The 143,693-nt window shown below is 50.9% G+C and overlaps 1 protein-coding gene across 6 annotated transcripts; it reads right to left on the bottom strand.

The window, feature by feature from the left end:
* Positions 1–42,644: 42,644 nt before the first annotated feature.
* SEPTIN9 (septin 9) lies at positions 42,645–135,398 on the bottom strand. Of its 6 annotated transcripts, XM_065735166.1 has the most exons (12): positions 135,317–135,398; positions 117,311–117,367; positions 76,375–77,034; positions 52,989–53,180; positions 51,450–51,578; positions 51,037–51,118; positions 50,403–50,540; positions 45,916–46,033; positions 45,181–45,276; positions 44,900–44,996; positions 43,847–43,898; positions 42,645–43,455 (listed from the first exon to the last, which is right to left on the bottom strand). In XM_065735166.1, the coding sequence occupies exons 1-12, from the start codon at positions 135,336–135,338 to the stop codon at positions 43,320–43,322; spliced, it is 1,779 nt and encodes a 592-aa protein (XP_065591238.1). In that variant the 5' UTR covers positions 135,339–135,398; the 3' UTR covers positions 42,645–43,319. The 6 variants fall into 6 exon arrangements, with proteins under 6 accessions (XP_065591238.1, XP_065591241.1, XP_065591240.1 ...); XM_065735169.1 differs by lacking the exon at positions 117,311–117,367 and having other exon boundaries at positions 135,317–135,353; XM_065735168.1 differs by lacking the exons at positions 117,311–117,367; positions 135,317–135,398 and adding an exon at positions 107,724–108,440.
* Between the last annotated feature and the right edge of the window lie 8,295 nt (positions 135,399–143,693).

Below are 143,693 nucleotides of genomic sequence, written 5' to 3'. Positions count from 1 at the left end.
ATCCCCAGTGAGAAACACTCTAACCTTTCTCAGTAACCAAGAGTAGAGCTTGTCTAGTCATTTGCAATTAAGTTCCTGAGTTAATGAAGCTGCATTAAGAAAAAAAAAAGAAAAAAAAATCTTCAACAACCTCAGGTCAGTCTAATTAAGAAATGTTGTACCTTGCAGTCCCAGTGTATCTTGTGGCAAACAGCTGTACATGCTTTCGGCTTTGACAGCAGAATAAGTGTGATTATTTATTTATTACATGGATGTGGGGAAGCTTCAGGAGTATGAGGATTGTGCTGCAAGAGAGCTGGGAGTACAGGAGAAAAGAGATGACATTCATTAATTAGAAGAGGGACAATGACCATATAAAACACAATTTTGTAATGAATACTTAAGCATTGCCTCTTTTTTTTTATTTTTTATTTTTTTGAGATTAAAAGTACACAATCAAATCAAGGCCAAAGCAGAGCTTGCCCTTGAGGAAAGATGGTTCAGAAGACAAATGCAATTATACCTTTGCTATTTGCAATGCTATGGGAAGTGGTGAGGAAACTTCATGCAAAAAAAGAAAAATAGTTAGGAAACAATCATGCACTTGGAGTTGAGTCACCCTCAGCTCTTTGGGAACCTGCCTGCTTGCACAGAGCTGGGATCTCAGATCCCAAATGCTCACTGAGCCATGGGCATGGCACCAGTGGGCAGGATGCTGAGCCCCAAGCTCGCTGCTCCTCACCCAACAAGCAGGCAATGACAATGATTCCATGACAAGGTGTTAAGCAGCAGAAGTTGTATTGCTGCCTAGTTTTCTTTTTTGCCAATTAGATCGATTTCACTATCTGCAGAGATGCTGAGGTTAGGGGGCAGCTGCCAGCACTGCTCGGGCACCGCTCATCTCGAGTGGTTATTAAAATTCTGCTCGTTAGCTGGGGAAGAGATATGCATCGGAATGACCTCGTGCTGCCAAGAGCCCATCACATCCCTTCCATGTACAGAATATCTCTCCACCAAAATGTAAAAAAAACCCAACAAACAGATTGTCCATGGCTACTGTTAATGGAGGGGCACCTTAGGTTCCCAGTTAGAGATTTCTGTCAACACCCCCCTGGCCTACCTGCAGGATGCTGTGTTTGCACCAAGGACTTCTGCTCAGCATCTGCTCATCTTCCCAAGGCAACCAACACACACAGCAATGCTGTGCTGACAGAGCTATAAGCACTGACCACAGGCATTGGTTCAAGACAACAGGTGATGCCAGGGACAAATTCTGCTGCACTCAGATGGTGGGGCAACAGCCCCCTGTGACACCCCTGACCATCATAACCTTCAGCCTGAGAGCTCAGGAGAAACCCTAAAATGACTGATCTGTTGGCACAAAGTGTCTGTCAGAGGGAGAAGGGAGGAATTGCAGGCAGAGGACAGGCTCCCAGAACCACGGGGGCTGGGAGAGAGGAGAAAAAAATAGAGGTTAGATAGAGAAGCAGCTCAACGTGGGAAACTGGAGGGAAGTGGGGGAAAAAACCTCTCAAGGGTATCCACTTCAGCTCTGAATTGCCTGGCTTTGTCTCTGCTCTGCACAATGGAAGCGTACAGTAGCAACAGACAGATGCTGAGAGCTTGGTTTGCTTCTCATCTGCAATTCCAAACACCCTGTCAGGAACAAATATTTGAAAAGACATCTTATCCAACCATTAACAGATCTAGTGGGGCTTTTTTTTTTTTTTCTTTACAAAAGAAAAATAACACTGCATTCACCAGAGATGTTCACGCACAAGGATGCCAGCAGAGCCACCCAGGGATGGGCAAAGGGCTGAGGACAGCTATTGAGCCAAGAAGGTGCAGCTGGTGAACTATTTGCTGCACGGGGAAAGGAGCAGGGGGGGAAAAAAGCAGACAGCTGTATTTTTAACTGATCATGCGCTTGCTTCTGTTGCGTGAGATTTATTCCCTCATTAATCACTGCCCTCCCTTCATTCATGTTAAATATAAAAATGATTAGGAAAGATCCTCATCATGGTTAAAAAAATAATTAGCTGCTACATCATGTTGCACACATTCAGACAGAAAGGAGTGATTAAATTAGGAATATTAAAACCCCATTAATCTGTGCTCAACTTAAGCTCTGCTTGTTCATCTCACTGTGGCACTTATTATTTCTGACACTGAAAGATACTTGAATTACTCGCTGAAACAAGGTCACTATCAGAAAGATGTCAGGTCAGCAATTAGTCAAAGGTGGAAGAAGCTACCAGAACTGAGCTGTGTTTGACATGCCACAGCCGTGTCACCAAGTGTCCCATCCCCAGTGACTCTTGGATGAGTTTTTCAGTGCCAGGAGCCCAGAGAGCACGGGTCAGTCCTGCTTGGAGAGGGGAAACCCAATGCACACTGCACCAGGAGAGGTGTAGGTTGGATATTAGGAGGAAATTGCCACAGGTAGAGCCAGGTACTCAGTGCTTGGTACCTTTGATGCACTTGCTGCTTTTGCCCTTGTTTAGAGGAAAGCAGTAAGCAAACAAATCCACAGATCTCCTCAGGTTTTTCTTAAGCACGATGTTGTAGTATGCAAACTATTTACCGCTTACTTCTTCCAGCACTGACAGACCCACCTCTGAGCCTCAATGAAAAGGAAACAGATAATAAAACAGCTAACAAGCTGGCACTCTAATTGACAACAAAGAAAGGAGGGGAAAGTGCTGCAACTGCCAGCAGAACTTTGGGGAAGCACTGTATAATTAATCGAGGTGGGATTTCACCAAGATCCCCCGGTCTTACGAACAACGCCGCAAGACATTTAATGACCTCAGGTGAGGAGAGTCTTGGCTTTATTGCTCATTTGAAACTAAGCACGGAGAATATAAAGTGATCCAAAAAGCTGCAACAAAACAAACCTCAAAACCTCACAAATACAAGCCAATTTCTCCAGAAATGCTCTTCCCACTTTGCCTTTGGACACCGTGCACCTCCACGCACTGCAGAACCTTTTGGAGTGGGATGAGCAGAACTGCACCATGCAAACCCTCCAGGAACTACTTGGGGAAAAATAGACACATATTTCATTCCTACATAGCTTTAGAGGAACGCAGCTGGGATGGGAAGAAGTGTCATCAAAGCAACCAAAATGTCCTTGCTAAAATATTTATTTCCCTTCAGTACTTCGGACCAGGCTCTGTTTAGGCAGCAGGCACAACACACTTGCAAAGCATCTGGATGTCACCACTGTGGGTGGGATTTTCAGCCACACACAATAGCAGCTCATTGTGACCCTTGGAGGTAAGCTGAGGTTTGTCATTGACTTCACCAAGAGAAGAGCTGAGACAGCAGAGCCCTGCTGGAAAATCCTCCCCTCCTTGTAATAGTGCAGACACCACGGGGCTGTGAAGAATTTAGTGGGCAAGACCTGCTTTGTTGGAAATTAGTGGTCACCAGTGTGAAAAACATCACATACAGCTACTGCAGACCCACAGCAATCCTTAATTATCTCCATCAGGGAGCTCTACTTTTAAGGAAATAGAGGAGCAAACCCAGGAACTGCACTGGAGTGCAGGGGATGGGAAGTTGGGTGGAGAGAAGTAGAGGCTGAATGCTGTGACTGAGCTCACCTGGCAGGTGCCCCTACCCTTCATCCAGTCACAGCCATACTTAAACTTTTCATACTAAAACACTGTTCTCAGGTCAGAATGGGGCAGAGCAAATCCACCAAGTTGAGCATCCATTCACCTGGGCCGTCTGGAGTTGATATCTTGGGTACTGTGTTGTGTGCCCATCATTGTTCCTATTGCACCATTCAAACTTAAAAAGCAAATACAATATCTGAAATGCCAATAGCTGGGAAGACTTTAAGAACACTCCCAAATAATGGGAGTGCCACTGTGGCCACCAAGAGGTGAACAAGCCCTCCCCAGCCCCAAGCTCTTCTAAGGCACTCTTAAATCCTTGCCCTGGAGAAATAAAAGTGGCTTTAAATATAACCTGCCCTAGCACTTCATATAGCACAGGGAGCAGCACAACAGCGGAGAAAAGGACAAACGTGATTGCTGGAGTCAAACAGAGAAAATTGCAGGTAAATACTAGCTAGGTGCAGCTCCAAAACCTCCCAAAGGCTGAGATGGCTCTGTGGGTAATGCCTAGGGAAGGGGTTGATGGGGTCAAAAAGAGCTGGAAAAGGCACAGCTAAATGCACGGTAACTTGTTAGTTGGAGCCTTGCCTTTGGGACTGCATGGCTTGGTGAGCTTTTGTACAGCTCTGGCACTTAAAAATGGTGTTAGGAAATGAAGAGCATGCCAATTCTGCAGGAGCTCAGCCAGCACAATGAGTGGTGTTTGTAGGGCCTCTTCCAGCTTGCTGGCACAACAGCCTGCCACGCATTCACACCATCACCCCACAGTGGGGATGGGGAGGCAGAAACCTGGAGGAGAGGGAGTTCAAAATGCCAGATCTGTTGAGAAGGAAACTGGCAGAGATGGGCTCAGAAGATGGAAAAAAATATGAGTAAAAGATAGCCATAAACAACCACACCAATGTTCCTCCCCTCTCTGCCTCCCAGCCCAGCTCTGTGTGGTGGCAGGCATCCCCACTGCTGCTGGGCAGCCCGTGCAAGCAGAGCAGTTCACAAGGGTACCTCTGGGAAGGGTGATCTCAGAGCATTTGCACTGTGAGAACTCGGTGTTGCCAGGGAAACAGCTTACTGGGTGATGGAAAGAGCGTTCTGGGCTTGTTGTTTTTCTCCTCATTGCACCCTCACAGCATCAGCTAACTCAACCCATCACCAACCATGGCACTAGCCATGGGATGTAGGTAACACAGTGCAGAGCCTGGCACAGGGTGAGCAGGGAAGGGAAGGGTGCACACCAGTGCTAGAGGCAGCAAGCTTTCATCTTTAATAAGAGCTGCCTAATGCTATCAAATGAATCCTCATTAATCAATAATATGAATTCAGGCAGTATTCTTAATGACCAAATCAGCTCTCAAGTCCAGCTCCCCACAGCTAAACACATCCCATGCCCTGCTCTCCTACCCAAAGAAAGGGAAGGGTTTTCGGGACCCTTCTCCCAGCACCTGACCATCCTCTCTTCACACTAGTAGAGACACCAGCACATTCACACTGCTCTGCATGCATTTTTCATGTTTAATCATGATGCTCATCCTAAGCCTCAACAAAGTGCAAGTTCTTAATGGGGAGTTACCTGGGCCGGGAGCCGCACCAGCTCGAGGAGACAGCAGCATCTTCATTTGAACAAGGAGAGCCATGGGCAGCTTACTCCACCAGAATTGCCACAGAAAGTACTGAGTCTGATTTTTCAGTCTCATCCAAGTCTGATCCCTGCAAAGCTTCCCTTTCTGCAGGCTCAAAGAAACCACTGAGACACTTGTGGAGATGCTCATGTGAGCACCCAGGCACCCTGCAGCATGGCAACCAGCCAGCACCCAGGCAGAGAAGGTAAAGTAATAGAGCAGGGAAAATGCACCCACATTTTCCCATGTCTTCCTGACTGGAGGAGATCTCCCAGGTTTAATGATTCAGAATTTCCTTCCTGGGGTTCAGTTGAACCGGTGTTCTTTTTCACAGGGGACCACAATCTAGGGGATTTCCAGAGTGTTTCAGCTGGGGCCTCTCAAAGCATGGGACAGGAAGCCCTCCAGGCTCCTCCATCCCTCCCAGACACAGAAGCAGAGAGCAGTAACACTCACCCTCACCCCCACCCCACCGCAAGTGGCTCATCACGAGGCCACCACATCCTGGCAGCACCACGCAGACACTGCAACAACAGGAAGGGACTGGGGGCATGGGGAGAAACCCCCAGCGCAGTGGGATGGGGCAGGGAGAGGTGGGAGGGCAAGGTGCAGCACAGAGCCCCTCCAAGGAAATGCAGCTCTGGGGGGTTCTCCCAGCCCCAGTGCAAGCAGATGCAGAGCAGCATCACCAGCTCTGCCATTTCACTATCAAACACACAAAGTTTGTGCCACTGACCTTGCTTAAAACCCCCTCTGGATGGACCCCGGCCCCAGGAAACACCAAACAGCACAGATCTGTACCTCCACAGCATCAAGGCAGCCTGCCTCTCTCATCTGCTTTATTCCCCGACCAAAAGAATTCCAAATTTTGGTGGGATTGGTTTGAGCTTCACTTTCTGGATTACTAACAGGAAAAAAAAGCCATTCCCCTCCCTCAGCTGCACGAACAACAGCTGTTGTTTTAAAGCTGACAGGGAGGGAACAAGCTGAATTTTCTTGCGGTGACATTCATTTCTCATCACCGAGGGAAGCCCTGGGCAGGAGGCCCCCATGGCACATGGGGAAGGTTGGGTGCTCAGAGGGTGGAAGTACAACAAGGACTGCAAAGCGTATTGCCACCAAACCAAAATAAATAGTAAATAAAACAGTACTGAAGAGTGAAGCAACCTAACCCAAATCATCTTCCAGAGTATCAGTAGCATAGAATTACGGGATGGTTGGAAGGGACCCTGAAGGCCATGTGGTCCCACCCCCTGCACTGAGCAGGGACACCCACAGCTCCATCAGTGCTCTGAGTCCTGTCCCCTGACCTTGGCTGTCTGCAGGGATGGGGCACCACCAGCTCTACGGGCAATCTGTGCCACTGCCTCACCACGGATCTCACGGCTCTGCAGAGCAGAGGACATGACTCATCACATCTCACCCAGGCAGAGGTCCCGACACGTTATTTATTTCTCTTCCTCAGGCCCAAATTTCTGAAATCACGACTTTATTAAACCTCAGCGCGGTGCGGATCACAGCCATAATTCTTCTTCCCCCCCCACCTTCCCACCACAAATCCATTCAAAGTGAGTGACATTTGCAAAGTGTATTTTCACGGCCCTCGGTAATCCCTTCAGAATATTAAGACTGCATTACTTTGTCTTTGGTTACATTAACTTCAATTTTCCTTATGAGTAAGTATTTGGCTAAAAATTAATATAGTGAAGTTGAAAAGAATCTTATGATAGGAAAAAGACTAATTTCATCTCTGGCTGCTCAGATACCAGAGTACACTGGGGTTAATGTAATTAACTTACAATTTTAGCCTAGGTTGTGTACATACACTGAATCTCCCTGCTGGAAACAAGATTAGATTTTATTACACTATATATCCTGGTTATCTTCACCATGCCTCCAATATTACTTCCCTCAATGACTTCAAGGCTCTCTGCTGCAATGAAAATGCAGAACCATCTGGTTTTGAGCCCATGCAGTTTATTTAAGGATTTAATTAAATGCTCTAAATGGAGAGCTTCTTTGAATTAACATTTTAAATGTGACTTATTGCAGGTTTAATATTGTCTTAATGCCAACCTGGGAAACTCCATAGCCAAGTTGTTGACGTTTAAATTGAATTCATTTGGGTGGCTCCAGGGGGACTCATTAATTAATCTAAACAACTAATGGGGATTGGTTCTGACTTTTGATGAAGATTATTTACAGAGACAATTTGCAGTGAATAAAGAGTCACAGTAGGCAAATGTTTAATTGAATTTAAAAAAAAAAAGGACATCTCATTGTGTTCAGTATCAAGGATGCATCTTGTGAGTAAGCTTTGAAATACCAAGAAAGGGCCGATAGCTCAGAGCTTCCTAGCTGCACACTAATAACAAAGAGAATGGGTAATTACATTTGGCTGTGTAATTTAAAGCTTGTAGGAGGACAACAGGTCCATCTGGTTTACAGTGCACACTGAGACTCTGACACAAAATATTCCTTGTTTGGATGACAAGGTTACCCCACTCTCTTTTACTTACGTACCAGAAAATGCCATTTTCCAACCAATCATCGGCTGGAAAAACAGAGCCAAGCCCTCTCTGTTGCATTTGATAATACTCAGGATAACTGTGAGGAGCTCTGCAGAGCTGCTTTAATTTGCAACAACTTAATTTTGAACATCCAATCTTCTTATTCTTTGATGGTATCAACTTTGGTAGCAGTTATCTGTCCTCTGAGCACCCCATGAGCCCAGCAGTAACACCTAGTTATGTGGTTGGTTCCCTGTAAGCCACAGCAGAACACTGCCTGCCTCCTCATGCTCCTGTACTCATCAAGGCAAGCCAACCCTCAACGTTTTTTACTGTAATCATTATCACATCCCATCTCAAAACCTCCAGTAACACCAGCGGTTGCCACCAAGGTCAGGAATTGTGGTGCTGGGGCTCCATTGCCCAGTGCTTCTCCCAGGTGACTTCTGCTCATTTGTGATATATTCCTTAACCTAAAAAGCCTGGGACTCCCATCAGATCAGACAAAACCACTGTGGCACCACCTCATCCCAGAGCCACTGGCAAGCCTGCAGTGCTGAGCCCAGCCCAGCCATGGTTTATTTTCAATAATATCACAAACCTTGCCTTGCCTGAAATGAAGAGCTTCCAAACTTCTTTTCTTTCTAAGCTGGACACATCCTGAATGCTAATTTAAAAGGCAATTGAGGGGGAGGGTACATTAAGAAAATGCACATAACCATTAAGCCAGGGAGACTAAAGCATCCTGCCTAGCTCAGCACTGCTGGATACTGTCTAGAGCATTGCCAGCTGCTCTCAGATACCTATAGTGGAGCTCTTTTATGCAAACACCTCCAGTAACAGCTTTTGTGGATCTGACAGCCAGAGTGGTTAAAAATTAGGCATTCAGTGGGTATCCAGTAGAGAGACATTGTACGGCACATCTGAAGAGGGGAGGCAGACTCAGAGAGGAAATTCTGAATTGCCTGCAGGGGAAGGGCTGCTCAGGCGGATGGGACAGAGCCCAGCAGCGGGCAAAGCTGTGCTGCGAGCGCTGAGCATCACTCCCACATCCCATGGTCACTGCGGGCTGCGGCTCCAGGGAAGGGGCTGACAGGCAAGAAGAGGATTGCGTCCCAAAAGCAGCAGCAGAGGCAGGTCTTCTGCAGGAGGGATTGGTGTTTTTTCCCCATCAAATCCCAGGATTTCCTACAGAACCCTATCTGCCTGAGTTTGACCTGCACAGGACACAGATGCAAGAGCTTCTCTTTCTGAGGCCATTAAGGAATCCACGGCACACCTCAGCTTTTGTCCCATAGACAAAACCACACTATGCGTCACAAGATCACCATTCCTGGTTTGCAGCACCGACAGACCAGAGGGCTGCAACTCAACCCCAGACAGCAAGGGCGGGGAGTGGTGGGGATGTCTGCCCCAGGTGTGGGCTGCTGGCTACAGGGGGGCTGGAGCAAAGCAGATGTCATTGTGCAACTTTTTAGAAAGCAAACAAAAAAAAAAATAATAATTAGAAAAGCCACAAGACCACAAGCTCTGAGGCAGTCCCTACTTCAGTATTTCTGATGTTTACTCATTTGCTTCTTAAGCACCTTGTTGCTTTGGGGAATACCAGCTGCTCTATCAGTGCTGTTATTGCCTGTGGATGGTCTTGATAAATATAGGAGAAAAATCAGACGCAGCTACTCATCTAATCTGGAGAGCAAATCCAAACTTTGATATACACCTTATGGTTTGGGCACCAACCAGAAAGCATCTGTCAAGGGGTGACCAAGCTCATGGGTCAGAGGCCTGGTAGGTGTGGGGCTGCCACTTAGGCTATGACAACATAATATTCCAACCAAAATGCACATACGTGTGTATGTATATATGTAAAAACACACACAGGATGTAATTATAGTGCATATGCACACAGACTGCACTAAATCTGGAAGCAGGCTGATAGAAAACATTTTTATCTGCTGGTTTCCCTCTCGATTCTCATTTCCAGTGATTGGATTAAAGTGCATCTTTTCCCCATCCCACATGCAAATGGAATATAAACTCTAAAAGTGAAACACTTAAATATTTGTAAGGGGGGATTGTTTGTTTTTGAGTACTTGTCCTACTCCAGAAGGAATCTGTAGAACACACGGAGTTTAATATAACATCTCTTCTTTGATCCCCACAAAAAGGCAGTGGATACAGCTATGCTCCTGGATGAGTGTAGGATTTCCTGCACAACTTACACGCTCAGGCTCACACAAACTGATCTGCCTTGATCTGCCTCCATGCCTTACACCAAAGAGTTTCACGAAGAGCTCGTGCCCTCAGTTCCAAGTCAATGTGGTGTCAAGAATATCAGCCCAGTCTGGTGCCTTTACCATAACACATATCAGCAATGGTAAGAATTCATTTGTGCAAAGCAGGGCGTGCAGAAGTCATCAATGCAGTCAGTGTTAAGCAGCAAAGTTTAGTTATTCATTAAAAAAAAATTATATCTAAGAGGCCGACCTCTCTGTCACCAAGATCCTGATGGTCTTCAGGTTTAAATTCAGATCCAGAAGCTTCCATGTCCTGAAAAAAAAAAAGCACAAACCAAAAGAAGCTGAATTTGCGTTATTCTCAAGTTTCACTCCCATGTTTGCACCATTGGCTGTTGTAGGGCACAGTGCAGATGGCTTCAGCTCATGGTCCTATAGGAAATGCTTGAGGATCAGAGGAAAATCCCAAAGGCAGCAGCAGGAATGCTCTGGAAAACACACTGAGGAATCAAGACTGTCCTGACAACACCATTTCCAGCAGCTGTTGCTCCCAGCAGAGCCAGGATGGTGATAAAAGGCAGAGTATTACATCGTAACCTAGAACATGAAATAACATCCCCATCATGGGCTGCAGGCTTGTGAAGCATAACAGAGAGTCATGAATGGGACATCCAATGCTACCCAGGTGTGTCTCAGTAAGGCTGAGCAATAAGGCACGTGGATGGACACCAGTGTCACAGGTGGGGCCGTGCACTCGCGTGCATTCGGGGTTTGTATATGGGATCTTCCCCTTGCTTTCCTGGCAAATACAAATCAACAGGACAGCAGATATCCATTGACTATTTATATCTGCAATGTACAACAGCAAGAGAATTGCTACATGCCAAGTGAGCAATCTACATCCCAGATTGGCATGCAAACCACAAAACCACTGGATTTGATGCTGGCATGCAAGGAGTGGGGCTGGCTCAGAGCTGCCTGGGCCAGAAGCCAGGAAATCCCAACTAGAAAGTCCCATTCCACGCGCACACACAGGATCTCATCACATCAGATCCGTGGCAGTGCTGTTTGGTAACCAGGTTGCTGCAGGCTCCCTTAGCAGTCTTCCATGCTGAGCTACGCAGGACAACAGGTGAAAGAGAATACACAAAGCAAGTTTCTGGGGAAGCAAAGTAAAGGGCAGGGATGCAGAATGAGAAAGATGCAGCTCTAAGAAACAAAGCATGCCCATTCTCCAGCAGAGTGCTCTACTTTCTGAGCAACACACATCACTCGGATTAATTTTCTGAAAGAAAAGAGGCTGTCTCAACAGCAGCCTTATGGTCCCAGCAATTCGCTTCACAATTAGTCACCAAACTACCTTGATTTAATTATATGAGAAGAATCTCACTGCTACTGATAACTGCTTAATTAAATACACAACTTCAGAGCAATAAGAGTCATGTTATGTTGGATTTGAAAGAGGGTTCAGGCTGAAAGCAGTCGCTGTTCATTTCACCCAGCTTAATGCACCCAACATATCCAGAGTGACTCAACAAACAGCACTCCTATGTTGGTTCTCCTTCAGAGCACAATTCCAGCAGAACATAATGAAGAGAAGCATGACCACAACTGAGCTAGAGGATGAGCAGCAGCCCCCGTCCATCCCATACACATGGTGGGAACACCTCGGCTGCTCCGGGTTGGAGACCTCTGCTTGAGAACAAGGGCCCAAGAGCCATCCCTTCGGGAGAGCCTCCCAAACTACCAGCATGCTGTTTCCTATGTGGTTCTCCCAAACCCTTCTCCTTTGCTGGGAGGAACCAACTCCTTTGGTTTCAATGTGCTTTTAGGATAGCTGAAACTATACGTGTATTTATATAAGAAAAAAATTAAATGACTGCTTTCTTGACTATTATCTTCCTGGTTTATTGTGTGCCCTCTCTCCCCTTCTCTTCCCAGAGAGACCAACCATCACATGAAAATGCTTTTCATCATCTGTAAAATTTGATGCCCAAAATAGCCCCACGGTTGCCCTAGCAACTAGCATTTATTTCCCCTCCCCCAGCAACCCCCCCTTTGCATATTGCTGCATATTTCTATCATCTCTTTCCAGGCACAGTTCATAAACACGGCTGCATAATAAAGAATGTTATCACCAATGACTTACAGCCCAGCTGCTGCAAATAAGATATGAAGTGGCAGGGAAATACAATTTCATGCAGCTAGGACAACAGATTGATTGGGTGCCCTTCAAATTTGATGCCACTTCTTTAAGTCTGTCCAAATTCAAAAAAAAAAAAAAAGAAAAAAGAAAGAAAAAAAGTTAGTTTCCCCACCTACCCATCTTTCCATGGTAGCAACAGACAATAAAAGTGGAAGATAATTCACTAGGACACTCATTATGTCTGCAGCAACCTTGCCCTGAGAGATTGACAATTTAAAGAGATGCACTGCTTTTCCCCGCCACCTCCTCTACTTTCTCCCCAGCCACTCTCCTTCATCAGAAGTCTTATGCCTCCAGTTTTGTTGCCTGTTTAATTCAATTATCTTCCCTTTTGAGTTATTATTTCTGTTCAGATTACTAGCTGCAAAATTGGTGGAGACAGAGATGAGCAAAAATCCTTGATTTCATCGCAGCTATCTCTGAAATTTTATCCTTATTTATATTTAGATCTGGTGGAACAGTATGAAAACCCTCCCGTGGCATTTCTATCAAAGATCACCCCACCAAGGACAAGAGGTGGGCTCCTAAATTCTTCTTCCCCCTCGTCATTTTTGACAGCTCAACCTTCAGTGACGAGGAGGTGTGCTCTGGGGGCTGATCTGACCCTGCAGAGATCACCTGCTAGCAGTGAGGTGCAACACAGCACAACGAGGTGCAGAGGGGCTGTGTCGATGCACACACTGCACTCCTGCTTGCACAAGGGGGAAATGGGTTCAAGTAGAGGCAACCCCTGCACATCAGTGCATTCCAAAGCTTTTTTTCCCCCTCTCTGCATTCCCTCCATTGCTGTAAGGGTTCACTGGATTTTCCTTCTGTACAGGGAAGGCTTGCATCCCTGAGACACTGCTCCTACAAACGGCTACAAACTTCTTTCCCCATGGGCCATTCTTTGGCACATAAAGGATGCCTGGATGGCTGGCAAGGATGAAGCTTGGTCCACACTGGGGATGCTGGCACTGGCCTTGGATGCTGTGGTTGGTGGAGGGTCTGGAGCGCAAGTCCAATGGCTGAGGTAATTGGGATGGCTCAGTCTGGAGAAGAGGAGGATCGGGGGAGACCTTATTGCTCTCTACAGCTCTCCAGAAAGAGACTGTGGTGAGGTGGGGGTCAGCCTCTGCTCCCAGGTAACAGCAATAGGATGAGGGGGAGTGGCCAAGAGTTGCACTAGGGGAGGTTCAGGCTGGATAATAGGAAAGGTTTCTTCCCAGAAAGAGCAATGATGCACTGGCAGAGGTTGCCCAGGGAGGTGATGGAGTCACTGCTTCTGGAGGTGTTCAAGAAAACTGTGGATGTTGCACGGAGTGACACAATTTAGTGGTGTGGCAGCAGCCACCTTAATGACCCTATCATTCCACAACTGTCAAGAGTCAAGATATGCTACACGTGCACTGCTTGGAAACTTGCAGAGAAGAACACTCTAGTTTGGTTCCACTTAACAAGATGATAGAGATCATCATATGTGGCGTTCAGCCACTGGTTCCTAATCTTACCTAGAGTTATGTAACGCCAGTCAACCAAACCAAACAGAGGCAGGAGAAGTCATTCCTTGCAGAAACTGTTCTCTTAATGCTCAAAAGCAGCAGCAAACCCACAGTTCTTCCAAGCCTCACATGTCTGGAGACAACACAAGGACTATCCTTTTCCTAGCATTGCCATCCTCTTATAGCCAGGCACAAGGTACTCAGCTCTTCCTGCCCACATGTCCTTGACTGTCAGTCCAGGAGTTGCTACCAGTTCCTAAAGCCATCAGAGAGATATCCCTGCTTGAGATCTGAGCAGTAGAGGAACCCTTCCCCCTGTCATCACATTTTTTTCAACACTCAGATCGTTTGGAAGAGAAATCTTTGAGTGCTTGTCTGCTGCTTTAACCAGCAAAACACTGACACATAAGCAGAGCAGAGAAGTTGAAGGTGTGGGGATGAGCAGCTCCTTCATATTCAGTTTGTGATCCTCTGCATACCCCTTTGCCCCTCTTTTTCCACCCCAAATTGCAACACCAGATCACCAATATGGTTTCAAAGCTCTGATCCCATAGGTAAGAACAGGATCTGAGTTGCAGCAGTTTGTACTCCTTGACCTCGTGATGCCGTGATGTTTAAATGCACAGGATATTTGCCAAGCAAAGCAGTTCAGAGCAGAATTACCGTTATTAAGATGAGAGATGAGGTTTCAAACCCCAAACTGCAGATCGGGAAAGTCAAAGCTGCTTTCAGCATTCATCTTAAAATATGTTCAGTGATGAAAAACTGAAGTCAGCTTTGAAGCAGCACCCACAGGTCACAGGAGGAGCATTTAGGAGTAGGAGATACCACAGAAAAGTTATTTTTGCTTTTTTTTTCCCCCTTGTGGCATTTTTAGTAAGAAAAATATAGAGTTAAGGAGAAGAACATATAAAAGGAGGAAATGTTTTCTTTTCTCAAACTGATTTGTTCCACCTCCCTCAAGACATCAGCAGGTCTTTAATCTGAGGAGGGTCATTTCTGTGGCATTTTTTTCTGCCCTAAGTGAAGGCCAAGTTCAAGAGGACTCTACTCCTTTTAATTTCCTCTGGATAAAAGCGCTTGGATACAGAATCCCATTTATCTTTCTTGCCTCAAGTAAATAAATTAAAAAAAAAACCCACTTAGTGTGCCCTATAAATACTCCATAATATAGAGAATCCAACATCACCTCTTTTTTTTCGCACCTAAAACCTTAAACCCTACTGACACCATAAAACATCGGCGCATCCGCATCCCTTGATTGTTTCCCATAATCTAGGGGGGCATTAAAGAGAGAGAAATTGTGCTGAAAAATGACATCTTATCTATTTCCTTCCTCCCTACCACCACTTCACGTTGTTGTCATCGCAGGTCAGACACCTGCTCCCCACGTTGTAATCTGCGGAAGTGATAAATGCTCGCAGGCGGTGATTACGAGTGGCCGCATTCACCCGGTGTCAATCTGGAAACTGCTGCTTTGACGCCGCTGCCATTCTTTGTCCTGCCAACAGGGCAAGGAAAAAAGGGAGGAAAAAAAAAGAAGGATCTAATAATAGGAATTTTGCTCTTACCTCCTCCTGTCTGGAGGAGAGAGCTCTTACCAGGTCCAAACTCTATCCAAGGTCCATATTGGAGAGGAGGTGCTGCAGCCATGGGCATTCTTACCATCTCTTGAGATGCTGGAGTGGAATCATGGAATCATTACAGCTGGAAAAAAACTCTGAGATCATGTAGTCCAACCATCCACCTACCACCAGCCCTGCCCACTAAACCGCACCCGGAGGTTAATGATAAGAAAAACAATTTACAAAATCTGGGATCTCCTGATCCAGGGGGGGATACAGACACATTTACAGAAGCAAGACAGATGGGCAACAAGCCAGATCACAACATAACACAGCAAAACCTGGCAAAGCTCTACGTAATCCTCATCACATCAGCCGCAGGGCAGCCCCGCATCGCCCCCTCCTGCTGTCAGGCTGGACCATGTCCTCCTCCTGGCAAAACTTGGGTCACCCGATGGGGTGAAACTGGTCGAGGAGAGGAGTCTGCCTCCTCACATGCTGCGTTCCAACCAAGAACTGCTATTTTTCCAAGATTTTGGGGAAAACCTTGGGAGTCACCACTTGTACAGGTACAGAGGACACAGCCCAGGAACCTGCTTTGGAGCCATCAATTATACTGTGTCTGCACACAGCCATTATTCATAAATATTTATACTCATACACATGCACCCTTTGTTCTGCTTGTGTGTGACACAAAGGAGAAGTTGGGCTCTGTTCTCTCTCCCTCACCTGGATTTGCTTTGCCCTTTCTGCTGGCTACAAGGGATTTGATTGAATTAACTTAATTGGCAAATGTATTGTTCAGACAGCTGTGACAGAAGTGACTTCGTGCATTAGTCAGGAGGTTAAGGAGCTCGTGGCAGCTCCCAACACCTTTTTTTGCTGCCAAACACCTCTGTTCCAACCAAATCATTGCATCTTCTGGACAGACATCTGTGCACTATCCTGGACAGCCTTTCCCCAGTACCACAGGCACTTGAAAAATGCAGTTGAATCTTATTCCTCGTGTGCACAGGCATAGAGAGAGGAAATTTTCATAACCATTTTGATTCCTACTAACTGAAGCCAGCGTAAATCTCTGTCTTTTATGAATCTCACTTACATTTCGTGCCTGACTTGTGCATAAAACTTCCCCAGATTTACACAAGCTAACTCCATAAGTCACCCCCTTCCCAGTCGGGCCCTATATCTTGATGACCTTTTAGAAACCAATGACTGCTTTCCTGTTGTTATCCATAATTGGAAAAGCACTGGAGATAAGAAAATTTATAGCAATGAGTGATCTACCTGCGAGAGACAATAAAGAATGCCAGGGTGTGAAAGAAGGGGGAAGCAAAATCCCACACAGAGAGAGGCACGCAGCCACGCACCGCTCAGGCTGAACATCCCCTGCCCCTACTAAATCTCTCTGCACTCTCCTTAGACTGTATGATCTCAGTGGTCTTTTCCAACCTTAATGATTCCATGACATTAATCACCCCACCATCACTCACAGCAGAAGACACAAGAATCATTGTATGTGATGGGATGACTGAAGTGCTCCTGGACATCACAGGACTCCTTCCCAGACTGAATCTGGTCTTGTTTTGAAAGGAAGGCAGAAGGTGACGCTCTGCCACATCCCTTCTCCAGGACTGAGCCAACAGATTTGGGCTGGAGCACCTCTCCTATGAAGACAGGCTGAAGGAACTGGGCTTGCTCAGCCTGGAAAAGAGAAGGCAACGGAGAGACCTCATTGCAGCCTTCCAGTGTTTAAAGGGAGTTCATAAACATGAGGAAAATCAGCCTTTGATATAGGTAGATAGTGATAGGACAAGGGGAATGGTTTTAAACCAAAGGAGGGGAGATTTAGGTTAGATGTCGGGGGAAGCTTTTTACTGAGTGAGCGGTGAGATGCAGGAACAGGCTGCCCAAAGAGGTCAGGGATACCACAACCCCAGAGGTGTTTAAGATCAGGTTGGATGTGGCCCTGGGCAATCTGATCTAGCACTTGATCTAGGGACTGCCTGTGTCAGAGGGGCTGGAATTTGATGGTCCTTGAGGTCCCTTCCAACCCAGGCCATTCTAGAACTCTATGCATCACTCCCAGTTGTAGAAGGTGGGAGCTGTCTGTAAGGCAGAAGATTCTGCTCGTACCCAAGAAATCTGGGACATGAACAGAAATAGTTCCACTCACATCACTGATTAGCATGATCCAGTTGGCATTCTAGTCTGTAGGAACCAAAGAGGTCCTGAAAGGAATAGAGGAACATTTCCTTGTTCAAGCAGAAAGCACCCCCCAGCAGCATCAATAAGGCTGGATGAGGAGGTGATGTCTGAGCCTTGCATGTCTACGTGCACAGCACATCCAGCCTTACAGCAGTGATGGCTCACACCTGCCCCAAGAGAGCAGTGGTGTCTGAGGAGGGCAGAGCACTATAAAGAACAGAAACAGGGACCCCTGTTCCAGGTGGACTGCTTTGTTAGGGGCTTCTCCAGCTTCCCTGCTCCAGTTCTGCTGAGTTCACTCGGAGCAAAGGAAGTCTCCCTCAGACATCTGTATTTTCGGATTATTCATTATGAATTGATTAGTTCATCCCACAGTCACCCTGATCATATTCTTCCTATGTACTAACATCTCAATGAATGAGCAGTCAAGTAGAAAATGAATGCATTAGTGCCTGATTGTGTTACTAAGCTCTTGTAAATGCTAACGAGTGCAGCAGTGTTTAATTCATCCAAATAACAAACAGGTAGTTACAGAGTTAAGCAGCACAGGCTTCCAAACAGGAGTAAAACATCTAGAAAATCTTAATATCTTTCACGTTTAGCATTGAAATTAGCTATGGACGTGAGTGCTTGAGAATCCTTTTGTCTGAATACCAGAGACATTTTCCTGCTTGTATTTTCTCAGTTATGACACTGAACTGGCTGTTTCCATGCCTGCTAGGGTGGAATTGATTGCAAACCATCAGGTAATTAAAAACCAATTCAAACTTGCTTTTTAGCAGAAACTAAGCTTAGAAAATTATTATTATTTTATAACTCCATTGGATTTGTTATTTGCAACTCAATATGCATGATACAGTTTCCAGTTCTGATAATTTCCCATCTCCAACCTCAAGCAACCACGATGGTGTATATGGAGAGCAGAAGCCCAGAGCAGGCACACTACCCTCTTAAAAGCAGTGGGTGCATTTTCTAGGCAGGTTGGTCGCTGAGGAACTTTGTTCTTGTTACAGAGGCTGACTGCATGATCCAGAGAGTAGCAGCGTTCTGGATGACAATGCATTCATCAAATCTTTATGAGAAATAGATTAAAAAGACTGGGAAATTTCCACATGGACCAAACCTCAGAATTGTTTCACTTCTCTGCCATGGAGCAGCTTTTCTGCAAACAGGAGAGCACACACCACTGCTGTGCCCAGACCTACCCACACTCCTCACCTTTCCAGGATATTCATTCACTGAGTTTCTCATAAGTATAAGCAGACAGGTGTGGGTTATGCAGGCAGCCAGCACTCTCATGGGTCCAGGTTACACCACTCACCAGCTGGTTGCCATTAAAATATAATACAGCATTAGAAAAGCATTGCACTTCATTCTCAGAGAGAATCAGCTACAGCATCAAAGATGCTGCAACAACTGTAATTGCATGCCTGGGCATCATCCCTGTCCTCAAAATTAAACACTGACCCCTCTAGAGCCCAGAAGAGCACCCACAACCCAAACCCTATGGCTGAGAGCAATGTCCCAATACTCCCTGAGCTCTGGAAGCTCAGGGCTGCAGCCACTGGGGAGCTGCTCCATGCCCAGAGCCCACTGGGACAGAGCTTTTTCCTGATACCCAAGCTGACCCTCTCTTGATGCAGCTCCATACAGATCCCACTGCTTGCAAACCCAAACCCAGCTGCTAAACCACAGCTGGGTCAGGAGGTGTACGACCCTGTGCTCCTTGACCCCCCTGCTGCTCCTTGCAGAAGCCAAGCGTGGTACAAGCCACACAGGCACGATGCTTTTCTGCTATTGATCCAATACTAAAATCAATTTTTTGAGCAAAAGCTTCCAACTTGGAGAATTTGTCTGCCTTTGACTCAGAGATGTGCAGCTCTCACAGAGGTTGGCCAAGGAGATTTTAATTTCCCATGCCTACTAAGCTATCTTAGATAGACCAGACTTGGCTGGGTAAAGATGGCCAGACCCTGTGTCTGTAGAGCTATCACAAGCAGTAGGACAACTTGGAACCAGCACTCAAATCCACTAAGAAGGGCCTAGAACAGAGCCTGCAAGAGGTGCCTATAACAACCTGAGCAGAGAAGCCTGACTCATCCCCTTGTTTTCCCCAAGCACAGTCTGTATCTGTTTGGCAATAGACCAAGAAAAATGACAGTATAAATCACCAGATCCCAGCAAATCTCTTCCTTGACTACCTCTGCTGTTCATTGCCAAGAAACAGAGCTGGCTGTGCTGCTGTCCCAGAGGAACAAGCCTCACTCTTCAGTTTAAATCTGCTTCCCTCATCTTCTTGAAAGGCAGCGTGACAGAGGAGCTTGTCTTATACGACATTATGAAACCTCTCAGTCAAAGAGAAGCAGTGCTCAGAGATCCTTTTAGGGTCTCCTCAATCAGTAGAAAGCCAGAGAGGGCTCCAGAGATGCTGCCTTCTCAGTGTCTGGGGCACAACTAGTCTTGGAAATAGGGTGTTAGCTCAGCACAGGAATCAAAACTTCTCCCTCAGCAGCATGTTACTCCTGATGTAAGGCTTGGTTTTTCACTTTGGGAATGTTTCCACTAAGGACCACAGTGAGAGCATTACTCTTTTTATACAGCCCACAGAAGAGCCATGTAGTGATAATGACCAAACTTGGCTTTCTCCTGGAAACCTTTAATAGACCCCTGTATATTTCTGAGGTTTTAAAAGAGCTGGTAGAAAAACAGAAAGTAATATGTGATATAAACAAGCTGGTTTTGGTTTTTGGTATGCAGAATAAACCACCACTTGGAATTTCTCCTCGATATTGTCTATGCTTCCCCCCCTCACTGAGAGAAGTTTCAATTTTCTATCCCATCTTTCCTCTTTCCCTTTATTTTTCTCCTTCTGTCTAGTTCATTCACCTTCCCTGGAAGGATGCCTTTTTTTCTTTCCTGACTGAAGAGGGCAACAAGATCTTTAAGCCTGTTAAGCACTAACAGACCCCAAGGAAGGGAGGAACAGAGCCTTCTGTGTTAGCAGATGAAGCAGCAGTGGATTAACCATCTAAGAAATATTCGTCTTGCACAGAGAAAAACAACAGTTCCTACCTGGTAACTCTATAGTCCCAAGACCTGCCCTGTACACTGGATAAGCCTCTCCATAGAAATTATCTTCTTCACATTAGGGAAGTATTCCTGAGCCAGAGGAACAAATTCCCCCAAGAACAGAGATAAGACCTCTCCAACAGCTGGCAACAGCTAGGTTATCAAATATTTATGGTAATCAAAAAAGCAGGTGAATACATTCAACCCCAATGGGTTAGCATGAATATCAAACAACATTGGCCCAAGTACTCATTATTACGAGTTCTTGGCTTAATAAAACAGATCAGATACAAATAGAAGCATCGGTGGCAAATGAAACGAGGAGCTCTGTTTCCAAACACAGCTCCACCCACTGAACAAATTTCACCTAAAAGTTGGAAGAAGCAGAGTTGCTTCAGAGGAGAAACGTGTTTAGCAAACACATGGTTTACTCAGCACGTCCCAGCACGTGCAGCTGAAGATCTCCACTTTCAGCCCTTGCATGGAGAAGGGGAAGCCGTGGCTTTTGCTCATGCATGATGCTGAGTTTGGGAGGCCAGCTGCCTCAGAGCAAACCCTCACAGCAATGAGAAGCCAGGTTTTGTGCACTGGAAAACAGCAGTTAAATGAACTGGAAAGTCATAAGGAAAGTCTTGCCCTGATTCACTGGAGAGCAAGATACCTAGTAAAATCTGCAGGAATTACCCACAGCAGCTCCAAAAAGGAGTTCAAGGGTGATCAATGTCATCAGAATAAAAGGTCTTTGTATTCACAGAGCCCATAGACTTCCAGAAAAAGACAGCATGGCATGAGAAACAAGAGTCCCCAAAAGCACTGGGATTCACCTGTGAAAAACACCTCTGCAAGCACCTGCACCTGTGTCTAGCTCTCAAGGAGCAACGCATTTCACTTGAGAGCTTTCTGCTGTGCCATCTAAGCTTTCTAGTCCCTACATGTTCTAGGTTTGGTTTCGTTTGATTAGTTGGTGAGTTTTAAAGTCAAGTGAGAAGTGTCCTGGTGGCCATCACATAGACCCAAAAACTACTTCTGCCTTGTCTATGCTCTGCCCAAAGTAGAAGACAAGGAGTATTAGTCAAAGAAGAGCTGCATTTTCCTTGAAAAAGTAAATGCCTTTAAATGGTTTAATTCTTTGTTATCAGTTACATCCAATCTCCAGAGCTACGTCTCACGAGCTACAGGAGCTCATATGCTACCAAAAAAGCAGGAAAGAAACCTGTGTTTAGCTCTAGAGATTGAACCAGCACTCTTGGAGGAAAACACTGCACCAAGGCAAAAGCAGAGACAAAGCAGGCAGATGAATGGGGAATCCATCCAACAAGATCAAACATGGCCTCCAAAAGAAAACAAAGAACAAGACAAAAACAAGTTAAGCTCAATTGCTAAGGGCAGCAAGCAGGGTCAACCTCACGCCAAAAAGAGAAGCACCCAGCTCATGGGTGTAGTACCTTCTAGAGAGGTACTCCTCATTAGGCCACCACAAAACAAAACCACATAACTGCAAGAAACACACAGCTAGCATTTCCCCACAGCAGGATGAGCCTTCAGCAGAAGCCTTGGGGTGAGGTCATGGCTCCACTGCCCTACTGCAGGCAGCACAGGAGCTCCATAGGGATGGCCAGGACACCAGAAAACTCCCAATGCAATGGACACCTCTGTCACTTCTGTGGCAGAGGGGAGTCTTCACAGAACGGTATTTGCTACTCCTCCCAGCAGAAAAAGACACCCAGACATCCCACAAAAACACCATGGAAGCTGGATTAAGGGGCCCATGGACTGTAGATGGCTTTTTATTGTTTTATTTTTTTAAGAGCTGTGGTGTCATCTTGCTTTATTTTTTGACATTGCAGCCTGCTGGCAGGAGGACTCTGTTGCCAGGGAAACTGCTGCAAAGGTGCACAGGGCTGCTACCCACAGCCAGGCAGGGAAGTGCCTGCTGGACCAGGAGCACCCACAGAAGCTGCCCCAGGGTGGGATGCAATGCAGACAGCAGCAAGATAAGCAGCTGCTCCACTACTCTCAGGTTCAGGGCTCATCCCCTGGTCCCTTGCCCACAGGTGAGGACAGGATGGAAGAGCACCTATTTATCTGTGTTATCATTTTGCCTAAAGGAGGCTCTCTTCTTTTTTTTAATTTTATTTTTAAATGGCTGCCATTTGTAGAATTGTGGTTGCAGTTTGCAATAATCAATTTGAAAACAGGGTTTGATTAGTTAATGCGCTTGCTGTTGGTCTCTGCTAATTTGATCAGGAAGGCTCTGTTTGCATGCTGCAGCTCCCATGGTGCACACAACAAACCCGTCCCTGCTCCTCACCTGTCCCCACCAGGCTTCACACACACCCTGTTGTACTCCAGCAGTGGAACCAAGCAGAAATTTCTACCTTGCTACAGCCAGAAGGATCCCAAGTCCCTCTGCTCCATAGCCATCCCCATGACTACAAAGGGGTCAACTGAAGACATCCCAGGGACAGAGGGAGAAAGTAGCACTGGGATGTCCTCAGCTGACCCCTTGGAAGTTATGGGGCTGGCTATGGGTCTCTCATAGTCCTTCTGCTCCCTTTTTCTTTTCCTGTTCTTGCTATTCCCATTCCTTCTCCACCAAAGGTGGGTTTCTGAGAGATTCAGGTTAGATCCCCACCCCCAGAGCTCTGTTGTAATTCTCAGCACCACCTATCAAAGAAACCCCAGACATAAAGGCTGTGGCACTTTCCTCTGCTGCTCTATAAGTGGGCAAGCTTGCAAATGTTGTAATAAAGGAGGAGGAAAAAAAAAAAAGACCAAAAAACAAATCCATCTTTTAAAGGACTTTGTACATCCCACCTGCTTGCAGAGAATCCTTGGGAGGAATCTGGATGTTGCAATTGACGTTACCTGGTGCAATAATTAGAAGCTGTATTTACAGCCATGATACCATTTTGATGCTGTTTTGCATCTGTTGTACTTCCACTTAGAGAGCAAATGTAGTGAGGAACATCTGTTTTCCTCTGCTATCTGATGTGACAATCCCCGGCCAGTGATTTTCCCTCCATTACAGTGGGCTTTAATTATTTCAATTACTGTCACAGAGTGATGTCCCTGCAGCAACAGGTACAAGGCCTGGCCCAGCTTTTTAAGCAGATGACATTACCTAGCTCTGCTCCTTTTTGTTTCACACACTGAAAGAAATGACAAAGTCCCAAAGCAGATGTGGCCTCTGCTTTGCACAGAGGTGCCATCATCAGCCTGGGAGCACACTGCTCAGCAGCATCCACACTTGGGACTTTGTACCCCACAGCCAAGGGGTTTCCACATTCATAGACACAGAAGATTTGAGACAGTTCATGTGCATCTTGGGAGCCCCATGCAAGGTCCTTGAGACCACTACATCCTCACGTCACACTGCACAATGTATCTTCCTTAGCCCCAGTTATTTGCCTTTGTACTCATATAATGAGTAATTAGTAAAATTTGGGCTCAGATTAAGTCCTCTCGTAAGGCTACAGCTGAAAAACAGCCCAGAGCTCCACCTAAACAAAGTTACATGCTGACCTGAGCATCCCTGGCCAGCCCTGCCATCAGGGCCCTCTCTCCCAGTGTCTTTAGGAGTACTAAAGAGGAGCAGCAGTGACCGAGGAAAGCCATCTTCAGTCTCCTGGCTGAACATCTTGCAGCCCAGCTGCTCCTTTCCTGCAGCTCATGTGGGACTGATGGTCTTCAGCATCTTTATCAAAGACACAGAGAGTGGGACTGAGTGCCCCCTCAGCTGTTTGCTGATGGCACCAATGCATGGTGCACTGCCACAACAGAAGGAAGGAACACCATCCAGAGAGATCTGGGCAGGCTTGAAGAGTAGGCTCATGAAAATCTACCAAGGGTCACCAAAGCCAAGTGCCATTCTATGGTTTCCCTGCAAAACATCTCCACACCCAATGCAGAGGGACTTGTCCTCCTGCTGAGCTGCTCTGCCAGCCCTTCCAAGCAGATTTTGGTGATGTGGTGTCAGCACTGGGTTAACACACTGTCACACCAAACCTGGCTTAGATATACCTTGGCAATTCTTCACCTGCTGCTTCACATGAGGAAAACCAAATCTATGACCTCTGATGCTTCTGCACCACACCACGGCTTTGGAAGCAGAAAACCACTGGTTATGCCCAGACACATCTGCACATATACATGAATATATAGTATTTAAATGTATACATGAATTGAACGCAGTTTTTCCCTACCACATACTAGGGAATTCTCACCACCAGAGGGCTCCCACACCACCTCCCACTCCAGTTCCTACAAATTGCCCAAAGAGGAGAGGTTTGGCTGAGAGAAGTGCTCTTATTTGTCCCACCCAAACACCCCTGCGTGTTGGATCACAGCTTGTGATCTCCCCTTATCATATCATTTTGAGTTGAGCATCCTCCAGCCTAGAAAAAACAGCACCAATGCAGCCTGAAAGGACTGAAAATCACCACAATGATGTGGGTATGGACACAGCCCCATTCATTTTGGAACATCAGAAACAGTGCTGGGTCACAAATGCTGTTAGTAAACAGCAGCAGGTTTTCACAGTGTGATTTCAAGCTTCCTGGTTGGGGAGAGTAAGGGTTATGCAGGCTTTCCTGCCCACGAAGCCAACAGAAGGCTCTTAGTTTATTTAGGTCAATTAACTCCAGCTTTCAAATTAAGTTCTCATCTCATTTTACAGACAAGCTGTAAGCAAAGCATAAAAAAAATAAATAAAGGGGGGCCCGGTCAGCTGAGGAGAACACAGCCCAGGATTTCTAGACTTAAGTAATTCAAACCCAAAGGGTAAAAAGAAAATTGAGATCAGGGAAGACACAGTGCACCTAACAAGCACTTCACATCCTCGCTTCTCTGCTCTATTTGCTGAGCTCACAGGCCGAGAAAAGGCAGAAAGGAGCTGCACAGAGGAAGCCATTTGTGGTACACAACAACACATTTTATTGCTCTCACGCACCCAAGAATGATGCTTCATATTCTTGAGTGCCATCTACTGGCATTTTTATCTCTTTGCTATATATTAAACCCAACCCCGAGTGTTAAAAGAGCAGTCAGGTTGCAGTCAAGCACTTGGAAGTAGAAAAATGCCAAAATCTGGGCTGTGCACCCAATCCTAGCCCTGTCCCCTCACATAGATCCATCAGAACACACTGCCTAACAATGGCCATGGACCACTTTCTGCATAGAAAAGCCCTTTCCACACACCAGATGGATAGTGCTCTCCTAATGAGCAGCTATTCAATATTTTTCTTTATCCTCATCACTCAACACGTAGCTCCATGTCCTGTGCATGGCATGCTATTGAAGTCCTGCTCTAAATAATGAGCTATTAATTTTCTCCTGGGCTTTCCCAGCATTTATTATTGTAGTATCTGAGTGGTTTGCAAACATTAATTTGCCTTGCAACAGCCCCACAAGGAAGGGTGGGATTATTCTCATGTAGATGGGAGACCGAGGGATGGCCACAGTGAACCCAGAAGGGTTCAGTGTGATGGGGTGCTCAGTTTGGGATGTGGTATTTCAATAGGAATAGGGCTTTAACCCCAATTCCAGGGCTGGTGAAGCCACTCACTCCGCCCTAATGGGGAATTTTCCATCTCCCAGTCACTATTTTCATTTTGCTTTATATACCCAGCAGAACTGCAAGACCATTTCATGGTGCAGAAATCTTTTTTTTTTTATTATTCAGAGAAAGCAGCACTGCTCGTTCTCTTCACGACAATATTACATTTCCTCATTACTTTCCATCCCTTCCACCTCTTCAGATCTTATTTGCATTTTTGATCAGACCCGAGCACCGAGGAGATGCCTGCAGGGAGCTGGCTGTAACAGTGCCCAGGTCTTTTTCCTGGGCTGAATCAATTAATTTGCACCTCTGGGAATAAAAAGATTTTTTTTTCCCTGCAATGTGTACAATCCCTTCCAGTTTTCACTGGTAATAAAGGGGGAAGAACCAGGCTTTGAAGTGCAAAGTCATATGTGTAAATCATCATCTCCAGCAGCGAGAGCTGTATGTTGCCATCCCAGGTGGGCACACCTTACCTGGACTAGAGGGACCACAGCACCAGCCCACTCTGCTCATCCCCCCTGGGGGTCCATAGTGCTCAGCAATGACCCTGCTGGAAATGCATGAGATGCTCAATGAGACCACATCACCCCAATCTGAGCATCACACCAACCCCAGCACCTTTCTGTGCTTTAAGTTCCTATCTCACAGCTTAACCACAACCCACTGTAAAACTCAGGGCAGGAGCTGCCTGCAGGTTCAGAGAGCACTTTGCTGAGTTCAGGTTCTCCAGCTCAACTTCACCTGCACTGCTACAACATTCAGAGTTGTGTTTTATCCTCTCTTTAGCCCTGTTTCCCAGCAGCCTGAATGGAAGTACTTTCATTGACTGAAGGTCCTCTTGGCTATGCCAACCACATATTTTCTTTCTCATACCATGGAATCATTAACATTAGAAAAGATCTCCAAGAGCCCAAAGCCTAAGCCCAACCCCACCCCCACTGACCACATCCCTCAGTGCCACATCTCCACAATTCCTGAACACCTCCAGGGATGGTGACTCCACCTCCTCCCTGGGCAGCCTGTGCTAACATTTCACCACACCTTCAGAGAAGAAATTTTTCCCAATGCCCAACCTGAATCTCTCTCTGCAAAATTTAAGGCCCTCACCTCTCATCCTATCACTGTCACCTGGGAGCAGAAGTCAACCCACACCTTACTACAACCTCCTTCAGGAAGTTACAGAGAGCAACAAGGTCTCCTCCAAGCCTCCTCTTCCCCAAAACACCGTTTCATTCAACAGGAGATGAAAAAGAGCCCAACATACTACAATTCCTCTTTCTAGGAGCAACCAGTTCTCACCTCACACAAACACTGAACAACCCCTCCTCTACCTCCAACCAACAGTGACTCTTGTGATCGAATTAGTACTAGTCATTAAGGGCTGGATAACTTTCAGCTGTGACTGCTGCTTGTTAACCTCACACATTGGCTATTCCCTCCTTGACATCCCACTTCTCCACCCCATACCACGCTTCCTACGTCATATTGCAATCCCTGTCTCCTAGCCCTGTCCTAGGGGGTCTTGGATCCCCAATCCAAGGGATTTGGCTTCCTGACCTGTTTCCACTTTCTATCCCTACAAACACATCTCAGTTATTAGGACAGCCTTTCCCCAGCACGTTCCTGCACAGCATTCTGCAGGCTCCCAACTGGTTTTGTTTTGTTCCTCTGGCTCCATCCTCCTGATGGGCAGCAGAGGTGCTGGGAGCCAGGAACGTGTGCCTCAGTTTCCCTATCACAAGGCAACACAGCCACACTTTGGTGGCTGTGACATCTCTGGGTGCAGCACAGCCTCCGACCTCAGGTGGAGCAAATCAAAAGGGAAGTTCCCCTTCTCAGGCAAGGTCAGGGCACGCCACCTAGGTTGAACTCTGTAGAAAATAGTTAATTAATCTCTCTTGCTGTGGCCTAATTCTCTTTTCAACATGTGGCTGTCACTTCCCTGTCATCACAGCTGATTTACAATGGGGTTTAATTAAATCCTCTGTACATTATTCAGCATTCTCTGAAGACAACACCAAAGCAGCCAAGGGTATTTAAAATGTCACCTGCTGAGACGTATCATCTTCTTCTAAATAAATATGACAGTGATCAAACTTTGGCTAATTACAGTGACTTCGTTATTTGTTTGTATGTTTTAATATTTAATTGCTTTCGTGTTCATCCAATTACAAAGCAACAGCAAATAGAAATTAACTTTTTATCAGCGTGTTCCCAGCCCAGCTAATCAGCACTTCAAAGGCCAGGCACAATAGGAGGCCATCCAACCTGAGAGTGCTTTACAATATATTCTCTGCTGAATGGACCGTTCGATTAAATTAAGGCAGAATTGTGTTTGCCAGTGTATTCCCAGCTCCCACCCAGATTCCCTTTATGCAGTCATTTATGGGGCTCTTTGTGGCATCCTTGCAGCAAGGCAGTAAATTGTTTGCATTGCTCCTGCCCTCGTTCAGGCAACACTGCTTGCAGTCTGAGGTAGCAGTGCTAGCTCTGCATCAGCAGAAACGTGGGGATATCCCCTTGCTATTGTGCTTGGATGTGCAATGTGTGCAGCTGCACTGGCTCCTGCCTCTGCTGCTTCCCTGGGAGGTCTGCATCCATTTTAGCAACCAACAGGGGAAAACAAAAAAACCCCTACAAACCTTGAGGGCACATAACCATTACAGTCAGGACAATTTTTGCCAGTGCAACAGTCATAGAATCATAAAGGCTGGAAAGACTGCTAAGATCATCTAGCCACCAACCCATCCCACTTTGCTCACTAATCGTGTCCTTCAACGTGATATACACCCTTTCCTTAAGCACCTCCAGAACAGTGACTCCACCACCACCCTGGGCAGCCTGACCAATCTGACCACTGACCAGAAAACTACTTATGTTGTCAGAAATACAATGTGGAAATGGGGAGGTTAAGCAAAGCTGGTTTTCCTCTGTGTACCTCCTGGTGGAAGTGATTTAGGGTCAAAGAAAACAGATAAATAGCATATCTGCCTAACATCAGGGGAGAAATACAGCCAGACAAGCACATGCATAAGTGACCCACATTAAGAAGAATTGATCTGTGTTGTATCAGTCCTGCACTGCATTGCCTGATTATTATCTCTGCAAATCTAAGTAATCAAATCAAAGTAAAAGGCCAAGCCTTTTACTCACCACAATAAAGCCCTGGACAAAAGTCTGGGAGTTGTGCCACAGACAAACATGGCTTTAGAAGCAGCCTATGTAATAATAATAACAAAGTGCAATCTCTTTGTTTTAAAAATGCAAGTGAACAACTTAGGCACTGTATGGGAACTGTTGAATCACGGCCTGAAGCACTGATGGATCACCAGAAGTGAGCACTGAATCAACTACAGGAGCACAGAGGAAGGCAATTCACCTGTGTGACCTGAAGGGGTGGAGTCTGGCTCTATCTCTCCTAGACCCCATTTAAGGGCTGAACATCACTTTATATTGATTGTCTCTTTTCCATCTCGATAATCTTTTTAATTAAGCCATCTATAAAATGTGTCAGCTAACAATACCATTTGGCATTCATTTTGTTAACTTCACGCCTTACATGCACACATAAAGCCAGGCCATGGTTAGAGGCATTCACAAATTCAGACAAGTTCCTCCAAAAGTGGCCTTGCTGTCTCCTGGAGTTCATAGGACATCTCTCAATGTAAGCATGAAGAGTAAAGAAAGCATATGTTTGCACAACTGTAGACTGCAGCTGGTGGTAGGCTCCTTGTTGCATGGACCAATATTCCTTGAGCAAGTGGTATGAGAAGTGAGAGACTCAAAGAGCCATGGGCAACTACAGGATCTCAGCATGCCAGGAGATGCTGCAGTGATCACTGTGCCTTGGTCATATCCAGCACTACTACGGAAAGAGAATGGGAAAAAGAAAGGATGACATAGAGTTGTTTCTCTAGGAAGGGAGATGGAGGTTCCTGTTGGATATTTGGGACAACTTCTTCTCTGAAGGAGTGGTGATGCAGTGGCATGGGCTGCCCAGGGAGGTGGTGGAGGTTGGGAGCATGGTGGGCTGGGGATCTTTGAGGTCTTTTGCAGTGGTAACGATTCTATGATTCTATTCTATGATTCTCTATGTCACAGAATGAACTTCTCTTTGTTCTTGGAGCACTGGGGGAGGCACCACCTCTAGGAGAAGGCTGTGACACAGATTTGCAGAGGAATTCTCAGTGTGGGGAAAAATTATATTGGGAAAAGGAAAAAGAAAGCACTTTTATCAGATGTTTTTATTAAAAAAAATACATGTTTTCCCCACTGAGAAACAACTGAGTGGTTAATTTTAGACTTTATCTCATGAAATATTTAATGAACAAAGAAATGCGTTGGAAATACTTTGATTTTATTGAAATAAAATATTTAATTTGACCCAAAATACTTTTTTTTTTTTTCAGTTTTATTGGATCTCTGAGATTGGTTTCATTTGAGAAATCAAACATTGCAGAGCTTTTCATGTGAACAGCAGATCTAACTCCTGGCTAGCTTCGGTACCAACTTATTCACTGTATTGACTTACAATGGCTTTTGTTGTCGTAATTTTTCTCCTGCGAAGTGATAGCATTCGTTAAAAGACAGGCAAACTAGGCTCACCCCGAGAAGGAAGCTGAATGACTTTGATGGGTCCTTTGAAAGAGCTGAGTGCTGAGCACAGTGGTGGCAAGGCAGAGGTTTGGGTTGGGAGGAGAGGAACCCAAAAGAAATGCAGAAATATGCGCATGAAGAAAAACAGAAACTTTCTGCTTTGATGAAAAAAGTCTGAGTGTTTTGAAGTCTATGCACAAAGACTTCAGCAAAATTTGCTGCCAGTGACATGAGAAGGGGCAGCTAAGAAAAAATAAACTTTGAGCTAGAAAGACATGTTTGGCAACACAGAAAAGTCACATTTTTTCTCAAAAGTAAGAGGTTGGGAAAAACCAATCCAAGGGCTTCAGAAATGTTTAATTCCAGACTAATTCTTGTCATAGAGCTTTCCATCAGGAAACTGAAAAGCAGAAAATATCCTATTTTTCCTGGCCAGGATTAGGGCCATATTCACCATGGCTAGGAGCCACCACTGGGAAGGCACAGGGGAACACTGAGCAGTGTTCTCATCCTACAGGAGATGGGGACAGTGGCTCCACAGCACTGCTGGGCTCTACCTGACATGGCCATGAGGTTTTTATGTAAAAACATGCCACATCACTTCAGTTAATTCCCAGCAAAATCCTGTTTTAAACCACTTTAGTATCACTTGACAAAGAAAGCACTGGAGAAAGCCCTGAAGTCATCACAATATCATCTTCCAACACGGAGCTCTCCCATATACACACACAGCTTGGAGTGAATTTGTATCCTCAGGCTTAAGCGAACTGCGTTTGTACAGCACAAACCGAAACACAAAACCCCAGGCTCAGCCACCAAAGCCAGCTTGGACGAAATCAAAGGCTTCAGCTGGCACAGCCCCTTCCCTTTGTGATTTGCTGGAATTTCAAGTTATGATTTAACATCCACATCTGGGCCAAGAGCAGTACTATTATTATTATTACCACAGCTCAATCTTGAATATGTTCCAGGGTGGCAAAGATATTTCCCACTCAGTTTTATTACTTAGTTCCTGCATTTTTCAGCTCTAATGACTGAGGTGACCAAGTCAAGGGCATATATCCAGATTTCTGAAGCTGCCATGTCATCAAAACATAAGAAATAATAACACATATACTTGGGATAGCATGAGAACCATTCCCCTCGGCTCTTCACTTCTTTGTTCTTGGGCTCTTGATCTGGAGACGTTAACTTCAGAATTGGGTATTTCATACAAAAGTCCTAGATCCCAGAGTGAGAAGATCACAGGAGAATCTTGGCTCTCATTCACTGAGAACCAGATTTCTAACCTTTGTGCTTCAGAAAAAGATAAGGCTTTGAACTCAAGAAGAAAAAATCTGTTGGGATGGTTTAGAAGAGATCCATTGGCAAAGTCTGTAACTTGGAAGCACCCCAGGAGCACGAGGGCAGTGACCTCCAGCACTGGGCTCCAGCAGTGCTCTGTGCCAAGCCAAAGCTTTTTCAGAAAGAAAAGCTCCCAGAAAAAAAACACAGAATCCACGCCACAGAAAGGAACTGATCGCCCTCCAACACACACAAAAAGAAATCAAAGTGAACACTTTGCATACAAGCCTTGCATTTGCAATTCTGATGCTCTAATAGGAAATGGCTCCCAACTGGGGGAGGGGTAGACAGGAAATATTACAGCAATGTTATTTTGTTACACTAATTACCAATAATGGCACATACTAGGGTACCAACCACAGTCAATTCATTTTGAAAGCTATATAATAATGTTTAGGATAAAGGAATTAATTTTTATAGCCACTGAAGCAGATTTACTTGTACTGTAATGCAGATTTATTACAAATTAAATTTCCTAACTCAAAGTTGGAGAGGCTCAGTAGGACCTGAGGGGAGGTGCACCCTGTTGTATGCAGGAGCTTCTGCTGCTTCAGGGTTCATGTCTGTGGGCCATAGACCATTGTTAGCACAAGGGTTTGGATGTGCCCCATGGCATGAACATGAGCAGGCAAGGGAGCATGACCTCACTGGGTGACTGCCGTTCAGATGGCTGCTTGTGAAAGTCATCTTTTTTTTTTTTAATATATATTGTATAGTTTGAAAGGTAAAATTTCAGTGCTACAGGCTTTCTGTGCAAAGGAAACTCCATAAAAAATTCATGAAGTGAAAACTTTGAAGTAAAGCCTAGAAGATGCAATCATTAATTTACAGAAACATCTCCGGTGTCAATCACTGACTATGACATGGTTCAGACCATATTCCACTCAGGATTGGGACGGATGTATGTGGAGCCAAAAGCAGAGCTGGGCATGAGTGAGGGAGCTGGACAGAGCAGGGAAGGGCCCTTATGCACTCCCAACAGGAATTCGGCATCACCAATTCCAATGACCAATTCCCAGTTATGGTGGTGATGAGCTGATGCTTGGACTAGAAGACCTTAGTGGTCTTTTCCAGCCTAAATGATTCTGTGATTCTACCACCAATATCCAATGTGCTGAACTGTGCCTTAGTTATAATCAGTAGCCACGATGGGCACCCACCAGGGTCCTTTTCCAGGTTCAGGACGTGGACTGGGCGGTGCCCAATTCCTGCTCATCTATAGCTTGGGAAAGGCATCCCAGCTTACCAACTCAACACGTGGCATTATGATACCCTAAAAGAAATAAAAGCTTGTTCAGCCCAAGCTTTGCAATAGCTTCAGTGCCAACTGGCAGCACAGCTGCTGGGAAGGGCAAGAGGGGCTCACAGCAGTGCTTACACATCAGCCCTGCATCAGCTGATGGATGGGGGCAGCGAACAAATCCTACCCAAGTTCCTCGGGAGGCATAGACAGAGCTGGAGCTGCTCCAAACCTGGCTCAGAGACATCCCCATACACACTGCTGCAGAGAGTTGGAACAATCCTGCTCTCACGTTGGCACTTAATGACAGCCGCAGAGATCCCATCGCATTAAGCCTCATCCTGAGAGAGGGATGCGGAAGGAGGAGAGTCATTAGCTCAGCCCGGGTGCCCTTGCAAAGAGGAGGAGGAGTGGTTTCCTATGGTAATACTGCACAGGCTGAGCTCCCACCGATACTTTCCTGTGCTCCAGGATAAATGAGACTTCCCTAATTCCTTCCCCACTGCAAATAAACAGACGGGAAGCCTACACCACGCGGCTTGTAGTGCCCTATTCATCACAGCATCCCGACTGTAGGTAGCAGTGATTACAGCTAATTATTGGCAATTACCGCTACTGAGCTGGTAGGTGTGTTTCCCCAGTAACTTTCAGCAGCTCCCAAAGCTCTTCGAGGACTTCTCCATGCGGGAAGGAGGATGGCAATGACTCCCCCTCTGCACAGCAGCCAGATTCTCCTCCCAGATCTCTCCCCACTGGGTACCTTGGTACGACTGAAAATAAAACGGGAATACTCAATCCCATGAGACCGTGGCACAGCGACAGGTTGGTGGGAACCTTCCTGCCTGGAATGGCTCTTTCTGCCTTTTGCTCCTGCAATTGAGCCTGAATCCCCTCCCCCTCTCCTCGAGCATATCATTCAATTCATACAAAAACACAACAGAAAAGCGCATGCACAGTGGACGCTTTCCCCGCGTATAAAATGACACGGCAGCGGGTGAGGGATGGATCCTTTGAGAAATTCGTATGCCAGCCTTCTCACTATAGTAATTTCATTCTTTCTTTGTAATTGTCTGATATTACATTGTTCCCTGCCGGAAGATTAATTAGCTAGCCTTACCCTCCAACATACCATCCCTCTGCAACACTCAAGGAAGCTGGAGTGGTGCCAAGCCGTGTGGATTTGCTATTCTGGCTGGCAGCTGCTACTGCAGCCGCCAAAGCCTCCTTTTGTCCCCGAGTAGCAGTTGCTGTGCCAACTGACCCCTGCATCCCTGACCCTCCCGAAGCCACCGCCAAGGAGCTGGTCAAGGCTCAGCATCGTGGGTTGGGGTTGAGGGAGAAAGGTGGGGGGAGAACAGGGGGAAAAAAAAAAACAACAGCAGAGAAAATGTAAAAATAAATAAATAATAATAATAATTCAACACATAAAACACACAGAACCCTGACTGCCCCCCACGCCCCAGCCCTCTGCATGGTGTAATTACTCATGCTTGTTAAGCACGGCTGCGTTGTGTATGTGAGTCACGTGGGCCGGGCGCACGTCGGGCTGCCAGGGCAGTGATGCCCGGTGCTGCTGGCAGTGGGCAGGGAACGGCGGCACCGCAGGGACCCCGAACCATGGGGGTCCCCAACAGAGGGTCTGTAGTTTCTGTTCCCATCCTTTTTCCCTCCCTTCCGCCCTTCCCAGGCATGGGTTTGAGTGGCTCCATCTTAGGTCGATGGTAGTGTGCAGTGGATGGGGTTTGGATGGGTCCTCATCCAACAGTGGGGGGAAACTCCCTGAAAAATGAAGGAGGTGTCTCCATAGCCCAGTGCACACCACAGAGCCATGCTGACCAGCGCACCAGCTGCCTTCCCAATCCTCTATAAGTCATGTTGGTTCAGTATGCTATAGGGCGTATTCTGGCACATTTGTCTGATGCTCCATTTTGCTCCTGAAAGCACTAGGGTAGCTCACACGTGCTGGTTTCTTGGCTGCTCTACCCCAGCCCTGCTGCTCAGCCACCCTGGACACCTCCGTGGCTACCATTCCCATCAGGGTCAAAGTGCAGGGCAGCAAAGATGCCTACAGGTTGTGTTTAAGGGGAAAAAAAGGAAAGAAAAGGGGATCCCTGCGTTGCACATAGAGGCAGCTGTGAGCACGGAGGGCTGCAGCCTGTCCACCTCCTGATCCGACACCCCTAGATCACAGTGAGGACACGAGGAGGTTTTCTCAGCACAGGCTGAGCGCCAGCACATGGGGCATGTTATGGGGCTGCAGGAAACAGTCCCAAACTGTGCCAGGGGCTCACTGAGCTCTGCAGGGAGGAGGTGTGGGCACCTCAGTGCCCGCTTCACCAGCAGCCCCCCCTCCCCGGGTGCTACGGAAACGGGAATTAAGCGCTGATGAATGCGGTATTAATTAATTAAAAGAAAATGCTTGCAAAGGGGGCGGGGGTCCTGGTGCCCAAGGAGGGGCCACAGTACCCTCACTAATGGTTGGCTTTGCTCACTGGGGGGCACCAGGGTGAGTGGCAGCACCGGGACACGGGGACCCGGCGGGAGCAGCTCCGTGCCGCCATCTTCTCTCAGCACAGAGACCGAATATGAAATCGATTTTGCACACCCCGAAATGGCTGCACGGGAGGGGTCACTGGAGGAGCTCAGAGCAGATGGCACCGCAGGGACTCTGCTGCTTGGGTTTGCGGATGGAGGCTGTTTTACACGTGTGATGAGTTACAACGTTCAGCTTGAACAAAAAGATGAAGACGGCAAAGCACAGCGCGTTGCTTTGATTTGCATTCTGCACCCACCTCCACCACGTGCTCAGGGCTGGGAGCTCATCGCCTGCTCCTGTTGTGGGCACGTGGACACAGCTCACTCTGGTAACTCCAGATGCAATGGCAGAGCTCTTCCAGTTCACACCATCCTTCCCTCTGCCATGCTGTTAAACCTACTCTCCTCCCACTGTAATGATATACCCCCATAGCTGAGCACCAGGCAGTTCCTGGCTCTCCTCTTCCTCCCAGCTCTCACTCAGGGTACCTTATTGATACATCTTTCAAAACATATATATTTTTTTCTCTTTAATTACTTGCATTTAAAGTAAAGATGCCAACCTATGTGTGTGACTGCCCACGTTACAGTCCCAGCCCTCTGACTAATGAGTGTCTGTTAGCTTTGGCTTGTACACCAGGATGCCTACAACCAAAATACATCAGGCTGCCAAGTTACTTTGCAAACAATGCTCGTCTTGAAGAAAGGTGTGAGTTGGGTAATGCAGTTGTGTGCAGTCTTACAATAACCCTTGGCTTCAAGGTGCCTTCAGAGCTTGGCCACCATGAGGGAGGGGGCTGGGAAGCCAAAGAGGAAACCAGGAGGAAAGAGGACATCTGCAAGGGAAAGGAGGCATCTCTGAGAGAAAGGAGGCATCTAAAAGGAAGAGAAACGGCCCAAAGTCTCATGACTGCTTATCTAGCAAGGTCACAAATAAAGGACAAAGGAACAGGCAGGGTAGGAGTGGTTCAGCCCCAACAGCACCCAAGAGTCAGCACTGCCGAAGGCAGCAGGTTTAAATCTGATTAAAAAAGGAAAAGCCTTATGTAAACTTAATGCATAATTAACCCGAGAAAAGCACTCACAGAAGATATTACTGAGGCTGTGAGAGCATTAGAGCCACAAAAACAACTCCATCGCTCTGTGAAGAATGAGAACATTCACTGTTACATTATTTCAACACTCATCTAATGAAAAGAATGAAGCCTGCTGCATCCTGACCAGGGAGGACTGCAGGTTTCTTACATCTTTCTCCAGAGTTAAAAGTCCTTGCAAAGATGCCCACGGTTTCATGCTCCCGCAGACCCCTCTGTGAGCTACACAGATCCTGTGCTCCCTCCTTAATTTCACAGCACCCTCGGGGTCTCATAGCACAGACACTGCCCGCCCTCCCCCAACTCCCCGGGATGTGTTTGGGATCCCAAGCTCCCGAAGATCCCCCTGATGCCAATGATAAAAAAGCCAACTCTGCTGTTTGCCAACGTCTGTAACCAAAACGCCCGCGGGCTCTGCCCTCCGCTCAGCTCCCGGCCTGCTCTCAGCCAAAGCAGCTGTTTCACATTTCCCAGCTTTAAAACCTCATGTTACATCAACGTCCCCCTTGCCAAAAATCCAGCGAGAGGCCGTCTCCGTGAACCCTGTCAGAGAGTGCCCCTCCCCCCAGGAGGATCCCAACCCAAGGATTTGAGGCTCCTTTTGGAGAAAGCCAACTGCTCAGCACCCCAACACCCCACACACCGTAACTCATTGCAACACCCAGCTCAATCCTGGACCCCACTGAGATCTGCACGCCCTGGAGAGCCCCAGTGCTCTGCCCATGCTCACAGCTCTGTCGCTCCCCCCTTCCATGCACTGCCAGGCTCTGTCAGCAGCACCCCAGGGGCTCGGCAGGGCAGAGCCAGCACTCCAGAACAATAAAACAGGGTTTCCAAATGCCTAATTTTACAGCTAATTTCATGGTATTTTGATGTTGTAAGCTTGAGATTGCTTGCATTTGCAGAAAGCGAGGATTTTAATGGGAGGCTACAAAGACCCCAGGAGCGACGAGAACACTGTCACAGAGCTCCCAGTAAATACAACTGCAATGCAGAGCGTGCTCAGGGCCAGGTGAGATCTCAGGGCCGGGTGAAATCCATCTATGGAAGAAAAAATAAGGGAGTGAGCACCTCACAGAGGTGCTGCAGTTTGCACTGCACTTTTGCAACGTGCATGAGCAACCCTCACGAAGGCAGTGGCCCTGCAGAGGATGCCCTGCGTGCCAAACCCAACCTTCCCAGCTCCCAGCACAGGGACTCACTGGGATCAAGGTCCTTTTCATTACCGCGCACAGAGCCAGGAGGACGCTGCAGATATACTATGAGCACTTAGGAGGAAAAACATTACGGCGTCTAAAGGCACTTTAAATGATTTAGATACAAACTTGCCTGTAATAAGACATCTATTTTGGTTAATCTCTTAGTTGCAAATCTTGAAACTCTTGAACCTGCCTCGGGCTACTGTCAGCAGCACTTCATTTAACACTGCTTATTGGGAATAACTGCTATTTCCCACTGTAACCTCCAAACCTCTTAAAGTCTCTCTTATTGCTTTGCCCAAACACACTTGCCTTGAGGATACAGCGGGTTTCTCTCACCGAGAGCTGTTACACTGATCTGAACACGCTGAATCAGAGCAGAACTGGCTCAGCACACCGTCCTGGTGCAGGAGTGGTTCTCCTTTGAGTGCTCACTGGGGCTGTGGGATGGCTGCTATCTGATCACACATCACATGCATATCGCAGGAGGCTGGGATGTGCCTGGGGACAGCCTGCCCTGCCCTTATCATTGTGCTTGGAACACTTTGTGGGCTCAGCATCACTGCTGGGGGGCTCAGCATCACCACTGCAGGGCTGAAGCTTCAATCTCAGCCACGTTTCTGTTTGATGAAGATCCGAAGTCGTGTGGGTGCGCACTGGTGGTGGTGACCACCCAGATCTGATGACAAAGTGATCACCCTCTGGTTTCGCAGGTGAGTGCAGCGATGAGCACAGGTATGAGCTTAATGCACATCCTACAGACACAGTACTTACAGCCATAGCACAGAGCTTTCCGGGCTTGAGTCTGAGGAAGTGGGCACCTCTGCAGTCCCAGCAGCAATGCTGCAGGCACAGTCCTCTGTGTGGGGGAAAGGTAGTAGGTTGGAAAGCACTTGAAAGATGGTCTACTTCCAATCTCCTGCTGTGGGCTGGCTGCCTTGAACCCCAACTTGGGCACCTCCAGGGATGGGGAACCCACATTTTTCTGGGCAAGTTTTAATTCATGGTGGAGGATGTGAGGAAATGGCAAAGAGAAGGGAAGGGGCTGACAAGCTGATGCACACAGCATCAGCTGGTGGGACACACTGCTCCTCCAGGCTGCAATGCTCAGAGCTGTGTCCCTGAGCCAGTGCTGAGCCCCTCCTGCATCTGGGTCCCTCCAGACTCCTCCTGCCCCGGAGCTGAGCCTTGGCCCGAGCTCAGGTTGGGAATTAGTGTTCATCAGATGGCTTTCTCCTCTGTGAGATGGGCTCCTTCCTATTCCATGCAGTTCTGGGGGCAGCCCCAGGATGGGCTTTTTGGAGCTGGCCAGGAACCAGCCAGGTTTTCCAGCTCTCTGCAGCAGTCTCACACCTTTTGCTGCTGAGGGTTTGTGGGACTGATAGGTTCTCAAAAGATGGTTTCAGTAGGTATAAAAAGAGGGAATTACTGTGTGCTGTGAGGTATGTCTTTAAGCTTCAGTAAACTTTTGGAGTCCCTGGGCAGCTGATAATGTGCCTTTGATGGAAGCATGACTTTTGAAATGGCGGTTTTGAGCTTAGCTGGGTAATGTTAATGAGAAAATACTGTGGGCTGCGGGTGGAAGGCTCCCGAATCCCAGACGTTAGGAATAAATTATTCTGTTTTCCTAAATGAAGCAACGCAGAGCAGTGGTGAGAATCAGGAGTTGGTGCCGGATGAGCGTGGCCAAACGTGGAGCAGGGAGCTGCAGACTCAGACATGTGATGGGCAGGGAGCAAACCCTTCTGCTCTGGTTCTCAGAGCTGCACGGCTCGGGGTGGTGCAGGTGGGGATGGATGGACAAATTCTGCCTTCTGCTGCAGCCACAGAGCTGATCAAAGCCCCCTGCTGCCCACTGCAGCTCCGCAGCCCCGCAGCAATTAGAGCTCAGAAAGCCAACGCTGCATCTGCTGCTGCAGAGAGCAGTGCACATCAAAAGGAGTTCCCACGAGGATGGGTCCCACGTGGCTGTGTGCGGGTTTTGATGAGCACCGTGAGTTGGTGCAGGAGATACATCCCAGAATATCCCTCAACACCGCTTGCGCTGTGCAGGTGGGGCAGTGAATTTTGGGCAGCGAAGGCCCATCCTAAAAGCTCATCCTAAATGCCCATCCCCTGAGCTTTGCTGCTGGCTTCCGGGCTCCTATCTACGAGGTGGTGGTGATTACCCTCCAAGTAATTAGTTTTTAAATCAGGCAGACGTTTCAGGAACCACTCGCTATGAGCTGCTTTAATTATTGATGCTCCCTTTTATTCGTATTATTTATAGCAGCTGGGCCAGGCACGATACTCGTGGGGCAGGGAGCAGCCCCAGCCCTTGCTCAGGTTTCCATCCCCACTGGTGTCACCCCAAAAACCCCCAAGCTCAGGGACCCCTCTCCTTTGCAGCAAAGCAAACAGGAGCAAGTGCCCATCACTGCAGTAATTAAACTCTCACTCATCTTCATTTCCCCCAGCTGCTGAAGCGAGGCCACTCAATAAGCCATCAGCAGGAGGCCCTTTCTGCCACTGCGGCATCGTTAAGCACACGTACCCCAGAGACCACTGGGGGGACTGGGATGTGGCCATGTAGTGCCTCCCACTGCCCCCTAACAGCCCCTCGTGGGATGCTCGGGGGGATTTTGCTGTATAAACCCTTCCCAAGGTGAGGTTTTCTGCAGGAGCCCTCCCCACCTGCCCTCTCTTGTAGCAAGAGCCCATTCCTGTCCGGCACCAGCACCGGTGCAGCCCCTTCCTCATCTAAAAGAAGGCCACAAAGAAGCAACACTGCTGCAGGAAAAACAAAATGCTGTAGGGAAAAAGCTGCTGCAGATGCTTTGCCAGAAGCAAAGCCCACGGCCCGTGTTTGTAATTACAACTGCATGTTGATTCTTCCCCCCCAAGGAGGTTGTGCTTGGGGTCTTGCCGTGGTTCCAGCGGTGAGGACCTGAGGGGTGGCAGAGCGGGGGGTGAGCAATGCCTGAGCCAAAATAAACACACCACCACAGCACATCGCCTGGAAAACCCCAAAAGGCATCGGGATGGGCTCAGCACTGCTGGATGGCGTGCATAGGATCACAGGAGCATGGAGGGGTTTGGGTCGGAAGGGGTCTTTAAGATCACGTAGTCCCAACACCACTGCCATAGGCAGTGACACCTCCTGCTGGAGCTCAGCAGATAACCAGGCCCATAAAGATGCCCTATATCCCACACGCCTGCAGGGAACCCAACCCACAGCAAGGTGGTCCTGTCCTATTGGTTTGCATGCAGTTCAGCCACCCTGGGGAAAAAAAAACACATGTATGAGAGGTGCTGGGCATGGGACCCCTCCGCAGCCCCACGGTGCCCCCATGGCTCACGGATGCATTGAGCCATCCCCCAAAACAGGCACAGCCCCATCCAGCAGCTGCTCTCCCACTCCCATCACTCCCAGCCCAGCACGAGCCACACGCCAAACCCATCCCTGCCCCCAAGGAACAGTCGCTTCAAAATGAGCAGCAGCCCCCCAAGTCTGCATTCAAAACATTTATTTTGGGAAATACATATTAAACACTATTATTTATACAAAAAAAAAAAAAAAAAAAAAAGGACTAAACTTGTCATAATGCTTATAACCCCCAAAAGGCCATCGTAATTCATCTGCATGAAGTTTGGGTTTCTTTTATTATTGTGTTTTCCTATTTTTTTTGGCCTTCCCCCCAAATTAAGACCCCAGGGTACATGGCAGGGGGCAGCCCAGCGTGAGAGAGCGACCAGAGGGAGAATGGCCAATGACGTTTTCTCCCCTTTGAGTCTCTGTAACACTTGAAACACACCTGTTGTTTTTTTCCTTTTCAGCAAATGCATTTTGTTCTTGCTAAAACATAGCAAGTCAGCACACAAATGGTCGTGCTTCCCTGGCAGCTCAGCGAGAGCTGCTGCACAGGGGGAAACTGAGCTATGGGGAGAGAGTGTTCTCCCAGGGAGCACTTGCAAACCCTCCTCTGAGCACATGAGTACTCCAAGCAAGGCAGAGCTGCCTCTGCTCCTCTGCCCCATAGGATATGATGGGTGGGCCACACTGCTGTTACTACATGCCAAACAAAACAAAAAAAAAAGGGCCGTTTGCATGAGGTTTCATCCCACAGAGGAGAGAAGGGATGGATGCAGCTGACAGCAGGAAAGGGGCAGGGGGACAAGGGGCTCCAGGGCCACCCACGTGTGTCACGAGGAGCTCCCCTGCAGACCCCATGTAGGACCCCATGGAGGTGTGGGCACAGCCCCTGGCACAAGGGCTGTTCACATGGAGGAGCATGTTACAGATGTCACACACAGGACGCAAAGGAATGACATCTAAAAGAATAACACCTAACGACCTCCTGTGACTTAGGGAAAAGCCCACTACGACAAGGGTCAGGCAGGACAAACCTGCACTTCCCAGCACTGCTTTGCAGAGATGTTCCACTCCCAGGCTCCTTCAAACACACTCTGAGCCTTCCACGGAGATGAACCCCCTTCAGGTGAAAACTAAATACACACGGGTCCATAGGAACCCAGCCATACCTATGGGCCAAACCACGAGTGAGAGGGACAAGGAGTCTCTGCAAAGCACTGGGGAAGCATTATTCCAGACACAACCCCCCGCCCCCATTCTGCACTATTGCAAGCTATCAATCCTAAAGGCACTTCTCCCAGAGCTGGGCTGCTGCGAGGCAAGGTAACACCCCAGTGCTCCCAGCTTATTGCATGTAGGTAAGGAAGGGGGGGCTGGGTCAGGGCTGGTGCTGCAGGGCTGCTGAGGAGGAGGCAGGAGACAGGGATGGCTCTGTCTTGCTGTCTTCACACCACTGTACCTCGCTTTGCTTTTGGAGGGCACAATCACACAGAGCAACCCTTGCCTCCAATGGACGGAGAGGAAAAACAGCAGAGATGTGGGACAGAGGTACTGAGACTTTGGCAAACAAACCTGGGTGCATGGCCACAGAGAGGGCAGGAGACCCCCACCACACCCTGGGACCCTGCAGCACCTGCTGCCCTACAGCCCAAATCCATATGGCCCTATGGGAGGAGGCTCCTCCACCCCCTCTCCCAGGGCTGGGGGGCAGCGGGGGACGGGCACTCGTCCCGCTCTGTACAACATACGGCGTCTGGTTATTTGGTCAGTTAACATTGGCGAGGGGGGTGGGGGTGGGGGAAGAGGGACAGTGGCAGAGGATTTATATAAAAATAAAGGGAGGAGGGGGTAGAAATAGCGAGCGTGAGCGAGCAAGGTCCTGGCTACAGAGTGAGACGATTACATTTCGTTAGCCACCAGCTCTTTGTCGGTCACGCCGTTGGAGAGCGAGCTCTGGCCCTCGTTCAGCCTCTTCACCCTGTAGGCCTCAAAGTGGATATTGCTGGTAATATCCTTTATGTTTTGCATGTGTGTCCTACGGGAAACAGAGACACGGGGTGGTCACATCTCATGCAGGGCAGAACGTCTGCTGTGCCAACCCCAGCTGTCACCTCACCCTCTCATTTCCCACCCTCTCATTTCCCACCCTCTCTGCAGCCTACGTGCCCCCACCTGCATCTCTGGTCACATCTTTAGGATGTGGGGGGGGAAGCAAAGGCAGTTATGAGCAGCTGGAGAAGCCCCCAGTCCAGAAGCCCCCTGCAGCCACGTCCCATAGCATGGGGCCACCCCTGTGAGGGCTGAGAGGGAAGCAGGGAGGGATGGAGGAGCAAAGCAAAGCAGGGCAGCATCTGGTGGGGAGAGCTCTGCCCTTTGGATGCCAACTGGAGACCGAAGCTTCAGGGACACAGCGCAGTCCTACCCACCTGATGAGGAGGTCCCGCAGATAGGCAAACTCACAGTGTGTCGTGTTCTCCACTGGGAGGGAGAGAGAGAAATCCATCAGTGTACACCCATGGCATGAGTGAGGCAACTGCCTGGGGCAGGAGGGTGCGACGGGCTTCAAAGGTGTGTAGGGAGTGGGGACAGGGACCTACCCCAAGGGTGGAGTGCTTGCAAGAGGGAAAAGCAAGGGATGCTGCACCAGCACAATGAACATAACAGCTCTCAGTTTACCAGGCAGTTGAGTTTAGAGCACTGAGTTCCTTTTTTTTTTGTTGTTTGTCCAAGCAAACTTTGAAGAGAATGCGGAACGTTCAAGGAACGTTTGGGCTGTGCTGAGGGACATGGTTTAGTAAGAACTACGGGTGATGGGAGGATGGTTGGACTGGGTGATCCTGTGGGTCTTTTCCAACCTTGATGACTATGATTTTATGATTCTGTGAAATGGTAGGACAAGTAACACTGCTCTGCAAGGTACCCACGGGCACACAGGGTCCTTGTGTGGTATCTGCCTTCTGCATGGGGAGACCCACACTCAACCCATTCTGAACCCCACTGAACTCAGAGCTTCCAAGGATAGAGCACAAGAGGGCAGCAGAGACTAAAAATACACCCATTTTCCTTTGCTTTTGTTAAACAATCCCTCAACACGGGAATCCTATAAAAAGGAATCATAAACAACAGCAGTCCCTGAAATGAAGGGGAGGAAGGCAGAGGGGTGGCACTGGAGATGTGTCAGCTGGCTGCCAGAAGGCAGGAGCAGGGAAATGTGAGGGACTGGAGTCAGAAGCCTTCAAACAATGATTTAAAATGGGAGAAGGGAAAAAGAAAAAAAAAGGAAGATGTCTACAGGATGAAGATGGAAGAATGATGAGATCCCACTGCTAAATGCGTGGAGGATTCATAGAATCAATATCATAGAATTATTAGGGTTGGATAAGATTGAGATCATCTAGTCAAGTCATAAGGAAGGACCTTATCACCACCTGCCAAGGCAGGGCATCGGCTCAGGAGGGAGGGAAGCAAGGACAAGCTACCTTCAATAGTGCCCCACTTGGTCTTCCTTCCAAGGATTCTCCTTCCATTAACCTGGTACTCCTGGTCACTGCCCACCACTGCAAATGGGATCATTTCCTGAAGACAGAAAAAAGCAAGGTTACGTTTTCCTTCTGAAAAAGCAGTCAGGAAACCAGGCTGCTCAGCAGAGTCCTGGGCTGAGCTGCTTTCCTTTTTTGCTGAGAGGGCCCCCAGGCATCATGGGCACATGGAGCTGCACACCCCCAGCCCCGGGCATCCAGCTCCAACATCACACACTCACCCTGAATTTCTCATTCACGAGCCGATCTTCGGAATCTTCATCAAACTCCTTCTGAGGGTACACATCAATCCCATTGGCAAGGAGATCGGCCGTGATCTGGGAGAGGAAGAGTAGAGGAACACATGAAGGCTCAGGCAAAGGAACTGCTCCCAGCCCATCCTAAAGGCTCCCAACTCATACCAGGGCACAGCAATACCCAGAAGGCAAGCACTGATATCTTGGCTGGTCCTCCAGCACTACAGCATATGGTGCCTCAGTCATCCCCTGCACTGCACCAAGGTATCTGGGGCATATGCAGCTCAGTGTGCACGCAGAGGAAAGCACAGATGCTGCTCATGTGCACTCAGTCAGCCCCTCCCTAGCTCCCCACCAACAGAGTCAAGGGAATGTCATGCCTTGCTTCCCCACAAATGCAGCCCAGCTGAGCTGAGCAGACACACACATTTGTGCCTGGTTGCTGCTGCCCAGGAAGGCTTTTACAGCCTCGATGTGCACCACCATCAGCCTCCCAAAACACAACAAACCAGCCTGAAAATAACACCAACAGCAACAAAGGAGGCAGGAGAAACAGGCCCCTAGACCACGAGCTCAGAACTTATCCCGCACTGACAAAATTCCAAGAGAAACACAAAGAAGAGTGAAGGCCGCTCCCTGCCGCATGGGATTGCTCAGCTGAGGAATGCTGGGCTGGTGGCCAGAGCTCAGCTCCCAACCTGCATGGCCCCAGCCCCTCACCCGCTGCTTGAAGTAGTCCCTCTCCTCCAGTGTCAGCGTGTCGGCTTTGGCGATCACGGGGACAATGTTGACCACTTTGCTCAGGCGTTTCATGAACTCGATGTCCAGCGGTCGGAGCCTGAAAAACACAGCAGAGGGATGAGGGACTCCCTGTGGGGAGGAAAATTTGTACAGTGTAAGTCTCAAGAGTGCGAAGCCAAAGTGAATGCACAACCCCAGCACTCAGCTCCTCAGGAAAACCACCCTCCGTGCCATGCAGGCACATACCCTGACCCTGCCTCTGCCCCTCACTCCTCCCAGGTGCTGTTCTTATCACTGGGGGTTAGATGCAGCTGAAAAGCTCAGGGACACCTCTCCTTGCTCTGAGGCAAATGTCAAAGTTTGATCTCACGAGGCACAACAGAATCATTGAATCATCAAACCATTAAGGTTGGAAATGATCTCGTGGATCACCGAGTCCAACACCAGCTCACCCCCACTGTGCCCACGGACCATGTCCCTCAATGGCACATCCCCATGGGAACTGAACACCTCCAGGGACGGTGACTCCACCACTCTGGGCAGCCCATGCCACTGCATCACCATTCCTTCTGAGAGGAAATCTTTTCTAATATCCAACCTGAATTTTCCCTGCTGCAGCTCGAGGCCACCACCTCTCATCCTATCACTGTTACCTGGGAGCAGAGTCCAACCCCCACCTCACCACCACCTCCTGTCAGGGAGATGTAGAAAGCAATGCGGTCTCCCCTGAGCCTCCTCTCCTCCAGATTGAACCAGCCCATTCCCTCAGCTGCTGCCCATAGGAAATGTGCTCCAGACCCTTCACAGCTCTGCTGCCCTTCTCTGGATGTGCTCTGGCTCCTCAATATCTTTCCAGCACTGGATCCCAGCAGCTGCAAGGCATCCCAACACTCACGTCCTCCCATGGTGACACGACCTCAGCCTGGCTGACCTTGGTGAAGCCCTGTTCCACAGAGCAGAGGCCCGCATCACCAGGAACCCACAAGAGCAGGATGGAGCCACGCACGGGGCAACATGGAGCTGAGCCAAGCACCCAGAAACGGGGAGAACACAGTCAAAACAGCAGCTACCGCCAACACATCCAACCAAACCCCACTGTGGCGGTCTCTGTGGGCCCTATGAAGGGCTCAGAACCCCCACAGACCCTGCAAGGCTCCTGCAAACCCAGCAAGAGCTTTGCAAGCACACAGGAGAAGGAACTGATGCTGCCCCATCTCCATCCCTCGAGTCCACCCAGCAGCAACAATCTGTAGAGAGCTGCTCAGCTGCACCGTGCCACTCCTGTGATCCTAAAACAGCAGCTCAAGGGTACCCCCATGCAGAGATCCCAGCTGTTCCCTACCCAAACCCCTTCTCCCCCCAGGGACCGGTAACACCCTGCATGGAGAGCTCCTCACAGTACCAGCAGTGTGAGTACAAACCAGTTCCCAGCAAAAGCTCAGGAGCCACAGATCACTACAGGCCCCAGAAAAGAAAAGAGTTTGGCTATGAAAGACAGAAAGAAAAAAAAAACAAAACACAAGGAAACCCCCATGGACATATCTAAGCACACTGCTGCTGGCAAACATTGTTTGGAGCTCTACATAATATATTTCCCAGACCTCCAAGGAAGCAATGCACTTACGTTCCTTTCCCAGCAGAATGCTTTCCCCTCCTTTCTCTTTGCTGTTTTTCAAACAATTTTTCCCCTTTAAAAGCCTCTTCCCCACTGAGGCTGTGTTCCTGCCTCTTGCATCAGAGCACAGCCCGGGATGCACATGCAGCTGATGCATTCACAGCCCACCAGACGTGTGAGATTCACCCCAACATAGCCTTCAGTCCTCCCTGGCACAGCTGAGGAGCTGAGGCTGTTCGCGAGGCACAGCTCACAGGCAGAGCAGTGATGCTAATGGAAGCAGAGGGGACAGCTGCAGCACCACGGGGCAGCTCCCAGGATGCTGTAAAGTTCCCTGGTGTTTCCTCCCTGCACATCACACCCACGAGCTGAACTGCTGCAAACTCCCAGCCATAATTCTTGGGGAACCCCAAAACCTCATGTATTTAAAAGCAAGTGATGCTGGAAGTCACTGTTACTCATCTGAAGTCACCAAAGGAGAACGAAGGGCTTAAGAAGATGATGAAGGAAGAGAGCCTGATTTGAATGTGCACTAATTGACAATGCACAGACCCAGGCAGACACAGCCAAGGTCACAATGGGGCAAGCCCAGATCTAATTCCTGCCAAACTCCTGCTGCACAGCATCCCCCAGCAATGCTGGCTGCCCCCATCTCCTCCCACTATGGGGCTGGGGACTGCAGAGCACCTCTAAATGCCTTTATGGTAATAACAACCCACTGAGAGCTGCAGCTATTTCCTTTGTTGTGCCCCAGATCAAACCAGCAGCAGGAAGCTGAGCCACCCCAGCACTCAGCACCCCAATGAGGGGCCCGATCACAGCTGCAAGGTGTCTGTCCCTCAGCACACAGCTCTGGCACACACACAGAGCAGAGCTGCCGGGGCCAGGCCATGGTTCAGAGCCACGTTTCTGAGCCGGGCGGTGCTTCGTGGGGGTCACAGCTGAGAAATTTATTGGGTGGCAAAGAGTGCGGCTTGTGCGGCTGCAGCTAAAAGCTCTGCCAGCAGGTTCCTTAGCCTGTGCTAACATGGTTTTACAGGAGTGTTACAAGAAGGACAGGGTGTGTGCGAGCTAGATGGGTTGCAAATCCTGCCCTGACCTCCCTGGGAAGGGAAAATTCTCCCTGGATTAACCCTTGAGCAGAACAGTAGGAGGCATCAGGCTGTGCTAAGCGTGGTGCAAGCCCTGTGCTGCAAACTGGGCACAGAGCAGGGAGTACCACAGGCACACCGGGGTACCAGGCACCATGACTTGGGCTTCAAAGGGGAGCAGACGGAAAACCCAATGCTTGCTCAAGCTTTTAGAGAATGCAGTATTTCCCACACTTCTTGCACTCCATGGGGTTTGTTCCCCTTTTTGCAGCCAACAGCTTCCATTGTTCTCAGCCTCTTTGTCCCCAGGCAGGAGGGGACGTGAGCCATGCTGGGGGTGGCACAGGGCAGGGTACACAGCCCCTGGGCAGAGGATGGGGTGAGCACTACAGCAAGGGCTGCGCACAGCTCAGCAACACCATCCTCCAACAGCCACGCTAGCTGATATTGGAAACACATGTTCGGTGGAGAGAAAGAAGAAAGGCAGCTGAACCTCCAGCAATTACTGCTAGCCGGCGGTGAGAGAAACCAGAACACGCCGAGGGGCTCCAGCAGGGGATGGGGTGAAGCAAGCTCCATGGGGTGCTGCATGGGAAGCAGAGCCCACGGCCTGCAGAAGCCCCAAACCTCCCGTCCACATCTGCTGCACGCTGTGCTCCCACATCCACAGACGTGCAAGGGTTAAATGCCCAAAGTGATGGGAAACAGACAGAGCACAGCTCACACCACAATACCCCGACCTGGTTTGAGGATCGGTCCCAAGATGAGCAGCACCACAGCCAGAATGGCCAAACACATCATCCCCTCCTACATTTCCACTTTGTAAGAGCGTAAAGGAAGAGCCCAAGCCTGGGGGGGGGGCTCCTGCTCTCTCTTGGAGGCTGTGAGGTCCCTGCACACGCTGTGCCTATTATACAAGAAGAGCATAGCTGCCCCATGCAGTCATTGTATTCCAGTGAAAAGTGCATTTTTTGTCTGCCCACCAACAGAAGCAAAACAAAACCTTTTTTTTTTTTTCTCCTTCTTTCTTCTGTTGGAATACATCTCTCCGTGAGCAAGAGGAAAAGGCTGACATGAATACAGTGCTGGTGGTTCGAGTTTACTTCTGAAATCAGACACAAAAAATTCCCCATGCAGACAAAGCCAGAAGTGGATGGAATTGACCCAAATCAAAAGGAAGCTCGGGTCTTGCTTCGTGTTGTGATACTTCAAGTTGTGGCTTTCTAAACACCACAAGTGCCCCAGATTCTCAGTAAAGGCTCTGTGTCTTTAAAACAGAAAAGCAGGAGATGGAGCCCTTTGATGCTGTCATTTGAGAAGTGCCAGAGACAGGAGAGCTCTGCACAGAGTAAACTGCATCCCACGTGCAGACTAATCAAACAACCCACAGAATGCCCTAAAAGGGTTACAGCGTTGGCTCCAGGAGTTCTTACAAAGGTGGGGGAGCAGAAAAGCAAGTTTTGTTTGCAGAGGTAATCATCCCATCAAATCCAAGAGCTCGCTGCCTGATGCCCACCCTCAGCTGAGCAGAGGTGACCAAAGCAAAACTGAATGAAGGTTTTCATGGCCTCGGGAGAAGAGCAAACACCCCATTGTCCCTGGTTAAAGCAGCTCCAGGTGCTCATGAAGGACTCTGAGCTCCTCCAAACCCTTCCAGAGACACCCATCTTTGGGGATGGGCTGCCCCAAGCAGCTGAGATGTGAGACTAGAGGCACAGAGGGGAGTACAGAGGGGTTGGAGCACACGGGTGTGTACGTACGAGTGGCCGGTGGCGGGGATGAAGTATATACAGCAGTGCACCCTGGTGTCAGGGATCCGCTTCTTGCGGTTGATGTTGATCTCCTCCTGCAGGTACTTCTCATACTGGTCGTTGATGAACTTCATGATGGGCTGCCAGCTGTGGAGGCACAGACACATGAGGCTGGGGTGTGCAAGAGAGCAGGACCCCGAACCTTCCTGCTCCCTGAAAGCCCCATCTACAGGGAGAGGGAGCACAGGACAGAGAGAGGTGTCCAAAAAGCCCCCATCCTCCCTGTCCCAGTGTGACCACACAGGGGCTCAGGCACTCTGCATACACACAGCACTGCCTTGCCAGCACCACATCCTGCACAGACCCCAGCTGCCCCACGGACATGTGGCAGGGCCCAGGGCCACATGAGCAAGGTCTGGGGACCAGCTGTGCTGGCACGAAGCTGCTCCTGGCACGGAACAAAGCCTGCCTCATGCCACAAACAGCAGGATGTTTATGGGTCCATTTCGGTGCCAGGGAGCATCCACGGCAATCCCTCTGTTCCACTGCCCATAGGGACCACAGCCTGGCCCCAGCACCAAAGCAGGATGCCTCAGCATTGGGTGTCCTCTCCCTGCAGCAGCCCTGTGCCCAGGCAGCTCACCAGTTCTCGTTGTTGATGTGGTCTCCAAAGCCAGGGGTGTCAATGACCGTCAGCTTCATGCGAACCCCTTTCTCTTCAATCTCTGAAATGGAAAAGAAAGCAGCTGGTATGAGCCAAGCATGCTCTGGCTCAGCTTCCTCCTACAGCTTCCAGCATGCAGGAACCAGCCCTCCAAGGGGATGCAGCACTGCATCTGCCCTGTATGCAGCCTCCCAGCTGTCACCTCGCTTCTTCTCTTCTATCATAATTAAGTCAGTGTTGGAGGATAAAAGGAAAAGATGCACTTTCCCAGCCCACTGAGCATCTCGGGATGCTCCACACCCATTCAGGCAGATGAGAGCAGAGGTTCAGCAGGACACAAGGCACAGCAGGACTGAAAGCCAAAGCACCAGCTGGGATATGCAGAGCCTCACCGTGAGTGATGGATTTGATCTCAATGGTTTTGGGGATCCGCTCTTCGGAAGTCGGCTGTACAGATTTCCGGCTGATTTTGGATTTGAAGAGGGTGTTGATTAATGTGGATTTCCCCAAGCCACTCTGACCTGGAAAGCAGCAGGACAAACCATTGTCAGCACTGTGACATTTCCAGGTTATTTTTGCAGGGGACAGCAGATGGAGAAGCTGCTGGGACTCAGCCTGCACCAGAGCTGGCAGCAGGGCAGTGTTACTGGGGCAAAGCCCCCCCTTGCACCATTGCACATAGGGGAAAGCAGGGGGAGGACAGCAGTGCGGACATATACAAAGGAGCTCCTTCCTCTGCACGTGGCTTCCCGAACCACCATGCACTCCCACGTCCTCCCCCTGCAGCTCTGGGAGTCTTCAGCAGGACAGGATTCCCAGCAGCAGCAGTCCCAACACCTTGGCCCTTTGCATCCACTGTGTGCTACAGTGCAGCATGGCACAGCACACACTGTGGTACACAGGGAACAGTCTGGGCCAGGTGCTCCTGCACTGGCTGCTACCTCCCAGCTCCAGCCAAGCATCCCTGGGCCTCCCATAGGCACAGTTCCTCCCACACCCCTCCCCATGTCTGCTGGGAGAGCCACAGCTCCGTTTGTTGATGCTGCTACAAATTCCCCAGCCTGTAAACAGCTCTCTGGAGCCTGCCAAGGGAGGAACAATGTTTTCCATCCACACTAGAGCACAGGCTTCCCTACCACATGCAGAGCTGCCAAAGCAAAGCCCTTCCAATCAGCCCCCAGCACCTGCTGGGAGTGCGGGGGGAAGCCTGGAGCTGCTCGGACAGGTTCACACAGAAAAATGTTCCAGGAACCTGCACCAACAGGTTCTGCAGTGAGACGGCTCGCAGTGACCTTCCAGCCCACATCCCAGGCTGCCCAGAGAAGCTGTGGGTGTCCCATCCCTGGAGGTGCTCAAGGCCACGTTGGGTCAGCAACCCAGCTCACTGTAGGGGGGGTTGAGACTAGATGATCTATGACACCACAGAATCACAGAACCACAGAAATGTAGGAGCTGGAAAGGACCTTTGGGGATCATCATCTAGTCAAATCTCCTGCTAAAGCAGGCTCCCTAAAGTAGGTCCGTTCTAAACCAACAACAGTTGGTCCCTTTCAACCCAAATCATTCTATGATTCATTCTGTGATTCTGTATCTTCCCAATGTCAAACCATTGCAGGGCCCAGGGAGCTGCTGTCACTCTCTGCAAAGCTATAGGAACATCTGACACCTTGGAGGTACTCATGGGCACATCCCTAAGGGGAACAATGCACTCCAACACAGCGCTGGGACCCTGGCAAATGCCAGGCTGTGCCCCATTCCAGCTGTAATGACTGCCTAATTTGACCAGCACTCTTCAAGCAGCATTCTCCTGTGGCAGAGACAGTGACATGGAGCTGAACTGCTGCTCCTGAGGGGGTGACGGAGAGGACAAACATTGCCACGGAATAAAACAAACAACCACTGCAGGCAGCTGGCCCAGAGGGAGCACTCACCTACAACCATGATGTTGAACTCGAAGCCTTGCTTCATGGCTTTCCGTCTCATCTGCTCCAGGATGGCATCGATCCCCACATAGCCAAAGTCTGCAGCTGGTTTGTCCGGCCGGGCCGGTGCCGCCTGCTTGGGGCCGGCATCACGCACAGCATCCGTCATGCCGGGCACGGGGCTGGGAACGGCCTCTGGACCTGGGGGGAAAGGGAGAATGGTCAGGGGGGGCCGAGCTGAACAATGTGGGGCATTTGGGGGCTGAGAGAGCAGCACGCAGTATCTTCGCCTGGAATCGCTTTGAATTTGGGCTTGCACTTCTTAACCTATTTCATGCACCTCGATCCCTGCCACGTTACCAACCCTACAGAGCACAGCACGAGGAAGCAGCCCCACACTGCTCACCCTGCTTCATGAGCAGAGCCCTGCCAGGTCCCTCCAGACCCCAGTGCAATGCTGTGAGCTGCACCCAGCACTGAGGAAGCCCTCAGCACAAGTGCAGAGCCCCACTGCAGCCTGCCGAGAGCTGAAGAACACATCCACATCTAAATGGGTCGCACGACAGAGCACCCACACAGTAACAGGGCTGTCACGACACTGCTCTAGTTCTGCTGACATCTGTCAGGGGAAAAGCAAAGCCTTTGACATGCCTGAGAAGCAGGGCACTTAGCTTGGTGCAGAGCATGCACATCACCAAAGCACTTCTTCACCACACTGCAAAGAAGGCATATGCTTCTGAAGGATGAGAGAGAAACATCCATGGTCTCATTTAACATCTTCATACAAAAAGTCAGAGCCCCATCCCCTCTGGGATCTGCAGGTAGGAAGCAGAGCCACCAGGAAGGCACAACGAGGTGATGCATCCCCAGAGCAGTGTGCACAAGCACAACGAGCACACGCATCCCTGTATCCCAGCCAAAGTGCTTTACTTTCTTCAAGCTTTTTGCAAAGGTCCTCATCCTCATTCCTCAAACCTGGAATAGGGACCTCTGCTTCCATCCGCACGCTGGCCTCATCCCACTGTTATTTCTGGCTCTGATGAGGAGCTGCATGCCTTCCTCTGCAGCTGGGGCAGAGGGGTTTCCTCCAAACCAAGCCCCGGCCCTTTGGGGCAGCAGTGCTCATGTCCTGCAAGCACTGCACTCCTTGAAGTCCAAGCATGAATCAAAAATAAAAACAAACCCAACACCGATCATTGACACTGCTGGGGTGGCTCTGAGCATTTTTTTCCACCTCCAACCCCTCTGGAAAGCAACAGAGCAGCTGACACACACAGCAACTATCTGCTCCTCCATCCAGCCCTGCACCAGGAGGTCAGGCCCCAGCACAGCTCCTGGAACAGACTGAGAGTGCAGCATGCTAGAGGTCCTTCCATAGGTCCTGAGTTGGCCCTGTTTCAAAGAAGTAAGGCCAAAAGTGGAATAAATAAATAATAAAAAAAAACAACAACAAAAACCCAACCCTACATACCACTAAAAAATTAAATCACGTGGAAAGTATGCTGCCACCAGAAGCACAGGGCTGTGCAACTGCTCGGTGCTGTGCTCCAGGAGCAGAACAGGAGGGCAACACACAGAGAGCACGGTGCTGCAGGATGGGACTGCCCCACCCCTCCTGGGGGCTGGCAGAGGAATTCAGGGAATCATCCAATCATTAAGGTTGGAAAAGACCCCTCAGCTCACCAACTGCAGCTGTCAGCCCATCCCCACCGTGCACACTGACCACGTTCCCCTCGGGCTGAGACAGAAGCCACAGAAGGATGCACGGGGTCACCACACGTGGCAGTTTGCTGAGCTGCCACCACCAAGGTGCACGCAGCCCACACTGCTGCAGCTGGCCCAAAGGAAAAAGTCAGTGAAAGGCCGAGCTGTCCCAGCATCTGGTTCCCGTTTGGGGAGAAGATAAATAAACATGTTGCAACTCGGAGGCTCCGCTGGACAACGGGGATGCACGGACACGAACTGCCCGGAGAACTCCCCAGGGAAACGTTGCAACCCACGCTCTTGCTCTCCTTCCTTTCAGCTTCCCACCGAGGCAGCAGCCCTGGGAAGAGAGGATCTGTTCCTATCAGGAACCTGAGCATCCCATCAGCTCACAAGGGGTTGTGCCAGCCCCAGCAGAAGGGAGGAGTTCAGAAGCACACAGGAACGCCTGACTGCTGCTGAGCCCCCAGCAGCAGTCAGACCTCAACCAGCACTGCCTCCCTGTAGCACAGCTGCTTCCTGGGGAAGCACGGGGCCCGCTCTCTCTGCTGATGCCCGTGGGTCAACAAACACGAGGTGCATGGAAACTTGTGCACAAACGTCCTCTCTGCTGGGGAAATCCCCTCCACGTGGGCACTGGAGATGCAGAGAGCACAGAACACCAGCACAAACCAGCCCACAGCTCCAGAGCGACTTCGGACAGCTGCTCCCAAGTTTCTTTTGCCACAGGCTCAGGGCTGATGCACCGTAACTGACGAGCATCACATGTGAGCCAAACATAACATGTGCGCAGCAGCCGCGGAGAAGCACCCCCGGGGCAAAGGGATGCAGTGAGAGGGTCCCTCTGCAAAAAGCCTTTGGGAAAGCAATGCTGGAAACCACCACAGTGAGGATGAGCGAGGGCATCCAACTGCTCTGGGCTGCAGACGTTGCCCCAGGCATCCCAAGTAGCAGCACCCAGTGGTCAAAGATGCTGCACAGGGGCTTCTGGAGGGGGGGATAACTCCCTTTCCTCCGTGCTAGGCTGGAAACACAGCAGGCTGCCAGGTCAGTTGGATAGGTTTGCACAGCCGGTTGGATAGCCAACGGCCGTATATCAGTCAGCTGAGGGCGTGAAAACATCACAGCTTCCAGGCAGCTGAGCATCCACAGATGTTTCAAGGGAGTCGTGCAGCCCAACCAACCTTCCAGTGATGTGGAGCAACGGTCCTCCAGAATTATGGCTGCTGGGTGTAACAGAGACATTTTTAGAAGCAAGGAGTGAATTTACAGCTCCCAGCCAGCCCCGGCAGATGGGCAGGACCGCAGCACACTCTTCTCAGGGGGCTTTTCTACCTCACATGCCAAAATTGCAAGCTCCCAATGCTTTGACATCTTTGGAGTGCTGGGGAACAGCAGTTCTGCAGGAGCCACGGAGCAACAGTCCCCTTGACACTGTGCCCTCTCAAGCCAAGGTGAGCACTTGGCCCACGCGGGGAGGCCGAGCCCTCCTGGGCAAAGCAAACCTGCAGTCCCTCTGCATCCCTGACGCGAGACACAGAAGCGGATGCAGCCTACACATTGTATTGCAAATCCACTTTGTTTTCCAAGGGAACAGCAGGAGGCAGGCAGCAGAGCCCTGCTGGAAGCAGAGCTGCAGACCTATTGTGATGTAGGGATTGCCCACAGCCCATCTGTGCCAGCTTGGGCACACGGGTACAGGAACACAAAGCACAGCTCAGCATTCCCCAAAGTCCCCCACAATTCAGCCGTTCCCACGTGCAGAGCTCCTGCAGCCACATCCTGGCCAGCAGCAGCAGGGGATGCTGCTGTCATTTGATCGCAGCCACCCGAGCTGAGCTGTGGCCACCTGCTTTGTCCCCAGGGCACCTGGTGACAGCGTTGGTCTCACCACCAGGCTGGGACCATAGGTTCTGGGATGCTGGCTCCAGCCCTGGGCAGGGGTTGGGCATCACTGCGGCTCAGCCACGCGCTCACCCTGGCAGCACAGCCTTGTTTCTCCCACCACGTGAGGCCCACGCTGGGCTGACAGACAGGAAACCGCTCACAGAGACCTGCAGGGAGGAGCTGCGGGCTGGTGTCCTTTTTTCATTAACAGGGCAAACTTGAAAAGGATAGAAAAAGTCAGAAAGACCCCCACGGTTCACTCCTGTGCTTCCACCAACGGAATGCTGGGCTACGGGTTGGAAACCCCAGGCTCCATTGGGGTACTGCTGGGGTACACCCCGGGGCAGGCAAGCCCTGCAGGATACCCAGGCCACCAACAGCCCCACGGAAGCACACTGTGTGGGTCAGCACCGGCAGCAGTGTTGGCAGCACGCTAAGCTGCCGCCCCACGGCACAGGGGAGAGCCCCCGAGCCCCCGCTGGGTGATGCTGATCAGGGACACGGGGCCCTGCACACCCACAGAGCAACAAAAGGGATTTCTGGGTCCCCATTTCCCCATCGCTGAGCTCTGTGCTCCGTAACGGAGCTGCCCGAGCCCCCGGCCCGGGGCACCGCGGGATGCTCCCGGCTGCAGCCGCACAGCAACGAGTTCTCACGGGGAAATTTATGCCCCGGTTGTTTTTTTTTTTCTTTCCTTTCCTTTTCTTTTCTCTTTTCTTTTTCACAAAGACCGATTGTGTCCGGGCGCCCCGGAAAACCGCGTTTCGGGATCAGGCTCAGCACGGGGGGTGCGGATTTTCCCCTCCCACCCACAGCCCGACCGCCGCCGCTCTCCATCCCGAACAATGCCAGCAACACCGGCGCTGCTGCCGGGGCCGGGGGGGCGACGAAGAGCCGCTCTGCTCCCGCATGGAGCGAACCGGGGGAGGGCAGAGCCCCCTGGCCGACCTGGGCTGCTTTGCCCCGCTCCGTGACCACGCCGGCGATCCCCGGGGCCGCCCCGTTGGCAGCGGCGACCTCCTGGGGTCTCACCCCAAAAGGAGACCCCACCCCAGCCCAGCCCCGGCCCGCTCCCCCCGCTCGGGCACCGGCGACTCACCCGCGGCGGCGGCAACGGCTCCGGCAGCGCACGGCTCCCCGCCTCCTCCTCCTCCTCTTCCTCCTCCCCCTGCCCTCCTCCTCCTCCTCCTCCTTACCCTGCCCTCCTGCTGCTTCCTCCTCCCCCATCACCCTTCCTCCCCCATTTCCCCCTCCCCCCATATCACTCTTCCTCCCCCATCACCCTTCCTCCTCCTCCCTCTCCCTCCACAGCCTCCCCTCGCCCCGGCCCCAACCATCCCTTAAAGGCTCCCACCTCCCTCTTCCCACCGAGGTCTGCCGGCTGCTCCCCATCACCCCAGTCTCCCTCCCATTATCCCAAATCACGGTCTCAACGCAGTCCGCTCCTGCGTGGGCTCGAGCCCCACTGCTCCACGACACTTCACCGCTCACCAAAACTTTCTCTTTTACTCTCACACACCCCAAAACTCCTTCAGCAGAGCCCAAAGCCCATCACGCAGTGGGGGGAACGCTGCTCGCTTTTCAGCCGGGGTTTACCGACAGCCCCTGGCCGCTGCCACTCACACAATGTGGGGACAAGTGGTGACAATCAGGGGACAAAGCAGCTGCACGATGCCCTGCTCGGGGCAGCCCAGGCGCAGGCATCTACACCCTCAGGCTTGGTTGCTTTTTTAAGGTGACGGCAGTGGAGCTCAACAAAGATGTTATCTGTCTGTGTGAGCTCTTCCTGCCCCGTATCTTAGCATCTCCCATCTCACAGCAGCGCTCCAGCACCAGAGCTGGAGCCATGCTGCAGGAGGCAGAGAGGGGCACGGAGCCCTGCAGGACCCCAGTTCTGATTCCTGCTGTAAATGGGTACTCCCCACTTTTAGGATGCCTGTGTCCAGAGGAGGGCCTGAAGATGATTAAAGCGTTAAGCAGGGTCACATTTGCAGTCTTGGTACTGAAAGGGCCCCGTGTCACAGCACAGACCCCCCTCCCCCAGCCACCTCTTGCCCATGAGCACATGGTACGGCTTTGTCCCTTCATTTCCACCTCTAAAAGCATGCAGCAGCATCACCAGATGCACCCCTCATCCCTTCAGTGCCCAGAAGGGGAGACCTGCTGCCAACACCACACCAGCAGCATCCATGTCACCCTCTGTCTCACCCCGTCACCCTTCCTCACTGCCATCAGAGCTGACCCCTCTTCCCCCCCATCCTGCCCCAAACCCACAGGTCCTGCAGCCACTGGGCCAGGCTGGCGCTGCCCTTCTCCAGCAAAGTGCCACAAATAACAGCTTCAGAGAAACCTCCACCCTAACACCAAGGCAGGAAATCCAGCCTCAATCTGCTTACGCTGCAGCTGTGCACAGCTTTCTGATGGATTACACCACTTTTTTTTTTTTTTTATGACTTAAAAAAGCCTTAACCCCTATCAATGGGCATTAGAGTTTTAATCTCCCTAATCTCCAGGAAAATCCAACGTGGGATGCCAGAGGGGGGTTTGCCTGAGGAGCAGCTGGGGCTGTTTGCAGGTCCTAGCAGCCTTGCAAGGCCTCATGGAGGGCAGGAGTGGGACACACTGCTTCCAGTGGGAAGGAGGATGTGCTCAGACACACGTGGGTTTTGCACAACGCCCACCCCCAGGATTTGTTGTTCTAGGGGCACCTCTCTGCTCCTGCACCAAGGGCTGGGCGTGCAGGACAGGCCCACGAGGAAGGAAGCAGTCTTATCCCTGTGCTGCAGATGAAGAGGAGGACTGCTCAGGGTCACACACAGCAGAGCCAAGAACTGCAGCCAAACCCCCAGCTCAGCTTCTAACCACAAAGTCATTGTTCCTCTCTTAAATAAAAAATTCTGGGCTAGAAGCAGTGCTGGTGAGGCCCTCTTGGTGTTGCAAGCCTTACCAAGGGATCTGAACAAACTGCAGCAAGTTTTGGGGCAAATCCCAACCATTGTCCTTCATCCTGCAGCACAGAACCACCACGACCTCCTGGCTCCATCCCACAGCCCCACCGGGCACCACACACCAAACCAACACAGGGTGCAGCAATGCAGAAACAGTGAGAAAACATTTCCAGTTTCATTTCACCGCACTGATCCCCAGTCTGAAGTGCAGCATCATTAGGGCTTACGGAGTCATTTTTATGGCTTTAATCGTGCAGCAGTGCTGCCCACCTGCATGGTCCTGGTGACTCGGATGGACAGGCAGGCTCTCGGCCACCTGGAAGGGCAGCCAGCTGTATTTATTATAACCACAGATCAATAGCAGTGGGAAAAGCACAGCCAGCGACCTTGGGGAGCACCAGCAAACTCACTTGAGGCAGCACGACTGAGATCAGAAAACCAACATTTAGGATTTCAATGCTGAAAGAGCCCTGCAGCTCCTGGTGTCCTGTGTGGGGCATCATAGCTCTCCAGCCCCAAGGAAGGAAGGAAGGAAGGAAGGATTATTTTGGAGGCATTCAGCTGGCATCATGTCCTTGCCATGAGTCACCCCATGCTCCTGGTAGTGCCCCCCAGCAGTGCCCTTTCCCCCCACAGCTCGCTCGCAGGCTGTGCTTGGGCAATCCATCATTTCCCAGTGGGGAATGGACTTTGCTAGAAGGTCGCTCCAGGGTCAGGAATGTTTGGAAAAAGCAGGAAAAAGAGATTTCTCCCAACATCCTCCAGCTCGCAGGGGGCAAAAATTTGGCCACCAATGTGCCAAATGGGACAGAGGGCACTCGGCATCTTCAAGGATACTCTTCCCAACCATGTTCTGTGTGACCAGGGATGAGTTCCCTTGCCTGGCTATGTGCTTCCCGTTTTATTTCCCTTTGGAGGTAAAGAAGAAAGAATTTAGGGCACCCTAACCGTGGAAAGAAGGAAACCTTTGCTCCAGCTCCACAGGGCCGGGGTTAACGGGATAATTGGGTGCAGCTGCCTGGGACTGGGGGGCTGCATCTCTTTTCTGTGGGACGACTGCATCTTCACATCTAACACAGCAATGGGAAAATGCAGCAGGAGTTCATCACAGCCTGGCTGTCAGGGGTCTGTGAGCTGCTCTGGTGCCAGTCTGACTCAGTCCAGGGCCCCGTTTGGGAAATCCCTGCTGTGCTCTTATCAGAGCTGCCTGATAATGGGCATTGGGTCCCCTACAGCACAGAGCTGCTTCAACCACCTCTGCCTGCACCAGAACAGGATGGGCCCTGCTGCTATTTGTCTTTCACAGAGATACATACATACATGCAGACCTGAGGGGAGCAATGCAGTTGGATCATCTTCCATAGCACAGCCTAAAAAAAATACCGATCTAACAGACCCAAGCCCTCCATGTGCAGCAGGAGATGCTGATGGACACCCCACCATCTGTTTTGGGGGTTGGCCACCTCCATCGTAGCACAGCCAACACTCAACTTCCCAACTGCCTCCTGCCATCACACAGCCCAGGAGAAGTCCCTGTTGCTTAGCTAAGGGCCATTCATCCCTAGCTTTGTGTTGCCCCGGGATCAGAAAGGGTTAATGTGCTGCAGCTGGGCCAGCAATGCCCAGGACAATGAGAGGCTTCATGCCACGGCGTCCCCGGCACAGAACAAGGGGCCTTAATCCAATTCCCAAAGAAAATGTGGCTTTTACAGACCTGCTTTTTTTTGAATCCATGGCAAATAGAAGCGGGGCGGAGCTGGGAAGGGGACTCACTTCTGCATGGGTTTGAGGAGAAGGCAAGTTGGAGGAGGGCAGCAGCACCTGCACTGGGGACACAGAGACACGGCCATCTCATCCTGGCCACGACCCAAAGCACTCCCAGACCTCAGCATCATTTTCACATCGTTTATCACGGAGCATCACTTCTGAACTCCCACCTCAGCAATCCTCACCCCTCGCACACGGGCTGCTGTGTGCAGCAGTGACCAACAGAAGAGCATTTTCCAGCACCACCCCACCTTCAGACCAAGCCACTGCTGGGAGCAGACGGTGCTCTCACCTCAGGGATGAGGATCAGCCATCCCTGCATTCACCCCCAGCACAGCAGGGTCAGCCACGTCCCTGCAGAGAGAGGCATCTGCAGCCCAACCTTGCTGCCAGGGCTCGCTGCACCAGGCTGTGCTGCTGCTGGGAGATGCTGCGTGCCACATGCTTTGAGCAGGCAGCCCTCGGGCTGTGTTTTCAGCATTAACTCCTTCAGCTGAATTGTTAACGTTTAATAGCTGTGAGGTTCCATGCACCACCAGCCACGCAGGTAATTTTGCTCTCAACACTAAAAAAAGCCACGCAGTGTATCCACAAAAGCATCCACAGCTCCGGAGCTATTGGCTGTGCAGTGTGCCACGTGCTCCAGGCGTATTTTTCTGTCCATGCCACAGGGCTGTGAGCAAGGCACGCATCCTGCATGGCTGCACTCCTGTATGCTGTGTCCCACAGCCTGGAATCAGGTCTGGATGGGGAAACAACACGGAGCAGCTCGCTTACAATCGGGCTACGTGCTGCAGGAGGGTGCTCCTGTGCTCCTCTGCTCTGTGCCCTGAAGCCATGAGAGTAAATCTGGCACACAGAGCTCATCTCGCTGGGGGCTGGATGTCTGCAGGCTCCAAAGAGGGGTGAGCTGTGATGATCTCAATGTGGGGAAAGGCAGCCACAGGCTCTGTCAGTGCCCTCTGGCCCCGACCAGCTGCACACAGGGCTCAGTGTGCTGCAAAGGCTATGGCAACATGCAGTGACAATGGCCCCGTTGGAGGCAGCTGGGGAAGGCAGCTCCTTTGCAGAGCTGGGGATGGCCTCAGCCCCAGATGCTTCCTCCCTGGTGTAGTGTGGGTTTAGACAAGGCATGAGTTTAGAAAGGAAGGTCTGGAGCTGTGCAGCACAAAGCATTTCCCATCCGAGGGCACAGGCAGCAGCAAAACCCCAAACTATTGGATGTGAAGGTGCTGGGTGACAAGATGTCCTTGGGGTACAGCAAAAAAGGAACAATTCCCCAGCACACAGCTTCAGTTACAAGCCCGATGTGCCCAGCCCCCTGCCCAGAAACCTAAGCCCCAAGCACTCCCCTTGTGCTGCTCCGATGTGCGAGCTGCTGCTCTCCCACGACCATTGTGCAAGCAGCTGTCCCGAGTGGCAGGAGAAGAATAAGGAGCTGTTGTTAAAATATTAACAAACAAAAACAGAAAGGAGGAAAAGCATCCCCTCCTCCCTGGCTCTGACAATTCCCATCACCACAACACTCCCAAAAGGCAGGGAACGAGGCAGCGGTGAGCTCCATGGGGCCAGCACTGATTCCAACCCCAGCATCTCCATCAGCCCCTTCCCACTGCCTGCATGGACACAGACCTGACCCCCCAGGCTGAGGCAGGGCTCCCAACCTCAGCACAGACCCTCCTGCTGGGAGCCACAGCCCCGAGTCCCTTTGTGCTGCAGGACCTGGGCACAGCATGGGGTCCCAGACAGCTCAGAGCTGGGACCTAGAGGTGCTGGTGCTGAGAAAGGAGCCCCTATTGGGTGGGCATCCCTAGCACTGAGCCCAGACTGCTACAGCCCCACATTGCCCCTCTTGCCCCGCTGTGACTCCCTTCTGCTGCCTTCCCTCCCGAAGGCAAAACCAAGCAGGGAGCACAGCCCCACAACGTGGGCAGGAGCAGCCTGATGCCCACACAGAGCACGCAGCCTTCCACCCCAAAAAGCCTCAGTGCAGGCCCTGACAAAGCCCTTTCCATGCCGCTGCCTGCGTTATGCCCATGGTATTTTCCCTGGCTTCCCACCCCCGCTCAGCACAGCGCTGCTCTCTCCATGCCCTTTCACTCTGCCCTCCCCTCATCCCAAGGGGATGCACGACCCCCACACGCTGCAGACACCCCAGCACAGCCCCTGGGTGCAGATTTCTGCTCCCTGAGGCCGGGGCAGCTCAGGCACAGACTCACCCAGGAGGACCGAGGGGAGGACACGCTCTGCCTGGGATGCTGCAGTGTGGCTCCCAGCTGCCTTCCGCCTCCGGAGCACGTGGGCCCACTGCCCCCACAGCTCCCAAACTTCTCCAAAGTTTTGTCCAGCTCTCCCCAAGAAGGGCGTGCAGTTCAGCTCTCCCCCCTCGGAGCCACACACGAAAAGCAGTCGGGTTTCTCTCAGAGTTGCTCACATGGGGAAATCCTCCGACATCAAAGGTCCCTCCCGTCCCACACAGCCTCCCCCCAAAGCACAGCCCCGTGGTTAAGGCACTTGAGACATCATTTTAATCTTTTTCTGCCTCTTTTTTCCTTTAACCAACTTAGCCACATGCTTTTTTGGGGGAGGTGAGGCAAAGTTGACCCACGCTCCCATTTCAGGACATGGGAACAAGCATTGTCAGAGGCTGCTCCGGAGGAATATGGGGCTAAAAACGCTGCCAGTGCCTTAACTTGAAAGGAAACCATGGCACATCCTGGAGGGCAGACAGCACATCCCAGCACCCCAGCAGCGAGCAGACACACACTCATGTTTGCAGCCCGACCCTGTGCACAAACAGGCTCTGCAGCTCTGCCTCCGGCCACCAAACAGCAACAACAGCATCTCCCTTTTGTGACGAGCTGTGATAGCCACGAGAAGGGTGAGGGAGGGCTGCGTGCCTCCTGCCAGCAGGATCCAGGCAGCACCAAGCAGCCTGCGTGCCACAGAGCACTGGGAAATAGCTGTAACCTTTGGTTAGTGGGGGGGAGGTGGGAGGGCTCTGCTGCTCAGCGCTTGGCTGTGTTTATACTGTGATTAATATCACCCAACACACAGATACCAGATGTTCCCGGGGCAGGCTGGAGCGTATCCTACATTTCACCAAGATGGAATTTTCGGGCAACTTTCAGGGAGCACTGAGTGCAGGAGCTAATGGAGCACAGATTTTCACAGATACATACGAGGCTGTGAGAAAAACTTCCCCGTGTGGTTATCACACAGGCCAGCATCCTGAGCTGGTTGCGATGCCACGAGCTGAACTTGCCACAATCAAAGCCTCGTTACTTTTTTTTTGGCAATTACCCCAATTCCAACTGAGAAGTTCCCAAATCCCAGTGTGTGGGCTGCGAGCACTGGGGCCAGATTCAGCCCTGCTGCTCCCCACCAGGGAGAACTGCTCACATGGAGCCGGCTCTGTGGGCTCCCCATGGCCAAAAGGACATCAGGGGGACAGCGGTGGTCATGGGGAGCAGCCCCCAAAGGTCGTCCTTCAGCTCTGTGCTGCAGCTTGTGCAGTCCATGCCTGGCTGTGGCCAAGAACACCAGGGTCACCAATGTGGGCGTCCTAATTAGTTCCAGAGGGATTTGGGCTTGGAAAAAAAGCAGAAGCCTGACTGTGTTGGAAGTAGCCATCCCACCTCCTTGCAGGCCACACACTGCCCTACTTCGACCTGGGAGGCTTCTCCTGGCCAGTTGCTGGGTACAAGTTGATGGGATGCATCTGTCCACGCTCAGGAGCAGAGAATCATGCCCATCCCACCCAACATTCCCCACACATAATGGCAAACTGATTATGTGACCTTGAACAGCCACTATCCCCACCAGGGCTCATGGCACACAAGTCAATCCAGATAAGACATTGTCCAGGGCAGAAAACTGCAGGAGCAGCTGTGCCTTCTGCCATTCCCCAAAGGTCCTCCGTGCCCTGGAAATCCCAAATGCAGGACAAGGCAAAGCCTTGGAGCATTCAGCTACAGAAAACAGCTCTGACAAAGAGCATTTCTCCTCCCTCCAACCTCACTCACCACCTCCAACGCAGAGTCGGGTGCTCACCGCAGCCGGGCAGAGCACAGCAGAGCACAGTGCTGTGACCTCAGGCACTGGGGATGCTGAGGAGCCCCACGCTGTCCCCCTTCTGCTTGTGCTGAAGCCGTGAGAGCTGTCTGACACCTCACGCTGCTCCAGCAGAAGCTGTCAGTGCAGGAAGGAAGAGTGATGTGGGCAGGCTGCCGGAAAGCCCCTGCTATAAAGGAGCCCCTGAGTGATGCTCGCTCTGTCTCTCCTCTGGCTTTTCACACAATGGCATTGTGCTGCGTGTACAAAACCATCGCTGAATCGTAAATTTACACCCAGAAACCAAAAGTAAAAGACTTTTGTTACTCACTTCTTCGAGCAAAGGTTAAATCCAGCTAAATACATCAGCTTTTGTGGAAAGGAGGAGGTTTGGCAGGCAGTGCAAGGAACAGGAACGTGGGAATTCCTCCTACGGTTTGGCAAAGCACTCTTCCTTCTGCATGGGAGCTCTCAGGGGTCTGTTCAGTCTCCCTCCAAGAAAGCCCCTCACCAGTGCCCACTGGACCTGCTGCTGCCCCCAGGCTGGCAGAAGGGCCAGACCAAGGCACACTGCCCAGAGCTCTGCTGAACACGGGTGGCTGCTCGGGGGACACGTGATGGGCTCAGTCAGAATGTGAGCACCACACTGAGATTTCCCAGTTCCTCTTTTATATCTAGGGGCATTAAGAGCAGCAGGGAAGAGCATGAGATGTGGTCCTACTATGCATGCCTGGCTCACGTTTTGATTTTGAAGTATCTCTGCAGGTGCTTGGCTCTGCTACACCAAAAACTCCAAATTTACAAACTTGAGAGCAACCTCTTCTTTCCAATCCAGTGCAAAGAGATCCTTTCTCAGGGTTTGTTCAGAACAGCTCTTCTGCACATAAACCCATTGGACACTGAAGGTGCCCTTGAGCTCCATCTGCCTTTCACACACAGTCTGATGGTTGGTGCTTGCTGCAGGCATGAGGTTGTGGATGCTCCAGGAGCAGCACTCACTGCCCCATGGCCCTGTGCTCTCCCCTCCTCCATAAAGTCAGCTCCCTAAACATCATATCCCCAAGCTAGCCCTAAGCCCCTGAACCCCACCATCCTGCTAAGCTCCATGGCAACCCCAAATTACTTCCTGGGGCCCAGACCCCACTGACTCTCCACATCCCTGTAGCACCAGCAGCATTCAGCCATCATTCAGCCATGGGGCAAAGCTGGACCATCTGGAGCCCAACAGCAAACCGTGGTGGAGGGGCCCTAGAACAGACCCAGACCTGGAATTTGGGAGTGTTCAGGCACACCTAGTGAGCAGCAGTGTCTCCCTGCAGAGGGGAGGCATAAGTGCTGCCCTTTGACCCCTATGCCAACTCTGCATAGCATCTCCGCTCACCGCATCCCAGATGCTGCTGAGCCCCCTCCAGCACTGCAGCCCTGCAGAGCCATGGGAAGTGGGGCACAGAGGGGAGGGCCCTGGGGGGACCCCAAGGGTCAGCCAGAAAGAGGAAAAATAAATCAATGGTGCAGTGATTTACGCAGCGATATTCCCTCCTTCCGGAAGCCCCGCGTTCTCACCACAGCTGCTCAGCAGAATGCAGCAATGCCAAAGTGCCTCAGCAGCTCCAAGAGTCTCCTGTGGAAGGACATTTCCTTTCCTGCACCGTTCCCTGCGGGAATCAATCCCGGGCTGCAGTGTGGAGAACCTCCTCAACTTCTTCCTCGAGGTTTTGCTTTGCATTATGCAAGAGCTGCAGACACGGCTGCCTTCGCCCCTGCCCCGGGCTGTGTGCACAGCTTTCAGCCATCTGTGACTGCTTTCAGGATTTAGTACAGCCTCAGCTTCCCCTCCTCCAGGCAGGCAAAGAGCTCCCCATAAGACTTGTGCTCAAGACCCCTCACAGCTCCAATGCCCTTCTCTGGATGTGCTCCAGGGCTTTGATGTCCTTCTCGTAGTGAGAGGCTCAATAATGAATGCAGCACTTGAGATGTGGCCTCACCAGTGCTGGTACAGAGGGACAATCATGTCCTGCTCTGCTGGCTGCACTTTTTCTGATGCAATCCAGGATGCTGTTGGCCTTCTCGGCCACCTGAGCACACTGCTGGCTCGTGATCAGCCAGCTGTCAGCTAACACCCCAGATCCTTTTCCTCCCCGCAGCTTTCCACTCACTCTGCCTTAAGTCTGTAGTGATGCATGGGGCTGTTGTAACCAAAGTGCAGGACCAGGCTCTTGTTCTTGTTCAAGCTCATACAATTGGGCTCAGCCCATCGTCCAGCCTTGTCCAGATCACCCAGAGATGCGCACTCAGCATGGACTGCTGCCCTTGCTGCTCACAAACCCTCCCACTTCTTCTCCATCTGCACATCCCCACCCCACACGTGCAGCCGGGCAGCTGCTATTCCCTGCCTGGCCAGATAGATGGTGCTCAGCCACACCAAGTCGGGAATCGCTACGCTGGAAGCAGTCACCACCTCTGACTAACACAGTAACTCAGCCTCCGTTCTGCTGACAGATGCAGAAGGTCCCACTGCAGCCCCACAGTGACTCAGATCCTCATCATCCTTCCCCTTTCACTTCAGGACGGAAGATCAGCAAACATCAGCAGCAAACATTTCATCAGAAATCAGCGCCTTCCCATTCTGATGCAAAACCCCTTCATTTTCTGAATTTCATCATTCCGCCAACGCTTTTCTCCCCACAAAAGCCAAACCCAGCAGAGCAGGGCACAGTCTGCCCATTTTTCCCTGCACGGCTCTCAGGTCCACTCTCCAGATGCGGGCTGTCCTGCATCGCCCCGCGCTGTCCCAGTGCTCACACCACTCCAGAGCCGGAAACTGCGGCCATTTCCTGCAGGCGCTGCTTCGCCCCACAAATATTTGGGCCTCTGCAAATTGTTTGCAAACCAGACCTGGCAGCTGGAGCTGTGAAAGCAGAGGAGGGGCTTTTCTAGGGAGAATTCAGCCTCTGAAGCCTACCCTGTGCCCTACACCGCAGAGCAGCAACAGCGGTAATGAAAGAGAAAAATCACTTCTGCATGTCTGAAAATGAGGAGGAAAAACAAACTGAACATTCTCTGCCTGTCTGTGTCCCAAGGGACAGTGCAATGTTCCCCAGCACAAAGTCACAGCACTGTTCCCCTGGGCTCTGCAGCCATGACTCGAGGCTTCCCCAACTTTGCCCTTCCAACGAAGCCCTAACGATGGCTTTGGTTTTGCTCACTGTTGCAGCGAGCATCCCACAGACCTGCTTGTAGGAGGCTGAGGTAACCCCAAAGCAGCTACTCCTGCTCCCCCAGGTGGAGGCACGGCAAAGCCCCAAGGCCTGATCCATTTAAGTTGGCCTCTGTAAGATGGTTCAGCCCAGGAAACAAAGCAGAGAGGAAATCCCAGTGCTCCCTCGGGGCTGTGCAGGAACCCTTCACCTCCCAATCCCAGGGCATGCGCTCCTACGCTGCTAATTAACTTCCATTTGCTACCCAAAATAGGGCAGGGAGGACAGCTTCCCTTAGGAACACCGGCATTAGGGCAAGAGCTCACATTTCATCCCACTCCACAACACAGAGACCTCCAACACAAGCATCCTCATTGCCACATCCCAGCCCGTGCCCACAGCTGTCCCTGCCGCCCTCTTGGCTCCTCCGAGGCCACGAGAAGGGGCACATGGGGACCTCGGGGTGGGGGGTGAGGATCCCAAGGAAGGGCTCAGCAGCGGCTGAACTCGGCCTCCCACTTCCACCCTCGTTTTATCAGCGTGTTGGGCTGCAGGAGGAAGTGAGTTCAGCCAGAGTTTGTCTAAACAATTATATTTTATCAGAAATGCTGCTCAAATAGACTCCATTTTTTCTCAGGGCAGATCTGGATAACTCCAATGTAATCTCCGTTCTCCTTCCTATCTCCACAGGATGGAAACGGGAGGACCTGGGGCAGAGCATCCCAAACTGCTCACACCAATGCCTGCTCCACCATCCTCAGCACCAGCAGTGCCCACTGCTCACAAACCAGGAGTAGCATCCATCCCTCCCATTTGCACACTTCCAAAGGTTACCTTCCAAATCTCCGTTTTTCACCTCCATGGCTTTTTTTTTTTCTTCTGCTCTGATTTTTCAGCACTTTTGAGTGCACCTGGGTTCCTTTCCCATGCTTTTCACTGCAAGTTTGAGAATTTACCACTTTCCCTGTGCTGCAAACCTCAGTGAGTCATGTAACCTCAGAGCACTGGAAGAAAGAAGCCTGGGGCTCCAGGGGACAGCACAGTGCCCTGCGCAGGGACATGGCATGACCACAAAGGACTTAACTTCAGCCCTAAGGAGATCCTTGGCTTCTATCACGTAAGGAAATACACAGAAAAAGGAAAATAAATGACTTGACACATGGGCTTCTAGAGGGCACCAGCTGATATTTAAATTTAGGAGAAAGCAGATTGAAGAGTAGAGTGGACTGGAGACGGCTTTGATAAAGAAACCATCCGATATCCTCACTCTCCTCCAGCACAGCTGCAGGAGCTTTCTGCAAAACCATCCCATATGCTGTGCAGAGCAGCTGCCCTCCTCCTGCCTCCACGAGAAGGGCTCAGCCCAGTGCCATTTCTTGCGTGGAGAAAGGACTGAACCCAAGCCCTCTCACCACACTCACCAGCTTGTTATTACAAAAGACAAAACTGGAACAGGTAGAGAGAGTCCCCCAAGATGACAAGCAAGTGAACAGTGAGGGCAGGATCCTGTCCATCCAGCCTTCAGCCCTCTTCTCAACGTTTTCAGGTTCTCAATTCCCAAATTCATTTCCACAACTGAAAGAAGTGAGTCGCCAAAGCTTCTAGCTTCAAAGGAGCTGGTTACAGGGATCCACCCTGCATTTCCATGCACCAGAGCTACGGAGAAGGGTTCAGAGGACACCACCACTTCAGTAAAACAGTAAGAAGCAGTTTAAGAGCTGTGAGCTACAACACAGCTGTAACCAAGAAAGCTGCTTTAAAGCTTACCTACTGTTAACTTTCATAGCAGCCATCCCTTCCTAGGCACCATACCCTCTGGGATTCCCATCTAACCTTTGTTGGCTGAAGTCTACCCAAATTAAACTTCTCTTTGAGGAAGGAATGTGTCCCCAGCTCTGTGCACAGCAAGAGAAGAGCAAAGGGGAGAAGACAGAGCCTTCATAAAAAGTTAAAGCACCATCGATAAGCATCACAGACGGCCTAACCCACGCACTTAAGTAAACAACTGTGCACAGCAAGAGGTTTGCAGAACAGCCAGACCCAAGGGGAGCAGGTCTGCTGGGGCTGTAAAGCACGGCTGGAAACAAGGGACTGGGACACAGCCCTTTTTCTCCTCTCTCTCTGGAAATAATATACAAGGGGAAAATTCCTCTTGCTGACGTGGACGCTCAGCACGTATGGACAGAACCACACGCACAGGAGCCATCGAGAGCACTCCTTGCACAGCTCTCACCCACAAAGAGGTGAAAGGAGTTCGGATCTCAGCTCCCACCAAATATTTCTGCACCCCTTGTGAACGCAAGCCAGGGGCTGTGCTGGAGCTGCACCATGGGAAACCTCAGCAGATCCAGACCTCTGAGAACATCCAGGGGCTGCAGGGACCACCCAGCTCGCACACAACCTGGACACAGCTTCTTGGGCTGCACAGCCAGAGCATAAATCCAAGGTCCTGCTTGTATTTGCTAAAGCATCAACAGTCTTTGAACTTCAAGGTGTTGAAAGATGCTTTGTTTTAGTAATTTTTGATCCCTGCTATACAAATTGCCTTTGCTATGCAAAGAACAACCCACTGCTTCAAGAGAAGAAACTGCAGGCAAGAGAAGTGAAGGAGGAGACAGCAAGCAAAAAGCCCCATGCTGTCACAGCAGCCTCATACAGCTTGTTAACATTGTTTGCTTTTCACAAATGCATAAACATCTGCAAACTTCTGCTGTTTGTGAGATGCTCTGGAGCCATCCCTTTGGTCCAGCCTCATCTCTCAATATTTCTCCTTACTGTCTTCATATGCCAAGATATAGTGAAACAAAGTCAACCAAGTGAGATATTTGCGTGTGACCCTACAGAAATCCAGGTAACTTCCACCCCCAGGCTTGTTCCAAAGACAAATGAAACAAAAGCCAACAAAACCTGAAGGAAAGCAGCCCTCTCCCCAAGTCCCTCCTCTAAAAGCTGTAACAGATGGAAGAAAAACTGGGTCCAGTGGAGCCAGAGCACAGGCTGCAATCCAAGAAGAGCTGCTTCTTCCATTTATAGCCACATTCACTTCAACTTCATTGCAACATCTTGGACAATGCAAAAGTGTCTGTGGCTCTGTTTGTTTGCTGGAGGAGTAGAGAACACAACTGGCTCGCTGTCAAGTTATCTGTTTTGGTCATGACAATGTTTGATCTTCTCAAAACAAAGTAATCTCCATATAATCTCAATTCAGTTCCTCAATCCCTCTCACAGTTTATAGCGTTGGCGCCGTACCGAGCTTACGGTGTCCTCCCAACCACAGGCCAACAGAAACATCTCAGCCTGGGACACAGATCTAGAAATAGCATAGAAGAAAGCTATTCCCCCACTGCAGAACGTTCACTGCCACTGCAACCATCACCTCCCCCCACCAACAGGGAGAAGCCGCACAACGAGTGGCCAGCCCTTACAGTAAAAGATCAAAGCAAACTCTTTGGTTTATCTTGGTCAAGATAACGGATTTTATTTGTCTTATCAGCCTGTAGGATGATTAACCTAAATGTGAGAAAGCTGGAGGATGCCAAAGGAGTCGTTGTGCTCTGGTGCACACTCCCTGCCCTACTGCTATGGGCTCCAGATGCACAGATACCACAAGATAAACACAGCACTGCACCGAGCACGACACCCACTGCCTCCAGACAGGGCTGCACATCTTGCAACTCCAGCAGAGGGTTTGGTGCAGCAGAAAGGGCCTTGAAGCTGCATGAGGCTCACAGCCCAGACCCCACTGGCACCAGGATGCTGCCAGGCATGGCAGGTTGCTTTCTCCCGGGCCAGGAAGCTCAGCCTTTAGTGGTCCCTGCAAGCTTCTGGGAGCAAATGCATGGATGTGCGGCCTTCTGTGCAGAGCCAGCTGAGAAGGGAAAGGGCCATGACTTCTCTGATGCTCAACAGTCACAGCTGCACTCTCATCTGGCTTCAAAGAAGATGGGGCAGGGCAGGGAAGGGGGAAGTGTTCCATTTCCGATGGGAATCCACTGCTTCACGTGATGAACCTCCACTGGTGAGATCACTGCTTTTCCTACAGGTCCTCAGGGACTTCCAGAGGGCCAATGAATTCTCCATTTGTTTGCATCCATCTCCAAAGAAAATCTTACATCCCCAATGGGTCTTGCACGGCAGTGACCAGAGCTGAAGGCAACAGCAGTCCACACAACTGGAAGTGACATCCTGCTGGGCAAGGATGCATAGCAGTGTGGCACAACCACATCACCCAGCCTCCTTCCTGCCCCAAATTTAGCCCACAAAGAGACCAGATGAGCTGCCCCAGCTGCTCCCTGCACAGCCACAGACAGCATGCACTGCTGCCATCCCCATGCAGACACCCAGCATGTGGCCACACGTCCCTGCGATGGGACGTGAGCATCTTCTCTGCATGCAGGCTCCTCACATGCTCTCTTTCCAAGTCCCTGCTCCTCCAGGACTCCAGTTTTCCAGATTATCTCATTTTTGGCACCTGCCCCGAGCACGCGGATTTGGACTCTGTGTTTCTCATTCAGCCTCTCCATTTGGTATCTCAGGCTGTAGGCACTTTTCCTGTTAAAAATAATAACAACAACAGCAAGAAAAAAAAAGACTACTCATAATCTAGCCCAAATGTGTCAGCTGGTTTTAAGGAAACCTTTCCCTGCAGCTTTAATCTCTTCATACAGTTAAATTGCTGTGCAGATCAGGGAGCTGGAAATGATTACTCACTGTTGATCCGCACAGGCCTGGCCCCTTTATTGTGGCAGGGCTGCTGTGCTCGCAGTTCCCGGGTCCCTCTGAACCCCACCTCTGTGTTCAGCATCGTCCCTGCAGATCTACACCAAACAAAGGTTCCCTGATGATCAGTGCAGGGACAACCAGGGCTGTGCCCCCAGCAGTGGGTCCCTGGCTCTTGGAGATGTCCTTCACGAGGAGTTCTGTGGATTGGAAAGTTTTTTCTTTTTTTTTTTTTTAAGCTAACTCTAATGGAGCTTTTAAATGAAAAATAAAAGTCTGAGGACAAAGCTTGCCTTAGGGAGAAAAAAAGAGTGGAAAAGTTGAATTGCTTCATTCTTCTGAAGTCCTTGTCCTTTTCCTGCAGCAGGAGAGGAGAGAGGAGCTTGCTGCCATCTCAGGGATCCTGGCACCCACACAGCTGTCCCAGAGGGAGCAGTGATGGGAGAGAACTCCAAGAAAGCTGCAATCTCACACACTTTACCCATCACTGTGGATCAGCGCAGAGATGTGCTTCATCTCTGTGGCTGTAGTCGAGCTTCTGCTTTGGGTGACAGCTCCCACTGCTCGCACTATCCACCCCAAAATACCTTTCTAGCTACAGCAATGGGAGGCATGGGCAGCGAGGCCATGGGCAGTGACCAGAGGGACCATCAGGTCAGAAGGGCCTTCTCATCCAGGACCCGTTTAACCCATCTCTGCAATCCCAGAACCCCAGACACAAACAGGACCACGTCCGGGGGAAGCACAAATGGAGCAGAAAGCTGGCATGAAAAGCATGAACTTCTCTGCTCTTCCCTCCCAGTCACCACAGACATGCAAAACACAAAGAACAACAGCAGAACAACATGTTTTCCTCAGATGAACAAGCCACCATCGAGAGCGACACTCACTGTATTCACAGGCCCTCAAACAACAACAGTGAAGTTGTGAATTTTCCAACGTGCCTCTGAAAACATGTTTCTGTGCCCAGCAGAGCACGGAGCACAGCCAGCCCCACATTTGGCATCTTGTGTCCCTCCTGTCATCAGTTCCCCAAACTCAACATGAAACCCTGCAAGAGAACAGGGGATGCACCTCAGGGAGGAGGAGACAGAGGGAGCAGACAGAGGTGGGAATCAATACCTCTTGCTCCTTAGCCCCACCAGGGCTCCTGCTGCCCTCCTCCCACCCTGAGAACTACTGCTTCTATTCAAATGAAGCTTGACACTGCAATCACTGCTTTCCTTCAAGGTCTGGTCTGGGAGATGGCCCTCCTCCAGCCACCTCTTCTGGGACGCAGGGTTCAGCACAGGAGAGCACAGCTGAGCCCGGCAGCTGGGGGCTGCGTGTCCTGGCATGGGGCTGGGGGCTGCTGGCACATCCCTGGTGCAGCTGCTTGTGGCAGAGCTGCAAGGCATGTGGTGCCGGGATGTCTGTGCCACAGGAGCATCCCTTGGGTCAGAGTGAGCAGGAGCAGGGCTCTAAGCCTTGGCCACGCATAGTAGGGAGCAAACGTTATAATCTGAGAGGCTGTGCTGGGGCCAGAGCCGCAGTGATGCATCAGCAATGAGCCTGCATTCATCTGCTGGGCACCCCGAGGAGATGCCATCACTCCCTGGTGGGCAATGGACATGGGGTCTGGGTGTGTGCCTGAGCTGACCAGCAGGGAGAAGGAGCCAGAGCCCTTCCTGCTCCTACAGCCTCCCTTCCTGGCTCTGCTCAGATGTACTCAGACTGAAAGCTCCCTTTGTACCAGCACTAGCCTGCCCTGCTCTGTAAGGCAGACCCCCAGACAGCCGGGCTCTTCAGTAAAACCCATCCCGAGCAGCTGTCCTGACTTTCTGGAGTCCTTTTTGATGCACAGAGCACTCCCTTCTCCCCTCTTCCCCCCCCCCCCCCCCCAAACTCTTGCAGCTGGAGTGTTCAGCAGCTCATATTCTTCTGCTCTTAAAGCGCCCAGCTGCCTGACATTCAGAGCTTGGGGAGCTCACAGCAGCCCACAGGGCAAGGTCAGGCACTGGGTACAAACAAAGGTCTTGGCTCCTTCCCCATTGCTGCTGGGGACAGAACCTGGCAGAGAGGCCCAGGCTGAGTCCATGGCCAAGCCCACTGCCCATCCTCAGCCATGCCCAGCTGGAGCTGCATCAGTCTGCTGGAGCCTTCTATTCTTTCCATCCGTGTTCACTCTCAGAGAAACCCACCCCTGTCTCACAGCTCTAATACCAGCTCCAGCATGGACACCTCATCTAATTCCAGAGTGTGCACACATACCAAAACCCCAAACCCTGGCAGCAGGGTACATCTGCACCCTGCAGCAGATGATGATTCCTTGGTAGGACCAGTCTGAAACCAGCTCCATGCAGCAGCGAGAGAGCTGAGGCACATGGCAGAGCAAGGCTTGGGACAGCAGCTACTCATAGGATCCAAGAACACAGGAGCCAGTCCCCAGGGCAGGCACGGAGCTCCCAGGGTCTCACCCTGGCACTATTCCCTACCACGGCCCCACGGAGGAGAGAGCAAGCATGTGATGAGGAATGGAAACATAATTAAAGGCTAGAAGAAAAAAAATCTCTAAAACATTAAGCAGGGTAAATGAGAGCCAGTGGGGGAGGGCAGCAGGCTTTCATGTCTAATACAGGATTAATCGAAAACAAGATGCAGCTAATACAAGGCAGGGCTCCAGTTTAATACTGGCTCTGATCCATGATGTTATTACACTTTGGCTCCAGCAGCCAGCAGGAAAAAAACACCAACCCTGACTCCTGCTAATGAAGAGGCTGTTTCTGCCCCACAACTATAAACAACAACATTAAACAACAACCCATCACAACAACACCTCCACAACCATCACATTTTCCAGCATGTCAGAGGCTTTCCGAGATGCTGCACAGGCAGGCAGGTCTGTGCTGGCACACGTGTCTTCTTCCTCAAGCACCCGGGATTTTGGCACTTGCTCGTTTTATTTCTCATAAGCTTGAGAGCACGTTTTACTCCAACTGACAGCTCTTTCAGCCAACATAAAACTGAGTGTAACAGCCATGCATGCAGACACATGAGACAAGACGCAAGCTCAGCTCAGAAAGCCATCACTGCTTGAGCTGGAAGCTCCAAGCTCCCAACCCACAGCGCAGCCATACTCACCCTCTTCCCTCTTTGGTGGGCTCTCCATCAGCACCGGCTGTGGCTTTGGCTCTGCTTGGGGCGGCTGTGGGGTCGGCACGTGCTCCATGCTCTCCACCTGCCGTGACAGCGGGGCTGGCACCTCGGCAGCCTTGGCTACCTGAATTTCCACACGCTTGGTGGCCACGTCGGGCACGGGAGCGCTGGGCAGCTCCGCTCTGCGCTGGGGCATCTCGGGGATCTTCGAGGCCGGAGCGTCCGCCCGCCGCAGCCCCGGCTCCTGGGGTTTGCCGAGTGTGATCTCAGTCCTGCGTGGGGTGGGCTCCGGGGCTTTGTGCCCCAGCACATCTGCTCGTTTGAGGCCAAACCTCGACAAGCCTGAGGTGGAGTTCTCCACCTGCTTGGATGAGATGTCAATGGAGATTTCTGTTCTTCTGGACACCGGCTCGGGCAGTTTGGGTCCGGAGTGCTCCACCCTTCTCAGAGGGGCCTTGGGGGATCGCTGGGCTGTGGGGTCTGCATGTCTGGCGGATGGCTCCGAGTTCCTGGCACCAAGTTCCTGAAACTTCTGCGTGGAGCTGGACACGGTGGACCTGAGGAGAGGGTTCGGGGTCCGTCTTTGTGGGGTGGAGGAATTTGAAGACTGATCTACCTCCTCGACCTCAAAAGATCTTTTCAGAGCTGAAAGACATTAAGAGGAATTCAGAATTTAGTTACCATCCATCTGAGCATCTCAAGAGACACTTCCAGAAACGGGCTCCATTACTGCTTCTCCACTCTGCCACGGGGATTCACAACCCTATTTAACATGGGGGGAGAGGGTGGGACAGAGGGCTGGGGACAAACCCAGAAACAAAGCTGGAATGTGAAGCAGGAAATCCAGCCCCATAAAGCTGGAGCAGCCCCCAGCCCATCGGGGTGCAGTGCCAAACGTTCCAAACGCTTTCCTTCACCTCTCCCACCCAAAGGATGCTCAGATAAAACACCGGCTTCCCGCTGACTGCTCCAGTAAGATCCAAGTCCAGAATGTGAAAAACTCAGAAGAGCATTGAACCCAAATAAAGCAGCAACAAAACAAAGGTGGCAGTCACAGAAACTCATATTCTTAAAAACGGTCCTTAGAGATCACCCGAGCCAAAGGCTGAAAGTGATTGAAAAACAATAACGTGAGACCCCCCAGTGCAGGAAGGGGCAAACTGGGAGACCTGGATTCCAGAGCCAGGAATCTTTCCAAGGAAATCTGATGGATGACGATGTCAGCTCACTGGCTCCAAGTCACAGCCTGACAGAGGGGACAGAGCATCCCCAAGGGCAGCCTCCATCCACCAGCTGATGCTCCCTGCCCCACTGTGCACTCCCCAGGAAGTGTGAGCTCAGCTGTGCTGCTCGACACAACAAGCCCACCCATCCTTTCCACTAACAGCACACTGTGGGTGAGATTTGCTTTTAAAAGCCATGCTGGGATCACTCCAGGAGTGTCAGGGAGACTTGAGCACGGTTTTCCCTCCAGGGCCACCCGGGTACCCCTTGTCCTGCAGCCATGAGCCCCTGGGATATGCTGGGATGCTGCAGAGCAGCTCCTGTGCTCAGGAATGGGAACCATCTGCTGCAGCTGCCAGCAGCACGCGGGGCAGGGCAGCGTCCACGTGGCAGCCACTGTGGCTCAGCCCCACCAGCAGATCGTGATCACAGCTGCTGACACATGCAGCTTGGGACTGTTTTGCCTTTTTAGGGGGAATACCCAAAAACACTGTTCAATCTCCAGCATAGGAAGTGCTGGGGAGCAGTGCCTGGGATGGGCTGTGCCAGGGACATGCAACCTGAGCACAAAAACCCCACGCTGCCATCAGGGTATGGCACACAATCACCTCATTTACACCCCCCCGATGATCAACACCCGGGCACAGAGTCCCAGTCCAACTGCCAACCCATCCCCACCACGACCTCTAAGCCATGTTTCTAAGTACCACATCTCCACAGTTCTTGAATGCCTCCGGGGACGGTGACTCCACCACTTTCTTGGGTAGGCTGTTCCACCATCTCGTTCTGCACTTCCACATGTTTAGGGTGAAGCAGAGATCTGTATCTACCTCTCAATTATCACTCTCCAAGAACAACTAACCAATATTAAATAGTCCCAAAGCCGAGAGTTAATCTGGCAGGTCTGTAGCTGTCAAGCACCAAGCTCAGGCTCTCCAGCACAGTGTTTTTGTCTGCTTCCTTTCTCAGTCACATCCCCAATAACACTTTCACCATTATTCTCCCCAGTCCGTTTCCAACAACGTTCAAGGCCAGCCCCAGCTGAGCTTTGCAGGAAGGGGATGCAGCACAGCCACATGCTGCCAGCTCCCTGATGGCTGCGATCACAGCTCTGTCCATGATGGGCAATTAAAGCCTGCTCATCACTCCTCCTGCCAGCCTATTCAGTTCCTTTTTATTTCCTTCAATAAAGAAGCCTAATTACCTAATGACAGATGTGTCTGCAGGAGCAGACAGTTAAAGTAAATGCTCTCAAGGAACCTGAGAGCAAAGGAAACACTGGCAAGCTTCTTTTCTTTGCAAACACCCCGCTAGAAATGTCCCTATACCAATTGTTTTGGGGATTTCTTTTTGTATCAAAAGCTTGTTACCAGGTCAAACAGCCTTGCTGCTCCTCAGGGCTCATGCTGTAAGCCACCTCTGCCATTTCAACTCCTTTCTGTCCACCTGCCAACACCAAAAGCAAAGATGGCACCAGTGATCATCAGCGGGGAACACACAGTCCTTCCTATTGACATCAAGCCCCTAAAAGTGCCCCAAGCTCAAGGCAACTTTGCCCAAGGCCCTCAGCATAGCTCCTGGAAATAAGCCATCCCCAGCCTTTATCAGAGGGCTGGGCTGCATACAACACCCAGAAATGGCTTTTCTCCAAGTATTTCTGGGCCCCACTGCAAAAATGAGAAGAAGGTCAAAGCCCAGACACAAAAAGGGTTCAGAAAGTCTAAGGAAGAGCTGCAAAGCTGTGATTAGGGTCACAGAAGGCTCTGTTTGAGAGGCTGCCCAGTGCCTGGAGGTGTTCAAGACCCATGCAGATGTGGCATGGAGGGCCGTGGTTAGTGGGGATGGGTTGGGTTTGGACTCAATGACCTTAGAGGTCTTTTTCAACTTTAATGATTCCATGATAAACCATCCAAGTATCATTTCCTATGCTCACTGAGTGGCAAGGGAATGCTGGGGTGCTGGGAAAGCAACCACTCCCCTGTAGGGCTGGAAATGGCTTGGACAGACTCTAGCAGCAAAACAAGGAGCCCTGGGCCCCTGTGGTGTTCCCTCTGCAGAGGAAGTCCCTGACCTGCCCAAGGACAGCAAGAGAGCTCATCCACCCACAGCTCTGGGAACAGGACATCCATCTCCCACTGCTGGTTGTGTAGGGATGTTGGTGCCTGGGTTGTCCTTCAGCATGTTTGGCTATTGCCCTGTGTCCAGCCTGACCCACAGGGCTGTGCACAGGTGATCATTCCACAGCTGGTTCTGGGATGTCACCTCCAGTGACACCAGCCCCCAGAATGCCCAGGGCTACCCTGCTCGGCATCACTTTGCTCCTGCTCCTTGCACAGAAATGAGAAAAGGACCTCAGGAAGCAAAACAGCTCTCGAAAAAAGAGAAAAGCTTAAAAATAGCCCGTCCTGCTCAGAGCTAAGAAAGGAAAGCAAACAACCTCTGCTCCACAGGACCCTCCTCCCAGCTTCCTGCATGAAACTGGCCTACTAATGAAAACAACAGGAGCTCGAGGCCAGCACTGCGCCGTGCTGGGTCCCATCGGCAGCGCTCAGGTCTCTCTGGGGCTGCAGTGCCACATCCCCACAGGCAGGGCTGAGCACAGAGCTGAACGGCCGCACTGCAGGGCTCTGTCCCTGCTCAGGTACCTTCCCAGGGACTGCTGGTGCTGGCAGGGTCTTCCCAGCCTCACCACCCCTCCGGCCAGCTGGTGCCAGAGACAGTGGAGGTGGAAGCAGGCGGAGCATCGCCCTTCCTCCTCTTCCTCTCGGGGTGCCTGCCCCGTGGGGAGTACACACACAGTGGTGTTGCCATTTCCACGCGTTTCCTTTTAACCAACTCCAACCCAATTCAGGCTGCTCGTGGCTCGATCCACTAGAAAGAAGTGGCTCCCATCCCACAAGCCAGAAATCCCCTAAAACAAGGTGCCGACCACTTCCTTTTGGATGCGAACCCAAACCTACCCATGACTCCATGCCCTGGCTGCAAACCACTTGCTGCCATCCCCTTTGCGAGGAAGCAGAGTGCTACAGGGACAGCTGGCAGCACAGCTCTGAGCAGCCCCAGCACTAATCCTGGCACACGGGGCAGCACGGGCAGCACCTGCTGTAGGGCTCCGCCAGCAACTGCAGCAGCTCTGCATCCCCGGCCCCAAACTCAGCAGCCAAGCCTCTACCGACATGAATGCCAACACATGCATGTGCAGGGGCCTTCAGCACTTTGGAAAGTAATTTTATCCTCAGAAAATGTTTTGACACATGTAAGAAAGCAAATCTGTACTTCCAGTGTCAGGATTTCCTTTCGGTGCCTGTGCTCTCTCCTCACTCAAAGCTCCGCTCTGGAAAAGCGCAGCCACGTCCCAGCCCCGAGCAGCCTGTACCTGCTGCTGGCATGTTCACGGGCAAGAAATGCCCAAACACATGCCCTCATCCTGGGCTTGAGCACTCCTTGAGCAAGACCAGGGTGAGGGAAGCAGCAAAGCACTCATCTGTCAGTCCGTGTGCTGCGGCACTGGGATGCTGACACTGTGCCCTCCCGGTCACGCCGTGGTCAGGCACCAGCGGTCAGAGCTGCTCTTCAGGGACCTCGCACACTGGGACAGAGGTCTGGTTCACATCTCAGCAGCACATGCAGCAGCCAAGAGGTTCCCGAGGAGGAGGCACAGACAAGTGGCAGGGCCAAGGGCTCATGTCTTTACTGCTCCTCCAGGGGGACAGATCCCAGACTCGGGGCTCCCAGGGGACACAAAAGGTTCGGCAGCTCCTGCCCAAAGGCTCCATGTGTCCCTGCGGGCGCTGGGAACCAGGAATGACACAGCTCCGGGCAGCACGTGGGAAGGGGCAGTCAGCAGAGCAACATCTGCTCCTTCTTTCTTCCCTTTTCCTTTTAAACAGAACACCCCAAGTAATAGGCAAGGGGATGCTTTACACAAGGAAACCTCTATGCACAGAGCTCTGGAGGAGACCAAAATAAACAGAGAGGGATGCTGGTTCTTCCAGGACCTGTGCTAGCTGCTCTGCAACGTGAGCCCCGGGCTCGCTGCTTCCCATTAAACATCCTCTGCCCCTCACATGGTTTCTGTAACCCAGGGGTTACATTTGCTTGCTTGCTTAAGCACTGAAAGCTTTCCTTGCGTTTTTAGACACATAAGAGCCTTATGGGAATAGGGCAGCCAGTCGTCCCGGCATTTCACACGATACAATGGTATCGTTTCAGAGCGCTGACTTTCTCTAAACTGCTACCAGATGGCGACCTCCTGTTCCCGGGGAGGAAAAAGGGGGAGGCAGCAGCCGCAGGTGTCAGCTTTCAGTACACCCCCCCCCCCCCTAAACCCACACATTAACTGTTCAGGGCCAGCAGAGCTGCCCATAGCCCTGTCCTGGGCAGCAGGATGCTCCCCCTGCAGTTGAGCTCCAGCTCAGATGGTTCCCTGTGCCACCATGGGGACATCTGGGGTTGGACTGTAATGCTGCTTACCTGAAAGCACCACATTTGATGCCGACTGATGCAAGCATCCAAAGCAAAGATGGATGCCCTATAGAATCATCAAATAGCTTGAGTTGGAAGGGACCCTTAAAGGTCATCTGGTCCCAACCCCCCTGCAATGAACAGGGTCATACAATCAGAGTCATTATGGTTGAAAAAGACCTCTCAGATCAGCAAGCCCAACCCAAGTCCACCCCCACCGTGCCCACATCCCTCAGTGCCATATCTCTGTGATTCTCAGACAGCTCTGGGGATGGTGACTCCCCCACCTCCCTGGGCAGCCTGTGCCAATGCATCACCACCCTCTCTGAGAAGAAATTGTTCCTAACGTCCAACCTATCCAACATCTACAGCTTCATCAGGTGCTCAGAGCTCCATCCAGCCCAACCTTAAATGTTTCCAGGGATGGGATGTTCACCACCTCCCTGGGCAAATGAAAGGCATGAGATGCTGCAGCTACAGGAACAAGCACGATATTCCTCGTGTACCCATAGGCCATACTGATGCTGTGAATAAACCCTACAGCTCCTGCAGGAGGAGAATGTGTATGGAATGATGATCTGCTGTTGTGAATAGTTTATGTGCACACAAATCCTTTTTCCGACTTCACTACAGCATCAGTAAGAAGTTATTCAATAGATTTCATGTTCTGACACAGAGATTGCACGTAGGATAATGCAGGCACCACGCTGTCACCATGCAGTGCTCCGTGAACTGTGCAACCCCTAACAAGAGCTGAATTATGGAGGAAATTTGTGGCTAAATGCAAGTCAGAGCTCTGACATGAGCAAAGCTGTTCAAGCAGTATTTCGCTCCTATTCAGCAGATTACAAAGAGAGCCTCAGAGCAATGCAGCAAACCCAGCCATCCAGCAGCAATGGCAGCACAACAGCAAAGTTGGAAGCAAGAACAAAACAAACAACCCATGCACAGATTAAGTCAAAATCTCAGATTTCCAGTCCCTATAATGGAGCTGTAGAAAGGTTTTAGCTTTGATTCTCTGTTACACTTCGGCTTATATAACCACTAACTCTCAGCAAAATGCTTCCAGATCACACCAGTATATTTTATGTCCCTTATATCCCTTGTGTGTCCACACAGACAACCCCATGCAGCACAGGGTGTACCCCGTACCCCACAGGCTGCATTAGTGGCTCTGAACTGCTCTCTGCACAGCTTTTGCCTCCCGTCTGTGCTCCAGTTTCCTTTCATAAAGGGAGAGAGAAGCAGGAAATAAATCTTCTCTGCCTCCCAGGGGACGGAGCAGATTTGGTTTAGTTCACTAATGTTTCCAAAATGCTTTACAATTACTGCCTAGAAGGCAAAATGATGACGCAGATGGACTTGCAGACCCCAAATCAGCCTCAGTGCTGCCTTGCAGGGTACCACGGCTGCGAAGGGTTAAGAGTGAGTACGGCCCCTGCACAGCTGGCTTTAGGAAACCACAGCACTGAGCGGCTGGGCCAGACACCTTCAGAGATGAGTCACAGGTCCCAGCTCCGGGCATTCAAAGGGACGTCAGAGTGACTCTGGTGGGCGAAGAGCCCCAGTGACAGGGGACTGGGTGATAAAGTGATTCAATCATTAAGTGATTCAATCTCAGCTTGATAATACGATAGGCGGAGTTGCAGCATGCTGGTTCAAACGCTGCTGAGGAGGAAGATAAAGGAGTACAAGTGGTGAGAGGAGGGGGTCATCTGTGCAGGCGTTGCCCAGTGTGTCACACGACTGCCACCTCCAGCAGTGGGAGGAGTGTTGGGGAGCATGGGTATTAGGAAAAATTTCTACTCAGAAAGAGGGGTGATGCACTGGCACAGTCAGCCCAGGGGGGGGCTGGGTTCACCAAACTTGGAGGTGTTAAAAAAATGTGGAGATGTGGCACTGGGGGGATAAGGTCAGTGGGTATGGTGGGGGTTGGACGTAGTGATCTTTTCCAGCCTTAATGATTCCACGAAAAGAGAACATCTCAACGTGGACCAGCTCTGAGTGCTAGCCAATGCCTGCAGTTGTGCAATGCACAATGCCTGCACCCAAGGAGAAGCAGCACTCATGGAGATGTCCCCACTGTGTCACCCAGCTTGCACGCCAGACTGTACTGCCACCCATGCTGTCTCACCTTTGGGCACACAAAGAGCCCAGAATGAGCCTGGATGTCCCCAGGAGCCCTACGGGCTGAGCTCTGGCCAGCAGCCTTGCAAAGCAATCACAGTAAAAGCCTGAGTCACAGTGCCAGGAGACAAGAGCTCTCATCAATCTGGGACAGCTTTTTGGAATAAGCCGAGCACAGTAAGTAAGCCTTCCTGCTGCCCAAGGGTTGCTCCTAACCATGCCCTTCATTCAGGAAGGGAGCAGGGACACCAGTACAGCAGCGGGTGTGAGCTGCCAGTGCCCTATGAGCCAAGTCTTCAAATAAGCTTATCCTGAACTCAGCAGCATTGCTGCCTCCCCAACCCACCTGTAACAGTGAGGAAGGTGCACTGCAGAATTCACTGCAGCACAGGGAGGGAGGTCAAGAAAGGAAACAAGCCTTACAATGGTACTGCCTAGAGACATTGCCTTAAATATCAAATATCAGAGTTAGAAACATGAATATCTGGAGTGATTACGGGCTTTCCATTATTGCCTTTGGATTTCTGACAAGTCCCAGTGCAGGCTATTCGTGGAGCTGCCTGGCTTCTGGCTCCTGGGAAAAGGGGCAGAGCAGCACCCCACCAAGCAGGAATGAAAGCAGCCAACAGTGCAGGTGCAGGACAAGGGAGGTGGCAGAACTCTCAAGCTGCAGCAAGCATTTGTTAGCAAAGAGATATAGGCCCGGACCTCAAATGCAGCAAGCACTTGGAAAAGGAGGAACCCAGGCACCAGCAGAATGCTGGCACAGCCAAAGCTGTACCCTGGCCCTGGTGCAAAGACTCACCCATGTTCTGATTATAAGGGAACCTTTCAAAGGTTAGGGACAGTTTGCCCAAGACAGCGCTCAACAGCACAGCAAGAGCTCGCCAGTAGCACCAGCACTGGAAGACAATGCAGAGCCAAGGACACTCTGCTCCATGCTGCAGTGGTTGCCCATCCTTAAGGACACACAGCCCAGCCCCCCCTGCATCTGATGGCTCTAAACACCAATCCCTGGGTGATCCTATGTCTTACCACAGGCCAGAGACTGTCCCTAGAGCCCAGCTCATGTGAACAGAGAGATCTACATCCCATGCTTCCCCTTTCTTACTCCCTCACAATCTCTGTATTCCCAAGGAACTAAATATACACAAGGAAAAAACAACCCACAACTGCAGATCTCTGCTGTTGGATCCAGGCAGAGGCAATTTTTCCTCTTGGCACATGAAAGACCACTCGTGCCGGAGACAACACGGCTCCTGCCTTCCACCAGCACCCTCCCCATATCAACACAAAGGCTTGCAGGGAGCTCCCATCCATCCCATCTGGGCTCAGAAACTTGGATGGGAAGAACAGAAAAGAGAGAAAACTCTCAGCAAAGCTTAGCCCACCACATCCCAGAGCCACGAGGACATCTGGGAGCAACGCAGCCATGAGCAGACGGAGATGAAGGAGGGTCAGATGGGATCGGCCACAGCGCGAGGTTTTTGGGACAGCCCAGGAAATACAACAATTGGAGTTCAGGAGCTTCGCTTCACTCCTAGGGCTGCAACGATCTGAGATGGGATCTGATAAAGCTTTCTGCATTTCCTTTTCCAGGCATTGAGCCTCGCACACCATTTGTCACACAGCCCCGCGAGAGCTCGCCCTGCAAAGCCGCAGATCGGGAGGGACGCGCAGGGAAACACGAACCATCCCCTCCCTGGGCTCCACATGGGACTGTGCTCAGGGCACATCACCCGCAGAGCGCTGCGGCCGCTCCTCTGCTGCAGCTAATATTAGCAGCGGGGCAGCAGCTGCACAGCAGGGTCACCCCTCACCCCCCCAAGGCTGCCCGGTGTTGTCGGAGCTGCAGCCTCCACGTCCTCCCCATGCTCCAGCCATGGAAGTTGCCTCCAAGCCCACCACGCTACCCTGTGATTTTGGCAGCCAGGGCCCCGCACTGCTGTTAGCAGATTGTATCCGCTAGGAAATGTTGTGTTTCAACATCACTACAAGGAAACAGATTTGGTGTTAACTGACAGCCCTGGCAAAGAGCTCGCTGTGAGCCATTTCCAGCAGCAGGAGGCTCAGCTCCTCCAGGGGCTGTGCTCCCCGATGGGTGGGCTAGGGATGGGCTCTTGTCCCTCCCTTGGGAACTAGGCAGCAGGTCCCGTGTGCACACCGCAGGAGGACCGCAGCAACGAAACGCTGTGAGCAGGGTGCACCTCCCCTCTGCTCAGTCCCACCAGGAGCACTGCAGCCACACAGACCCACACTGCAGCATCGCTCAGCCCCAGTGGGATAAGGATGGTTTGGGCTTCACACAACACACGCAGCGTGCCACGGCCCAGATGATAACTGCGGCAGGGACAGGGCCCCGCAGCGCTGAACTGGTGATGCTGCTGAAGATCAGCCAAAATCCATAAACCCAGAACCGACGAGTTCTGCAAACACTGACAAACTGCAGGACCACGTGCTGCTCTCCTCCAGATGAAGTGAGGAAACTTGCCAGTCAAAGGAACAGGAGCGGTGCCTGTGCTGTGGCACCTGGTGGGCATGCGGGTGCCTGGATGCCCCATCACACACAGAAGGACACACCCTGCCGTGCTACACTCCCCTCTCAAACACTGCTTTGATTTAGAAGCTGAACTATAACTGTTATCCCTCAGTACTCCAGAAGGGCCTCTGCCCCCTCTATAGAGCTGAGGGTGACAGCTCCAGCCCACAGCCCGGCCCCAAAACCACTGCCTGCTGTAAGCCAGCAGTCCCAGCCATCCATGGGGCAGAGATGCTGGGAGGAAAGCAGGCAGGGGCAAGGTGGTTCAGGAGCACAGAGGGCTCTGGCTGCCAGCAGCCTGGTGCTGCTGCCGCATGGTATTTTTGGCTGATCCTTCCTGCTTGGCTGCAGGTTGAAGATACTCGCCCAGCAGACACAAATACTGCATCTACAGCCCTACAGGCCAAAAACTAATTGCCTTGCTCTTGGGAAGCTGCTGTGCAACCCAAAGAATTAATTAAATTGAGAAACACAGCCTCGATCCCTGCTGAAGGGCAAGGCTCCTGCAGCTCTCCATGCCATAGGGAAGGGACCACAGAGCTCCAGGGGCTGAGGAAGGGCACTAGAGTGCCTCTGAAGGACACATACAGCCCTGAGCAAGCAGCCTCGAGGCTCCCTGGGGTTTCTCATTCCTCGGGGATTTAAATACAGTGAGGCAGGCAAAAAAGAAAGGGCTGAGACCACACGAGCACGGAGGAAGCTCCCAGCCCCCTGAAGGGCACTCACAGATGCACCCGTGAGCGCAGTACCACCGACCCACATCGCGTTTGGGCTGCTCCATGCCCCAATTCCCTCAGCCCCAGCCCTGCTGCAGGATGTGGCTTCCCTCGGCCTGCTCACTCTCCACCCCCGCTCTGCCTGCGGAAGGGAGCCCAGGGGATGCACAGAAGGTGCAGAGATGGGGCTGCAGCTTGGGGTGACGGCACCGCAGAGCCCAGGGCAGCCCGCTGAGCCCCCAGCCCTGCCAGCCGTTTCCTGCCCGACCTGGAAGAGGAACCGAGGGGCTTTCGGCTTCCCAGCAGGAAAAACAATACTTTGCTCCTTCGCAGAATGCAAGAATGAGTTCACCAGGAGGCGGTGAAGTTCTCTCAGCCTATAGCAGCGCACACAGCGGCTGGATAAGCTTTCATCACAGCCTCCAGATCTCTACTATTTCTTTTTTTTTTTTTTTTTTCCCCTTCTAAAAACCGCTGCACGGAGCTGAGCTTGGGGCACCGCCAGGACGCCGAGTGCGGGGACGCTGCTGCTTTTCCAAAGCCCCGCTCGGGGAGATGAGCTCCCCCGAACCACTTCTCAATGGCCGCTTTTCGGACACGTCCCCAAAGCCTCTCTGGAAGCACGCACCCAGCGGGCAGCGGCACGCTCCCTCTTTGCTCACGTTCTCCCTTCCCTGGAAAGCCAGCGGGCGTCCAGGGGAAAGCATCTAGCCATCCCTCCAAGCACAGCCCGTAAGGGGACCCCCAGCACCGAGCCGCGCAGCGCTGCGGGGCAGCTGGAGCTCTGGCACCCGACAAATGCAGAGCTTTTTAGGGCAGCTCTCGTTAGGGATATTTTTCAAACTTGGGTTCATTATCTACTTCATGGCTGCTTTGAGGTTGTGCTCGCCTCCAGAATCTGGGAATCCACAGGAGGGCCGGTACCTGGGGACTCACAAACTTTTCGCTGCGTCACAGCCGCGTTTTCGGCTGCAAATCTGCGTAAACCAACTCGGAAAACGCAGCAGAGAAAAACGTCCCGTACGATCCTGCGTTAGCAGACGGAGACGGGGCGAGTCTGCCGCAGACAAAAGAGCCGGGGCAGAGCCTCACCCATCTCTGCCCCGCACAGCTGGGATGGGGGGAAGGGGGAGGAGGGAAGGAATCCCCCACCCGCTCTACGCACCCAAAAGCTTGCAGAGTCGTCCGACAGACAGCCCAACATCTATCATCTCCATCTCCATCCCCTCCCCCCCCCCCTCTCGCGCCGAGCAGCTCTGCAGCCCCCCACCCACCTTCGAAGTCGGAGATGATGCCCTCCAGGTGCGCGTTGACGGCCGGGTCGGCCATAGCGGGGTCAGGCGCTCAGCGCTGCCGCCGCCGCTGCGGCCGAATGAATGGCGGAGGGAGAGCGGCAGCCGCCGCCTCCCGCGGCCCCGGGCCCGCAGCAGTGCCCCGGCCCCGCCCGGCCCGGCCCCGCCCGCCCCCGCCGCGCACTGGCTGCCGCCCGCGCCCGTCACCGCGCCGCGCCCCGAGCCGAGCCGGGCCGGGGTGAGCGGGGTCCCGGCCGCGGCGCGCTGCGGAGGTCCCTTTCCAACGTCGGACTCTCGGTGCGCATGGGACGGCACGCTCACATTGACGTCCCTGGGGTGCCTCACCGACCCGAATTGCTGGGATGCTCTCAAGGACCGGTGAGCTTCGCTCGGTTCCGCTCTTACAGCCGTCCTCTCCTGACGCTTGAGGAAATCCTTTACCCGAAGGCCGTGGCACTGCCCGGAGCTGTGGGTGTCCCCATCCCTGGAGGTGCCGGAGGCCGTGTGGGGGGCCTGGGCAGCCCAAGCTGGGGGCAGCCGGCACACGGCGGGGGCTGGAAATGGATGGTCTTTAAGGTCCCCTCGCTTTGGGTGAACCATGGAGATAAATTACACAAAATAGAAGTACTGTTGCTGTCTATTTCTGCAGAAAGCACATGTTCATCACTTCTGCTGTACTTTTAATTGTACGGCCCTCCCGCTTCCAGTCTGTGAACACCACAGGCTTCCCAGTAGCACATGTGACCCAGAACACAAAACCAATGGCACCATTTTCCCAGACTCCAAAAATTGCAGGGCAAAAATAATAATAACAAAGCTAAGCAGAAAGCACTCCTGACCTAGATTTTACATACAGTTAATAGCTTGCGGTTTCAGTGCATTATTTTAAAACACAAAAACTGCTTAGCTAGGCTGGAGAATGCATCTTTAATATAGAAGTATTGTGTTCTGAAGGTAGGGGCAGTGGTTTTCCTCCTCTTTCACAAAAAGCACTCAGCTCTTTCACTGCGCTCAACAGAAACCGATGCATCACAACAGCAGCATGCTTTGCACCTCTGTGCAGCTGTGAGCACAGAAATATCAACGCCTCGTTGTGAGATGCTGTCTGTACAGAGAGCAGTTCTGGGCTTCCTAAAGGAGAGCACAAGACCCAGCCTGGGCTGGGCTGAGCCTGCAGCTCCCATGGCACCCATTGCTGGCTGACCCACACTGCTGGCATTGATTTTCAAGAGAAAGCGGTTTTCTTTCTCTCTTGGCAAGTGCAAGGTCACATCCACAATCCTTTCCAAGCAAGCAGAGATGTAGATGTCAATATTTCACCTTAGGTACTCCACAAAGCAAAAAGCTGCTGTGGTAGAAACAGGTGATGAGTCCCTTTGCTGGAGCTGCACTACCATGATTGGGTTATTAAGGATCATCAATCCCCAGTTCACTGCCATTCAGAGGGAGTGTAAAATGGAAAAAATAAAATAAAATAAAAGACAAAATTAGAAAGACAAACTAAAAATCAATAGTGTAAAAAAAGGAAAAAAAATAATGAAAGTTTCAGGGTGAGTGTTAGGGAGAACCGAGCTGCACGTTCATCATGTTCAGAGCCTGCCCACCTCCACAGCTCCCATGGGGTTCAGCTCCAGGCCCAGTGCTGGAGATTGGTGGTCCTCCCTGCACTACACCACGTGGGAAACAGTGTGGGTCTGTGATGGGGTCCACCAGAGGCAATGAGAAGTGAAGCATTGGAAAAAATAATGATTGTGTGGTTGATTTACAACAGTGAGTGTCCCTGTGCTGTGGGTCGGTCTTGGAAAGATGTGGGGAAGCTCAGAGATCTTCTGCAGAAGAGTTTGGGCACTTTGGGTTAGTGGCTGTGCCCCTCTGTGAGGATGGACGACGCTATCACCACGGATCTAACTTGTGCCGCTAATGATTTTGTGAATCAACAGACCTGGAGATGAGCCCCAAGAAGCATGAAATCCTGACCATAAGAGTCCACGTTCATTAAAAGCAGCTGCCAGGAGGGGAAGTGTTGTACCCATGTGCACCTAAGGCACAGAAAAGGGAGGATGAGATGGAAAAGAACAGCCACGAATAACAAGAATATCCAGAGTTCTTGCAGTAAATATTTGAAGCAGGAAGGTATGTAAACAGCTCACCCCAGTGCACAGCTCTGCATGGGGAGCTCAGCACACCCTTCTCTCTCCTTTCTGCACCTTTATCTGACTCAGACACTGTTTTATTTTATGGATTCTTTTGGATTTTATGGAACCAAAAAATCACTCTCCTATCCAGACTGCAGTTAAGAAGCAAATGCCAGGTCTTGGAGTTTGCTAGCTGCATCCTGAACACAAGAGCTTGTGTTTCGCTACAGTGCTGCTCCCAGAAAGGCAGGCACCCAGCCCACAGGGATGGAGCACCACTGGTTCTCTGCAGTTTGTGTCTGGAGCTCCTCATCAATCAGCATCAGGCTGGACATTAGCAAAAACTTCTTCTTGGGAAGAGTGGTGATGCATTGGCACAGGCTGCCCAGGGAGGTGGTGGGGTCAACGTCCCTGAGGTACCCAGAAGAGGGTAGATGTTGCACGGTGTGATGTGGTTTAGTGGTGCAGTGGTGATGGGCTGCTAGCCAGATGCTGCTGCACAAACCATTGGCTGTAGGAGTGTATGGGAACTGCTGAATCACAGCCTGAACCACTGATTGGTCACCTGAGCTGAGCACCGAGTCAGCCATGGGGGCATAGGTGGAGGTGATATACCTGTGTGAGTGGAAGGGGCGGAGCCTGGCTGCACCTCTCCCAAACCCCATTTAAGGGCTGACCACCACCAGGGAAGGATCTCTTCTCGGAGATCCCTTCTATGTGGAGTCCCCTGCGAGCCTTGACATCCTGAAGGTGAGCCATCTTCTCTTTTGTATTATTCGTATCCCATCTATATAGATCTACTCAAAATATGCTATCATCTGTACTATTTTGTTGTGAAGTACCATTCTTGGGAGTTATTTACCCCACAAGGAGGATGAGAAAAATGGCTTTGCCCACTGTATGATAGCAACTTGTGTCCTACCCAGCCCACATCACTGACTGCCTAGCCCTTCTCTCCACCATCTCTCTGCCCTTCTGATGAACAGTCAGCTTCCTGCAAAGTTGCTCTGCTGGCCTCCGAGTGGTTTCCTGTCCCCGAAAATGCAGCTGACAAGATCTGCTGATCACTGACTTGTAGATACCCAGCTGAAAGCAGCATGATGCCATGAGAGCTGGCAGAAACCTGGGCTCTTGTCACCACCTCTGTCCTGATGTTGGGTCTGGGGGACCACAATGCCCATCAATGCAGAAAAGACCTAGAAAGTCACCTCAAGGAGAAAAAGCCCAAAGAGAGAGAACATCCTAAGGAGATGGAAGGCATCAGCATTAGAAGGACCCTCACCAGGACAGGCTGAGGCAGCAAGGGGACTTTCTTACCCACTCATACTAATCAGCACTGAGCAGCCTGCTTGAAGGCTGCTACAAAAGCATTCTTCCTGGCAGAGTTTCTTCCTCCTACAAGTCAGGGTTTTTCTGAGCAGCTCTTATCAGACCCACAATCTGCTGCAGTCATGAGCGTCAGACCCGGTGAGACGAGGTGCCATGAGTCACCGTGGCTGCAAGAACCAAATGATCTGGCTCACCATAGCAAGTCATTCATCCACAGCATCCTCCTCTTCCACCTCCTCCATTAATTAGCAAACAGAACTCTGTATGAGTTTGGCTGCTTCTCATGAGACTCACTGACCAGAAGTATTGCATAGGTGGTTTGTAATAGTATTTAGCTGCTCCCAATGTTTCTACTGAGAACCCAGTGCCTTTTTTTGCTGCCCGCAGTGGATGAACCCCCTGCTCAGCTTGTGGCTCCTGGCACACATGCAGCACCAATGTGGGACAACTGAAATTGTGCAGAATCAAAGGTGCAGCAACCCATACAAAGCAGATTTGGGAGGTGAGGGAATGATACACCTTGCTAAGAAAGAAAATTAAAAAAGGAGGAAAAAAAGGAAAGGGAAAAGAGAAAAAAGGGAAAGGGGAAAGAGGGGGAAATGGGAAAAAAGAAAAAAGAGGAAAAAAGGAAAATGAAAAAAAAGAGTAAAGAGAAAAAAAAGAGGAAAAGGAAAAATGAAAAGAAGAAAAAAACAAAAAAGGGGAAAAAGAAAAATTAAAAAGGAAAAAATGAAAAAAGAATAGCAGAAGGAAAGAATGAAAGGAAGAAAGAAAGATAGAAAGGGGGAAAAAAAGAATAGCAGAAGAAGGAAGGAAAGGAAGGTAGAAAAGGAAAAAAAGAGAAGGAAGAAAAGAAGGACAGAAAGATGGAAAGAAGAGAAGGCAGTTGCAATGACAATCCCTTCCACTCGTGCCCCCTGCAGCTTGTGAGATTCCACACTTCTGCCCCAACACAAAACCCACCAGGAAAAGCTGTAACGGTCGTTACATGTCCCTTCCAACTCGGGATACTCTGTGATTCTGTGAGCACCATTTTCAGGTGGGGGAACAGGCACACAGCATCCACCTCCGGTAGGTGAGAGTGCTGCAGGAGGACGGGGCCGGGCTGCAGTGCTGCCTGGGAGGTAACAGTGCTGTGGGATTGTGGGGACGGACAGGAAACCCAGACGCCGTTCCCATCACCTCTGCCTGTGCTTTCATGTGGGTGACACATGAGCCCAGCCCTGCTGATGACGCAGGAATTGTCATGAAGAATGCTTTTTCCCAGATTAAGACCCTTCCTGCTTCCAGTGAAGTAGGAAGCAGAGCGAGGACGGCCGTATTTCAGTGCTGGTCACACATCTCTTCCTTTAGAAGGAAACCTACATCATGGGAAAGGCTTAAAATCGTAGCATAGGTTTGCTGATTTGAGGCTGCTGGACAATTGACTGGTTTGCTGGGTGGAGGAAAGGCAGCCAGACCTCATCCCCTGGTGCGAAAATAGAACTGGAGGCTGGAAAACGGGAATGGCTGATACCTGGAAAAGGGACTGAAGGGCAGTGCCTAAGGTCTTTTAACACTCTTTGCTCACGAGAGGAGTGAAGCCACAGGAAGGACATCAGTGCACTGTGGGCCCCAGTGTGGCCACAAGCCACCAATGCGACACAGTGAGAGCACTCCTGAGATGCAGCAAATTAGGTACTTTCAGCAGTGAAGGGGAAATTGCTAATCTCAGGTCACCCTGGGTACCCAGCCCCAGTGGAAACGAGCAGTGGGGGGCGGAGGGGACGTGGGGTGTCACTGCTGGAAACATCACTGGCGGATGCACTGCGGGCAGAGATCACCGTTGCCAGGGGAACAAAAACACCGAATCCAAAGCCAACCCCCAGTGATGGTGTAAGCAGGTCAGTAAGAGCTGCAGGCTGGAAATGAGAAGATATTAACAGTGATGGGAGCAATGATGGGACACAAAATGAAGGGGCAAAAAGCCACGTGGGTGTCACGGTGGGGCACAGCTTCTCCTTGCAGAATGCAGCAATGGGCTGCGGGCTGTCCCCAGCGCAGAGGGGAAGGGAAAGGCAATGTTGGTTAAATGACAGGGAGTGCCTTCATGGGAAGGATGCCCCATCCCTGGAGATACCCAAGGTGAGTCTGGACAGGGCTCTGAGCACCTGATCAGGTGTTCCTGTTCATTGCAGGGATGGACTTCAAGGCTCTCTCCCGACTCAAACCATGCTGTGAATTGCATCTGTTTGAACCTTGAACAGTAACAACAGCCCCAGCCCAACACCTTTGCTCTTTCCATTTATTTTCAAGTCAGACTCTCTTAAGAAAATGGGAAATACAGTCATTCAAGATCCAAGCAGAAAACCTACTTAACTCAATTATCACATATTAGTTATCAATCACCACGTTTTAATCCTAAAAACAGGCAGAGAATCCAGCGTTGCCTGACAGCACCGATATACTAATACGAATGAGAGGCTTCAGAAACCTTGCCTGACCCAGAACGAGCTTAACCCTTTGTGGCACAGCATGTTTCCATCTGCAAAGCCCTCCTGCATGGCTGCAGGGTGCACCTGGCTGCAGTGGAAACCACAGTGCCCACTGCTGGCACAGAGCAGCCCCCAGCCACTTCCACCACGTGGTGGTTACATGGGAAAAGGAGGAGGTGAGCATCAGGCAGGACCTCAAAGTCCTTATTCCTGAAAATTTCCCATTAATCCCTGATTAGGAGCTCGGCACCCAGGACACCAGTCCCATGCATGGCAGCCGGGCTCTCCTGTAACCATGGCAGAGAGAGGTGTAAGCACACACACCTCTGCTGCTTTCAGCTGCCTGCCTGCTCATGACCTTTTCAACCCCCAACTTTCCAGCCATAAACACACCAGCTAATGGCAGGAAACTTGCTTTTCTTAATACTTCTCCCATGCTTCTCAGTGGGCTGTTTCCAGCAGCTCTCACTCCCTGCACCAGCCCCCGGTTACTTCTCCTGGCTCTGAGATATTTCAGGCATGCAACGAAATCTGCAGTAGCACAAAAGCCCAAAAAACTCACAGCAAAGGTCCAGGAAGCACAGCAGATCAGGCTGCAGGGCAGCAGCCGCCCCTGCTCTCCCTTTTTACCATCGAAGATTTTATTATTATTATTCTTTGTGGCCCAAAAGCAGCTCAATAAGAACAATTCCCACAGCAGCTGCAGCCCCACACCCACTCAGCTTCCTCCGGGAGCTCCTGCACGGCACTGAGACGGGGAAGGAAATGAGGGCAGGAGGAGGGGAGTGAGGGGAAAGCCAACATCACTTTCCTTTGAAAACGATGTGGAACAGCCACCAGTCCCCCTGGGAGAACACAGCATCTGCAGCCCCAAAGTTGCAGCGGAGGTGCAGTGATCCACATCCACACTGGGCTGAGTACTGCCAGCAGCTCTGCTGTTCCTCCAGCCAGCAGCAATGGAAGTGGGGCACAAGGACCCCCCTGCAAAACCACTGCAAAACCTCCTCTCCTCTCCACAGGGATGAGAATTTAGGTGCCTCCCATATTGCTGATGCCCCTCCTACGTCACCCTGCAACTGATGTGTGGCTGGTGGCTCCACCACTGCAAGGATTGCAGCCAACTCAGCCATGGGCATACACAAAATTAGGTAAGATCGTCCTGTAGCAAGATCCTGGGCTAGAGGAGTGCAAATGGGAAAGAGAGGGCTCACCCACCGCAGAGTACCCAAAGTGAACCTGCTTCCAGCAGCAAGACCATGCACGGGGTCAGGGTCCATCTTTGCTTTAATTCTAATTCCCCTCCCTTCTGCCAAGGGACGCAGGGACAGCGAGCATGGAGCTATGGCAGGTCAGGGCAGCTTGTACTTCCCCCCCGTGCTGCCAGCCCCTGTGCTGCATCCCTGAACCCCCTGGCAGCTAGCACACACAGGTGGGAGAAGTGGGGGATTTCAGCCTCTATGAAGGAGGATCCAAAATCAGCGCAGAGATCAGTGCAGGCAGGCCAAAAGCAGCCTTCTGCCTCTCAGCATTTGCCCTAGATGGAAAGGGGCCTGGGGGCTGAGCACCAGCTCTGAGCGAGGCGGCACACAGCCAGCCAGGAGCAGGGAGGGGAGCAGCCCTGCCCCAGTGCGAGGAGGGAGAGCAGCTCCCCGCAGGCAGACCCCCATCAGAGGGATGGGGAAATGCTGGGGAGGTGCTGAGCTGGGGGCCCAGGGCTAGGGCAGGCTGGAGGCACTCCAGCAGCACATTGCCATGTGGACATGCATCTGGGCAGGATGGGATGGCTGCGGGTGTCAGCTCGCATTTGGCTTCACAAAGTATTGTCACAATCTGAACTCTGGACAGGAAAAGGCTCTGTCCATCCGTTGCGAGGTCCAGCCCTGCCCAGGGCTGGGCAGGATCCCATGCAGTGACACCACAGGGCTGTGTTATCTCCACCTGCACACTGTCCAGGCTCTGCTCACACCCCTGACCCAGCAGGGAAAAGGGAGCAGGGCCAAATGCCTCTTCCCATGAAGAATGGCTGCTGCCATCACACCCAGAAATGAATCAGTCGAGGGATGCCTGCACGCTGCATCGCCTCTGTAAGCTGAAGGGATACTGTTATTCCCAGCCATGTAACAATGGGGCAGACCAATTCAGATGATGTTTATATTAAAACAAGGGAATAAACAGCCAGAGCTGAGTTTTGCTTCTGCATGCCCTCTGAAAATGCTCCCAGGGATGGAACATCTGCCCTACAAGGACAGGCTGAGAGAGATAGGGCTGTTCAGTCTTGGAGAAGAGAGAGCTCCAGGGAAAGCTGAGAGGCCTCTCACTATCTCAGGGGGAGCAATAAGAGAGAAGAGGGCAGAGTCTTTAGCAGGGTCTGTTGTGTTAGACAAGGGGAAATGGTTTCCAACTAAAAGAAGGCAGACAGACTGGATATAAGGAAGAAGTTTTTACATCACAGGCTGTGAGGCAGTGGCACAGGTTGCCCAGAGAGGTGGTGGTGTCCCATCCCTGCAGACAGTCAAGGTCAGGGGACAGGGCTGTGAGCACTGACAGAGCTGTGGGTGTCACCTCTCGGTGCAGGGTCTGGGGCCAGATGGCCCTTCCAACTCTAACCATACTATGACCTTTAAAACAAAAAGGTGTCCAGCTGGTCAACACCAGCCTGCAGATAGAATTAAGACACACAGGAATTAGACCTGTGGGCCAGGGATGGCTCCAGCCACACAGGACACCTCCTTCACCGCCTCAGGAGAGCTCCTGGCAGCACAGCAAAAGAAGCATTTAGTAAAGCTACAGACTCACTTGGAAAATCTTGAGGACGATGAGCTGTTTTGCAGCCAAGCTTCATATAAACACATTGATAACGATGTCAGCATTGGGGCTGGTGATGAATATGGCTGCACAGCAACAACAGTCCTCTCTGTCCGCTCCAAGAAAGCCTCTTTCTTGCCATGCACATGTTTAACCTATGATCGGTGGCTGCTGCCCGCCACATTCACACCTCAGTCTGCTCACCTCATATATCTGCTACATATCCCCACATTTAGTTGGAGCACAGGCAGAACTGTACAGCTCGCTTGCAAATTCTGCTGCATCCCAGGTCAGACGTGACCAAAAGCTTTGGTGTTCACAGCTTTGGGAGCCCCATATGAATTTAGGTCCCATTTCTGCAGCAGATGTGGGGGATGCAGCTGCACCCTACAGCCAGTTTGGGCAGAGAGCCCAGGGGACATCCCAGCACCAAAGACAACATCACCTCTTGCTTGCAGAAACCCCTCTGCACATCTCTCCCTGCACCATGTCCTGACACCAACACCATCCTAGCGAAGGAGATGTCAGCAGAAGATGAACTCCTGTAAATGCACTTGGGAAGACACTTTGCTAAGTTCAAAGAAACAGCCTTTGCTCCTCAGTTGCAGCCACCACCCTCCATCCTGCAGACATGCTGGTCAGCTACAACCTGCCATGGTTCTCATGGTCATCCCTGTGTAACAATTAACGTCTTATTAAAACCATGGAGCAAGCACTCCACAGCATAATGAGTACTCATGCTGCTTTCCACAGCTGGGATGTGTACAAGCCCTGCAAAGCCTCCCCTACCCTCTCGCAAGGCACAAAAGCGTGGGAGTTGAACAAGGATCAGTATTATCCACTAAACCACAGGATGAGCTTGCAGGAACTGGCAGCCTGGACGGCTTCCAGCAGCTAAAGAAGGCAATAGTCCAGCCCCGTTCTCGCACGCCAGAAATGCCGAGTATCTGTGTTCTTAAGAATGTGAAGACAAGCCATCCCCATCCCTATCCCCATCCCCAGCCATCTCCCCCAGCATGCCCCTCGCAGTGCAGAGTGCTGCTAGCAAACAATTCCCTCGATTTTCCTGAATTAGGCATTTAAAAGGCACGTTACATGCAGTGCTTTCCTTCTATGTCTAGCAGCCTTTAGCTAATAAGGAGAAGAGCTGGCAAAACTCAAGGAAGGCTGGCAAGGAATAAAGCAAAATAAAAACCTCATCTTGTAAGGAGACAGCAACTGGGACTGGGCACAAGCCCTACGGAGAGGCACGGCCAGGGTCTGTCGGGAAGGTCTCAGTGCTCTATGTGTAAGAAGGGTGAGTAATGGGGTGAATAGGGTTTATTCCAGCCAGGATAGTCCCAGACCAGACACAGTAAGGATGTCCACACTGGCTGGGGCTTCCTGAACAGCTCCCAGAGCTGGGGACCTTTTTTCATGTCTCATCGTTTACAAGACTGTAACTGTCTTTCAGCCACATCCAAAGCCAGATGGGGTGCCTATCTTCTTCCCATTAACAGGGCTCCCCCTGCCCACATCAGCACGCAAGGAGGAATTTCCTGCCCCAGCAGTCAGACCTGTTAGGCACCCAGGGTGTGCTTGGTCTGCACTCCCCTTGGGTGCCTCTCACTGCCAGGTCACTAGGACAGTCAGGTTTCGCTCAGCAGCCTCACAGAGCCAAGGGTTATGGTCTGACATTGTGGAAAACAAAATCTCCAAGCCTGGCAATGAAAACGCCCCACAATGCATTATCTGTGCCGTGCTGCCTTTCCCTTCCGATCTTCACACCCAGATCTGGGAGTTCCTTGCAGCCAAGCCTGCTCGGAGCCAGCGCTGTCTCAGCTCGAGAGCCAAGAAGAGCCCCCGAGGATTACAGCCCTTGCTCTATTTGTTGTCAGAAAAGCACAGCGTGTCAAAAATCCCTAGAAGGGCAAGGGGCCGTTATTTATGACCCAAATATATTGTCACCCTCCTTCCCCAGGGCCCCAAACACATTCCATGTCTCAGAGTGCCCTGGCTTTGAGGCAAGCCCACAGAACGCAGATCCTCGAAGCCCATGTCCTCCTTCCCCACTCCACCCAGCCCCGGGAGCTCCCAGAGGTGGGGCATCCTCCTTTGCCTGCCAGCATGGAGATAAACACCACTCCTACGCTTCCACGGAGAGGAAAAACCTGAGCAGGGTGCCTTTGGTACATGCAAAATGAATGGAGAGGGTTGTGAAGGGGTGGGGGGCGGGGAGGTGGGTAAAGTGATGGACAGGCTTGTTTCAAAACTTCTATCCACACATCTGCCACAGCCTAAGCCAGCAGTGGGTTTATTTCTATTTCTTTGCATCTAGACAGAGAAATGCTGAACTGGTAGTTGCTGAAAACACGCTGGTTCGGAGGAGCAGCACTCTGAAGTTCGACTCAACACACAGTACAATCTCCTCGAGTTCAGGCAGCTTCTGCCCCCTGAAGCTATCCTTGGTTTTACACCACCGTGCCCTAAGGGTTTTAAGCCAGAAGCAGCAAAATCTGATGGGAAAAGCTTTCACTTCAGATTCATTTGTATGTCAACAGCTAGTGCTTTTTATTTCATGGGAAAATCCATCAGCCAGAATGTCCCAAGCACAGCCAAGGTGCCTTTGAATGGGACTTCAGACACAGAACCGGATTTCCCATTACTGGCATTGCACAATGCTCGCTGCTGTCAGGGCACAGAGGGGCTCCAGCCAGAAACAGAGCACCAGTGGCCGTCCAGAGAGCCCCAGCCTTGCACAAGGCACCCCCCTGAGGAAAAGCTGTTCATTGCTGGGTTTGGGTGGTTACTTAGTGCTGCTGAGGACCATGCTATCTGCACATGGCTCACGCTCCCTGAGTACACACCATCACCCCATAAGCAAACCTCCCTCCGCAGAGGGCTCCTTGCAGAGCAGGGGAGCAGAGCTCTGCCAGCGATGGATTGGGGTCTGGGCTCTGCTGGGAGGAAACGAGAGGAGTGGGAGGAGGGCATCAAGCCAAAAAAGGGAAAGTTCAGTGTGAGCCCCACTCCTACTGCTGCAAAGCACTCCGATGCTCCTCCTGCCTCTCACATCTGGTTTTCCAGATAAATGTGCTCCATCTTTCCACCCCCCAGCTCAGAACAGCCTGCAGAGCTCCAGCCATGCAGTTCCTCACACCCCTTCAAGCCAGCACAACCGAACTTTCCCCACATTGCCCACTCTTAGTTGCTCCTTCCCATGTATGCTCAGCTCCTCATCTGCGTGCTGGACAAGATCAGGTTTCTTCTCCAGCTGCAGACAAAGGACCCAATTCTGAGCTGCCTCCAAACCCTACAAGCACGGAAGTTTCCCTTTTTCCAAAATACAGCCATGGTTTCAACGGTAGGGATACAGCCCAGTGTGGCATTGGTGTGGTTGGCAATGCCACAGCCACAGCAGCTGCCATGGACCCACACACAGCTCCTGGGCAAGGAAGCAGCAACAGAAGAGAGCACGGGACATCAGAAGTGGATCTTACTCAGTCTGAGGACTGACTATGGGATGAAAGGCCGTGCGTCCCCAGGAGCAAAATGACATGAGCCAGGCTCCAGCACAGCCCTTCTGCAGGGAACCCAGCACTGCTGCAGTGCTCAGCCCCTGTGCATGGGGCAGTGCAGAGGGATGGGTTTTTTGGTCTGTGGCCAACACTGCTGTTCTTCCTGTGAAGGATATTGCCTTCCCCAGGGTGTGTTTCATTTCAGAGCACGAGACACACAATTAATTTCCATAGTTCACTTTCCCTCTCCACCCACTGGGGGTTTTTGAAGGTTTCTGGAAAACAAAACACCCCAAACACAACCAACCAACTGCTCCCCAACCCCGACTGTTTCCAGGTGGAGCCTTCCCTGGAGAGCAGCTGCCAATATGGGTGGCAACAAGCCCCTTTTAGGCAGCCAAATCTGGGTCTGAGCAGTTTTCTACTTCATTTGTGCAAAGCAGTAAAGAAATGTTATATACGGAATAGCTCCTGCCTCAATGTCCAGTAGTTCAGCTCTAAGGTCCTCTGCTTTGCCCCTAACCCAGTACACCACAAGCCCTCTTGGCAAGTATTTCCACAAGCCTTGCTTACTCCAAGTCCCTTTGACCTCAAGGAAGCAAGAGAAGCCACGAGGAAAAGGACAGCGAGAAAGCAAAGCTGTGATGCTATAGGGTCAGGGGAAGGAGACTCAGGGTGACAAATGTGATGGGCACTCTGCCTGCTCCTCCCCTGCCCATGGTGACCATCAGATGGCCATCAAGTCCAACAGAAATAAATCCCATACCCTTGCTCTTTGGACCACGCTCCCTATCGTGGATGAAACACAGGACCAAGTAGGAAGATTCATGTCTTAAGCCCATTGCACAGCTAGTGCCGAACCTCACAGCTCGGACCAGCCCCAGCCATTTTCCTCACCCCATATGGAGCCCCATCCTTGCCCCACGTAGGTGCACCAGCTCCATAGGGACAAACCCCTCACAGCTGTCAAGCAGAGGATCCCGAAGTGCCAGTCTGCGAAAAGCAGAAAGCACCTACCCCGCGTTCCACACGGGATGCTGGAGCACACGTGTTAGAGGGTTTACACGAGGACACGAAACCATTCAGTGGCCGAGCAGGACCCGAGCCCAGCTCCGAAGCACCGCACCATCACTCCCTTCGGCTGCGGCTTTACTCCCGACCCACGCCGGGCTCTACCGGCCACCGCCGCGCAGCGCACACCGCCACCTAACGGCCCCGCGCGGGTGGCTGCCACCGCCCCACGGACACCCCGCGGCCAGCCCGACCCCCGTGGGGACGGGGATAGAGGCTCTGGAGGGGAGGGGCTGTGCCAAGCGGGGAGGTTATGGGATGAGTGTGTGTCCAGAGAGCAGCAATGGAGCAGTGAGGGGTCCGGAGCACTTCTCCTATGGGCAGTGGCTGAGGGAACTGGGATGGGGCGGTCTGGAGAAGAGGAGGATCAGGGAGACCTTATTGCTCTCTGCATCTCCCTGGCAGGAGGTCGTGCTGAGGTGGGGGTCGGCCTCTGCTCCCAGGGAACAGCAATAGGATGAGAGGTGATGGCCTCAAGCTGCAGCAGGGCAGGGTCAGGCTGGATATCAGGAAAAGTTCCTTCTCAGAAAGAGCAGTGATGCAGTGGCACGGGCTGCCCAGAGAGTGATGGAGTCACCGTCCCTAGGGGTGTTCAGGAACGGTGGGGATGTGGCACAGAGAGATGCAGTCAGTGTGCACGGTGGAGGTGGGCTTGGTGATCTGAGAGGTCTTTTCCAGCCTTAGTGAATTTATGATTCTGTGAGCCATCCTTTATCCTGATGGGGGTTAACGAGCAATCCTGCTGCCACACGGCTGCAGAGCTCACTGGGACGTGGGTAACTTGGCCAGGAGCAACCTGCACTGGGATCCTGCAATCAACCCAGGACCTGAGCCCAGCCATGCTTCAGAGCAATGCAGATGCAAAGTGAAGCCAACCGAGGGGCTTCTGCAGGCAGCCCTTCTGCTCAGGTCCTAGAAGCAGCAGGGAGTTTCAGGACGGGGGGGGGGGGGGGGGGGGGGAGGGCTCTTTACAGAGTCCAGTTTTGCAAAGACTACCTGAAGCTATTAAATGGCCTCTTCTCAAAGGAAAACATAGTCAAAGAAACGTGTCTGCACTGGGAAGTGGGAGACACATGCAGCCCCTCAGCAAATCCCTTCATCTCAGTACAATGTCAGGACCTTGTCTCCAGGTTGGTACCCAAAAGACTCCAATTGGAGCAGGGCTCTCTCCAGCAGTGCTGCAGCAACACAGGAGCTGAGCCATTCTCAGAACATTCCCAGCTCAGCACTGCCTGGCCCCAGCACCTCGCCCATGCCAGTCACTGCTCCAGCACCAGGACTCAGAGCCCACAGTGTGCAGCCCTGGGCAGAAAAAGAATCTGAAAGTAGCAAAAAGTACGTCCTGCACTTCCAGAAAGGAAATCCCACAGATCTCATAGCCCAGGAACCACGCTTATCTCTCCAAACATCCGTTTCCCTGGAACCCAGAATTTGCCAGCACTACTGCTTTCGTTCATGAGGTCTATGATGTAATCACAAAACTGACACGGAGCTGTTTATGTAGCACCAACTTCACGTGGACGTGGATCAGGCTTAGCAAAACAAATAGAAATCCACCTTCAGGTTTATTGCATGATTATTGCTTGTAAAACAAATTCATTTTGTTCACCTGCAAAGCTATTTCCATTCAGCCCCAGCCACAAGGCAGACACCCGAAGATCCTTCCCCAGAATCCCATGGCAGTGGGAGCATCCAAGTGTGTTAGTGTGCCCTCCAATGGATATACAGAAAATGTGGGGCAGAGCAGGTTGGACTCGATGGCCCTTGTGGGTCCCTTCCAACTCAGGATACGAAGCTATGAAATCCAACCGTATGAAATCTTAACCTGAGTTTTCTCAGCTCTCAGAGCAGCCCTGCAATGGGGCTGCAGTGCTCACGCCACGAGGTATCGCTGCTCCCTGACAAGTCGTGACACAGCTGAAGCACCACGTGGAGAAGCCAACGGGACAAAGATATTGTGCTTCTGAGCTCATTAAGGCAACAGAAGACATATGTTGACCCAGACATACTTCCCTAACTACGTACTTGCTTCTACTCAGCATTGTGGTATGCTGGACCTTGGAAGAGCCCTGACTTGCATGAGAACCGTCCTCCCTTGGCCTGGCAGCATGGGAATCGTGCTGCTGGAGGCTGAGAGCCATGCTGGGGAGCACGGGGCAGGGCAGATCTTGCATGGGGTCAGCCACGCTCAGCAGGGCACGTAGTTACTGTGCAGCCAGGTGGGAGGTGTGCCACAGCAGGCTTGTATTTAACAGGGATGAGCAGCAATTCCAGCAAATGCAAAGCAGGCATCAGGAAACGGATAATGCTTTGTTCCTTGACATGGCTTAGACAACAGCAGGAATGCACACACCAGCCAGGAGGGAGCAGGCAGCCAGGAGCAGGCTGGGAGTGGCACAGAGCGTGCTGCAAACACAGCGGTGGCACCGCTGCAGCCTGGGGGAGCCCAGGGCCTTCCCCAGGAGGAGGCCCTGTTTGGGGTCACAACAATCAAAATGATCATCAGTGGGTTACAGAGCATTTGTTCTGGAGTCGAGGAGATTTCTCACAGCACACACAGCTCTCCCAGGCTGCTCCAGGCCCTGCCTAGCACACACCACTCGTTGCAATCAGGTGTTACAATCACTACTGATCACTTCTCCGTGCAATTGTAAAGGTGATGTTAATAATTTACCTGGGTGATGGTACTTCCTTTCCCATGAAACCACCCTATACCAACACAGCAACCAGACTCTTCCTTTTCTTTTAAGAAGAAAAGGGCCCCGTGGCACTAACAATTAAGGCTTTGTAGAAAGTTGTGGGCTATTGAAAACAGCCATCTGCTGGGGAAAGCTGCCCCATCCGAGCAGCACCCCGCTGCCACCAGAGCCATCTGGAAGGGCAGAGAGCAGACACAGATGTGAGCGGGACAGCAGTCCCAGAGCACAGCTCTCCAGCCCCAAACCATGGGAGCAGGATGCCTGGAAACTCGTTTTTGTCTTTTTAAGCAGTATTAGCTTGTGGAAATGTGTCAGAGGGGGGTTAACCAGATTCAAAGGAATGATCAGCTTATATGAGATGATGTTTCCTAGACCTGCACTCAAAGGCACCACTGGAGCCTGGTGCTTTGTTATAAGGGCAGGGAAACCTCACTGCCATGGCCAGCATCAACCCGTGCACTCAGTGCCTTCACCCCAAGCACTTATTGTCAGCATGGGATGCTGGACCAGGAGCACTGCTCCTTTTCAGGAAAGCCTGAGCTGTCCTTGTGCAGAGGAGACCCCGTGGGACATACTGAGCTCCAGCAGCTGTGGGAAAACAGCCCTCAAAGAGGAGAAAGGCCCAATTCCCACCCGCCCCGAGGTGCCCTCACCCCATCCGGCAGCAATACAGTCAGCCCAAGAGTCAGCTCTTCCCACCCACAGCAGAGTACTAATTAAAAGCATGCTCAGGGCCAGAGCAGTGACGAACGCAGCCCCCAGCGCTGCACAGATCTGCTTTCATCTGAGTCATGTTTCGGTTTAGTCACCAAGGCCAGAGTGCTGCTGCACTGGGGGCAGTGCTGACCTGGCCATGGGGTGCGAGGGGCACCTTTCTGATCAGGTGAGCTGCTGCCTGCTCCTCTCCTCCCCAGCGACAGTGCACGTTCTGTGCAAAAAAACCTCATTAAAGCTGATTTCCAATGTCCTCATGCATGGGTTTCACATTCTCTGCAGCCCCTCTGCCGCTGCCATGCTGAGGATCTTCCTGCACGTCTCCCTCAGCCTCTCCAGATCAGGACAGGGAGGAACAGCCCTTCTTCCCCCATCCCCCTATCCCATTTTTCACGCTGAGCCACACATCAGGAATGGTGCTGAGACAGCTGGCACAGCTCTCCCATCCTGCAGGGCACGGAGGCCCTGTGCCCATACCGTGCCAAGCCCTATGGGCACAGTGCCTTGGTGTAAGGGCTGGTCACACTCAGCTGCGTCCGTCTGCGGCCCTGGTGGTGCCACACCTGCACCACTCACAGAAAAGCCAGTTCCAGTGAGGGACAGCGAAACATGTATGCACTTGGACACAGGCAATTTGCAAACATCACTCATGACCCCCAGGGATGAGCATAAGCATCTTTGCACAGACATGCTCACCCAAGGTCTTCCTGCCCTCTGCTGCTGCACTCCTGGGAGCAGTGACAGCCAGCCCGGGCACGAGGGCTCATGCTGTGTACAGCAGCTGAAGGGTGGGAGAGACCCCCCTTCACTGCTCCTCTGGAACAAAGAACCCCAGATCACACTACCACACCAGTGATCAGTCTGTGTGTAAAGCCCTTGCAGGGGAACTAGGGCTGCAGGGGGAACACAGCAGGAGGTGTATAAGGCCAAACTGCAATGGGACCAAACCCTCTCTGCTGCCCACCAACCCCCCCATAGCCCTGCACACAGCAGACAAGGACTTCCCAGCCTGCAGCACTGCCTCTGCCCCAGGAGCAGCTCTCAGGAATGCTTTGAAGTGGCTCAAACCAGAGGAGAAAGCGTGAACAAGAGAGATGGAGAGAGGGACGGGGAGGCGTCAGCCTCACTCTGCAGAAGTGGTGAGGAGCAGTGGGTGCTCCCCAGGTAAGTGCCCTTCGTGGGGCCCTCCACATGCACCCAGAACGGGGCCCTGCAGCTCTGCCTGGGGTTTGGTCATGGCAGCAGCTTTCTCTGGCCACAGTTTCGCTCCACCCTGGATGAGCGTTTCCTCTCATCCCTGTGGTTTTCCTTTAGCAGTGATGCCTGGCAACGGGCTGGGTACGCCCAGCAGCAGGCTGGTGCCCACCAGCTGTGCACGGAGCATGGACACCCACAGTGTCATCCCGCTGGGGCTCCTAGCATCAACCCCTGTCCCTCCTTGGTCCCATGCACGGAACCTCGTGGTGTGGCCTGCCCCATCTCCCTGCTGCTGGGAGGAAAAGGTTACGGTCGCGGCCACCCAGCACACGCTGCAGGAGCAGCTTGCTGAGACACCGGTGCACCCCAGAGCGCATTGTGAAAGCGCTCAGACATGCACCAGGATTTGCACAGGAGTGACTCACTCCTTTTTCACTTCCCTCCATCCATGCCCACCCAGTGCCCCAGGCTCCACCAGGTGAGCAGCAGCAGCAGCAGCAGCAGCAGTAGGATGCCCGGCAGCAGCGGGGGCCACATCCATCCCAGCTGGGCAGGCAGTAGCACAGAGCAGGCAGAGAGCTCAACCACAGCACACAGCCACACACACACACACAGGAGCCAACCTTCAGGGCAGAAATGCGTCTCCATGCCAAGAGCTCGGCGCTTTTCCTCCCTCTTCCCGACTGGCAGCTCGGAGCTAACAGGCTCAGCATTCATCCCCCCGCGCCGCGCGGCACATGGGAACAGAGGGGGGGAGAGAGAAACTCAAATGAGATCCAGACTCGGAGAGCAGTTTCTTTTTTCCCCCACTCGCTCCCCCCCTGGTTTCTGCTGGAACCACCTTCTGTCTGGAGGGCTCAGGAGGAAGGGAAAAGGGGAAGAAAATAAATAAATAAAAAGGCAAAAAGGAAATGTTGCAAAAAATAAATAAATAATGGAATGTGCTGAACGCGCACCGGAGCGGGGCTGCTGCTCCTCCTAAAGTGCAGAAGCTGCTGGAAAGGTAGGAGGGCAGAGACAGAATAGACCGTATTAAAGATCAATAGCCTACCTGAAATCCGGTCCCTCTCCATTACTATGGGATATATTTAGCATCCGCGTGTCACGGCCGTCCCTTTTTTCGGTGGCGTCCCCTTCTTTCACCCACTCTCCCTCCCTCCTTGCCTTGCCTCCTCCTCCTCCTCCAAAAAAAGCTCTTTGTCTGGTCTAATTTCTTCAATCTGTTGCAATCATGAATGCATCCAAATTACCACATTTCCATGTGCTGATCATATGTTTGTGCTCCAAACTGAAGTAGCTTTGTCTCTTTGAAATGAAAAGAAAGAGGAAGGGAGGAAGAGAAAGGAGGAAGAAGGAAAAAGGGGGTGCATGACCCCAAAAATCCTGGAACTCCCCGAAATACTCCACCAGGCGCAGGAAGAGTGGAAATCCCAAGTCCTCTGTGAAACAGTCTTAAAGCCACAGCTCGTGAGTGTCCAGGGGAGTGCTGTGCTCTCTGCAGCTCTCCGTTAATATCCACCAGGAGATGCTTAGGGAACTTGGCTCCTCGCAATAACAACGCCAACGACTCATCCAGCGTCTCCAACCTCTCCCCGCTTCCCCAGCCTGATTTTGCTGCTATTTCCTCTATCCCCTCCTCCTTCCTTGGCGAGAGCGTTTGCGAAGAGCAAAGCTCCTGCGCGTTCCCTCCACCCTGCCAGGTCTGAAGTTTCGATTCATGCATAAACTATTCGGCTGATGAAGGCTGACTTCACTCCCGGCACAGCACCGCGGGGCTGCTGCTCTCTGCACATGTTGACCCTCCCCTGCAGCCGCCGAGAGAGCTTCACGCCTGCTCCTGGCGAGGATTCCCTGCTCTGCCTTGGCAGTCCCCTCTGCACAGCCTCGACGGAGGGATGCGATGGGCCGGCCTTGAGGAAACTTCCACTTGGCCATCAGCCAGGGCAGGGAGCGGGGATGTGGCTGCAACGCAGGGCTGCCCTGTGCCTCCTGTCCCCTGCCTTTGGGCACGCTGTGGGGATGCTCCCTGCAAACCCGGGGGTCACCGTTGCTCCTCCGTGGCCCCAAAATGCAGCCATATAGTAAAAAAAAATCCCCTAAGAGCAGCAGCACAGAGCTGCTGTGGGAGGTGGGGAGCACTGAGCAGCAGAGCTGGCTGCTAACCACCCCCCCCCCCCACCCGTGCCACCCACTGCAAGTGCCTATTGACATCCTGCAGCCTGAGTCACTCAGCCAGATGTAAGGGCACAGCCTCTGTCCCTGGGGCCAGCAGTCAAGCCAGCTGCAGCCCTCGGTCCCTTGTTGGGACCTTGGAGCTCAAAGCCTGCACCTATTTTGCACTGCTTTCCAGTGGCAATGTGAGAAATCCCAGCAAACATGCCTGTTTCCCCATGGAGCAGCTGATGGAGCACTGTTGTCATCAGAGGGAGGAACAAAGCAAATGCTGCATGGCAGCTGGCAAGCAGCACGGTCAGGCCAGCAGCAACCCTACAGATAGAAAGAGCTGAAGCGGTGGCAGCTCCGGGATGCTCCATGCCTTAGGAAGGTTCTAATCCCCAGCGGTCAGAGCTTGAGTTATTTGCTAGGCAGGAAGGTTTAGATTCCTTCCCCAATTCCTGCTCATTCCCTATTCATGCTTTGCTTGTTCCTTCTGTAGTGCCTAAAGCACTACAGAGGGGACAATGAGCAAAACTTTCCCATGCACAGCACAAAACCACGCTTCCTGCCCAGGACTGCAAAGGTGCCCAACACAAAGCAGGAGCCCAGGGGAGCTGCTGACCCAGTGCAGCACAAAACCCAGTCCTCTGCATTCACCACTATCCACAGTCCTCATGGCCGTGTGCCTTATGCCATAAGCGGGCTGACGCTGCAGAGGAAGGGAAAACTCAGGAAGTACCAAGAAAGGAAGAAGGTGAATGGAAAGGAAGAAGGGATAGGCACCACGCGTGCTTCAGCCTGAGAATTTTAACCCACTGAGAACCAAGTGATCAGGAGCAGCAAAGCAAAGGGATCATTCCTGCAGACTGGCACGAGGCACCCAGTGAAGAGAATCCAAATGATGACTAATGAACCTCAACTTTAATTTCATAAAACCTCGGGGTGGATGCTCTCATCCAGACTCAAGTCCTCAAGCGAATTTTGCAGATTCCCTTTAAAGGTGCAGTCATGCCATTCCACTGCATGGGGCTTGGAGCCGGCAGCAGTGTATAACCCAGCCCTGCTGCTGAGTGAGCTGGGAAGGACGAGTGCTGCAAGTCAGTGCAGGGAGCAGAGCCTCCAAGTGCACTGACAGCGGTGCCAGAGAGTTGCAGGGCCTGGAGGGGCAGGGAGACACGGTGCAAGAGGTTCCTCACCACTCAGATGCCATTCAGCGAAGTATTTTCACATGAGAAAACACAGGTCCGTGCTCAAACAGTGCACACATCTCGCATACTAGGGAGGAGTGTATCTTTAAGAAGAGCCCCTGCTCCAGCTCTCCTCTGTGCTGGCTCTCAAACTCTCTGCCTGAAAGCTTCAAACTGCCGGAAATCCCGAGCATATCCTCCCCGGGCTCTCTGCTTGCGCTTTAACACTCATGTGCTGAAGTATTAATAGCAGCTGGCAGCGCAGAGCGAAAGGAGAGGCGATGCAGGAGGACTGCTCGCTCCCTCCTGATGCACGTTAACTCTTCCAGGATCTTCCAGGACCTTCCTGGACTGCTTGCTGCCATTGGCCCAGCCCCAGAGAGCACCCGTGTTTCACAGAACCATAGCCTGGTTGGAGTTGGAAGAGACCCCTAAAGGCCATCTGGTCCAAGCCCTTGCACTGAATGGGGACACCCACAGCTCCATCAGTGCTCAGAGTCCTGTCCCCTGCCCATGGCTGTCTGCAGGGATGGGGCACCATCACCTCTCTGGGCAACCTGTGCCACTGCCTCACCACCCTTCTTCCTTATATCCAGTCTAAATCCTCCTTCTTTTAGTTTGCAATCATTTCTCCTTGTCCTGTCACACAGATCTGGATAAAGAGTCCATCCCCTTCAGCCCTCCTGGAGATACTGAAGGCTGCCCTCAGCTCTCCCCAGAGCCCTCCCTTCTCCAGGCTGCACAGCCCCAGCCCTCAGCCTGTCCTCATAGGGATGTTCCATCCCTGGGAGCATTTTTGGGGTCCTCCTCTGGATGTGCTCCAACAGATCCAAATCTCTTCTGTACTGAGGGCTCCACATCTGGATGCAGTGCTCCAGGTGAGGTCTCACAGCACAGAGCAGAGGGGCAGATCCCCCCCCTGACCTGCTGGCCATTCTGCTTTGGGTACAGCCCAGGGTACGGCTGGCTTTACGTCCTCCGTACTTTCATCCCCAAGCTTGTATGGATAGCAGAGGTTGCTGTGACCCAGAGAAGGGCTGTGCTCCTGTCCTGGGCACGGGATAAATATAGCAAGGAGCAAATTGGTTCTCTCTGCCTAAGGCACAATTAGGGGTTTTGGGAAATGCCAGACACCGCCGGATGTGTGGCTGAGGAGGATCGCAGCATGCCTGTGGTGTGCAGCCAGGGCTGGGGAATTCACCTCTGTCCACGTGATGAGGGACACCACGATGGAAGGGAAGAGGGAAAGCAGAGCAGCCATGAGCTCTGCCAACATGCCCAAGGGCAATTTGCAAATTGACGTTTCAGCAACAAAAAAAGATGAGGAAGAAAAACACCCGAGGAGATGCACATATTCGGTGGAGATAAATGTGACCACACACAGGAGTGTAAGTAGCCAGCATTGCAGGAGTTAGCACACCCCAACCAGGCCAAGGCACCCCAGTCCTTCAGTTCTTGTAGTTAAGGAATCACTGTACCTTAACTCAGCTTGCATGCAACAGCCTGCTCTCCCTCCTGCATTCTAACTAATGCACATCTGCACTTGAAGCACGTGGCATCCCCTCAGGACCACCCCAGGCAGCTCCACATGTCTGCATTATGCAAGCACAGGACGTGTGTCTGTGCAGCAAACCGAGCACCTGAGCCCAGAGCAGCTTTCCCACTTTAACTTCTTGCTGCCTGGGGTTTAGCTTTCCTGCAGAGCCACGTGCATGGATTTGCTCCGCTGCGGAAAGGACTCTCCAGGCTGACCTGGCTTCAACCTTTGCCGCTTGCTCAGGATGAAGAGGACAGGCAGGACACATGTCACCAGGCTTGTCACCAGGAGCCCCGAGGAAATGAGCGGTGCGTGTGCATGGGAACACTCGCTGGCACAGAGAGCTGTGCAGCTGGTGTGCCCAGTGTGGGGCTGGGAACAAAGGGGAACAGAGACCGCCCGAAGAAATGTGTATGACCTCATGTAGGGACACATCCAACACAACCAGGCTGCGGCCACAAATCCTGAGTGAACTCTTCTGTAGCTCTGCCGAGGTGAAAGGCACAATCTGCGTTGAAAACGTCGCAGCACAGAGATCAGAATCACAGAGTTTTAGGGGTTGGAAGGAACATCCAGAGATTACTGAGTCCAAAACCCCTGCAGAGCAGCTCCCTACAGCAGGTTGCACAGGTAGGTGTCCAGGAGGGTCCTGAATATCTCCAGGGAAGGAGACTCCACCACCTCTCTGGGCAGCCTTTGCCAGTGCTCCATCACTGCACTGTGGATGTTCCTTCACGTACCGGTGTGGAACTTCCTATGCTCACTTATATGGCTGTTTCCCCTTGTCCTGTCCTCAGAGACCGCTGAAAAGATGTTGGCCATGTCCCTTTGATTCCCACACTTAAGATGTTTACAAACATTAATAAAATCATCTAGGAGTCTTCTTTTCTCAAGGCTGAACAGCCCCAGGTCTCTCAATCTATCCTCATGGGGAAGGTGCTCTGGGCCCTTTATCAATCTTTGTAGCCCTCTTCTGGACTCTCTCTGGAAGATCCCTGTCTTTTTTGTACTGGAGAGCCCAGAACTGGACACAATACTCAGGTGAGGCCTCACGAGTGCTGAGTAGAGGGAGAGGATCACCTCCCTCGACCTGCTGGCCACGCTCCTTTTAATGCACCCCAGGATCCCATTGGTCTTCTTGGCCACCAGGGCACACTGCTGGCTCATGGCCAGATGCACGTTCCCCCAGCTTCCAGCAGCACACTGCACTCACAGCTTGGTCCTCACATGCCAACAGGAAACCAGGACAGGATTTCAGCAAGGCTGAAGGTCTAGGTAAAGCTCAGGCATCACAGTATCACAGAATGGCTTGGGGTGGAAGAGACCTCAAAGACCATCCAGTTCCAACCCCCTGCCACAGGCAGGGCTGCCAACCACTAGACCAGGCACCAGATCAGGTTGCCCAGGGCCCCATCCAACCTGGCCGTGGGCACCTCCAGGGATGGGGTACCATGGCTGCATGCAGAGGGCTATGCTGAGCCCACGCCTGAGTTGCAGGAGGGATTTGTCAGTTCTGGCAGTATTTCCCTGGGGAAAAACAACTCAGGAGACCTAATAGTTTTAATAGCATTCTGAATTAGCTTACATAACTGCAATCATGCACGCTTGGCTAGGGAGCCCCTGGCTTTTGGTATTTCTTTTATCGCCACTATTTTGGTTCACCTTTTAAAGCTGCTCTCTTGGACACTGAGCACAGAGAGGAGGTCGTCCTCGGGACAAGAGACTAAACCAAGAGATGGAAACAGCACGACCTATTGCCATATTTACCTGAAACTCATTGCAAGCATTTGGGATCCTCACTTCAACATCTGACTTCATCAGGGTTCACTAATTTGGAGTGCTCCAATAGAAGCTAGTGCCCACAGCCCCCCACCAGGACACACAGTTTCTCATTTCAGTGCCTCAGAGACTAATGGGCAATGCAAACAGCACTGCTTACAGCATCTCTGCTGCTCTGTCTCCCTCTGTGAAATGAGAACATCAGTTCCTGACAAAGAGAAACCACCAGGTTTAAGCAGGAGAAGGTAAAATTGGCCGAGTGCCTGTTTAATTACACAGCCCTGAAATTAGAGCGGCATTAGAGCTTGGCATCACCAAAAGGGTGGACAAGGGGCTCAAGATGACCCAAAATCCAAGCAGACTGGAGGGAGTCCCAACAGAATTATTGAAACAGCATAAAACCAACTGCTTTGATGATGGGTTTCATGACATCAATGACTGCCCCTTCATAATGCAACCCAGATAGCTGGCCTTGAGCTTTATGCCTCTCTAAATTATGCTTCCAGAAAGCCCCAAGACAAGCTGTGGTTGATTTCCAGCCAGCTGCTGACGCTGCAGGATGGGGCTGCACCGCCTGCCCAGGATGGGAGCACGGCTGCAGCTGCCCTGGCAGCTTGCCCCTGCCCTGCTCCACGCAGCCCAGCAGCGAGACAAAAGCTGAAACAGGAAAAGCAGAGGCACCTGTCCCCCTCCTCTCCCTTTGGAGTTTCTCACAAACAAAGCACCTGAGCTGAAATAACAGTGGTGCAAGAGCAGTGCAACAGGATGGTATCTCTCCCCGCCCACCCCCCACACACATCTACCTGCGCAGGAGGGATGCGCTGGTTCAGTTAAATCAGTAAATATATCTTTTTTTGGACCCTCCTCTATTGCCCTTACAATGGGGAGTTCCTTCCTCTTAGCAAAACTCGAATTGCAGCCTGGAAATAAATCAAAGTCCTGAGCACAGCCGGCGGCCGGGAGGAACCCGATGCCGATACCTTCCACGCCAGCTGCTCCGGGGCTGTTCTCTGCCTACTTGGGAACACAGCTCTGCTCCGGATGGCAAATGTCAGCAAATATTTCTCTCTTTCAAATCCATCATGTTCAGCTATAGGAAAACAAAATGGGAGTAACTTCTCCAACGCGCGGTTCTTAACCTTGCAGAAGTATTACCCTAAGCTACCAAAAATCAGGTGACGGCGGTGTTTTAGAGGCCAACACTGCGCCCTGACAGAGCCTTTCATAAAGGGCTTCCCAGTTCCCTCTCTCTGCTTGTTTCCAATTGCTCACTGAGCAGAGCCTCCAAAGCACTTACAGAACTCAGTCTCATCAGCAGGGTCTCACATCTCACTTGGGGGGTGATGGTGCCAAACCCGATCACTTTCCCAGGCCAGGTCTGGCTGAAGGCTGCACCCCATGACAGCACTGCTCCCCAAAGGGAGCTGGAGCCCCACAGCCAGACCACCTAAAGAAATTATAGTTCCCTGTAATCCTATGGGGACATGGGTTCCTTCTTGAAGCCTATGTTTCCCATCTTAAAATGGGTGCTCTCAGACTCTCTGATAGCTATCCATCAGTCCCAACACAATGGCTTACTCAGGACTACACAGAAGTCCTGCAAAAAACAAAAACTGAAGCTCTAAACTCCCCGAATTGCTGCTTCCTGAGCTGGGTGCCAAGCCACACAACTGCCTTCAAAGTTACAAGAAAAACCAACAGGAGTCATCAAAAAATGGTTCCCATAAAGAAGCCAGTGCCAGATTTGGGGTTCCAGTGTCACTGCATGTCCCAGGGATATGCATGGTCTGTGGATGACTGTGCAGCTATCTAGATCCCAAGAGCCAGAGGCTATGGAAATGCATGTCATCCCTTTCTTTGTTTAGGGTGGCAAAGAGCCCAAAACAACCCCCTTCTGTGATGCTTCATTTACAGCCACTGCTCAGTCATCCCAGTCCCAATTTATCTTGCACAGGAATAAAAGCTTCTGGGTACAGGGCCAGATGTGCAGAGGGGAAATTTGGATCTGAAACAAGGGGAAATTGAGTTGCAGTTATATAGAGTCATAAATATTTACTGCAGTGTAAAATGGAGCACTGAGTTGCTCATTTTAACTTAAAAAAATATTTAAAAGATCTCTCACCAAAAAAGTGGAAAAGTATATAATTAGAGTCGAAAGAAAACAAGCTTGAACAAATGTGCTGTGTCTTCCAATTTAGATTCTCCACACTCCAGTTACCTTTGGAGCTGTACCAATTCCCCTTTCTGTCCTTGGACATATGCATAGGAAAACATGAGATGTGAGGGCTACAACTGCAGTTTTGTTGTTGCACACACAGAAGATAAACACACAGTTCAGTTCAAAACTCACAGCTTCTGCACCAGTGGCCACGTTGTGAGGCAGTTTTTACCACTGTGCTGCAGCTCAGCTCCCTGCTCCTGCTGCCATCAGCACCCAGATGAATGCTGACTCCATGCTGATTTTTAACACAGTGCATTTTTCCAGCTAATATAAATTTGTGGCCAAAAGTCTGATCAGACCACATTTACATCTGCTGATACATCACAGCATCTCAGGGTTCTGCGACTGTGAGGCTCCAGAGCTGCAAGGAACACATCACAGCGTGCCATGCTCCCTGTCACCTTGTGTGTGCCATACCTTCAATACCTCTGGGCCTGTCCGTACTTCTGATGAAGGCCAGGCAGAAAGTATCACAGCTTCAAAAGCCCTTAAGTGCACCCTAAGCCAGATGCTTGTGACTAATCCCCGTCCCACATGTGCTCATGCCCCAGTACAGCAGAATGTTGAGGTCAGTGCTCCAGGAAGCCATCTGAGGGTGGCTTTCTCCTCCCCCCAGCACAGAGGGAAAAGCTGACAACGACTGTTTGGATAAGTCCATCTGGGAGATGAGACAGGATATGAGGGCTGAGAAGATGAATTGAAATAGCAAACAGAGCCCACAGGGAGCAACTGTGAGTGACAGAGACCAAGGGAATGGGAGCAGATGGAGCCCCAACCCCAACGAGGTCAGTGCTGGATGAGGGGCAAGCAAGCTGGGTTCTCTGCAAGCAGAGTTGAGAAGCAGCATCCCAGGGAAAACGATGAGGTGATGCCAGAGAAGAGATTGTACCTCAGGTTGGATGGTAGGAATCATTTCTTCTCTAAAACAATGGTGAAACATCAGCCCAGGCTGCCCAGGAAGGAGGGGGAGTCACTGTCCCTGGAGATGTTCAAGAACCAAGGAGATGTGGCACTGGGAGATGGTGGGCATGGTGAAGGTGGGCTGGGGTTGGACTTGGTGATCTGAGAGGTCTTTTCCAATCTGAATCGTTCTATGAATTCTGTGCAGCCCAACCAGCATGCAAACCTCAGAGCTGATGGACTCAGGTGCTCCCCAAGCACTGCAGCTGCTCCGCTGCGTTCCCAGAGGCTGCAGACACCTCCCAGGAGCAGCCCCTCCCACCTGCCTCCCTCTGAATCAGAAACAGCTTCAGAAACATTACGCTGCAATTAGTAGTGTAAATTTAGTCATAAGCACGTATAATCCATAAATCTCCACATCCAATAAAAAATAATAGCTAAAGAGAGTAAGAACAAGATGCTAATTACTAAAGCTGTATTTCACTCTCGGGCCGTTCCTGCTTTCTGTTACCTGCTGTCAGACCCTTGGAACTGAGATGGGCTTTTCTAATTATTCTCTCTGGATCCATTATTCAGTAAGTAATTAATCTTTCATTTTACACCGTTCTCCCTTTTCACAGTTATTTTACATATACGGCTCTCTTTTATATAAATGCTGCTCTGCTGCTACTGCTCAGAGAGCTCTGCATTTATCAGGAGCCTTCCCTTGTAGGAGGCGGGAGCTGCATTTCCCAGGAGTTACTCCATCCGTTCTCCCGACCCTTTTGTTGTTAATTGGCTGGCTGCATTTGTTGTTAATTGGTTTTGGTTTTTATTGGATGAGGATGTTTCAAAAAAGAAAGAGCCATGCAACTCACTGGGGCTGGTCTGGTCGCTGAGCCTGCGCAGTCTCCCACTGGAGGTCCGGGTGATTCCTACAGCAAGAAGAAGGTTTGCATGAGCCAAGGGACACATGTGAGGCATGTGCCTCAGTTTCTCTTCCTAAAGCACAACAAAAGTGGGCAGGAAAGGAATACACACGCTGAGCCCTCAGTGTGGGATGCTGTGCACTGGAACAACTCCAAACACTAATTTCTCCACACAGAGATTTCCCTCTGGGGGCTCTGCATGAGGAGCAGGGGCTCCAGGGTCCTTCCATCATCCCAGCACGGGGATGTGAGCTGGTGGGCTCCACAACACAGCAGCCATGTGGGCTCCCAGCTCAGCCCTAACCCTGACAGGTCACACCGATGTTTTTGATAGGAATTTCAACTCTGCAAACTGCTAAAAGACTCCTCATTCTTTTTGGTGACGGTGTTATTTAATTTCAAGTGATAGACTTTAAACAAGTATCTTCTCACCAATCTGTTGGACAGTAAGGAAAAGGATTAAAATAGCACTAAAATGAGATGCAACACATCCCCCTGTTGCAGTATGTAACACTGCCTCAACCCTACAAATCTCGTCAGCTGTAGGAGTTTGCATCATACACAAAAGAGGGAAAAAAAAGAATAAAAGGCAGGAAAATGTCCATAGCAGTGAGCCTGGGATGGAGGGAGGGAAGGGAAAAGCACTGCCTGGCAACTCGACATGGAAAAAACTCCTCATGCTCAGAAACTTCTGCTTGTGTGTAGGCATATGTGTGTGTATTTTCTCCCTGCCTTCCTTCTTTCAACATAAAAAGCCTCTGTGCCTACAAAGCCACGCGGCTGAACTGCAGGGCTGCTCCCAGGGAGCCGTGGTGGCACAGGGCAGCCCTGGGTGCTGTGCTGCTCTGCACAATGCTCAGCCCATACAGCCCATCACTGACACAGAGACAAGGGCTCATGCACTATAATCAGCATAAAAACTTGCAACCAACATCATATTTTTCCTTTCAACCACAGTCCCTGATTTTTTTTTTCTTAACTATTCCACCCTCAAATGTCTTTTTCTTCTCTGGCAAAGAGGGAAAAGGCACAATTCCTGTGCTCAGCAGGGCTCTGAGTGCCCCTTCTCCAGACACACATCACCCAGGTCCTGGCACAGAGAAACGACACCTCTGCCCTGTACGTGCACATGCAAGATGCTGCACTGAAACCTGGCTTTAGAAATTGCTCAATACCCAGAGAAAAACATCCCTGATGGGTGGCACACTGAGGAAGGCAGATATGCAACCACGTTGAGCTGGTTAAATACATCCTTTCACGTTCAAAGGCTTCATCCAGTCTGCGGCAGAGCAGGATGGAAGTGAGGAGCTTACAAGCTTGGACAGGATCACACATAGGAAATGGGCTTCATTCCCTCCAGCAGTGGAAAAACACACACACGGCTTGGAGCGTCCACGCGGCACCGCTGCAGCACCCATGCACAGCTGAGCAGTACCTCTGGGCAAACACTTCTGAGAGGACTGTTATCTACGCTGCCAATGCTGTCTGCAATCCTTTTAAATATGTAAGCAAAAAGGTGGGCAGGATAAACTGATCTGTATTGAAGGTGGGGTTAGAAGGAAGTTTGTTCCAACAGCCGGTGCTCCAACCCTTGCGTCACACAGTATTAATAATACATAATAATGAATAATAATCCCCTTCCAACAGAAGGAGAAATAAGGAGCCAAGTGACAGTACATCCAGGCTGTCCAGCACCTCAACAACAAATCTGGAAGGAGGAGGCAGCACTGTGCAGCCCCAGCTCATGATGCAGCATGGCCCCTCCACCAAGAGAGCATCCAGACAGCCCTGGAAAGCTGATAATAAGCAACAGGGAATGCTGGCAGGCCAGCAAGATGGAAGAGAAGCTCTGTCAAAAAACGAGAAAGCTAAAAATATGCTGCTCTGAGCAGGCTGCCAGGAAGCCAGTGATGTGGGCAGGACTGGAGCATCAGCACACTAACAGCATTCCAGGGTTATCTCTATTTATAGTGTGGGAGCCGCAGGATGAGCCCCACTTTGGGACCGTGGGGCTATGAGACAAAAATCAATGCTTTCCACCCCAGACGTGGTGTCTATGAGTCTTCCCTCTTAACACAGTTCAAGTGCCCTCAGGCCATCATATAAATTTAATGTAGTGCACTGGACTAAGAAACATAATGAAATGTGCTTCATTTGGTTGAAATTTGGAATGCTTTCCCACACTCCAGTGGAATGACTTCAAACTGGAAGAGTCCAACAGCTAAAATAGGTGCATCCAAGAACAGTTCATACAGCCTGGCAGATGTGTGACAGCAGCGCAGCACCATCACTTGCTCAGAGCTCAGCCTCACCTTGGCTCAGAGGCTGAGCAGTAGGCTTTCACATTTTATCATCAAGGACTTACCCCCTCCAGACCTGCAGGCTGGGACCACCTGGCACACAGCAGCACTGTAGGCACACTGGGCTGGACTGGGTGCTCTGACACAACTACTGAAACCAAAACTGCTCCAACAGGGCCAAGTCAGTGCAAGTGAGATCTCAGGCAAGCTCATGTGCAAATCGTTGAATCATTATGGTTGACTCAAGGCAACTAAGATCATCTAGACCAGCCATCAACCCTTCACCAGCGTGCCCACTAAATCACTCCAGACAGTAAATACAAGCTGTGTTCTCCTGCTTTGTGCTTCTGCAGCTGCTGACATAACACACCATGGGTGTAAAGCATTCCTGTATTGAGAGACTGAAGCTGACGTATCTGGGCAAACTGTCTGTACTACAGCACAACCTTTCTTGTTGACTTGGCTGAATCTGAGACCAGCACTTAGAAGATGTCAGCGGTGTCAGAGACATACAACAGCAATGCAATCAACATGTAAATTCTCCAAAATAAATCAGAGTTTTGTCGTGATAAATCCCAAACTTTCCAACTATTCCAACTAGTTGTCCCAGCTATCCCCAACTTTTCCAACTATTCCCAATAAAATGTACATGTAATAGTAACAAGACAGGCCTGTTGAAATTTGTTTTCTCCTCATGGTAAGTGATCCATGTCACTACATTGATACCACGTAGAAATCAAAGAACAAGCGACTAATTTCCTTCATCAAGAGACACCGCGGGGCGAGGACAAGCAATGGAGGATGTAACCCAGAAGGTAATAAAGGAATCCAAACCAAACAAGCATTGTGTTAGAAAGGGATGGGCCAAAATCAGCAAATGGCACCTGAAAGCAGTCCCAGCTCCCCTGAGCAGCCAGCACGACCTGATTCTATTCAGTTGCTGGTGGGTCTGAGGTCACATCACATGGGTTCCTTCTTCACCCAGAATAAAGGCAGCAGAGTGTCAGATTTACTCTCAGGACCATCTGTTTTGGACCACACAGAGCGAGAACTCCATCTTGTTTTTCCTGTACTTCAGGTATTACCCCAACAGCAAGAGAAACGTCTCTACTGGCAGCTGTATCCCTTCCTGCTCCACATGATCAAGATCTATAAGCTCTTTAGATACAACAGCTGAAGAAGACTTCGTTGACAAGGAGGATGGGAGCTGTTAACAGAGACAGTTGTGCATACCACAGCTTCAGCAGCTCTTCCAGTGTTGGAGTTGGAGACCAAGCTGCAAACTGATAATGCTGATGTTGGACATCACAGTCCAATGATGTAAATTACAGTGTACTGTTGGACATCACAGCCAACTACAGTTCAGTGCTGGACACTACGGCTCATGGTTGAACATCACAGCCCAGCATCAGCATTACAGACAGTGCACACAGCCTGCAGTCACTGGAGCAGCAGGTGACAGAGAGACTGCAAAGGAGCTAGGGACCACAAGGGAAGAACATCTGTTAGCAGAGACCAAATGCCTCTATTGCTTCAAGCCCAGCTCCAGTGAACCACACAATTACAGCCTCAGTTCCATTAGCTTGAAATCCACTCGCAACATTAACCTCAAAAAGAGTGCAAAGAAAGAAAGAAAGAAAGAAAGAAAGAAAGAAAGAAAGAAAGAAAGAAAGAAAGAAAGAAAGAAAGAAAGAAAGAAAGAAAGAAAGAAAGAAATTCATACTTACGTCCAACTCTAATCAGAAACATACACCCAAGAATAAAAGACACTTTTCTAGTTTCTGTGTATTGGAGTCCCTTTCCAAAGAAGAGGAGCACAGCTAGACAAAGACTTCATCCCACATGCAAAGATACATTCTGAATTAAGTGTTTTCAGCAGCAATTTGAGCTTCACAGGGATGGAATAGGGCTGCACCAAGGGGTGAAGGTTACAGACAGGGAGGGGATCAGACTCTTCTCCAGCACAGCTACCAGCTCCTATGTGCACCAAGGCTGAGCACTGCCAAATGGCCTGTGCCATCACCAAGCTGCTGTGGGAGTTGGCTGGCTAGGCCAGCCAGCACTGCTAATTGGCACAGTACCATTAACACAAGTGGAGTGGTGAGTTCACACACAGAAAGAATCTGGCCCAAGGATTACAGATAATTCTCAAGGAAACCACAGGAAAATTGGCGTTAGCAAGACGCAGCTATTCCTACCACAACGTTATACTCCTAGCAGGAGCCAAACACATTCTAACACTAAAAAAATGCTCCAAAATCTTGCTCTAATGATAAGAGGCAGCAGCAATTCAGCCTCAGTTTTTCCGAAGTCAGAATGGTTTCTCCAAGCCAGTAAGTGGCCTGCCCAGCAAGGGTCAGGGGGAAGGTCTGGTGTGCAGTTGGAGTTAGCACATCAGCCTTTGACCAAACTCAGACCCAGATTCAAGTTTTTAGCTTCAACCACAGTAGTTCTCAGAAAAACAGTTAACACAGCCCTAGAGATCAAGGCCAGAAAAGAAGAGCTTAACATCAGCTTGACTGACCCACAAAACCCACAGCACACCTTTCCATTCTGAATCATACCCAACTGATCGTGCTTCAATGAAGGGCTGGCTTTTCAGAGATATTCAACCTGTATGTCAAGACTGAAACACTGGAGCAACCCAAACTGCTTTGGTTGCTCAATGGTTAAAAGCCTTCCAACAACACAGGGACCATGGGTCTTCATTCCAAGGTGAGCAATCTCATCTCTGAGCACTATCTGATAGAAATATCGAGATCATTTCACCGCTGTGTGTGACGGTCTGTTCTTCGCTGCCCACAAATCCCTAAACAGCTGATAGTCATTGAGAGATATGCTGGACAGCCATGAAAGCACAGAAAAATTAGCACAAGCAGTTTTTTCTTACAAAAAAAAAAGCATGTTAGTCATCATCTGTGGTCCTTCTGGCTGGAGTGTTCCAGTAATCCAACGGGGCAGTGGAAAGGATGCCACGTCACCAGGCTGCCATATCGGATGATTTGTACAAATGCATATTTGTAATGCAAGAACCCACACACTGAAAGGGACAGGCAAAAATAGGTTGGTTATGTGTGCTGCCTGTTTTGCTGGTTTGTTCAGTTCTTTTCTGTAGAAGAAGGATGGAACAGAAAAGCATTCTTGTGAAGCCATGCTGACTGGGAAGGCACCTTGTATCCACTGACAACTCTAAAAATCACTTCCACTTCCCTGTTGAGGTTAACCAGATTTCCAAAGAGATGTTCCTCTAAATATAACCTGTCTTCACCACTATTCCCCATATGCAAACAGCACTAAGCTTCTGAAACCCAGCAGAGTGGAGCAGCAGGACCAAAGGAGCACAGCAGTGTCCTCGTGGTCTTTTTGCTAAAGGAGCAGGTTTCACAAGGCTGGCTCAGGGCTTGCAAAGCCATCACAAGAGCAGCCTGGATCTGGTCCCACTCATTTCTGTAGAACCTGCAGCGTCCTTGCAGAGACAGGAAGGGGGGAAGGCACCACAACTCATCCAAGCTGTGGTTTTGCTCAAAGAAGGAAATAATCAAACTCCTACACTAACCAGCTGCCACCAGAGCTTCTACAAGCTAAAAATGCGTTAGTTAATGATTAGCATTAATAGCATAAGAGCACCCAAGTGCCTGAATGGGCTAGGGATAGGGCATGGCATGCAAAGCACTCTGCAAACAGAACAAAACAAATGATCACTGCTCAGCCCTTTCCCTTTGCGTTCCATACAACCCCAAGCATTTACAGCATTCAGACCCACGCGTGCACCAAACCTTCCCAGGTTCATCTAGCAATAGCCATGGGTTAGCTGGAGAAAACCACCGTCAGATTTAAAAGAGGGGAAAGGAATTTTAAAACTGCAATGTGGTATTTCCATATGGAACAAATACTCCCCAGACGCTCCTCTGCTCTCCTCCCTGCTCCTGCAGGCTCTGACCACGCAGGACTCCTGGTGCAAGCTTCCCAGCCCAGCATCTGGCACTCTGCTGTGCTCTGACACTCTGCACAGCTTTATCACACCAAGCAGCAATGTGTTATTTCAGAGGGAGGGGAAATGGAAATCATCCTTACTTAGATTTTAAATCCCTTTCTTGCCACCTCTTTGCAACCTCAGTGCAATGTAAATTTCGCTTTTCAGCTGCGCATTCTGCTTTCCTTCTCTTATTTTAGACACTCAGAAATCAGGAGGTTCTGTTTCAGAGGGTGCCCCCACAACGATCATCCCTGGATTCATCATCACAGTCCTGCAAGCCCGGGGCTGCCATCAGGATGCAATACAGACCCCTTCTGTTTGCCAGGCTCTGAAAGGCAAATGTTGATCTTTCCCAAAGAGTGATGGGAGTGCGTAAAGGAGAAAAGGCAAGAACAAAGAGGTGGCGCCTCACCAAAGTGCTGCTGCCAGCACGGGGCAGAGGTGACCCACCGGGCTGCTGGGCCAGCAGGACACCCAGAGCAGAGCTATGCATTGCCCAGCCTTAACCAACATCTGCTGGATCACAGCTGGAGGAGATGAGGGGCAGCCTCTGTAACACCCTGATGAAGGAAACCAACTCCCAGAGCAGCCCTGGGTAAGAAATCCAAGCTCAGATTGTAGCTTGGAACATCGAGCATCTACGTACTCCCACTGATCCTTACCAACATCCCCACTGCACCTTGATGCCCTTCCCATTTGCAAGGAGTTAACTCTGGAAGCAGCGGGCAGGAGGACAACCACTGGCACCATGAGGAGCCAGGGACCCCTGGGCCATGACTCTCTGCACGTAACTTTCCTCCTCCGCATATCCTACTCTCTGCCTGGAAAATGAAGTGTCAAACACGTCCCTCTGCTCACAGGAGCAGGAAGGATATATTATATAATGGTTTTACATTTTAGTGCTTGAGTCATTCTTCACGGTACAGCTATCTATAGCCTGCAGAAGTAACGTCCACTGTCCTTAAATGTCAGGGAAAGAGGGAAATTACAATTTGAGATTACCATGGAGCCCTACATCCATATAATTGAGGGTTTTTTTCCCCTATAAAATCCATCCAGAAGTAGCCAAGGCAATCCAATTTCATAAGCTAGTAACATTCTTTGAATGTTTTCCCTTGTATCTTACAATTATATTTAATAGTGCCTGTAGCAGGGAAATTGGACTAGAAGAGAACTGTGGCCAATTTTTAGGAAGTATTGGACCTCCTAATATTGTGGATCAGCTTACACTGGAGTTTGCAAAAGCTCCTTTACAAACTGCAGTGTGACTCTATCTCTATCCTGAATGCATCCTAAAATACAGATGCTGCATTTACAGTTCCCTCTTCCAAGTCAGAGGGACTCGTGGAAGGATGAAGCAGCCCCAGTGCAGCTAAGGCTGTGTGGGTTCCTGCAGCTGCCAGCAAGGAGCAGGATCGTAGAGGGAAAGGTAGAGCACCTGACATCTCAGCGTGGTGAGAGGCAGTGAAATCACTCCTGGTGCAGGTGGAAGCCGATTCAAGGCATGGAGTACTGCCTGCAGCCTCCAAGGAAGCTTTTCTCTCTTAAAAGAGGGCTCACACAAAGAGGCACAAAGCCCATTCTGTGGGTCCTGCTGAAAGGCAGCATTGTGCAGGGCCGGCTCGGTGCATCGGAGCCAGGCAGCAGAGGTCGGGGCAGAAACCAAAATTCCTTCCACGAGTTGCTCACCGCAGAGATGCAAATGTTCAGCTTCCACTATGAAATCCCTCACCAAAAATGCAACTGCTGCTATCTATGTATACACAGACATACATGTACACCCAGGACGGAGGTGGGACTCTGTGTTGCAGTGTGTTCTCCCTGGGCTCATCAGCTGCTGCAGAACACCCCCAGCCTAAACAGACCCCACAGCATCATGACTTGGGCATCTGCCAGGCCCCACAGCAGCACGAGGGAGGCTTCCAGGCATGGTGAGGCATGCGGACTTGCACCGTGAGTCACAAAACATGCTGTGTGACCTGCCATGGATCAGGCTGGATGGTTTTCAGGCATTTTGAGACACTGAGTAGGGTTGGAGAGGAGATGCAGGTTAAGCTGAAGGAACTGAGTGATCCAGTCTGATCCCCCTTCACCTCTGGAGATAGAAAAATGTACTTCATTTTCCTCTCTGTTGCCTAACAGCAATGAGATTAAGTGGGAGAGAAAAGCTGAAAGGCAGGGAATCAGTGATTCCCAGCAGCACGGCACTGACATCTGTGGAGATGACTCCAGGAGCCCCACTCTGCAGGGGCTGTGTGGCACATCCCTCCCTCCTGCCCAGAGCTGCCCCAGCTCACTGCCAACATGGGGCCAAGGGAGGATGCTCAGGGGTTGGAATTCCACCTTTTATCTCCAGGGGCTGAGATCACGGGTAGAAAATATTTCTGTGTTGTCTCAGCCTGTTTCCTGCTGACATCCCTTTCCATGAAGAGTTCTGGAGCCAGACAATAACGTTCATTGGTACAGACTAAACATATTGACTACTGGGGCACTGGCTCTGTAATGGTGCCTATCCTCAACGTGACACAGCTGTCCCCCAGACAGCTCCATCACAGCCAGGTCTGTGGGAGCTGCCCCAGCACCCATCCCTGAGGGATGCTGCCCCAGGTGACACAAAGCTGTCACCTCCCACACGGTTGTAGCCACGTGCTTTGGGCTGGGGACTGCCTATATGCAAGAAGGATGTCTGCTAGGATTAGGATGACAAGCAGAGGTTTCAAGGCCAGGATCTGAGCCTCGGGCAGCACCTGCTGAGCACTTAGACATAACACATTCAAGAACCCCAGACATCCCTCGCAGGGAGAATGAGGCACTGCAATGGGTGATTCACCTTCATCCCAAGATGCTGTGGATGGCGTGGTTTGTCTGACAGCCCCTGGCTGGAGAGCTGCAGGGGACAGCTCTGGCTCAGAGCTTCTTTTAGATACTTCTTTGAACTAAGGCAAAACTTAATTCCACCTTGGATTCTCCTGGCCTCAGTCCTCTGTAATACGGGTTATTAGCTCTTTTCTCGCTTTAAATCAATATATGCAAGACTGAGGACTTACATTTACAGTAATAAGCACACCCTGGGTTCTCAGCACGGTCATTAGACAAGGAGCAGGAGGCAGGAGATCTGACTATGCCCGAATATGACCCTGCAAACTGAATGAAACAACTTATTTCTCTGCAGCTCATTTTTCTCAACAATAGTGTAGGTATAATCATATTTCTTACCCATATTTCTTTCTGTGAGGGGCCTCCCCCAGCCTGGGGGATGCTCAGCCACAGTGCTCCAGCCCCAGTGAGTGCAGCCTCTGCCAGGGCAGCCCCATCCCTGCCTGGGGGGGAACATCACCACTCAGACCCCAAGTTTCTGTCTGTTACCTCCAGGGCAATGGGCATCTGCCAACAGCAGCTTATTCCATAAGTGGAATTAAAAACAAACAGAAAACCAGCTGAACCAGAGTTTAATCTTGCAAAGATTATTATTACATGATTTGAAAAGCGGAGCCTCCAGAACATTGAGCTTTGTTTGGTTGTCTTATTTTTGCCCATAATCTATAGGCATCAGGGTTGGGATGCTTCCAGGGTGCTCAGTGGGACTCTGCCAAGGCGGTTTTTAATCTAAAGCTTTATGTCCCATCTGTGTTTTGACCTAGGGATACAGCATTCACTCACTATCTGAAATGTGAAATATAGTGCTGTAAAGGATGAAGATGACCCCACGCTGGGATGAAATGCCACTGTGTTAGAGAATATTAGAATTCAACTTAATCCCAACACAGTGGATTTACTCCCATCAGATGACGCTTGCAGGGCCTGTGCCATCCCTTAGCACAGGGCCTATGGAAGCATCTAGGGAAGTGTTCCCCACTGATCAGGGTTAGGGGCTGGGGTCTGGCTGATGGGCACAAAGAGCTCTGTGTCCTCTACCTGTGCTCTGCTCACACAAGGGAAGCTCTGAGGACAACCCTGCAAACCACTGATGTTTCTCATGCTATTTGTGGGAAAGGTGAACTCCTGGGCAGATGTTTAACCCCACTGTGAAGTGTGTTCAAAGAGTAGAAATCAATAAACGCCTTGCTGCTCCGGAGAACACCAACTACCTCACCAGCATATCTGTCATACTTGTACCAAAACAAGAAAAACTGCAGAACAATTCAGGTGCTGCTCGAATAGCTCTTACCTTAGAATCAGAGAATCAGTAAGGTCAGAAAAGATCGCTAAGATCATTGAGCCCAACTGCCAACACAACCTTCTCAGAGGGTATCCCAGCACCCCTCCTGCCTCCACCCAGTATGATCCAGTACAACTTCTGGCTGTTCCCATTCATTGTAGCACACCTCTCTGAAGACATCATTTGCCTTCGGTGTCAATGTTCTCTCCTGCATCCTTACAGGATTTCTTGCTTCCTCCTCTTCCTGCCCCAGGTTTGGCACAGAAGTCCCCAGAACCCATGGTTCAGTTTCTGACCCCATCTCCTCTATCTCCAGTGCAAGTTGAGAGCACAGTGCAGAAACAATAGATGGAGGGGCTCCACAGAAGTATTTCTGCATTGTAAGAGAATGAGGACACTTCACTTTCACCCAGGACTAAGGTTGGGTCTTCCTCCTAGGGCTGTGGCTGCATCTCAGATCAACCTTACAGCCAGTGCACAGGGCTGCTATAGCTCTCCCTCCTGTGTTACAAACTGTGCCAACAGCAGCCCACAAACTTTCCACCAGGGAATGGAAGCAGTTTGTAAAAGGTTCTAATACAGATGCTTGTCATAATGAGCACCTGTACTTTGCCATAAGCCATGGCACTCCCGTATTTATAATCGTGGCCCAAAGGGCATAAATGGCTCAGTAAGATCTGAGCGTTAATCCAGGCTCCAGACAGATTATGAAACAACTTTTTACCATTGCTTCTCTACCACAAAGAAAGCACAGGGGCTCTTGTTTTCCCATGATTATCCTTATAAATTTAACAAAAGCAAACAAAAATAAAACATAGTTCTGTCATCCTCCTCTCTCTCTGCCTACCCACACCACACCAAAAGCATTTCTTATCCTCAAAAGCATTACATCCATATCAAAGCCTGTCTGGCTGACACCTCTATCCAGGACAGCAGCTGGCACGTGTTGGAGCCCATGGTGAGGGCTGGAGACTTTGCAGATGCATCAAACACACAATGGCTGAGCTCATCCCTCACCACAAAAGCTGCAAAAATCAGCTGTCAGTTTATTTCACATCACTGTTCGGGGGTTTATCTGACAAAAATCCACTCCAGGAAATAAATCACAGCCTTGTGCTGCAGCTGCCAAGCGGGAAGGGGAAGACCACCCAAGCCATGACATCCCCCTATGACTGCACCACACCAGCAACCTTCCCCTGCTCCAGTGTGGGACCTGCCAAGCAAAGCATCTCACTTGTCAGTGCAGCAATTTGAGAAACTGTTTACAGATGCAGATGTAGCTGAATGACAATTAGCATCAAGGGACAATTAGCTCCGGTAATGTCAGCCCTTCAGGCTGCGTGAGTCTGAACTATTCAGTAAATAGTCACCAGTTCTGAGAGTTGTAAGCTATCAATTGAAAAAATAAATAATACAAAAAATAGATGTTTGAAATCCAAGGGCAGGATGCAGTGGGCTTGGTGCTGCTTGGACACAACTCAATCCACATGTTGGTATTACAGCCAGCTTGATAAAATTTGCTCTCTTAAACACATGGAGGCAGGACACCAAATATAAAACCCCTTCATGCTTCAAACAGAGCTGTAAGAGCACATAGAGGACTGATTTTAAGGATTTCCTGGTGCTTCTAGCAATTGAGCTTAGATAAAAGCAATACACCACATGTGACTCTTCTTACTGTCAGAGCACCGAAGATCAGTGAGGACAGAAAGATCCCCCAAAGCAAAGCAGAGGGCAGGGAGGACGATGGCAATTCAGGACTGTCACATTTCCATGCAGCAAGTGAAATCCTTTGAGGGCAATGAATAATGTGTCATCCTCACTTGAACTGAAAATAATAAAGAATGTTGCTTTTAATTTCAAAAGTGGGAAGTCACCTCAGAAGGAGAACAGAAATAGAGCACCAGGAAGCAAAGCCACAGCCTGGGGATGCTGAGGACAGTGCAGCATGACCATGCTGGTGCAGGACACTTGCTGTGCACGTGGGATGCTCACTCTGCACGCCCTCACATGCTATGCATGTCCACATCTACACCACTCCTGCAGGCAAACCAAAGCCTGCAGCCGTGCTAGCTCACAGCTTTTCATCAGCCTTAAACCTATCTGAATACATCCCTGCAATCTCCCATCATCTATCGTGTGCAGGTCCCTTGTCCTGACTTGTAACCCTCTGAGATCTGCTATTCTTTTCTATCTGTACGTGTCTAGGCACTGCAGCTCAGCCACTGAGTCATTCAACAATAATGGCTGAGGGCACCTCATACTCATTTCCTTTATTTATCTTGTGCGTTACATAAAGCTATAGGCAATCCCCATTTCCCATGATAACATCAAAAACAAACTCACACCCAGGGGCTGCTCAGGAGGATAGGACTCCCACTTGCTCCCCAAGCACATGTACTCAGCGTTCCTTGGCATCTCCACTGCATCCAGCAAAGGTATGTGGCTCTGGGCATGCTGAGGAGACAGCAGCCTCCAGCACCCATTGAGATAAGCTTTGTTGCCACTTAAAACCAGAGCAACAAATCTGTTCTGCTGTGTCCCCAGTCTCCAGAACAGCAGTATTCCCACACCAGGAAATTATAGACTTTCTGCAGCACTACTGTGACCTTTTTTATTTCCATTATGCTTTTGACTCCTCCCTCTACGCTCCTTCTCTAAACAAATCTCCAAGCTGCACAGGCTGTTTCCTGTAAATAATACTCATCTGACACGGACAAGGAAAAAACATAATAAGAAAAACCTTTTGCTACTGGTTCCAGCTTGCTACAGCCCCTGAGGCAGCTCAGGGCTTGAGGGAAACAGAGGGAACAGCTGCACTCAGTGCTGCATGGGCTGCCCAGGGAGGCAGCGGGGTCACCATCCCAGGAGGTGTTCACAAACAGAGCAGATGTCACACTGAGCCATGTGGTTTAGTGCTATGGTGGGGATGGGTTGGTGGTTGGACTAGATGATCCTGGTGGCCTTTCCAACCTTCACAATTCTATGATTTTATGCTCTGGGCATCAGATTTGAACCTGCCCGCCTCAAAATTAAAAGTTCATGTCACAGATGTGGCTTGTGCCACACTTCAGACTGCTGTAACACAATCATCAGTGTTAAAGGGTGAACAGTAACTTCCCAATGAGCCCCTTCTGCTCTGCCTTCAGCTGCTTTCTCACCATTGGACAAAGTTACCTTACCCTTCCCCAGTGTCATCACACACTAATGCTGTCCTCTGCTTTAAAAGCATCTCTGGATGTCTGGAACCCCACTGAGCTCTGCAAGAGGCTATCTCACATACATGACTGTGAAAATTACATTCTAAGTACAAAGCCTGGAATCCTTTTTGGGCTTGTGCAGGACCCAGATGTGCCCAGATGCAACACTGATCCCCCTCTCTAAAACATAACATCTCCAAAGGGTGCTCGGAGCCATCGCTGTCATTGCAAAGCCACTGCAGTGTGGGAACAGGCTGACTCTCCAGAACAGCACTACCTCCCTCCCACTGCACCACTGCTCTCAGCACACAGCTTCTGTAGGAAAAAAGGTTGCACAGGTGGAGTTGGGACCACACGGCCAGCAGGAGATAATGTTCCAGTTGTGATTAAAGAGGATGGGGAGTTGGGGAGCTCAAGGTTTCCTTACTCCACATTGCATGTCTTGGCCTTGCTTTCTCCAATTGGGCAAGGGAAAATTTCCTACCAGACATGAGGATGCTTACCATTACCCTCACGTGCCATCCAGGTCTGACAGTGGCAGAGCACCCAACCCAACCCATCTTGCCACCCTCCCCAGCATGGCACTGCCACTGGAGAGCCTTCTTCCTGACATCACATCAGTCATCACGGGCTATCAGAAACATGACTGCCATGCAGCAGAGTGACAGAGCAGCCATTGATATGATGCAATGGATTGAGTGGCAAAAAGATAAGTGAAGGGAAGCAAACCCAGCAGGAAGAATATATAAACACGAACAGCACCAGGGATGTTGTTTACTGGTTGGAAAATGTGAGTGTGAGGCGTGGACTAATTGGTGACGCAGCTCCTGAAACAATAAGCAAGTGTTTGCCATACAGAAACTGGATCGTGCCTGTTTTCTCTCTTGCTTGGGGGTTTATGTGAGGCTGTGGCCATTGGGTACCAACTAGCTTTCACATGGGTCTCATTTATGGCTTCTAATCCATGCAGCTGAGCAAGCCAACCTGCATCCTGAAACAGGGTACAAAGCCCTTTGTGCAGCAGCCTCCTGCTATTCTTGGGTTATCAATAAACAAGTTCATTCTGTAATCCTTCCTTTCCTTCCTGTTACCTTCAATAACACGAGGTATCACAATGCCCATGCACAACCAACTAATGAAGAACCTGAGGAGCCTTAGGGAAAGCCTCTGAAGCAGTGGCAGCATCACTTGCACTGAATTCAGGTTCTGAGCACTAAGTTTGATATGGGCACAGCCTGAGGATCTGGTTCCTGTGGTGGATTAGCAATCCTCAGGACAATCATTTATTTTTATCATAGTTCTTGGCCCAGCAAGGCAGGTTTTGAGGACCAGGAGCTATCTGAGAGTTAAGCTCAAGGAAATGGCTCTTTTGTTTCTCCATACCTCAAAACAAAATATTTCATATTTCTGTTAAAAATGACAATTTCAGTTAAACAAATGCTTTTGTTGGATCCAAGCTCTATTCTCTTCCTCTCAACATTTGATCAGTGAACTGAAGAACAGTGCCTGAACAACTCTGCACGTCCCCCCACAGCTCAGACAGAGCACCAGGTACTCCAGCTCAGGGCAGAACGATGGGGCTCTGCAAGCACTGTGTCATCTACTGCCACACCTCGAAGCTTTTATGACAGTGAGATTAAAAGCCACGGAGGGAATTATGTGGGGCCTCTCTCAAGGGGTATCAGCCTGGAAAAGATCCCACTGCAACAGTCAGGTCACCATTCTGCTTGTCTTGAGTTTTTTCCCCTATAACCTTAGCTCATCTATGAGGAGTCATTTCTCTATATGTCTTATCACTACACAAAGATTCCACAGTTGAAGTGAGACACAACCACACTTGATGGTTCTGGAGGTACCCTTAATAGCTTAATCCCTATTTCAGTGCATGTCAACAACTTACAAACCTGAAACTGTAAGCAGTCCTTGGCCAAAACATCCCAGCATCCTTGAAAACACATATAAAGCAATCATTTGTCATGAATCCAGACTGTTTCTTCTCTGGCATTGTGACTGCACTTCAGAAATGGGCAATGAGAATCAAGAAACCCTTTTTAAAATAGTATTCCAGGACAACTAAAATATCTTTGAAGAAACTCTCCTTCTTAAGGATCTGAGATAATAGACATTCCAAAAGAAAACATTTAAGTGTTGGCTTCAACAGTGGCTATTTCTCATTTTTAACTTGCTGTGTAAAATCTCTTTTTTGCCCTCCTCCTGCCAAGAAGTTCCAGGAAAACAGCACTGCTGGGCTGAGCTGCAATGCCTGCAGCTATGGCACAAAGGTCTGAACCTCCCTTTATCAGAAAGAGGCAAAGCATCTGCAGGTAAGCTGCAGCCCAACCACACCTATGTGCCACGTGCTGAAAAGTCGTAGCAGATGGGTAATGATTTCCTGCAAAGGTGTTCAGAAAAGGGAAAACTTGCCTGAAGTGAGGAACAATCTGGTAACAGGTTGCTGTGCTAACAGAAGGCAGAGCTGGAGCTTCAGCCCTGTGAAGTCAAGTGAAGCCTTCCAGCTGGGTTCAGTGGGACCTGGTCCACCATACTCTGCCTGGAGAGGTGGTGGTACCCCATCCCTGCAGACACCCAAGGTCAGGCTGCATGGTGCTGTGAGCACTGATGGAGCTGTGCGTGTCCCTGCTCACTGCAGGGTGGTTGGACCAGATAGCCTTTAAGAGGCCCTTCCAATTCAAACAATTCAATGACTCTATTTTAAATTGAACAATATGAAAGATGTGAGAGAGGTGCTCCCTAACCTCAAAAAGGGTACAGAAGTAGCTAATTATCCCAACTTCAGCGAGTTTCTCAGCAAAGCACTGTATTTTCAGCCTGTCAAGGGCTGTCAGCAGTACAGGCTTTAACTGGCAAGTTACTCATCTGTCATCTAAAGGATTTCTCTATCAGTAGAAAGCCTAGAGGCTCTGTAGTGCTTTACACTCATCTCTTCGAAAAGTAGTTTGGATTCCAGTGAAATTTCCTAAAGGAAATCACTATTGCTGTTCCCCCACATATGAACCCATCAGATGTATAGGACACACAGGGTTGGCTCTGCCCAACACGATGCTGGCTGCTCTCCAAGGCCTTCCCAGCGCTGTAAGTTACTCATCCTGTGCCCTCCTTCCCTGTGAGTCAGGAGAGGTGAGGGCCCAGTTGACCACAACTGAAGGCAGAGCCCTCACGACGCACACAAGGGCTGCGTGTGCTTTTTCCAAGATTAGTGGTGACCACTGTGCAATGATGCAATTCTTCCCTTCTTTTCTCCATAAGTGGCTGCTACATACCACTCAAAACCCCACAGAGTTTCCAAAATACAACTGTAGTCCCGTTCAAATTAAAGGTAAAGATCAGATGTTGACTGATCTTATTTTTACCACATTGTACTGACATGGAGGTGAACACTGACCAGAGATGCATCAGTCACATCTGGGGCTTTGCAGGGTCACAGCTTCACCCCAGCAGTCAGCCCCAAGCAAACAGGACCACACAGCCTCATCTGCAGGGAGCCTTAATTTCAGGTCCTTAGGGCTCCTCATGCCTCTTCTTGCACAGCTCCTGCCTGCCTCTTTGGCCACTACATGCTCCCCAGGAGGTCAACAACAGACTTCCCTAGGCGCAATCCCATTCATACCAACTTCATTATGATGTGCTAATAAAAGTCTTAAAGTCTCCTGTTGTTCTCAGCATACACATCCTAACAAAACCTCCCTGGCAGTCCATTCAGTGACTCTAGTAAGAGAAATGCACCCAAAAGGGATGCCCCTGACTCGCTTAGCATCAACCAGGTAGCACTGCAGGGAGATTCTCTGGGCACAAAGCCCTTTTCTATCAGCTGTGGTTACCTGCTCCCAAGCAGCTAGGAAGGAAGGAGCCCAGCTGAGCCTGCAGAAGCCAAGGGCTTGGAGCCCTCACCCTGAAGGGTAAGACTGCAAAGCTGGGGTGGGGAGTAGGGAGAGAACTGCACAGTGTTCGTGGCCCTGGAGGCAGCCAGTGTCACAAGCAGTGACATCAAGCACACATCCTGTTTTAATCCCAAGCTGCAGCTCAGCACTGAGTCAGCTCTGTGCTGGCACAGGTGTCCTCCAAACAAGCTGCATGCCACCAAGGCTGGCACGAGCTGCCACGCTGGGTTTGTTCTACTCTTTCAGCCCTTTCCATCGGTCAGCAGGTTTGTTTACACACAGCAAACCAGCTCCATTCTCCCCTCCAGAACCACTCAGAGGGAAAGGAGCTGGTTCAAGTTGCACTTGTGTTTTGAAACCTTTTTCTTTTCCCAGTCCAGACACAAAAGGAGAGAGCCGAGAGGAGAGAGCTGCAGCTCACCTGAGTACGTCGATTTCCTCATGCCGTCCCTCCAGGCTGCTCATAGGAGCACGGTGCGGTCACGGCTCAGTCCTTGTGTCGATGCAGGCAGGGATGAGGAGGGGACACATGCAGTGCCACATCCACACACGCGGCCGAGGGACAGCGCAGCGCTCCCATTAATTAGCACACACCTTTCCTAATCTCGCACACAGTTCTGGGCTGTTCCAACTCTGCCGGCATGGACAGGGGTAGAGCGGGGTGCAGCCTCCCTGGCGGTCACACGTTATCACCTCAGAAAACAAATGGGAGCTGTGGGTTACTGCTGCCAGCCTGCAGCCGTGGAAAAGCCGCTGCCGTCAGTCAGTGCGGCAATGGAAGGAAAGAGAATTGCATGCCTCCAGCCCGGCACACCCCACGGCTTTGACTCGGCCCTTTGCTGCCAAAACAGCTCTGGTCAGATCTGCTCCGCAGCCTGGCTGATTCTAGTTCAAAGTGCATTATTGGGCCGGCAGCACCCGGCAGTGTAAACATCTCTTTCCTCTTTCTGGCCAGATGTAAAGGGCTCATTCAAGGCTGCAATTTGAGAGAAACACTTGCGCAGGCTCATGCCATGGGGAGAGTTACGTGGGAGCCCCGTATGGAATAAGCTGTTCCTAAGGCACTGGGATCTGGCATCCCCCCATCATCGGGCTGTTACTGGGGAGGGGACTCAGCACACAGCTCTGCCAGCAGAGCAGGAATGTGCCGGGTCACTCTGCTGTGTAACATGCCCCTCCAACAATTAGTTACATAAATGCAATAAAGCTGGGGGCATTAAGAACACAGACAGGACTATGCTATGACTAAACGCACACTGAAATGCAGAAAGAAGGACTGAGCAACTGCTACCAAGATTTCCACCACCTGCTGGATGACACTCACAAAGGTGCTGAGCACAGGCCCCATCCGGTGGCCAGGTTCAGGAAGAACTTGAGTACAAAGGGATTTTTGGTTGCTTTTGGGGTTTTGTACCTCTCCATAGTAGGAGAAAAATCATTTCATGCCCCAGCCCTAATGCCTAATCCCATAGGAACAGTGCAGGCGAGCAGGACTGTGAGGGCATGGTCCCATCTGATCCTTTCTTGGTCATTTCAAGCAATATTTGAAGACAAGCTTAAGTAAATCCATATCCAATCCCGTAGTAACAATACATAGTTTTTCCAGAAGCTCTTTTGAAATTGTTAGTCACAATCTACAGAGAAGAAACAATGCACAATGGCTCTCTCCACCTCACACACCAAGCAAGGGCAGAGCCAGGAGCAGAACCCGTTCCCAGCACTAATCCCGTTGCTCTGTTCTTGCCCGCATCTCTCCGATGACCATGATTACTTCCAACACTCAGTGCTCAAGGGGATATATTCCACAAAATGTCAAAATACAGCGTTTGTGCTCTTCTCTCATACGGGTGTATGCACGTGTGTGATTACATGTGCACACACGTGCAGCTCAGTGCACGGTCACACACGTGTGCCCACTGCTGAGTGGCACTATCAGAGCTGCAACGCGGGCACGGCCATCCGATCAGCCTGGCTGCACAAACACAAACAGCAAATTGTACAGCCAGCCTTCTGCTGCGGGGCCAAACCAACACGATGAGACAGAAAATGGCTGAAGGGATTTTTCCTGAAATATCGCCCAACAAAGGATCCTTTTCTCTGGCTGCTTGGGCCTCAGAATTACCGAGAGAGTCACTACTTCAGCTCAGAGAGGCAGGTTAATGTTTAATACAATGCAGAGCCCACAGGCTTCAAATAGGTAAGGCATTCATAGTTTTTCTTCTGTTTCATAAGATTAGTGAGGGAATTTATTGTTCCTGAAAGCAAGGGATTCAGGCTGCTGGCTCAGCCCAGCCACAGTACAGACAGGCACCGCTGAGCGTCCTGCACCAGTCCTGCAGGACAACCCGCTCTGAGCTGGTGTACATGCCAACTCACACCCTCTTTCCTTCCTCAGCCTCTCTGGGAACCCCCTCTGCATCATATATCCCATTCTGGCACTCCTGCACCAGCACAGTGCTGGTGATGGTTGGGAGAGGCTGCATGATCCTCTTTCATTTCTGTCTGGCAATGCCCTGCTTCATGCAGATGTGCTACCTGTGCCCACAGAGGCTGCAGCTGCTGAGCCTACCCCAGCTGACACATCTCATGGCTCGGCCTGCAGCACACATGTTGTAGCATCACAGCAGACATGAGAGGCATTTTCTATGAGCAGAACGTGCTGTCTCTCCACCAGTAGCATCCTCCAGGCAAGCACATTCCCCAGCACGTGGGGGTCCTGCACTGAGATATGCAATCTCCCAAGCTAAACATCATGCGGCAAGCAGAGGAGAGAGAGCTGAGCACCGCCAGCTCTGGCCGGTGGGGCTGGGGCAGCGAGCCAGGAGCTCAGCAAAGGGTCAGGGAGAGGGAGAGACCAGGGGAGGCAGCAGCACCAAGCAATGCATAGCACAACCAGGAGCATAGAAAGAAGGGAAGAGTGGGCACCTGGGGGAAAAAATTAGAATCCTTTGCTCTAAATGAAATTAGACATAAGGGCATGCTAAGCTGTGCAACGGCTTCTTCTCCCACTGACTCACTGAATCAAGATTCCCATCTTGCAAAAGGGAAAGAAAGCTGAGTTTTCCCAGGGCGTGGAGGGGCTGAGCACCACTCAGTGCTGCCCTGGGGCTCCCAGGCATTGCTGGTAGGCAAAAGGCACTGCTACAGAAGAGCAGAGCTCCCCAGGTAGTCAGCAATGAGAAGGCAGAATTTATGCTGCAGAGACCTGCGGTGAGCACAGAGCAGGGCTGAGGCCTCTCTTTGTGGAGCAGTATCTGAGTGATTTAGAGGTGGAAACTCAGGTGCTAGGGCTATAAACCACCCACATCTCCTCCAGCTCTGTTTGTTTTATATATGATCCTCCCAGCAATGTTCTCCTGCCCAATTGCTCTTTTCTGGCCGCATGACTAGGAGAGAGGATGCAAAGTTTTCCACCCTGCTCTCTGCCAGCATCCCATCCTCCCCAGCACAGGGAGGTAGCAGCACAGCATTCAGCTTATCTAAGCAGGAGTTACAACTCAGGGCTGACTTGTTACTGTTTAGCATTGCAGCAGGAGGAAAATGGGGCCAGTCAGCTCTGAGCTTTGAGTTGGTCTCTTTCAACAGCACACCTCCCCAAATCTTTGAGGGGGTGATAGAAATCAGCTTTACAAGCAAAGTTTCTGATAGCGTTCCTGGAAAATACAGGCGTTGCAGAGCACAGCACGTGGAGTTCTCACGGACTGTTGGGCAGTGACCTGGAACTGCCCTGCCTGCTTCCCCTGCACCTGGGGGTAATCCAACTCAGTTTACATCCACAGAGCTTCTGAGCGAGCACAGGCACACACAAATCCTGTGCCCACTCTATTTAGAAGCCTGGTTCTCAGGCTTGCAAGGAGGAAGTTAAGGGAAAGGATTATGAAGTGCATTTGGGGTGATGAATCATGGGGATAGGGCAGCAAGATGTGCCTGAGAGGAGCTCAGGTCCACACAGATGGAGAATCTCTTACATAAAATGATGTCCTGCATTTTGGCTAAGTTCATGTAACTGAAGAAGGGAACAAAGTCTGTCTTCCTGTCCCATGGCACAGGGTACAGTGTTCACCAATTGGTCCACATGTGTACTAGCACACGTGCAAGCCTGGCCTAGGGAGAATAAATTCAGAGTACAAAAGGGAATTGAGCGATTCCCAAGGAGCACAGCTCAGATATTCCAGATCTGAGCTACTCTGACCTGGATTTAATGCAGCTTTCTTTCTGCCTGCTCCACAGTAAGAGGACACAGACGCTCAGCTCCTAAACATCGATTCACAGCGCTCAGACACAGGAAGCAAGGCGAGCATGCTGATCTAAAACCTCACACGTTAACTCTCTGCTGTTTCTAGAGACTGATTCACTCCATTAGGACACAGACTCTCACTGTGGTCTTAAATGCACAGGGCTGAGAGTTGCATTAACTTAGCAGGGTGTTTCCCAACTCCTTTGCCTGTGATTTCATCTGACAATGCAGCACAAAGCCCCACTGTCACAGTACAGTCATATACGGTCTGGCAGTCATGCTGCTCTCCTCTTTGGGCTGATGGTTATGGAGAGGAAGCAAATAACTTAATGAAGCAATTACTCATATCAAATCAGCAGGTTTTGTTCTTTTCTCTTGCCTTAATTATGAGGAACCAGGAAGAATGTCCAATTACTTAGTAATGAAATTCTGCCTTGACTAAGATAACATCTGCTCAACCGCAAGGTACATCAGATGGATATTTCATAGAACAGCCCTTCCCATGGGTAGGGAAGGGAACACTTCAGGCTCGCATTAAAGCTGAAGGGTCTATTAAGAGACAAAAAGGAGCAGAAATCAGTGCCCATACAGCAGAAGAAAAGTCTCTTCTGAGTGAGGGGTCATAAGAGTTTTGCATTCTGAATAGCAACCACCTCTGAAAATGAGGCTCCGGAAAGTGCTTCACGAGCTGACCTACAGGAATATCCTCACTAAGAATCTCTGAAATCCCTCAGCTGCTTTCAGAAATGCCAGCTGAGCACTTCTGGAACAAGTTAGAAGTCTGAAAAACAAAAACAGGTCAAAGTCAAACTCTCAAACCCCTCAAAGCTTAATCCATTTGTCACAAATGTACAACCTGGTTTTATGGCTTTTATGGTCTGCGTTCTAGCTGAAACTACAGGAATGAAGCAGGAACCAAGCTTTGCATCAGTCGTACCCATAGGAGATCTGGATCTCACTTGCCTCCCAAGTGAGAACACCACTGTTTTTTTATCAAAGCAGGGGCTTATCCAGGTGCCTCCACTGGGTCAGGCTGTTTGCACAAGTACATTTTAAAGAAGTGAGCCCTACATCCCTGAGAGGAAGAAGAAGTGGAGCAGAGACAGAGCGCTGAGCTCAGAAAAGTCAGGCTGACTGATCCTGCTGTGCTGCAGGGAGGCACAAAGCATGGAGCAAATCTGCTGCAGGGGATGGGGACCACACAGCACCTACTGCAACCTGTCCTCAGAGCAGTAACCAACCTGAGTGTATGCTAAGCAAACAGGCACGGTCGTTTCACTGTTACTGCCTTTGCTTAGAGACATCCATAGGTACTTAGAGAACAGTACAATTATGCTTAAACCTGTTCTTGATTGTCTGCTTGCCATCATTTATAAAACCATCCCTGAATGCAGCCCCCAGTTTGATTCACAGCTTATTTTTCAGTGCACAAACTCACAGGTTTGCTTTCCATATTTGCAACTGCTGCAAAGGCACAAGGTGCCCCTTCCCCTGCTCTGGAGAGGCAGATCCAGATGCAGAGGGGCTCTGACTGTCGCTTGGAGGGAAGCACTTAACCAGAGTCATGGGGCCTGCTAGAATTGGAAAAGGGGAGAAAAGGAACTAGAAAAGAGAATCAACAACAATAAAAGCCCACAGAAAATGTGGATAAAGGAAAACCACAGAAGGATCAACAAGAGCCTGCCTATAATCGCTACCAAAGCAATTACAGAATTAGGGAAGATTTATAACAGACTGAAGAGCGGGATACTTGGCACACAACATGGAAAAGCTGTAAGGAGGGAATTCTGTATGCTGGCACCAAGCTCGAGAGCTGCAAGTGATGCAGCCTCAGCAGTTCTGTCCCATACAGAGCAAGCTGTGCATTTTGGATGTCTTTCCTTGTACCTCTCAGCTTCCAGCTCTAATTTGGTCCAGGCATCGATTCCAAGTTTTAAAAACCAAAACAAACAAACATTATTTATGCAGAATGTTGAAAAAATATAAGGAGTGATTAATAATAGCCACCATTTCCTTGATGCCATAATATGCTGCAACTTCTAGCTAGCGTTTGTGGCTCTTCTGGGAGGAAATTACTATTATCCAACTTCACAGGTGGGAAAATAGAGGCAGAAAAGAGCTACAGAAAGCAGTCTGCTTAGCCCAGACCTATGGTTATAGTCCTAAATAATTATATCACACATTACTCTCAGTGTTCCTGGAAACCAGCACAGGGTTACCTGTGATACAGTCAGCCAGTATTATCTATCACTTATGTCTTTTCCATGTTTGCTAAGGACTGTTTCATGGTTATTTTCTGTTCTTACAGTGACATTGCTTTCTGTTCCAGTGCTCTTTATCTTCCATCTCTGTCTTTTAGTTCAGTAATATGAAGGACAATTTTGATTATGCAATGAATGACTTAATTACCTACACAAGACTTCAGGCAGTGGACAGACCAACCTCTGAAAATCAGTTCACTCATTTCCAGTCATACACGAACAAGCCCTAAACTCACGCTTAGTCCAAAATTTCCAAACTAGCAGGGTACAAAGACCCATGGAAAGGTCCAGAAAGGCCTAAGGGATTTCTCCCCATCACAGCGACACGGACAAATCTAACAGGAAGAGGAGCTGCAAGGTGCAGTGCCTTTAAGGGTAAAAGCACAGTGGTGCCAGTGCTGGAGCAGCCAGGGCTGCCTGCACACGCAGCTCAGAGCTGATCAATCAAAGTGAATCATCACTATGAGAGACAAGCTGAGAAGTAATTTAACACTGAAACAAGCCCACTGCTGCTCAGCAGGTAGCAGCATGACTGGGATAACGTCTCCTCCTCAAAGGGACTCAGAAACAGACTTGAGAAGGAAGTAGCACATACCAGGGCTGCAGGTAGCGGTGGCTCATCACGCACCAGGTCCTCCAAGTCCCACAGCCAGCAGCCCTAGTCCTGCTGCAGGAGATCCCCTTGGAGACTAAACATCTATTTTCACCTTCTACATTTTTGGAAGATATCCTAAACGTTACAAACCAGCTTTTCATTTTATTTTTTGTAGCATTGGTGCTTATAATTTGCAGGTGATTCCTATCTTACAGAGCTGTATGGCAGCGTTAGTGATAAAGTGAATAAGCACAGCATTAAGGGTAACAAAGAAAACAGAGCTGGAGTTTGCTTCCAGTTCTGTACTAAGCTAACCAAGTGGGAAGTACAAGCTTGTGCAGGGAACCATTGCCTGAGCACAACAGAGGGCTCTGCTCTCACTGCAGGCCCGATCTCAAACCCTGACCCTGCAGCCAGGCAGCTAAGGATGCTACTGACCACCGCCAGCGTTCCAGTGGATTTTGGGCTTTAAAGAGTCACTTAGGGCTCCATCCAGCTAAAGCATGAATGGTTTCCTAATAGAGATGATTTCAGAGTCTGGAGCAGTCTCAGGAGGAGCTCGGTGCTGGCTGCTGCCAGAACTATGTGAATGTAGCAGCAAGGAATGCCGCTCCCTCCTCTCCCCCTGCGTCTGTCTCCATCAGCTCCAAGCGAGGCTGTGCTGAAGTGGGTTGGAAGAAGTCGGTTGTCATCCAGGAACCCCAGGGGGCTCTAGCCTCCATTTCCACTCAGGCTGCAGAAATAAATGGTCACCTGCTGGCAGGTCAAGGCACCAACAAACCCACATCTCACCCAGGGGCTAAGGAAAACAGCTCCGCTCCAAGGAGGGCAGAGGAGCAGGAACTATAAAAGGAATATTGTATAAGTGCTAGTGCAAAAGCCTTCCTGCTGTTGTTACATTTTAATAACTCATACTTCCGAGCAGAGCAGGCTGGAGGCTGCCTGCTGTGACTGCAAACAATGGCACCAGCCAGACCCACAGAGGGCTCTCATTCACGGTGTGCCCAGCTCGGCCTGGCTGCTGCCCCATACTGCTCCCAGCCTTGGCAGCAGGCACAGCACAGCCTCCTGTTACTGTTTCCCTGCCCACAGGATTCAGTTTTGCTCAGGTTTTCATTATCATCTTCACTACTGTGGGCTGCTATACAGATCAGAAGGTCTCCCCAAGGGAAATGCATTAACACAGTCACTACAGGAATTTGGGCTCTGTAATGAGCTAATAATGCCCCATTCTTGGGAGCACCAAGGTCAGGCTGGCTGAGGCTCTGACTGTGTTACACATGTTCATTGCAGGGAATTGCACCACATGGCTTTCAAGGGTCCCTTCCAACTCAAATCATTCTATGATTCTAACTGTGCTCAGACCCCTGACCCACGTGTAGCAAAGTCATCTTAGAAATCTTTCTTGCTTTCACTTCTCTTTTTCCATTAAGATAGAAAGTACAGAAAGTAAGGAGAGATACCTTCTTAAGACAACACCCCTCAGCAGCCACCTTTCAGGTCAGAGTGCAGCTGAATTCAAAGGAGAAGCAGACTTGGTGTGGAGGAAAGTAGCAGAAGGAATGGTTTACCTGAACTGCTCACAGAGGTGCAGCTTCAGGATTTCACTATCCTCTTGATCTGAGCCTCACATGGATTCGGTTCTTCCCCACCCTCCCACCCGGCAATCCACAAGTACCAAAACCGATTTCTGATCTATCAGATA

Source organism: Cyrtonyx montezumae, unplaced genomic scaffold (assembly GCF_038088225.1).
Source record: "Cyrtonyx montezumae isolate F1298 unplaced genomic scaffold, pur_monq_1.0 scaffold_19, whole genome shotgun sequence".
Lineage (NCBI taxonomy): Eukaryota > Metazoa > Chordata > Aves > Galliformes > Odontophoridae > Cyrtonyx > Cyrtonyx montezumae.
This window is presented reverse-complemented; position numbering and strand designations above follow the sequence as displayed.

Bases quoted from the DNA above. Each gene is read 5' to 3' on its own strand.
- SEPTIN9 (XM_065735165.1), bottom strand. From the start codon at position 107,389: ATGAATGCTGAGCCTGTTAGCTCCGAGCTGCCAGTCGGGAAGAGGGAG. The intron at 51,579-52,988 runs GTGAGTGCTCCC...GCTGCTTTCCAG, and splicing joins GTTCAACATCATGGTTGTAG to GTCAGAGTGGCTTGGGGAAA. The intron at 50,541-51,036 runs GTGAGCTGCCTG...GTGCCTCCACAG, and splicing joins CACATCAACAACGAGAACTG to CTGGCAGCCCATCATGAAGT.